We start from the raw sequence: 144,179 nt of genomic DNA on the forward strand, positions 1-144,179 counted from the left end.
AATTACTTTCCAACTTAGTGAACCAAAACTGCTTCTATTCATAGATAAGTATGCAGAGTTAGCCTTACAGAGCAGAGAAGTTGAGCAGACAGGATTTATTCTGTTAAGTTTGCAAGCTGAATGAATTTCAAACAAGATGTTAACTGTATAGAAGGAGAATGTAAAAAAACCTAAAACAAGCACCTTTTTAGGTTGTGGTTCCTGCATCTGGTTCTGCCTAGTACAAAGGCCAGCTTGTCATCAGTGTTAAATTGCCTACGCAGTGCAAAACTATGATTCTATGATGCAATTAATGTTTTCTCTCTCCTTTTAGGTAGTAATAGTCATATGCAATGGCTTGTTTGGAGGCATAATACTGAACCGTGAAATTAAATCCTTTTGAGTTAGTTGCTTCTTGACCAGGGTGAGTGAAGACTGAGAGGTAAAGATGTAAATAAGAGGCGCTACAGAAAGGATTTTCAGTGCTACAGTGGGAAGCTTTTCTAGTTCTTGCCATAAACAGTTGAAGCACTAGAATTTGTCTGATTACATCTTCCAAAAATGAATGACAACATTTTCTTTTTTTAAGCTTTACTAAAACTAAAATTATTGGTTTATTAAATTGGTTGTCAAATAGCTTGTTATCTGTGTAATAATACGTGTTTCTCATTGTGACATGAGAAAGCTTTATCTAAGCTGACGGCATGTGTAATGTGTCTAAGATAGGATCACACTATCTCACTTGCTACCAGAGAAATTTCCCTGCTGGTACTGGTTGGTATACAGGAATTTAGCTTTCTAACTCTTTTTTGATTATTTTAACAATAGAAACCATAATTCTGGTAACTTTATTGCATTAGTTTTACTGAAGTTGAGAGTGTTCACGACTTGGTAGTTGAGTGGTATATGAGCTGCATCGAAATAATAAGCAACACCAACAGTTTTGGGGGTGAAAAAGAGGTGGGGAGCTATTCAGTCTCACTGGCTTCTACTCCTTAAGTTGTTGGTGTTAACAGCATAAGATGACAGTACCCAAATGATTTCTTCAGTATTTGGGATGCTGCTGTCCAAGCAGATACTCATACTAGTTTCTTAGGGCAGTAGACAACTCTGTCAATAAGGCCAGATTGCAAAAATGATCAGAATTAATTGGGCATTGTATCTTAGATGGGAGGGGTGCCACTGCAGGACACTGGTTAGGTTAAGTTTTAGAGAAGCATTAAGTAATTTTAACAATGCATCATCATTCAGCTTGCAGCATGAAAGGTAGTCTAGAATTTAACTACATAAGTAATTACATCTTGATGTATTTAGGAGATGTAGTTGTGCTGCTCTTGGCTGGGCAGTAAGTAGTTAGATGGCCAAAAAATGCTCCTAGATCCTTCCTGTAAAATGCTTTAAAGTGTATGATTTTTAATATATTTTCTTTACAAAAGCTGCTTCTGTAGAACGTGACAGGCTGTTCATATAGCGTCAGCTGTTCTATTCAGTTCTTGTTAAGTTTGGCAATGCTGAATGATGCACTAAAAATGCAAACTGCTTCTGTGCTAAATGAAAAACTGCTTTTCGGAACTGATGGACTATGAATGTCCTTAATTGGCCAATATTGTATTAATGTAGAATTTTCCAACTTAAACTTTCTCTTGCCCTTGAGAGCAAATTATAAATAGAAGCATTTATTAAGCTTTCAAGTAATTTAAAAAAAAGGTAAGCCACTCTTAAACTGACAATTTGTTCAACTCTTAATAGCAGTAATATCGATACGGAAGGAAGTGTATTTGGAAGACACAGGATGTAAATGTTAAAATGGAGGAGAAATTCTTCCCAGTGCCTTAGCTTGGCAACCCTGATGTAGGCTCTGTCTTCACTAACAATTTTTGAGCCAGGCTCATTAAATCAGTCTACAAATTGCTATTTGCAGTGCTACAAGTTGGCTCTTCTGTCACACAGCATTCTCTAGTTGTTTGTTTATACTGATGCAAATTTCTGTAATGCAGATAAGCTTTTCTGGCTGCTTTTCATAGTAACGATTCATTCTTGACACTTGTATTTTTTATTTACTTAGCAAATTTGAGTGCCACGTATGAAAAGGACAAGAAGAATACTGGAATATTTTCGCATAGTTGAACGCAGCTGAGAGTGCATCTAGCATCTGTCTTTGTATGCTATTAGTTCAATATCCCTTTTCTGCAGTAGAGCATGGAAAGGGACGTTGACCACCATCGATAGACAACAGTTAACTAGAGATTTCATTAAGCTGCTCTGACTTACGGTGAAGAAATTTGTAATGACTTTCCCACAATTTTATTGTCCAAAAAAAAAAAAAGGGGCGCAGAAGTGCAACCTGATTCTCAGAGCATCTAGATAATCACCCTTAAGGAGCAATTGATAACCATTCAGGAGAAAGAACTTTTGGAGCCATGACAGACAGACTTGTACCAGCCCATTTCCTAAAGAGCAACTTTAACCTGTAGATAACCATTTAATGTTTGTAGTAGTTCTATGTGACATTTTAATTTTACTTCATGAAACCATTTCATTGTTGAACCACAGCGAGAGATGCATGCTTTCCTAGCCTATTGACTCTGAGAGCTGGCAAGCAGATTGATGGGCCATTTCAAGTTTCCAACTAAGACCTTGTGCTAACCATTTATTAGATCCCAGAAGATAAAATAGGCTTGTGTTCAGTTCATATATACCATTGATCTCTCCTTCAAGTCTTATCTCTACTGCCCCAAAATTTTCAATTTGGATTAGAAAACTGAATAAATACTGAATTAAGGAAAATAAATTTGTTTTTTCCTGTGTTCTGTTTCTATGCCTATAGGTAGAGATATTTTCTTTCTTCTCTTTGCGGCTATGAGGACAAGAAGCCTTCAATTTTGTGCATCTAAAATACTGAACATGCAAGAAAGCAGAAACTAGGATCAAAGTAATACAACAAATCTTACATAAGTCAGTCATCTGGTTTTTGCTTGCCTGAGATTATTTCTGGGCTAGTGTCTAAGCAGAATGATTACAGAGAACATACACCTACAGACAGAGGAATAGGAGGGGGAGGCAATTTAATGCTTTGATTTGGAGGCCTCGATTCTTTAAGGGAGGAATGGGATGAAGTAAATAAATATACTCCTAGATACAGCTTGATATATGTTTATATTAAGAGATGAAAACTGCTGTGTAGATACATGTCATTATCTTTGTCTTTCTCATCAGCATACTTCTTCACTCATGAGGAAAAGTGAGAAATTTTCAGTACAATTTCCTAAACAAAAGATAATCACGGAATTGCTCTGCCAGTCCTCTCCAGCAACATTTGAAGCTACTTGCAAGCATGAAGCAATTACATCAGCGATCTCAAAGCTACTGCAATTCTACAAGTAAGTGGCGGTAGATATGGAGAGACAGACCCACAGAAGTGCTTCTGCAGTAGCATTTAGCCTTTTTAGGTGTGGTACTCGCACAACTACCTGCTGGTGGGTCTGAGAGTTTGCTGCATTTTATGCATCTAACCAGTGATAACTGGAGGTAGCAGGAGTGTGCTGGGGAAAAAAGGGTGGCTTAGATACCTAACTAGAAGCTTAGGAAGCTACTAGGAGCTGTGGATGTTACAAAGGGGACAGAGAGAAGGCAGCATACAGGTGGACCTGGGAGAGAATTAAAGATGTCGTAGAGGAGGAGTGCCAGAGACAGAAGAGCACTGACAAGTCTATGGAGGGATGTAGGTGAATATGGTGGGAGGAACCTGGAGGTACTGTATATAGTGGCTGAGGACTGGGTAAGTCCTGTAGCAGTGGAGAGCTCTATGGTACACAGGGGGTGACAGGACTGCAGCATTATTGGGGATTTGGAGAGGAGGTTACAAGCTGGAGAATAGGAAGGATGCAGAATACAGACCTGTAACAGACCTGCCTTCATTAGTTCCATTGCTTATGGAACAACTCTATGCTTCTTGCAAACTTGTTCATTATTTTCAGTTAACAAGTGTTACCTCTATAATACTATTTTATTTGGAAAATACCATGAAGTGTAAATGTAATTGGTGTTCTCAACAAACCAATGTCCTCTTTCTTCTGAAATTATCCTTCTCATCATAGCTGAAGTGCATTGTATTGTCAGGTCAGGAGGTCAGTACTCATAGCCTGCCTTGTTTCTTGAATGGGTATAAAGAGGCGCATACAGTAATGTCTGATACTTTTCACCAGCAGAGAACAGGGGGGCATGTGTAGAGCAGTCTGGCCCTCACGCAGTGTTTCTATTTTTTATTAAATGCGCTAGTGCTATCTCATATCTTTGCTGGATGATGGTTTGCAGTATTGTAATCAGGACTTTCTTTTTGTCACGTCAAGATAAATTTTAGCTCTGTAGAGTCACAAGTTTGTTTTTATATTTCCAAGTGTCTGAAACAAGAAGCTATAAAACCTAAGACCTCCTTAAAAGTACTAAATGGGTGCACCGCTAACTGAGCTGGCCAACTAAATTATGTATTGATGCAAATGTAGTGGCTGCTCTTAAGCTAACTGATTGTGTTTGAATATACAGTGATTATGTCCTCTGATTGGAAGGAAATATGACTAAGGCCATGTGCAGTCTTCTAAGTATGAGCCAATACACTGCTTTGGCCAGAAGTGTTATTATCTGAAATATGTAAGAAAAGTGGAAAATGAAACTATATAAGAAATAAGATACATAAATGGTGTATTAATCATAAGCACTTGGACGTGCGTTGTCTGTCTAACCTAGCACGTTCACAAAGTGCCTGTTGTGACTGGAATTTTACAGGGTCTGTCCCAAGTTATATTTGTGCAGCACAGTGAATAGCTGCACTTGCAATGAATAAGAAGAATGTAAAAAATGTTAAATAGTGTTTTATTGCAGTTTTAGAACGAGAAATTGCCTGTAAGCCTGCAGAGTAGTGTTAGTCAAAAATATTTTAAATAGCTGTGCCTAGCAAAGGTAGCTATTCAAATAAAATGTTTTCTGTCTACCAGAAGATGGTGCCCTAAAACTCATTCAATAATTTCAATTTTTAAAAGCTGTGATCAACTGCAAATGAGTATTTTTTGAAAAACATGTCAGAGCAAGGTGATTTGCAAACAAATCACCCAAGTCCAAATACATATTAATATCCAAACTTCATATTCCAAAAAGCTTGCTTATATTTAAAGTTATCACAACACAAATTATCATACAGGACCCAAACAAGCAAAACAAAGCAATATAAAACACAATACAGCTACCACTTCAAAGAAAATAAAAACTTCAATCCCCCCTCCCAAAATAAAAACATTCCTCAGCATAATTTTTGTTGTTGTTCACAAGTTTTTTGGTGTTTTGTTTTGGTTTTTTATACAGACTTAGATCAGAGAAAAAGAATAATCATTACATTCCTCATAAAGAAATCAATCAATTTTAAAACTGGAAATCAGAACAGTAAATCCCTGAGTAACAATAAGTCTTACTCACCTTGTGGATTTCAAGATATAATTTCATTGTTTTCTTAATGTTGGAGACGAGGGAAATTGCAAAAAATCAGGTAGCATACAATTCAATAAGCAAATCTATGAAGCAGCTTCAAATTGTTAAATTTATGAAGCAAGACAAAGAACTCCCTCCTGCATTGTGTCAGTAAAACCACATCTGATAATAACACACACTGCAACACAAGTCTGAGATTTTTGCCATTGTCTTCAATAGTTTCACCAGTGAATTCTTACATTTACAGATCCTCTGCTTTGTTGGTAATAAATTGTTTGCAACTCGGGGAGACAAAATCCCCAGCAGACCATCAGGTCTCTGTACCTGTTGGCTTGGGCAGCATTTCCTTGAAGGCACTAGTAATTAGAAGAAACACGAGTGCACTGCCTGTGAGACCCTTGCCAGCTGATATTCGCAGATCAATAACTCCACCTGGCTTTTTTTCTCCCTTTAAGTCTTAGACAAAGGAGTTTATTTAACAGAACCAGCTGGCTTTCCTTAATATCTGATTTACTGATATAACTTAAAATCAGGTGTAAGGATTACCACACCAAATGAAGAGATGAAGTTCAGCTTTTATAATACTTTGTGATAGCTCTTGCGCTCTCAGTTGCGGAAGCATGAGTCTTTTTGCAGTATGTAGTTTTTACTGCTGGTTGTTAAAATTAAGCAGATATATTTAAAATAAAGTGCGGAGAAAACCACATCAGGATTGTCAAGCTGTAATTGCCCAGTACTTTGGATTTTCTTGTATATAACAGTAAGGAGAATGATGGGGGTACTTATTACAGCAACAGCAGCTTCAACTCTCTACTTCTTGTTTGCACAGCCCAGTACATATGGTCCTCTATGAGAAATGCAGCAGTGCTTGAGTGTGCTGTGTACCACTGCAAACATATTTATGTCACCCATGTGGGCTACATCTGTGGCTACAGTGTGGATAAATGTTATGTTCATTATGTGTATGACAGAAGTACAATTTACTGGTGAAGAGCAGGTCTGTAGTATTGCCCCTGCGGCAGGGCTGAGATGGGAACACAGTGCAGGAATACTCTGGCCCAGGGCTGCAGCAGACTCAGCTGGGCCTGGCTTTGAGGATTTACTTATTGAGCATAAGCTTTCAACAGTAAAAGTAAGTGATTTTTATCATTTGATCCACATTGCTTACTAAAAAGGAATGTTTCCTTAGATTTCCCAGATTCTCTTGGTCCCCAGTACGTTTTTCCAGGGAGTTCATACTCAACAAAGCATGTGCTTTAACAACTTACGTAGCAAGAGGCTTACCGTAGAAACTTGCTACCTGCTGGAAGCAGAGGCAATATAGAACTGTGCTGCCTCAAAAGGTGGAACAAGGGCAGATTTGTGGCTCAGAAGGACAGAGCTACAGAAGGACAACAAGCTCCTGCTGTAGCTTATACTTCGGACTTCACACAGCATCAGCTCTGCAGTTCCTACTGTAAAGACAGCTACTCAAAATGCTTCCTTGCATGAGCACACAGGCAGGGCCTCCCAATATGTCCTGTTAGATCAATAGTAAAGTTATCTAATGTTGTAAAGTTGGGGTTTTTTTAAGAAAAAATAGAGTAAATTAATTTTTCTTTTCATATGCTCTGATGGACCAATTTCCCAGGTTGTCCATGAGCCTCTCCTAGTTTCTCAGGAAGACAACCTTACAAAAATTGGCAGTAAATAGTTCAAAGTCAGTAACAGGATGGAACATCCTAGTACAGGCCCCAGGAACGATTGAAGAAGGAGCTCTGCACCAGTACACTTGAAGGCAGTGGCCCGTGAGATGCCCGCTGCCCCAAACCAACTTTGTGCAGGAGTCCCAGGTGGGGTAGATGAGGGCTCATGTTAATAGTGATTTCCAGGTGCTCTGTGGAAGGAACCTCTCTGTTCTTGGTGGGTACGTGTCCATGCTACATGGCTAACAGCACAGTTTGTGTCTTTGCTGACAGCTTTACCAGAAAGTCCAAGGCTTGAACAGGACGGGGCCTTGAACTGCTGCTTTGATCCTGCTCAGTGCCGTGGCACATTTGCTGGGAAGCTTTTGCTGCTGAGGACCCACACTATTTAGATGGAGCAGCAATGGAGTGCACCAGGACGCACAACTGCAAGAGGCGCTTTCGACCACACACCTGCAGACTAGAGGTGAAATGTAGTAAGCACAATAGTAAGCTGCAGAAGCACATGGTAACAGCTTGTCTAGATTGGCAAAAAGTGTAAAGATAGATGTGAATGCATATTAGAAAAGAGCACTTGACTCCCAAGATTGGTTGTATTTGCACACATATGTTCACATTGACAGTGGACCACCTCTCCCATGTCTAATAGATTGGCTTTTCAGGTCTTGCTCTGCACATTTACATGGCTTGTTGGATTTTTTTTTTTCACTTGCCACTCCTGCACACACAAAAAACAGATTGCCAATCAATTGCCCTCCACAGCTGGGGACATTTTTGAGAACACAGTTGCTTTTAATGTTTAATTAGGTATGATAACAGGATAAAATGTTCTTGGCAGGGCAGAGTGTGTACAGCTCAAACTTGCAACATATTTCTCTTCCCAGAGGGAGCTCAGCACCTAGCAGTGTAGGGACACCGCTCAGGTACCTATTGTTAGGGCTTCGTCAGCAGTTCTGCCATCAACACAAATGATTGTCAGCTAGTTGGAGCTTAGCTGCAAAAACAAATTAACTGTAGGCTACCATTTAGTATCGGAGGTCTCAGTTCAGTAGCTGTTTCGGGGGTGTTGTTTTCTGACAGCCTTTTTCGTGCGTACACAGACGTAAATAGCAAGCAGTGCTGGGTGTTGTTACCGCATCAACAGATGAAGCTCTTGCAAAGTTACACAGACAGTAGCATGCTTTTTTAAACTCGTGTGAATTCATAGATTGCTTTAGGCCACAATATGTTTATCATATGTCTTAGTACTGCCTTTTTCTTTAAAAAAAAAAAAAAGACTGAATAACTGCAAATAATTATCAGCTGCCATGCTAAAGCACGGGTCCTTTCAGTGGAGCCACCTGGCCAGTCCTGGGGATTTTGCACAGGTGTGAGCCATTTGCAGCAGCAGGGCCGATCCCGTAACCCCCGGCCCCCACCGACATATCGGTTATTTCACTTGGCGCTCCCCGGCCGCAGCCCCGGCGGGAGGGCGGGCGAGAGCTGCCCCCTTCCCGCGGCGGGATGAGGCCGCGGGTCCCGGCGGAAAGTTCCAGTCAGGGGCGAGGGCGCCGCAGCCCCCCGGAAGGCGGGAACGGCGGGCGGTTGTTCAACGCCTCCATCCATCCCTCCCTCCCTGACAGACCCCTCCGTGTACGGCTTCCCTCGGGGCGCGCCGCCGAGCCCCCGCGCAGGGACCCTCCTCAGCCGCCGGCTTCCCGCCCGGCGGCGGCCCGGGGCGCGGTGACAGCCTCGCCGCCTCCCGGTCCGCGGCGAGCAGCGGCACCGCCCGCCAGCCCCGGGCAGGGCTCGGTGAGCGCCGGCCGAGAAGGAGAGCGGGCGGAGGGGAGCTGCCGACCCCGCCGCCGAGCAGCGCCGCGGCCGCCCTCTCCCTGACTGACTCGGTGAAAATCATTGTTTGGCTCCGGCATTAACTACATTCCAGCGGGACGCAGCGCCCAGTCTCCTTCCTCGCATTCCTGCCCCACACAAAGGAGTCCCTGCCTCGCCGCGCCCCGCGCCCCGCTCGCCGCGCCGCAAAGCCCCTCCGGGCCGGCCCGCCGCCTTCGCCCCCCGCCCGGGGGTGCGGGCCGGGCCGCGGCCCCGCCGCGGGGCGGCCGGCCGGGGGCGGCGGGGGCAGGGAGCCGCCGAGCGCAAATTCCTCCGCGCAGCGCGCCATTGACTGGACCGAGCAACTTATTTAAGGCTGGAAAGTGACACAGGGGTTCCTCGTCTCCGCTCGCCGCGCTTCGCCGGGCAGCCCGGCCGTACCGAGCCGAGCGCCGCGGCGCGGGGATGCCGCCGAGGTGACTGCCGCTTCGCCTGGTCGCCGCCTGAGCCGCCCTCCGGAGAAGGAGCCGCGTCCCGCCGCTGCCCCGCCAGGACCGCGGGAAGGGGCTTTCTTTTGGGGTGTTTTTTGGTTTGGTTTTTTTGTTTGTTTGTTTTCGTGGGGTTTTTTGTTTTGGTGGTTTTTTTTTTTTTCCTCCCCCCTTTTCTTTCTCTGCTCTGGGCTGTGCTTTTGCAGAGAGTTCGCTGTCCCTCCCCCGCCCCGCGCCGCCGGGCTCCGGCCGAGCATGGAGAAGTACGGGGAGGACATGGCACTGAAGGCTACCAAGTTCATGGAGGACCTGTCCCTCTACGAGCCCTGCCCGGAGGGTCCGTACGGCCGGGGCGGCCGCCGGGACCTGGCGCTGCACCCCGACCTGGAGGAGACCAAGCGGGTCATCGCCGCCCACATGACGGCGGAGCAGCGGGGCCGGAAGATGAACGGCACCGCCGCGCCGCCGCCTGCCGAAGCCTTCCCCGCCGCCGCCCCCTGCGGCAAAGCCTATCCGCCCGCGGCGCCGACCGCCCCGCTCCGCGCCGCCAACGGCCGCGCCGCCGAGCCGCCGCCTCCGGCCGCGGGGCCGCCGTGCTGCGAGGAGGGGCTGTGCACCCGCTCCGAGGTGGCGCTGCCCTGCTACAGCGGCTTCGCCGACAAGGGCAAGCGCTACTCGGCCGAGGGCTACCGCTACGCCGCGGGCAGCGCCTACGAGGGCGGCTACGTGGCCAAGGGCGGCGGGCGGGCGCCCGGCGGCCCGGACGGCAAGTACGGCGCCGCCAGCCCGCGGGCCAGCCTGGCCGCCTCCTCGCCGGGCCCCGTCGCCGAGCACGGCAAGTTCTCCAGCCCGCGCTCCAGCCTGGGCGGCGCGGCCGCGCTGCCCTACGAGAAGTTCTCCAGCCCCCGCTCCAGCCTGGTGGTGCCCGGCCAGGAGAAGTACGGCAGCCCCCGCGCCAGCCTGGTGCAGTACGACGGCGCCGCCCTCAGCCCCCGCTCCAGCTACGCCAGCACGGCCAGCGACACCAGCAAGCACTCCAGCCCCCGCGCCAGCCTCACCAGCTACGACGGCGGCGGCAGCAAGCCCAGCAGCAACCGCACCAGCGGCATCAGCATGGGCTACGACCAGCGCCACGCCAGCCCCCGCTCCAGCACCGCCAGCCAGTACTCCTGCACCACCAGCCCCCGCTCCAGCTACTCGGACTCCAGGTACGGCCCGCCGGGCAGCGCCGAGCCGGAGGGGGCGGGCGGCGCCGGGCTCGCCCTGGCCAGCCCCCGCTCCAGCCTCTGCGGCCCCGAGGGCCGCGGCGCGGCGGGCGCCGCCGTGGTCAGCCCCCGCTCCAGCATCTCCAGCCAGAGCTCGCGGAGCTCCCGCGGCTCCATGAGCGCCTACCCCGAGCTGCAGCTGCCCTCGCCCCGCTCCTCCCTTCTGGGGCCCGGCCTGCAGGAGGACGGCGCCGTGCCCGAGCTGGGGGACGTCTACCACAAGATCCATGCCCAGTCCCCGCCGCGGCACGACCAGCAGCAGCAGCACCCGGCCGCCGCCCCCGAGGCGGCGCCCCCCTACGCCTACAGCCCGACCAAAGGCTCTGCTTCGGCCCCCAAATTCAAGCTCCCCTACCAGGTGACGCCGTGCCGGGAGAGCGGCCCCAGCCAGGCGGAGAGGCGGCTGGAGGCGCTGACGCTGGAGCTGGAGAAGGAGCTGGAGATGCACATGAAGAAGGAGTACTTCGGTGAGTGAGCCGCCGGGGTGGGCTGCGGCCGGCCGCGGGGCCTGCCCGCAGCCGGGTGGGTTTGGCTGTGGGGAAGGCGAGCATGTGATGCCCGGGGCTGCTCTGGAGCAGATACCTGCTGAAGGCCCGTATCGCCACAAATGCTCTCTGTCTAACTGGTGTCAGAAGCGCTGGGACCGTAGCTCGTTCCTGGTGTTTGATCTCTCTCCTGTCTACTCTTTACGCGGTTTGCCAGGGTGTGCGGTGCTTCCCCGTCCATGTGCAGATGGGAGACTTGTCCGAGGTGTTACTGAAGCTGTTCGTGCTGTCGGGGCTTACAGTGACTCTCGTTTGCCTCCCTTCCTCTTGGGCTGCTGAAGCTTCACCAATAACCTCCAGCATCCCTGAGGCTGTGGCATTTGCAGCCGTGCTCTCAGGCCTTCTGTGATAACTTTTATACATGACGAGTGTGGCTGGTGAAGCAATTTTTAGTGCCTTGTTCAAGAAAATCTTTGTGCTAGTTCAGAGTGCCTGTGGGAGCCCGGCATTGTTTCTGCCCTGCGAGGCCTCGCAGTGTCTGCTCAGCGCGCAAGGCTGGTGGGGGTCGGTGTCATCCCTGGGGCCGGAGGGGGGTTTGGGGGAGAAGAGAGCCCTCTGTCCTTGCTGAAGCTAAATCAGCCTATTGGTCATCTCCTGAATTTTTGTTGCTTCTTTATAGAGCAAAAGTAACTTCTTGAAATGAGTGAACGCATTCTGTAGTCACACTAGCTAGGATTAAGCTCCCCTGTCTGTCTTTGTGCTGGGTGGAAAAGGCAAAAATGCCTTTGAAAGATGATCCTGGAGCGTGCAAATACTGCCCTGTTTCTCCTGGCTTGGGACTGCAGATGAGCCGGGCGACTGCTGGACCTCTTCTCGGGCAGCCCTCGGAGCTGTTTGTCCCCTGCTTGAACAAGGGCTGAGGGTTCTCGCATAAGGGCATAAGAGCTCCTGGCAGAGGAGGGAGAAGGAGGCCTAGGAAGATGAGTAGCTGTGGATGAGCCAGCCCCCATCCGTGGTGTTTGAGGGGACAGTTGTCTCTGTGCCTTTGTGTGCTGCCTGGGCGTGGGGGAGAGGCTCCCTGGCGGTGCGCGATTTCTGACTGACACAGCGTTGCTGAGGACAGAGACATGCATTACCTTGGTTGCTGATTTAAACATGAGGATTCAAATTGGTTTTGGCATAGCATTAGTGCGCTGTGCGTGGAAGGGAGGAGTTGCAGGGCTCCTTGCAAGCATCTGCGAGATGCTTGTAGTGAGACAGACCTGGGCTGATAGCAGAGGTAGCTAAGTAAGCCGTACCCTCTCCTACTAGGAAAAACTTTCTGTGAACTGCATGCAGTGGCATGGTTTCTACAAGCTCTTGTGCCCAGACAAAGGAAGCTGAACGCAGTGTTTACTGCCTCCATCTGTCCCCTGTGGGGCTGATAAGAAAGCTGATGGTTATCCACTGCATCTTTTCTGGGGTCTGGCACCTGGTGTGGTGGTACTCGCCAGCTGAGTGACTCCAGCTGAGGACAATAAGGGTTCACTTCTGAGTATGTGCTGAAGCTGGATGGGAGGGCTTGTTAACACACTAACTGCAGGAAATGTTACCTTCAAAACTTCCGTGGTATATAGTGAGAGACTGAGAAATAAGAGGTATTCAGACTAAGAAACAAGTTATAGCTGTGCTGAGCCTCTGAGAGGGGTTTCCAGTGGCCAGGGAAGCTGTGTGTGCGATCTGGGACTCTAGGAGCAGACCTGGGGAATCTGTGTTGTGGGTGGGTTTTTCTTGTAAATAAAGAATTTGCCTGTTGCAAGTGTCACTACTTGCAGGTATATTCTGTAGCGATGTGTTGCAGCATGCCCTAAACCTTGGCAGATGCCTCCTATGTAGGATCAGCAGTAAGCTTGTGCCTTTATGCCTAGAGAGTGTATGTACCAGCTGCTCTGTAGGTATTTGTTGAAGCAGCACAAAGACGTGCTGCTGTGACTTGCGCCCTGGAAGCAAACGAAACCCAGAAAAATGAGGTGCTTGAAAAGAGAGAGTTGATTTCTGTTGAGTTGTTGAGATTCTGATAAATCCTGGTGGGCTTGATCCTGCATTTCTGGTTCAGGTCATCCATGGAGGCAAATGCTGAGCTTCAGTGGAGTGAGCGCATGAGGTGTTGGCAGGAATGACCACAGGCTGATGGGTCAGAGACAAGGAGAGCAAGAGCAGAATGGGGGGGGAGAATGCTATTTAGTTTGACTTACCTGAGAGGGTCTTGAGCAGTGTTGATAAAAGGGAGCAAGGAGGAATGCATTGATCTGCGTAGCAGCTTGTGTATATATGCTACAGCTGAAGTCTTTGCTTATACGTTTGGTCCCTTACTGCTGGTGTCTGGCACACTCCAAAGGCAGTCTTGGGGTGTTCTGTGATGCCCATGAAGAACAGAAGTGTTGAGCCAATAGTCTAACAAGGTAGAAGGAACAGAGGAGATGATTTAATGCTCTTTAATTAGATGAGATCAGTTGTCTAGTGAGTAAATGCTTATATGAGGACACTGGTAATTTTACTGTGTTCTGTTCTTGTCCCCCACTGCCTGCCCCCTCCCGCCCCCCCCCCCCCCCAAAAAAAAAAAGAAAAAAAAGAGCAGTATGTTACTTTGAAACTGAGGTCAAGTGACTAACCAGTCCTGTTCAGAGGAGGAACAACTCTACCCTGCCTTCATTCTGTTTGTGGGTCAGTTTGAGTCTTCCTCTAACCGCACTCGTGCTGGCAGTCCCTGGCTGCTCTCCCACACCTCACTGCTCTGCTTCAGGAGGAACCTGTAGTCTGGGGCAGATAAATACATAATGGAGGACGTGTGCAGGGTCTGAGTGTTGGAGGCTCTGGGGGAGCCAAGCAGTGGGCAAGCTGGCAGGTCTAGGGTTCTGACAGCCATCTCTGCCCATGCTGGTATGAATGGCGCTGAGCAGCACTGTGCTGGGGGCTTTGCTTTACTGCCTCACCTTCTCCCCTTCTCCATCCTCCCCTTTCTTCTGGCAGGCTTCAGTGCCTCTGTAGAGAGAATGAAAACGCCCTTCCGCAGTTGGTTTAATCTGACTGAAGATGACAGTGCCACAAAAGGAGCGCTTTGCATCTGCCCTACCCCCAGTTGCACAGCTGAGAGGTAGCACCCTGCCACTTCAAGTGCTCCCACCAGCACGTTGCAGCCACATGTGCTTGCTGATCTTACAGAAGACAAAGTCTGCAGAGAAGGAAGAGGAGAGGGAGGGTTGTTTAGGGCTGGATTGGTGACCTGCTCCAGTTCATCCCTGTCGATGAGGTGGCTGGAGCTGACCCAAGGGAGAGGGTGCAGACAGAGGGCTCTGGGAGGCTGAGACTGTTCCTTTGGCAGCAGCCTGCAGTTGGATTGGGTAAAGCTGTGAGACTTCATTCCCTTGTAGCTGCTTCGTATGCAACCCCTGCCCAAACTGCTTCATCCTCAACCCTCTGAGACCCCCGTCTGTCCCTTGTCAAGGTGCTGACAGTTTAGTGAATGTGCTTGGTTTAGTGGCAGATGCTGAGAAAAGAGGTAATAAAAAAGTACTTCCACTCACTTTCATAACTGTTCTCAGCTGAGGATTCATATGTGATGAGGTGAATTGTCAAAGTTGTTTCAGGGATGTTTTAAATTGAACATGCATCCTGAGGTGTCAGCAGGACATTTGTGGGTGTTGGAAATTCATCAGCTGAGGTGCTGTCTTAAATTCTATTTACTTTGCAGAATTCTTCAGTCTGATGTCTAGGTGTTGAAAAAGACAGTTTAAGGAAGAAACTGGGTTTTGGCATGCCCATCCAAGTCAAGCAGTCCTTGTGGGACTGACTATAAACCTATGGCTTGTCATCTACCAGGCAGGGAAATGTCATCCTGTTGAACAGTCATATTGATTTCACTGTTGTTTTTGAACAAGATCTCTCTGTATGTCCTGTGGCTCTGCTGGTGTGTTGTCAGAAATGGAAGGAGAGTCGGTGGAGGGGCACAGGCAGCAATTCCATGCTCTTGGCAGCCCCGCTGTGCTGCAGTCGTCACCCAACAAGGGCTGTCTGCCCATCTTGGTCAGGATGGTGGGATTCAGTGCAAGAAGTGACTTAATTGTCTCACCATCTTGAACAAAGAGGAGGTGGAAAAGGCACTATGAGACTACTGAGGTGGGGGGAGTGCGGATCATTTCCTGCCTGTGCAAGGTCTAGAGAGAGACAAGCAAGTCTGCAGTCTTTCTAGCGTCCTTCAACACCCCTGTACACTGCCCTTTGTGAAGGTGCTTTTCCCCATCTCTACACATTGACTGTCTTCCCTGCCCCTTGCTGCCACCTCACCCCATATCTCTCGCATCTGATATGCAGAATACAGCAAGTTCATACCACATGCGCTACTCCTCAGTGAGAAACAAGCGGTCCTGTCACAGAGACCTGTCACCTTTCTTGTCTTCCACAGACACCTTTGTTTGACCCTTCTCCACCCTGAGGGAAACAGCCCCTTTCCCGGTCCTCTGTAGGAGGTTTACCAAGTGAAGCAGGGGTTGCTTGATGTCTCAGAATGAGACACAAAGTCTGGATTCTGTTAATAACTGTAGTCATCTGTCTAGCAAAAGTCCATTCTTACCCTGGCAAGCAGGCTTAACTTTTGAGAGCTCCTGGATCTTTCCAGGAAGCCACGCAGTAGCACCAGCACATGTTTTTTGGAGCACCACCACGAAACGCTGCTGATAGCATCCTGTTGAAAAGCCTTTGGCCTAGTAGGTAGGTGAAGGGAAGAAATAGATCCCTACACCCATCCAGGCCCTTTCTGCCTTTTATGTACATAGTCATCCATACAAATCTGTTTCTTTGCATCAAGAAATCCTGCTGGCATGGTAGGATTGGCTTTTGGGCTACAGTGTGCTTGTGCATTCAGAGTTGTATGTTTGTGTTTCTTTTGTGTGTGCAGGTTGATGTGATAGAAGGGTGTCTATACAAGTGAGATCAAAATTAAGACAGATAACAGTGGTAAGTCCCTAGAAGCTGTTTTGCTTAAAGATGAAATTTGAAAATCTGAATGAAATTTAGGTGAGCTTGCAGTTGGTGACCAGAACACTTGAGATATTTGCTAAAGTGTTGTTTTCTGTCTTAGGATTTCCTGAAGCTTTCTTTGTGAAATACTAGATCTTTCCTATTTCTGTCAAAATAGAGGCAACGGTTGATACATCATACTGTTTTTGGAAATAAGAAAAGATTTATTGTCTGGGAATTACTTTGTATTTCACTTTATTTGGGCCTAGAAATCCATTCAGCTTTGATAAGCAGCTGAGATCCTTCAGCTTTTGCAGTTGAGGCTGTCCTGTGAAAAATTGTCTTTTCCACCAAATTTGAGCCTTTAATAGGCAAACATCTAAATAGAAATAAACTGCATGGTGTGGTCTCCTGAAGTGTTCAAACAGGTCATGTACTTTGAGTTTGGTTTTGCTAATCTCCCAATTACAGCTGGAAAATACATTGCTGAAACTAATTTGAGAGTGGTCACGCTTTTCTAGCTGAAATGCAAGAAAGCCCTCAAAAATGGGGTCAGACAAGGGAGGTGTGTGTTCACTGGGGAAGGTGGAAGAGCAGCGGCAGTGGGAGATGCTGGGGTATGTGTGAATTAGCAAGCATCCTGGTGGCTCACAGCTAGCAGGAGCCTGCCCTCCTGTCACTGATCCTACACTGAGACAACAGGCAGTGCAGACTGCATGAAGGGGAGAGTGAATGGTGCTGCTGGGTGTGTGAGAGTAAAGGAGAGGGGAAGAGAGTGAATGATGGGCTGAATGAGTCAAGAAAATAATGGTAAATAGCAATAGGGAAAAGCTGGAGGGTTGTCCAAAGGGAGGAAGGGAGTAGGAAGGTGGGGGGAGAGAATGTAGAAAGAATTCAAGACAATGAAGAGGATGCAAAAAATAAGTGTGATAACACAAGTCAACAAAGCTGGAAAAAAAAAAAAGTCTGGTTTTGTCTGTGGTATGAAATGCCCTATGAAGGATGTGGGAGTGGTCCTAGATGACTTCTTGCAGTCCCTGCTAGTCATGCACACGCTTGTGAGTCTCCCTGAAGTTGGGAAGTGATAAACCATGTCATATGTAATAACAGGAGGGGAGACATGTGGAATATAAGTGCGTTTATATTTTATTAAGTACTAGATGCATGTAACATTGTACAATTAACATGAAATGGAAATTTGGGGACTATAACTTGCACAGAAGCATGTGTTATGAATGGGGACAACTGCTTTCTTACCTTCAGTTGCAGGAGACGACTGTGAATAGGGGTATTATTTGATGGCAAATGTTCTTTGCTTGTTTTTGTTGTTTGTGCTTTTGCTCTTGGGTCCTCTCTGCATTGTTATAAAAGCACTGTGTGCAGAGGGGGATGGTGACTTCCAAAGAACTGCCACATGTTTTATTAGGGCTACTGCAGGTGAAGTTTTCGATACAGGGGTTTGGGTGTATAATATGAGAGTTGACATAGGCATATGCACTGCTGTGATGTAGTAACTCCTGGTTTAATTGTAACCCTTTCCTGCTGCCTTGTGGTTTGGGAAGTGTACCTGTGTGCGTACCCCTGTGAATGTCTTACCTGGTTGCTTTTGAGCCACAGGGTAATGCAGCAGTGTGCCAAGGGGGAGGGAAGGGACAAGCCGCCCAGCTCTACGGGTCTGAAGTAAAGGGGATTGTTTACATTTGAAATGAGTGCAGAGAAGGAAGTTTCTCTTTGCCTGTTTCAAAGAGTCCATATCCTTGTAGAAAGGATACTGGTTTGCAAGGGCTGAGTGGAGCCCGTGTTGCAGAATGGTTTGGAGCATGCTGTGCCCCTGATGATTGCTGAGCCATGGGGCCGCTGCGTGAAACACTGAACAATTCATTAGATCTTGTTTTTTAGGGCTCTGTCACAAGTTCCAAGCCAGGTCTGTATTGCATTCCTCAAGCAAAAGGTTCTCAAAATTCCCAGAAGTCGCATCAGGCTTTTAAACACACCCTTCCCCCTGTGCGCACCCCCCAAAAAACGCCAATCGGGTATGCTCTCTTAGGGGGTCAGGGAGAAATCCTAGCAAGATTCAAAGTAAAAAATTGTTCCTCTAGCGGAGTTTAACTTGCATTGGCAGCTGTTTACCTAGCCTCTGTGCTTGATCCTCCACAAAGATTTATGTGTGCGAATGTCCCAGTTTGATGTTAAATCATGCACTGGAAATTCATGCACAGTGGCATGTGAATTGGGAGTAAATCGTTTAATGGATTCTGTGGCCGCTGTTTTTTGCAGAGTAGAAACGTGACCCTGTTGTGAAGGAACAGGTAACTGTCAAAGTAGCTGTAGTTACATGATTCAAGTTGATGCTTCTTAGTGGAAAATTTCCCTGAAGTTGTATCATTTTTACATTCAAAATGTGTAAATGATGCAACTTAGTGTGTTGCTGCTGATGGCTTGGTGGCAGCAGCAAAGGTGCCAGTCTAGGCTGACATCCTTAATATCCATGGTTAACAAATTAGGTTGTAAATGTCTGTTACAGCCATGTGGATATTGGGTATTTAGAAAGCCTTCTCAAAGCAAGAGAATTTGCCAAATACTAAAATGATTATTAAAAAAAATAAAAATCTGGCAGAGTAGTTTTCAGATGTTTAAAAGAGTTGTTCATCAACAGAAAGAAAATAAAACAGCAGCAGTAAGCCAAACAGTTTTACTAAAACCAGAACATTTTTGCAGAAATTTAGTAAGATCTGGGCTTGGCCTCCTACCTACATCATATATCCCAAAAGCTATCACAGGACAGTGCTTTATAGCACGTTGGCAGAGGGTTTTCCTCAGCAGTGCCTGGAGCCGCAGGGCATTGGAGGGGTGTCTCCTTTGTGCGGGACCCAGCTCGGGCACTGGCAGAGGATGTGATCCTGTGGTGCTGTCTGGTGACAGCTGCCTGCCAGCCAGGTGCTTGGGCAGCTGTCCACGTTGGGATCCTGTGGGGACCCTGCTCCCCAGCCCCACTGGTGGGAGAGGAGGTGCAGCCACTCCTATGGTATCTCAAAAGTGCTTTGTGTCGCAGCCTGCCAAAGTGGAGTGGTTCTGCTGTCGGCACCAGTTGCATCCAAAATAATTTCTTACTCTGTGGCTGGAGAAACTAGGTGTCTCTTAGAGTATAATGTGGTATTTGATTTTTATGCCTATCCTGGATGTTGTGGTTTAACCCCAGCCAGCAACTAAGCATCACACAGCTGCTTGCTTACTCCCCTCTCCTCGCCCACCAGTGGGATGAGTGAGGGAATCAAAAGAGTAAAAGTGAGAAAATTCATGGGTCGAGATAAAGACAGTTTAATAGGTAAAGCAAAAGCTGCGCACGCAAGCAAAGCAAAACAAGGAATTCATTCTCTACTTCCCATCACCAGGCGGGTGTTCAGCCATCTCCAGGTTACTTGGGAAGACAAACGCCATCACTCCCAGCGTCCCCCCCTTCCTTCTTCTTCCCCCAGCTTTCTATGCTGAGCGTGACGTCCTATGGTCTGGGATATCCCCTGGGTCAGTCGGGGTCAGCTGTCCTGGCTGTGTCCCCTCCCAACTCCTTGTGCCCCCCCAGCCTCCTCGCTGGTGGGGTGGGCTGAGAAGCAGAAAAGGCCTTGACTCTGGGTGAGCACTGCTCAGCAGTAACGAAAACGTCCCTGAATTACCAACACTGTGTTCAGCACAAATCCAAAACATAGCCCCATACCAGCTACTATGAAGAAAACTAACTCTGTCCCTGCCAAAACCAGCACACTGGACAAAGTGCCTCCTCTCTGACAGGGCTGGAAATGTATGATATAAAGCAAAACTGAAGCAGTGAAAAGGAAGAAATGCAGGAATGTGCATGGTGTCTGTAAGTTTTATTACAAGCTTTAAAAAGGCTTGTTTTGGAGGCCTGCTTTCAACTGCCTGAAAGGTTCAAGTCCTGACAGGACGGAGGTACCTGGGGCTGTGATGTGGCATTGCTTGGAGATGCTCCAGGGGCGTGACAGCTCCTGAGGCTGGCAGCAGGATTCCTGTTGGCTTGTTTGGGACCAGGACCAACCTTCAGCTCTTAACAAAATTAGCAGATGTGCTAACGATCGACCAATAAATGACAATGTTTGGCTGGATTTTTATGCAATTTTTCACTGTGTCTGTGTGGATGCTGTCTCTGGAAGTGGATTTTGTCCCTTTTTTCTGTACTGGAGCAGATATTTCTCTTGTGTGGTATGCGTTATCTCTTTCTGTTAACCTCGCTGTGTTGTTTTTAACTCCCTATCGGCATAGCCTTGTAACTATGCTGTGAGACAGAGGAGCACAAGAGAATGTCCAAGCAAGTCATATATCTCTTCCAGCTGGAGTATTTCACATTATCTGAAACTTCATTCCTTGTTTTTTGGAGCAGTTCTACTAAATCTCTAATGTCACACTTATGTGTTCCAGCAAACTTTTAAGAAAAGGCCTATGACTCATTAAGGAAAAAAACCCAGCACCCCAGAGCACAAACACTCATTTAATGCTCAGCTGAGAACTCCTGTGCATATAAAACATGTAAGAGCTTACACAAGGGGACTCAGCTGGGGGTAAGGATTTATTGCTAGTGACACCTATTTCCAAATCTGAGATGCTGGAAAAGTTCCTTTTGGCAGGTTTTGCACGAAAACCTGTAGGCAGTTGGGTTTAAACCTCTGTGTTCCTGTGTTGCTGGGGTTGTGGTGGTGCACGTGTGCTGACAAGTGCAGCTCAGCCATTGTCTCACCCAGCACGGCTGCAAGCCCTGACCCTCCCTGCTGCTGAGAGAAGGGGGCAACAGCGGCAGCTACTGCGTGACGTGGAAGAAGGGGTATATTGGGCTGATTTGGTTGGTGCTGCCTGTCAGGGTTGGGCTGGCATGGGGTCTGCTGATGGGTGCCGCACGCTGCCTGCGCACGGCAAGCATGCTTAGAGTTTCCCCCATGACGAGTTTTTGGGAGCTAAGGTACCTAACAGAGAATTGAGTTCCTCCAAGTGCCAGGGATGAGAAGTCAGATGACTTTGAAGAGGGATGTGATCAGGTTGGAATAACACCACAAATATTTAAGGCTAGATTTGGGGGAGATGGTTAATTCTGAAGTCTGTAATTGCAGGCAGCAGCACTGAAATGCCTCTAGCTTGCTGTGAGAGTTAACGTGTGTATTTGTGAATATTGGGAGGAGTGCAGGGAAGGCAGCGTGCAAATGTTAAAGAATATTAATACCACATATTGTCATGAAATAGCCAGGGAGTGGATCAAATGGACAATGAAGAGGCATTTAATAGGTTACAAAAGGTCGTGTATGGCTATATACCATTGCTTTTTTAAGAATTTTGCTGAATAAGGCTCACTTCAGAATATGTTTATAGTTTTTGTGAAAAGTAGATAGCTATTGTGGAAGAACTGCTGGGGGACTCAGATGTTTTCCTGGCCATCCAAACATTTAATTGGTGAACTGTTTCACTTGTGACACCACAGAACTTCTGGAAAGTGAAAACAAGATATTTTTTTCCCTTTTAATGTGGCCACTTGAAAAAATTAGAAAATTTCAAAGTTAAAATAAACAGAAATGAAAAGCCATTCCCAAATGCAGTTTGACAGTTGTGCATATTTAGATGCTCCAGCTCACTTGGACCATCTTTGCTGTGGTCCGTGGAGACCCTGTGGCCTCTCCCAGGCGTGGGAAATACCCTTTTGTTCTGGCGGTCATTGCATAAACCTTTCTCCTGTGCTGCAAGCTTGTCCTCAAGCATATGCAGTGTAGGGAACTGGAATCCCATGAGTAAAGCTCCTGGGCTGGAAGTTGGGTGGTTCTGCTGCACTTTCTCCATCTCCTTCAATGTTATGTCTGTGCTGGCAGTCCCAGCCTGTGGTGTTTCGGGGAGCATTGGGTAAGGCCAGTCCTGAACATGGGTCCCTGGTTGGGTCAGTGTGGTGTGTTGTTGAACTTGAACCACAGGGCCAGGCAACTGTTTGTGGATGTCCCAAATTTAAAAGCGAGTAATTTGAGGTTCATTTTTGTGCATGGGCTTTGCATGTGCAAAATTGCAGCATGCATGCAGGGCGTAGTTGATTGGAAACCTTTGTTAGAAAGGGATTTCTAACAAGGTGGGGAGAAGTATGATTATGATTGTTTTTTACTGTCATAAATCAAGTGCTGACCTGACTGAATTGAGACAGCTGAGGTCTCTGCTGCTGTGGCTTGATTCTGTTTTCCTGGCCTTGCAAATATGACATTGCCTTCAGTAGTGTTAGAGTAGGATCTTGGGTTTGTGTTCTTTGTTCCTGGTGTGAAATTCCTACAAATTCCATTTGTTTGGGCCAGATGTCGAATGACTGGAAAGTAATCACTGGGGGAATGGTTCTGAGCAAGGGATAGTGAATAGACTTTGCTACTTATCTATGGTTTCCTCCACGCACAAGTGTGTGAACCTGGCCATGTGCTGCTGTCTCCTGCCCTGCCTGTTCTTGTCATTGACATGAAATGCAGCAGGATTAGACCCATGGTCTCTGTGGAGTGTCTCACCTATCACTCTTCCTTCCACCTCCCCATAACTAAGTTCGTTCAAAGACAATGTTGATTTTGGGGTTTCTTTAAAAAAAAAAAAAAAAAGAAAAGAAAAAAGGTAGACGCAGCAAAGGACATTGGAGTCCAACATCAGCTGAGACAAAACAACTGTTTATACCAGGCAGTGGAAAGAGCTGTAATTGGTAAAGTTTTGGAGATCTCAATGTTTTTTCTGTGTTGTGGCAGTTGCTGTTCTGTTAACGTTGAGCATCCCAATTCTCAGGTGTAGATGGGGAAACAGGTAATTCCTCGGGCGACAAGGCAGAAGTTTTGATGAATGGCTAATAACTGTTGCAGCTCTTTTTTTGCCAAGCAGTTATGTGAAAATTCTGTGCAATTGGTGGGTTGCCCATTTTTAATCAAAACCGTGTTTCCCAGATCTAAACACTCAATAGAAAACAGAGCTGCACAACAATCAAGTGTGTTAGAGTCCAGATTTTGAGCTGGTTTGAGAAATAAGCATGTAATTTTCTGAAGTGTAGGTCAGTAGCTGGTCGTCTTAGAAAGTGTGTTGTCTCGTTGTACCTGTTCCCGGCTAGAGCAGGGCTGAGCCTCTGCGGTGCAGCCCTGTAAAGTAGCAGTGGTTCACAGCAAGCAATGCACTTGCTCTGGTGGAAAACCCCTGTGGCTCAGGTGCAGACTTTAGTGACTTAACTTGGAAAAACACCTCAAGACATGTCAAAATAAAATTCATACAAGGTATTAACTAATTCAATTTTTAATTAGAAAATGGAACACTTACCTGATAAATCCAGACCTCCCTCATTCATGACAGTCCTGTTTAGGTCACGGGGGCATGTTTGACTTGTTTCTGACAGCTTGGAGCCATCTCTAGTTTTTTATTACACCACAGAGATCAGGGAATACGTAAATTCACATCTGTGTTTTACCCTTGCTGTGTTCCTCTGCCTGGCCTGCCCAGCCGACTCTGTACCTCCCAGGACGTATCCACCATGGAGCTGTCGGGTATATGGTTGCTTTGTGCTTTGGCTGTAAAAGCAATGTGTGATTTGCCTGGGAACTTAGTATCTTGACAGATAGACACCAATTTCCTGCAAATTATGATGTAAATAACAAAGAGCAGGTGGAGTTAATGGTGTGAAAGAGGGCTATAATGCTCTGTTAAGTCGTGCTGACCTCTTTCAGCTTGTACAAAGCTAGTACATTGGCACTGAGTTCCCAAGTCGCTCCACTTGTTTGCATGAGATTGGTTTAGGGAAGATGCATGTGAATCCTAGGGAAGCTCCCTGTTGGGGAAACTGGGATCCCACCATCTCGGGGTACTGAATTCTCAGTGTGAAGAGATTAGATCCAGAGACTGAACCTGACTTTTCCGTGCATGTGATTTTGGCATGGTGGGGTATAGGTTGTGTCCAGAAGTGGAGTTCTGCATCCCCTGCTCTTCCTTTCCTTGTCTTCTGCCCAGAACAGAAGTCACTTAAAGGTACCAAGACCTAAACCTGGAGAAGATGTACAGAGCAGAGGAACTGGTATGGACATAGGTGATGCATGTGACACCCGTTGCTTCTGATCTGCAGGTGGTTATAGAGAGCACCCTGACACTGTGTGTGCTCTGAATAAAGTGCTGGGGGCTCTAGGTACTGTTGCCACTTTTTTCCTTTGCTTGCCTTTTTTGCAGCAAAGTAATAGGTCCTGCTTATTGATACTTGTATGTTTTTTCCTGAAATTTTGGCAGCCATCAGGTGTTGTCTCAGATGCTGCTTTACAAACAATAGAAAAAAGCGTGCTGGTTTGCTTGGCCTGGAAGGAGAATCTCCCAGTCTTATTTCTGTATGTTAGTTTTGAGGGAGGCATTCCTGTGCAAAGTTGGTAAGAGCGGCTGTGCCGGGAGGTGTTGCCCAGTCTTGGAGAGTGGTGCAGGGCTTCCTGGCAGCTGCACAAGCAACACCTGCAAAGCAGGTCACTGCCCAATTCAGAGAGAGGAAAAAAAATCAAATCCACAGCAGGTTTGGGCTTGGAGCTTTGAACTCAGCACAGGGCAGGCACAAGGCAAGGTTTGCCCCTTGCTGTAGTTTCTGGCAGAGCGGAGGTGTGGCAATTCACTTGCCAAGTCCCATGTTGCCCTAGAGCTTCAGAGAGCCCTTGTGTTTTGAGGTGGAAGGACTCAGGAGTGCCAGACCACGCTCTTTTAAAAAGCAAACCCAAAAAACCTTCCTGACCTATTAGGAAAAGAGGAGAAGAGAACAGGTAGCTTGGGTTAGGCCGAAACAGTCTTGCATGCTGCGTAAGAGCAAACCGATGTTACTCTTTTGGGAAAAGGCTTTCTTAGCCCCTGTTCCACACCTGGGAGGAATTCAGGCTGTTTAAGAACCAGCCCAGAAAGAGGTGATCCCCAGAGGCTGATTTGCATTTATTCACAAAGAAAATACTTTGAAGATGCTCCAAGTGCAGACTTGCAAATTGGCTTCCTGGTGTGCCAAGTGTGTGAAGCTCTGCCTTTCCCTGCTGCCACCTCTGCTCCCCACCTTGCAGGGGCTTTGCCTGGCTTCCCTGGGGGGGGCGGGGAGTGACAGTGGGCAGGAGTGGGAGCACCTCAGACCCATCTGGCTGCAGCGGTGGCCTGGTTCTGGCTGGGCACCCCATCTCACTTGTGTCTATCTAATTTATTTCTGTAGCTCATGAAAGAAGGAAAAAAAAAAAAACACAAAACACCCTAGCTCTCGAGCTTAAGGCCAAATCTTGGACTCCTTTGTGGGGAGAACTTCCTTTGAAATTACTGGGTGTTTTGCTTGGTTAAAGACTGACAGAATTGGGAAATCTGGTGTTAGATTATTGCAAGGTCAGAGAAAAGGGTGCATTGCAAGGTCCGGGGGGAGTACTTTCTTTCATTTTTCTGACAACGTACCTCATTAATAATGAGTATTGGCTTAGAGCTTTTTCATTTACAGTTAGGTTGGTCTGCACAGCGTGCCAGCGTGGGGAATTTCTAACCCCGCTCCGCAGGTGGGATGACAAAGTGAGGGGCTGACGAAGACCACTGCGCCTGGGTCAGAACAGAGCAGGGGACTTGTGGACCTGACTGCCCCGTCCACCAGCAGTGCTGTATGTTGTGCCTGGGGACTTTCAGCATGGAGCTGAATCCCACCCATGGGATCCGGAGGTCAGCAGCAGCAGCACTAGTGGGGTGAGGGTAGGCTCTGGGCTGCTGCCAAGAGCACATGACCATGCACAAACACTAGCTGGACCTGAAGCCACAGATGTCAGGGTAACAAGTGATAGAAGAATTTTTCCCTTTTCCCTGTTTACATCTAAGCGTCTCTTCCTCCAGCTCTCCTGGCCTGTGTGGTTGGGTGAGGATGATGCGCACCAGCTCATCCCAATAGTTAGGGTTCCTCTCTTATCTCTTCTGATCTTTTGGGTGGGGGTTGTCCCTGCCTTAACTCCTGTCTCCTCTGAACCTGCAAATACAAGGCCTGTGCGGGCTTGTACAAAGACCATGGCTTCTGCAAGGAGGTTGCTGCTCTGGTCCCTGGTGTGATACTTAAAAGCAGAGAGGAAGAGGCATGCAGTGGTGGGGTGGGGGGGAATGGCTCTTCAGAGGGTGAGTCACTCTGGGAGTGCCCACTGTGACTGGGCGTTTCACCAGCATGTGTATTTGGGGAGCTTTTTAATTAATGTTCCTAACCGATGTGTAAAATGCAAGAGAGAACTTTAATGCAAAAAAGGAGAGGGAGGCTGCTGAGACCTCTGGCAAATATGTGGCAGTATTTGCTTAAATTTTTGAGAAATATGTTATTTCACCTTTTATGAAGTTTAGGCCTGTGCATTTGCCTCCTGCCCCGTTTTCCAGGCTTTTGCCATATCAAGGCATTGTTCATTGGTCCAGAACTGTCAGCACCATGGCTGAGCTGAAAGTGGCTGTAAAACCACTTTGTTTATATTTTGAGCTGTTTTCATTTTGAGCACAGAACCAAATTATAGGGGCACTGTGGGGGAATGTTAGGCTGTAAGTTTTATTTTGCTTATATACGTTTTAAATTTGATTAGGACTACGACCAAACTGCAGTGAGATTGATGGGAGCCTTCTGTTCTCAAAGGACAAGAACTACACACCCAGGTGGCAATCGTTTGTAAAACTGTCTCCCTAAACAGTCGATATTGCTGTTTGAAGAAAGATCAGTAGTTGGGAGCCCAGTATGCTACTGGTGCAGGCTCAGTTCTGCACACATCATTTCCTCCTATAACACTACTGTTTGGAAAAAAACTAGTTGCCAGCCAGAAAAAGTATTCAATAAGCCTGCAAACAAATTGCTGTTTGAATTTTTCGGGGGACTATGCAGCTTGCAGTTTCTCACCAATCAGTTCACTTCAGAGAGCAGTGTAAGCGTTGTCTTGGGGTCTAAATTAGAGTAAGACTGACTCCAAGGTCAAGTGTGACCATTTCATAACAAATGAAGTCGCATGTTTGTTTTTATCCTGTAGCTCAGGGCCAGGGCACTAACTTCTAAGCCTGATGGGGAAGAAGGTGAGATAATCTTCTGTTCTGTGCAGGCTAGAGTGTAACCTGAACAGAGAACAGTCCACATGCTTGATCCTAAAGAGGAATAAAATATTTCAAGTTTTCTTCTCAAAGAGCTCCAGGATCAGGTCATAAAGAAATAGTAGGAAGTAGTGCGCTGGGCAATATTGTACAGGGGAAGAAGAGGTTGGAGCCTGAGGGATACCTGGTATTTCAGGTCTGAGCAGAAGGTCCTTCTGCTGTCAACAGATGCTTAGATATTACCTACTTCAGCAGGTAGAGATACCTGCCAGGATTTAAACTTAGTACTGTAGAGGAGCACAGCTTTTTTTCTAGGCAAGATGTAAGTTGCTCGGCTAATTCTTACATGGTATCACACATCTCTACGGCATGTCATTTGGTTCAAGGAAAGATAGGGAAAAGGATATGTGTTCATCCTGTGTTCCCGCGCCAGAGACTTGCATGAGCCATTCTTGTCAGCCTAAGTCATTGGCACCACTGCAAGATAAAAGGTATGGCTCCCATCAGATGAAAACCAATGGGGAATAACCGTTTGTAGTGATCACTTCATTTTTCTTGCTTTGCTTGAAGAGACATCTCTCTTTCTGGCTATGGTGGAAGACAACCAGAGAAGACGTTTTGTGACTGGTACTAGATGGAAACAGAGTCTGTTTTGAGGATAAACAATGATTCCTTCTCTAAAATGGACAAATAGCTCCTCTCCAGAAATGATAAAATCCTTCATCTCTCAAAGACATCAGTGGGAGAAGCAAGGGATGTGTAGGCACCAGCCCAGTACCAACTCTGTACTTCACTCTTAACCTTACAGAGGCAGCACAGTAGAGAGATTCTTCATTGATTTTGTGAAAGCTACCCTTATTTCCATGGATTTAATTACAGAAGAGGCTAGATTCATCTAGAAACAAAGGCTCTAGTAATATAAAAAAAGGCAAAAATAAATAACGTGTGCACACACACTACCCCAACAAATACACTAATTCTTTTAGCTAGTTTTCAAAAGAGAGGTTTTGTGGGTTGTGGGTTTGGTTTTTTTGGTGTGGGTTTTCTTGGGTGGTTTTTTTTTGTTTTTGTTTTGGGGGGTTTTTTTAGGGAACATTTACAAACTTATTTCTTAGTGGGTACAGTGAAAGGAGAGATTCCAAAAGGGCTTTGCTGCAATTAAGGGAACAGTTGCATTAGGTTGTGCTGTAGTGATTTAGCATGTGAGAAGGAAAATCCCAACTGAGTGATTTACACACTGATCCTGAGTGTTTTGATTAAAGGTCAGACTCAGAAATGCTTTTATGCTTATTTGGAAGTCTAAAGAGAATCCACTGGGGAGTTAAATTTCTAAGTAGGAGTTGAATGTGTAAAGATTCACAAGTAGCTCTTTACTTACCCATGTCATTTTGTGAATTTAGTCAGGGAAAGCTTTACTTGAAAACTGAAGTCCAGTCTCTACTAGTACCTACTATAGGGGAGAGCATTCCTATAGGCTGTCCTGACTTTGGATATTGCATATAAAAATTCTGTACCTTACTGACTTAAAGGAGTTATAAAGTAGCTAGGAAGAAGAGAAAAGGGGTCCAGGAAAGCTGGTTGATGTTTTTGAAGGATTCTGTCTCTAAGCTCTGGAATGGTCCATCCTGACATGCTGGAAGTCGACCAAGAGCGGCAGGACGCCTGCATGGATGAGCAATTTGCTCCTAAGAAAGAAATGAAAAGGAAATGTATAAGAGGTGGAAGGAGGGACAGGTGACCTGGGAGGAGTATAAAAACACTATCTGAGCATGCGTGGTTGGGGTCGGGAGAGCCATTGCTTGCCTGGAGCTGAATCTGGTGGAAGATGTGAAGGTCAAGAGGTGCTTCTGCAGATGTATGAGCAAAAGGAAGACTAGGGAAGATGTGGAGCAGGGGTACTGGCTTAGCTGCCTGTGATGAAAAGCTTGGTGAATAAGGGGATGTTGCTGATCTCAGCTTCAGCAAAGCTTTGGATACTATAGCCCATAACATCCTTCTAGACAAACTTAGGGGTTAGAGACTAGATAAGTGGCCTGTGAGATGGACTGAAAAATGGTTGAGCTGCTGGATTCAGAGTTGTGACCAGCAAGACGACATCAAGTTGGAGGCCAGTCACTAGTGGTGCACCTCAGAAGTCAATACTGAGGTCAGTACTGTTTAACATCTTCATTAATGACCTGGATGATGGGACAGAGTACACATCTAGCAAGTTTGCAGATTGTACTACCCTGGGAGGAGTGGTTGATAGACTAGGTGGACGTGTTGTCATTTGGCAGGACCTTGACAGGCTGGAGAAATAGGATAAGAGGAACCTCATGGAGTTCAACAAAGGGAACTGCAAAGCCCTGCGCCTGGGGAGCAACATCCTTGTACAATGGTAGGAGCTGGGGGCCCACTGGCTGGAAAGCAGCTCTGCAGAGAGGCCCTTTGGGATCCTACTGGACATAAGCCAGCAGTGTGCCCTTGTGGCAAAGCAAGCCAACAGCATCTCGAGCTAGTGTTCAGACCCAACAGTCTTGGATCATGGGAATACCGAAGCTGAGTGCATGTCCTGGATGTCTACCTGGGAGCTGGGTGCCCCCACGCTCTGTCCATGCACTGCATATCCTCAGTGTCTGGGCAGTTTGCCCACAAGAGCTGTGTCTAAACAGGAGACTGCAGGGCCTGGAGGATTGGGAGTGGATCGTGTCAGCTTCTGGTGTGGGTAGGTCTTGGGTGGGAGAGGTGCCAGCTCCCACCCAGTGCTGAGACAGAAGGTCCCACTGCTGTGATGTGAGCCTGTGGGACAGCTCAGGTCTCATCTGGTCTTCCCAACAGGAGCTCCTCGGGTGCTCACTTCTCAGATGGACCCTCTAAAACTTAAAAGGCCACAAAACACCTACCACATAGATTGTAATCAGATACGAATTATCTTTTATTGCTTTTGTCATGATCCTAATCTGAACCACTGCTTTAGTAGTAGGGAAAATATTTACCACTGACGTTGCACGTGGTGTTTCCACTGGGCTCTGTAACAATGGATTAACAGACAGCAATTGAGGTGGAAAGGGTTACCTCTCTTTATCACTCCTCTGTGTTTTGCTGAGTATTTTAATTAAAACCAGATAGAGGAAAATTTTTCACACTGTTTTCAATTTTTAGTGATTTCACCTGCTGTTGAAAATTGCATCAAGACATAACACTGAAGGGATGATGTAAAGAGGAATGAATGCTCCTTTTAGCTGCTATGAATAGAGGCTTCTCATATCAGTTAAGCATTGACCTCATAATTATGAGAAGATTACACGTTTCTGTTATTTTTCAGCTGGTCCTCTAAGACATAAATTAACTAACATTTCACCACTTCGTGTAACCTTTCAAAATGGAGAAGGGAGGTTTGGCTGATAAATTGCATAAGATCACATTTATTTGGAAATGTTTACTGTAACGAAGTGGAAAATTACCTTCCTAACCCTTCAGTCTTTTCTGTCTGCTCACTCTTTCCTTGGTTTTGCAGTTCTTGAGTTTTCTTTTGCTGCCTCTAGAAAGATTTTTTTTTTTTTTTTTTTTAATGAATAATTGTCCCGGAGGAGTTTGCTCCACAACTGTGCTTCAGTTGTATTTTTGTAAGTGTTGCTAAAAATTTAGCCACAACTCCTTTGCTGTCTGATGACTGTGGGTGGTGGAGCTGACAAGTTACTTAATAAATGAGTGATGTCTGGGTGGTGGGGCATCAGGAGTGGGAAAGAAGAGCATCTCACCTCTTGTTCATCACTTGGACTTGAGTCCGACATCCAGCTCCACAAGAAACGGAGTCCGTCTTCCAAAATTCAGCTTAAAAAGAGGATGCTTTGCCTTCTTGGCATGAAGATGGTGAGCAGGGCAGGTGTGGAGAAGGCACCCGGTGCTAGTTCTGGGAACAGGCCTACTGTGATGTGCAGTTTGGTCCTGCCACGCTGAGGGCTGGTTGGCAGCTGCTGGCATCTATTTTATGAAGACAAGACTCGTTAGGCACTGGGGTGCCAGTGCCAGCGCTATGCACAGTGATCATTTTGAAAGATAAATCCTTTCTCTCCTCAAGCAAATAGCCTTTGACATTAGCCATTGAGGCCAAAGTATATTTCACTGTTTGCATCTCTGTGCAGGACATGTCTTCTTTAACAGGAGCAGCTTAGCACTTTGGCTAAGTGGTTGCAGGTTTCTCTGTAGAGGTTATGGGCCGAGGGTTCGTCTGTAGGTGCAGTGGGCAGGTTGCAAAAAGAGCAGATGAAGCCAAAACCCCATTATGGTTGGGGTTTGCCTTTTTTGCCAGGTCCTTTCTGAGCTAACTCACTGATCAGTGTCTTGCACATTTTATTTTTTTGTTTTCCTCTGTGCCCAGCTTTTGCAGAGGAGCCAGGTACTTCTACGATTGGTCTGTCCGTGACAATATGGAAGGTGGGTGGCAAAAAACCAGGTGCGTTTCTAGGCATGCAGTCTGCTAACTCTGGATGATGGTTTATCACTAGCTGGGAAACAGTGCATAAGCAGAGTCAACACATACTTCTTAATTGAGTGCTGTGACCATGCCCATTTCCCACTGTTTTCATCTGAGAAAACTAGCTCTTTTTTTCTAATTTTCTGACCTTTTATACCCATTTTGTGTGAAGATGAGACAGGGACAAAGCAGGGGAGAGCGATGGTCCTGAGTGTGATATTTGTGCATTTCTGGATCGTTCATCAATACTAATTGGATGTGGATCAAGTGCGTGTTCACATTTTTGTCGAATTAGCCAGACAGACCACGTACCCTGGAGTTCACGCCAGCTGCTGGAGAGCAAACCGTTACCTGATCCAGAACTGACAATACCTGATCCAGCAAAAAACCAAAGCAGTCCAGACAGATGATACCTGACCTAGCAGAAATCCTGCCAACATGAAGTTAACCATCAGTACTTTACACTGTGTGGCATCTCTTTATACGGTACTAAGAGCTGTAAAGCTGGATTTATTCAGTCATTGGAACATGGCCTCATCTACTGCAGTGCTGCTGCCCATCTCAGTGGAAGGGTCGCTATTGAGTGAAATGAGATCTGCCCGCTCCTACAGGTCTGAGCAGTGCTGGCTGGCCACAGCTGCCTTGGAGAGCAAGTCACTGAAGGTGAAAATGGAGCTCAGGTCCTTTCCGTGGTTATGCAAAGCTCGAGTTATCCCCTTGTAAGAATCATTGCAGATAGGAATCTGACTAAAGCCTGGAACAGCCACTACTTGTCTGACTTAGGTCTGCAGTGGAGAGCAGCCAAATGCATGGGACTGCCCAGGTCTGTAGAAGCCTCATTTTGCTGTGGAAGTTGGCAGTGTGTTGATTTTCTAATTTTTACTTTTTTTTTTTCCACCCAGTTGGATCCATAGGAAGGAAATGAGCCTACATATATAGCATTTAGTGTTACTGTTTCCCGGAGGTGGAGAAGGCAAAATTAGAATATCCTGTTTACATGTTGTTAGTGCTGTATTTGACCAGCTGTCCCAAGGGTTTTCAACTTGCTAGATCAGGACAGGCTTTTCTTATGGTCTGAGAGTCTTCCTGTCCTACTGGAGTAGAGGAGTGTGGCTGTTTGCACTAGCACTGGGCACCTCCTGGGACTGAGCCTTATAGCTGCAGAGGAGACAGGGCTTTTTACTGTAGCCAAGGCAGGGAAAGTGAGGCTTGCCAGGTTAGGTACTTTAGGACTAAAATCTTTCATGAGCTGGAGGTGGGAGAAACCCATGGCAAATGACTTTCTGAAATTGTTGTTCCTGCAGGATGTCCTTACAGGAAGGTATATCCCTCCTCCCCATGTTCTCAGAGCATCCTTGAATCGCTTCACTTGCAGTGATTAAAAAAAAAACTGGTTCAGAGGGTTGAGGTGACAGAAGTTTTTAAGTAATTTCCAGCCTCTCTTAAATGAATAGTTCAGTCTTTCTAAACAGCTTGGTTGATACCTGCCTATATGCATGCTTTTGTTTAAGCAAACCTATTTATACTTCTGGAAATTATAAAGAACCTCCATGCGGCAGATAAGAACTAGTGAGTCGGTGTCAGTGGCACCTTTGCGGGGTGGGCAGTGGAAATGTGGGGCTGCTGTGGATGTGTAGTGCTTGGGTACTGCTTGTGGAAGGAGCTGCTGAATTTATAACCAAATGTGGTTACGTAATGCCATGCCTTTTCCAGACTGTCATGCTTGTTCTGGAAATAGACCGTTATCTAAGAAAATAGAAAAGTGCACCTGGAAACTTTTAGACTAGTCTCCTTGTTTAATCATGAACCCATTTTAAATATGTCAAGGAAGGCAGCTGTAATATATGACCTTTTTCTGCCATATATTAGAGTGATGACTCATATGTGCAATGTCAGGAGAATGTAATGAAAAGTCTCTCCAACTTGACGTCTGTGCAGCTCATGTTTTCAGGTCTGACATGCTGTGGAGTTCAGGGTATTTGGGCTGCATTGTTGGTGCTTTCAGTATCGCTGTTGTTACCTGGTTGCATAGATTTTTCTAAGTTGAAGCATTTAAATTGATTCTGTCTTTTCCATGTCATCTCAGAAGGCTTTTTCTCTGAAGACCACACAGGTGTCAATGGCTCCCATTTAATATAGAAAAGAACTAAGACACAGAGAAACTAAATGGTTTGCTAAAGACAACTAAGAAAGTCAAAACTGGAAGAGGGAGCTGGTACAGTAGAGTTGCTGGCTGGTTCTGTACTGTGATCACTGTCACATAGGAAAATCTGCAATGTGTAGATAGATACACTTTTAATGTGTGGTTTCAGTAAGCACAAAGGAAAGATGATAAAAATACAAGCTTTAAATATTTTGTTTATTTTTTACTTACTGTAATAAAACTGTTTTGATGTTTGTAAACCTGCCACTGGAAACAGCTTAAATAAAACTTAGCAGGTCCACATTCTGACCTGCATTATGCCAAGAGTAAGTCTAAAGTAATGGCGTAGACAAGCATCTCATCACAGAGCTCAGATGATCTCCAGTTGGTGCAGCCAGCTAAATGAACTTGTAGAAATTAAAGCAGTGGTAGAATTTGCAGTATCTATGTTAATTAAAACCAAATGTTTACGTGTGAGTGCATCTGCAACCTGAATTTTGGGGTTTTTTGAGAGGTCTCCTCTCTTGCCGTCTGTGAACTGCTACTTCTTCTGTTGCCCGTTATATTGGGGTATGCGGTATGGAGGTCTGCCCTCTTCTTAAATCAGTGTGAATATACAGCTGGGCTGTATGCCCCTGGTGCTCTACACCAGCTTCCTGATAAGAAGTATGCCCAGGAGCTCTAGGGAGCTTTGGATGTTGGTATTGGATCTTTCTGGACTGAAACTAGGACCTGCAGGAGCATCACTCATTTCTGCTGTCTGTGTGACCTATGTGCGTGTCTCTGTTGGGCTTGCCTGGCAGCTCTGGATGTGCTGGTGTGTCCTCCTCTGCCAGCAGTTGTACAAGCTCAAGTTTTTGCTGGCCCTAGCCTGTCTTCACCTGATTGCTACTACCCATGTGCTAGAAATTTTACATTCCTCAAATAGGCTGAATTATATGTGTGATCACACTCACTATGTTCCAGGCAAAATAAGCACGGTTTGAGCTGAAAGGCCTTGTTGACCTTGTCCTTTTGGGCTGTCGGAGGATGTATGTCCGCAGCGAGACATTCAGATGTTCAGCAGTGGAGGGGCAGTAGGACAGGGAAGGGGCTTTACAGGCAGGCATACTTTTCCTTCCAAGTCATTCATTCCTAGTGGTGCTCTCCTTTATGCTCCCAGCTGTACATGTCTCCTTGCTTTGCTAATCCTAGTAATCACAAGGTACTTTTAGAAGCAGGATTTTCTTTTTTTTTTTTTTTTTTTGGGGGGGTCAGTAATTCAGTTGCTGAAGTTATTTGCATGTCCCCTTGTGCTGTGGTTGTCAACTTGAGCATGAACCTTGAGCAGTCAGCTGAGCTCTGAATCACGGACAAAGCAACCCAAAGCAGTACAGACGATAGAGCAGCCACAAGAACTACTTGGTCTTCCAGTTCATTGCCTCGGTAGCAAGAGATCTTTCTATAAATGCCAAGTGAGAGGTATAAATCATCCTGCAACTGCCATGCACTAAATCAAGAAGCAGAGAAATGAATGAATATTTGTAAACCAAGTGTCAGTGTAACTAAAACACTGTGCAGAACAATAGGCCTGTGATATGCCTTGTGCCGTCGGGAGGCTCCACGGCAGAGTTGGAGATCCGCACAAAGGGAAGTTATGCAGAGGCACGCTGGCTGTGGCCGAGGCAGGATGAACTCTGTGCAGATAGCGTCAGTAATTTCATGGTTCAGAGCAGTAATTTCACATACTGTATGAAGCAGTAAGCATTTGCTGTGCTAGCTTCAGGCTTTCCCTGTGTGACTGCATGGATCTACTTAACAGTAACAAAAGCCTTCCAGTTTCCAGCAGCTGCTAATCAGAGCTGATACCGGCTCCCATGACATCTACTCCGCAATGCTGACCTGGAGCTGCCGTGGTTTAATTCACCAGCACAGACATGCCCTAGGCTCATAGCTGCTAAAATATGGCATTGGGGAGGGTGGTGTTTGAGAGTTGCTTCTACAACCTCCTGTGTTCCTAAACTCTCAGCCATCACCTCACCCTACATTTGAAACTCTGGAAAGTTTCCGACAAAACAGAACGGCCCAAGTATTTACTGAAGCAAGTAGGAATAGGCTGAGGCCGAGCCCTGCTGACCTGCTAGCAGTGCTGATCCCTCAGGCAGGTAAAGCTCAGCTCCTGTGTCCTGATCAGCACTGTCGTTCTGGAACTGGTCCCAGTGCCTGCCTTTGTGGCCATGACCTCTCCCAGCAGCTTTGCCTTACACGAGCCACAGCCTCGTAAAGCAATAGGCACAGTGGAGGTAATGAAAGTTATTCCAGGAGCTGGAGTTAGAACCTAGGGCTTGCTTCTACAAAACTTCCAGTGAATGTGAACTTCACTGCATTTGTAACCAAACTAATTAATCTCAAATTTTGATTTTTCTGAGTAAGTTCTACATATGCATCCCTCCTGCCCCAAGCCTCTATATTAATTGAGTAAAGCCTCCTGTAGGAGGCAGGTGCTGAAGTGATGGAGATCTAAGTCAGCAGATATATATCTCAAGGGCTTAAGTAGTTTATTGGTGGTGGTTTTTTCCTTCTTTCCTTGAGGAGGAAAGCAAGTTCAGGACAATCTCAATAAGATTTAACAATGACAGCAAAAAGTTTCCTGGTCCACAGTCTGCTTCTTGTCTTGCTTTACTTAAGCTGTGATAGGCGTTAAGTGTTGTGGCCCATCTTCCTCCAGTTTAGCCTACTCCAACCTCCAGCACGGTCACTGCAGGGAGCATGTAGGTGCTTGGAAGCCACAGTTATGTTACTGGATGGGGTCAGGTCCCTCCCGGCCATGGGGTGTTGCAGAGCCAGGTGTAGTTGGGCTGTGGCTTGGGAGGGGAGCTTAAAATGTTTACCTGAGTATTTCCCACTTTTCTTAGTCTGTCATTTTCAACCTTAATTCAAGTTGTGGTGTCTTCTGATCTTCACCTGGGGCAGAGGGCAGTGCTGGTAACTTAGCCAGACAGTCCCCTCATTGTTCCTATCACAAGATGTTGCTGCTGAGCGTGTCCAGGATATATTTATTTACTTGTAACTTGTACATACCAGATTTTATGTTGGGTATTCAAGCCTTGGTATGTTTGCCAGGCATCTGCCAGGTGACAAATGAAAGCCCTCTGCCTGTGGTGGCAAGGACTGGCAGGGTTTCCTGGGCTGCCTCCCTCGCTCCTGCACGGCTGCTGGGAAGAGGCTCTGTTCCTGTGCCCTGTGTAGGTGCGTTGTTTCTTTTATCTGCCTCTGACTGGGACATGACGTGTGCATTGGAAGATCCCTCCTCCTGTGGTTGTTGGAAGGAAGGGAGCATTTTTCTCGCCTGAAGTCACCTCTTGGCATCTGAGCGGCCGCAGTCCAGGACGTCTGCACAGTAGCTGCTGTCAGCTTGGGCAGGTACTGCTGCGGCAGTGGCACGGCTGCCTGGGTTTGGGGCAGCTCTGATGCTTCACTATTTACCAGCTTCTTAGAGTATTTTTTTAAAGGTAGTACTAACACCCTGTGTAAAACCTGCCTGGGCATGAGATCACCAGCTGCAGGCACTGCTGCCTGTGTGGGAACACCTCCCACGGCCAGTGACACCTGCAGGCATCTGATGCAGCCCATCCACAGTCCTCCTATTCTTGCAGCCGGCCCCTGTTGCTGCAGTTTGATGTCTTAAGTCGAGTTAAGGCTTCTCTCCTTTGTTCTTCCTGCTTTATGGCTGTAGGTTTTCATTTCCCTGCCCCTGCACCTTGGCTAGGCCACAGGTGTAGAAAAGCTTGTTGAGGACTTAGGTAGAGACGGTCTTTTCCTGTCCGAGAGAAGAAAAGGGGATTTTGCAGTAGCCCACTGTGACGTTCACCTGCTCTTTTCCCGGCACTGCGGCATGAACAGAACTGTGGAGGCAGGGAGGGAGTCATCTGTGCCATGTGTTAGTTGTTAATTTTAGCTTTACCATAACTCTTGACGACAGGACTTGGTTGTTTCCTACTGTAGGCAGCATGTAGCAGTTATCCTGGAGATACGGTGTGGCTGTAAGACAGTAAAGCTGCAGCTCATCCCTGAGCCGTGGCACGCTGTCAAGGAGCGCGATAGCCAGATTCTCTCCTCTGACTCAGCTGCTGCGTACTGAAGTTGAGGGGCCATATGGTAACATTTTTCTTGCCTTTGTGCTAAACCTTTGACTTCAGGTTAAGTGGGGATGGCATGAGGCACAGGCTGAGTTCCATACAGCTGAGGACAAAGCTTGACCAAAAAGTGGTTATATATCTGCCATTATATGTACTCCATTTAACCTTTGCCTACTGCCTTTTTCCCAATTCTGGGTACCTGGTGAAGTCTGAAGTACCAGCCTGTACTGGCATGGTCAAAAGAGTGCCCCAGAATTTGATGTGCAGGTCCCAAACTGAACTTCTAATGCGTAGGCTACTACAGGGAAGTCACAGAAGTACATTATAGGAGGCTGAACAAAAAGTCATTGTAGCTTTAATACCTTCTCTAGGTTGTTGCTGATGCCTTTGCTTGTTATAATGCATTGCATTTGGTCTCTTGAGTGTGGAGCAAAACAATTGACTACATCAGAAAATACCCGTCTTGTTTTCTCCTGGTGCTGATATTAGCATTTTGCTAATGCGTGAGTTACCCAGACAGCATTGTGCTTCTGACGGCTGTGTTGCCCTACAGTGCTGGAGGCTTGCCTGGGTTGTGTCCAGAGGTGGTGTTCTGGCTGACACAGTCAAGCTCAGTGAAGTGGACTGCTTAAAGGTGTGGGGAGCGCTGGCAATGTGCTGCAGCTAACTCCAGCGGGGAGTCTCTGGGAGCTCCTTCTCTTTCTAGCATCACTCTTGTTCATGGGCTTTTACTGTGGTCCACGGAGTGTTTGTTCAGTCTCTACTCTTGTGTTTGGTTAAACACTGTGTGAGGATGCAAACATCTCTTCACCGCAGTGAAGGAACACTGTGACACTGTGCTCCTGCTCAGCTAACCTTTATGCAAACTTTGGGTATATGCAACTTCTTATAACATCTTTTTCTAGCTGAAGAGAGACACCAAATCTGCAGGAGAGCTGATGACCTGGGTGGAAGTGCAACAGTTGATGAGTTAAAGAATTGGAGGCACAGTTGGCTACTTAGAATAGAGGTGTCAGGAGGGACAAGGAATTGTACAAAGGCTGAAGCAGTTGATCTGAAGTCATGTCAAGTGAAGTGTCAGAAACAAGACATGCTTGCTCTGTAATGGAACATTCTTCATAGGTGGTTTAACAAGCTTTGGAATTAAATCTGGGTAAAAAAAAAAGTGATGTAGCTGTTATGTCAAGGCTTTCACAAGCTTGCAGTGTGCAGTCTGGGCTGTGACTGGTGGAAAACAGCCATGTAATAAGTGCTTTTCCTAGGCAGTTATGAGCTCACACTATACTCACACCACAGCTGCATATATATTTTCCAAAATACACTTTTGGAATTATACATGTGCTGTTTTAGTATGCTAATTGTCTCTGTGGTCATTCATTCCTGCAGTTAATGACTAGTCTCTTAGAGAAAATGAGTTAACAAACTGACAGCTGCTCATAACAGATCACTTGCTGGAGAGGCCAGTGTAAGTTTAACATCCACAATAAATCCTTCTTTTGCTTCTGATGGTTCAGTGGAGCAATGGCAAAGAAATGAGGCAATAACTTCATTTATCAAAGCAGTTCACGGCTGCAGTGGATTTGTGCATGAGAGCTCATAGACAGAAATGCCAGAGAATTACAGACTCTGGATTTCTGCTCCTCTTTGAGTAATACTAAGTGTAACTAGGAAAAGGTAGAGCTCTCAGTGTACAGACTGTCAATAGCCACCAGTCCCAGGTGCATGGTTGGCATGAAAAGATGGACAAGAAGGGTGCAGATAGCTGGGGAGTTCTGAAGGGCTCTCTTCTGGCTCCACTGCCAAGAGTGAACTGAAATGTCATACCAAAACCTGACGCAGAAGTAACACATTGCTCATTTCTGGTATGAGCCCCATGTTCTCTGCTCTGCATGCAACCCCTCCTGCCCCAGGGCCAGGAGGGACCAGGGTTATTGCAGAGCTCGTGGTATGTGATGAGACAGAGCAGGTTTGTGGATGCTGTGCTGCTGCTGAGAGCAATTCCTGCAGCTGCTGGCTGATGGGATGCCTTTTCTGATCATACTGTCTACAATAATCAATAACCATCTTTCATCAGCAGTTAACCATTAACTCCTGGCAAATAGCAGACCTTTTTCGTAACCTTTTGTTACAAATAAATAAATAGATGTAACGGCCTTGGATAAGGCAACAAATATTCTGAAATTCCCATTTCCTATATCGGAGCTGAGCTAGTCTAAGGACCAGCATTTTCTTAACACTTTGTTTGCAATGAACTGATGGATCTAGCTGGCAGCTAGTTTGTATTACAGGTTTAGCTTGGGACATTGGTATCTGATAATATTATAGTTCCTGCCTCACTGAAACACTGAAATCAGGTTTAAGATTTTTTTTTTAATAATCTATTATTAATAGACTTATTGTTTTTTAAAATGCTTGTTTCATTTGACAGATATGCTTATGATCCAAAATGGCAACATTGTGCCAGGATGTTGAGCTAGTTGAATGAAAGGGTAATCTCTCTTCATGATTTGAAATGAGAGAGTTAAAGGTATAAAGACCAAAAACCCCATGATTTAAGGAAAGGTCTTTCCATTTCAGTATTTGAATCAGTAGCATAGGAAGATTGTTTTCTTCAAATATTTTTTTTTTTAACTTGACAGTATCCCATTTAAACTGATCACACTACACAGCTGATACAGGTGGCTGTGTTAATGCTGCACTGAACTGAAACAGTTTGGTTTCAGAAACGGTGTTTAAAATGTGTCTTGAATAGCTTGGGGTGGGGGGCAGAGCTACTCATGGGCATCATGTTGTCTGCGACTGTTTCCTCATTGAGAGCCCGGATGAAGTCTCAGCTGTATCACTGGGTACTGCTCTTCTGCCAGCTTTGCTCATCTCCATACAGCTACCTGCCAGGGACAGATGGCATTTCTTTCTCTCTGGTGTGGCAGCTTAGGCCAATTCATATACTAGGAGTGAATAAAAGCAAAACCTATAGAAACTGAACTGAGACACCCAGCGCTTTGTTAGCTTAACTTTGTTCTTTCTGCTATTAAAGTTTCTACCAGTTCGTAATATGCTAATTCCCCCCTGAGCAGCTTGCATTTGTATTTTCTGTGTGTTTGTGTATAAAATGTTCACAACACAGCAGGGGAGTATTCGGGATGATTAAAGCCCAATTTTGTAGTTCTTGAGTTCCTAGACTCTGAAGTATATTAGCAGTTTTGTTGATGCTGATGATTAATGCTAAGCTGGTGTGTGCTTTTGTAGAAATAGGGTCTCGAAGAGCACATGGAGCACAGCAGCTTCATTATAGAGTTGTATGAGGCAGAAATCTCAATTTTTATTTTCTACTGTAGTGTTTTCAAAATCACACAGCCTTGTCTTGAGATGTACTGTCCTGCTACAATCAAATAGAGACCAGCAGACATCTCGGGAGAACTTAAAATCTGTGGTCCTGAGTATGTGACAGAAGGACATGGATTCTCCAGCATTTCATTTCCTCTTCATGGGGATACAGAATTCTTGAATTATCTCCCTGCCTTGGTTTGAATTTAGAGAGATTATGTGTAGATAGAAATAAATGCATAGGCAAAAGACTCTTAAAGCTATAACTATGAGGAAAAAGCTTTTTAAAAACAAAAAAAATACCCCCAAACCCCCTCTTTGTAGAGCTTATTAAAATAATGACATTTTCTGTGAGTCTGCTGTGTGTGGAGCTAACCACTGACTTTGCCAGTGCTACATTGGCTCTTCATACTTTGGTCTCATGTGGACTTCATGGGAGTCATCCCCGGCATCACCAAGGGCAGGCTCGGGCAGCAGAGGTGAATTTCTGAGCCTACTGAAGCAAAACTGCCAGCCAGAATTTTTGCCCTTAGACTATAAGGAAGGTAGAAGCCTTGCACTTCTGTTTTGTAAGGTGCCAGGTTATGTTTATGAGGTTACATACTACTATTCGTGGAAAGTTAAACAATTACTAAATGTGAGTGACAGACCCATTTTCCCAGTACTGCATGGCTTCCACACGGACCAACACTCTTGATGTTGCACTGCTGGAGAGGGGCAAAGAGAAGTCTTTTGGTTTTGGACCGAATTGTTGTTTTATTAGTGATTATTGAATGTAATGTGGTGGAGCATCTAGCTGTGAAGGTCTAAGTTATCTCTTGGGCAAATGGAGTTATTTCCAAGAAGTGTGCAGGTTTTCTGTCCTCTCTCATTGCACCTGCCTCCTTTGGATTTCTGTCTTTGGCCAGCCTCAGTCTCCATGCATTGAAACACCAGGAGAGGCTTCCCACACACACTCTTTTTAAATTTTGGGTTAATTCCCATGTGTTTGTTTCACTCAAGCCACCTGTTGCTGTCTTGAGTACTTGAATCTATTCAGGGTGAGGAGCTCATTGATCTAGGGCCTGATGGGTGTATCATGAGTGTTATGAATCAATGGCCTGGAGCTGTTTTTAGGAGCTGTGGAGGACTCTAACTTTCATTCTCTTTCTGCTTTGTAGGTATTTGTATAAAATGTGGAAAAGGTGTGTATGGAGCGAGCCAGGCTTGCCAAGCAATGGGTAACCTCTATCATACCAACTGCTTCACGTGCTGCTCTTGTGGTAAGTCAGATCTACTATAGCCTTATTAAGTGGCTTCCTTTTGTAATATATATTCCTTTAGCGACCAGTGCACAAAGTGAGACCTCATCTTGCCTGCTTCCCGAAGCAAAATTCCCATGCAAGACTCCAGCTTCAAAAGTTGTTTTTTATTTGCCATCTGTAAGTGTTCAATGGTGTTTTCTTAAGCAACAGCCCAGAAAAGTAGTATTTAGTTGTTTTAAGGGCTGCATTTACAAAATGGCTTCAACCTGGCCATTATAAGCACTACATACTTTAAATCACTTGTGTTTATGGAACTGTAATGTGCATTTATCATTTTTACAGAAAAATGAAAGAATTTGTGCAGCCAAAACTGTGTTTTCCCTCACTTTCTATTTGCAAATGCAACTCTAGTCAAGCAGGTATATTTGTCATTTCTGTATATACATAATGCTCAAAATGCTCTCTTATGTTTGAATGTGATAAAACCAAATAGAAACTGCGTGTTGAAACACCTTAAGCTATTACAGTATTTTATTTTTGTAGAGGAAAACTTGCACGTAAATAACTCTCCTCCTTGCCGTTCTCAGGACCTTTTAATCTTTTAATCTGAACGCATCTGAAAGTGATGCATTTTGTATGTGATTTGGAGAAGTCATGGCTTTGCCAGAGGAAACAGGACTTGGAAAATTCAGGGCAGCACTTTCAGAAGTGTTTGCCTTAAGTCAAGCATTGTGAACTTAAGTTGGAAACTTTCTCACTGTCTTGTCTAACTGCTGAGAGCTCACAAATTCCCACTGAGTTCAAGGGAAGTATGAGAACTCAATTTTCAGGAGTCTGGTAATTTTTCTTGATATACCCACACACTTATTTACATTCCTAATGTATGAAAACATTTGCCTGGATGTTGAAGATCTTGTTGCGATACGTATACGCAGCAAACGATATACTCTGAGCAGAATATGCCGAGTGTAAATTGTTTATAAAAAGGATTAATTAAAGATTAGAAAAAGAGTAAAAGATTATTGGCATAGAACCAAAGAAGTTGATAACTAAAAGACCATTGTAAAGTTCACTTGTAAAAGGAGATGTGTTGTCTTTTCTCCTGAGATTTGTACAGATAAATATTGGTTTAAAGAAACCTACAACCTGAACGTGGAATTTAGTGACCTTTATAAATTACTCTGGACCATTACCAGGTTCTAGAATAAACTCGTCTCAGACCTTCAGGGATTGCTCTCGACTTTGCTCAAGTCTGACAGTGAATGAGTGCTATTTTGTTGGCTCCCAAAGTGAACAGCATCCTGCTTAGCAGAGGATTACAAAATATGATATCGGATAATATCTATCCACTCATCGCCAACATTAACCTAACCTAATTGCATGGGTGAATTCCAGCTTCCTTTCTGGGGCAGATGTGTTTTTTTTTTTTAAGTAGTCAGGATGCATGTTTGCTACCACAGGGGTCTGTACACAGGTCACTCTGTTCCTCAGAAGAATGTATAAGGGCCGAGGAATGTATTTTAACAGCAAAATACAAACCTAAGTTAATTATTCAAAAGCAAAACAAGCTTTTCTGACTGGGCAAAGTGCGTGTGGCCAGCGTACATCTACCATAGGGCGACTTCAGACATGTCCGTTCGGAGCGTAGTTTTGCCCCACCCCACTGTGCTGGTGGAATTTTGTGATTCACACAGCTTTCCGTGAGTCACGCACACGCACAAGGAAGCAGTGCTCCAGGTTGTCTTCTGAGCTTGTTGCTGTACTGCTTGTGGGCTGGAGGGCCCAGCTGTCATCCACCAGGATGTTTTGCAAGCGAAAAGGGCTTGGATTTCCTTCTGTCTGCAGCCTCTGATACAATCCCATTGAAAGGGGGATGTGTGGGGACTTTCTTATGTTAGGCACTGAAAAGGTGGATGTGCTGCTAACATGGCAGTAGTGCCAGAGTGCAGGTAAAAAAACTTGATCAAAGCTTAGGGTCAGCTACATGCGATGGTGAGTCAAAAGCAGAGCTTTTCCTCTCCACTCAGCTCTGAAATGGTATCAAAATGAGCATAGCTGGAAAGGGGGAGTTGCATTAACTCTTAGGTTCCCCACTTTATCTGGGGCTGTGTGGTCCTTGGGAAAATCAGAGTGATTCAGGACAGTGCCGGTAGATCCAGATGTTGGGAACGAGGCATGCAGGTCTGTCCTGGGTTTGGCTAGGATAGAGTTAATTTTGACAAGAAGCTGGGAGGGGACACAACAAGGGTAGCTGGCCCGAACTAGAGATATTTGATACCATATGACTGTCATACTCAGTATATATACTGGGGGAGCTGGGGGAGGGGTGGGAGGAGGGATTGAGGCTCAGGAACAGGCTGAGCATCAGGTTCTGGGTGGTGAGCAATTGCATTATACATCACTTACTTTATACATTCTTTTATTAGTATTATTGTTATTATTACTTCCCTCCTTGTGTTGTACTATTAAACTGTCCTTATCTCAACCAATGAGGTTTTACCTATTTCTTCTGATTCTCCCCCCCCCCCCCATCCCAGTGCGGGGAGAGGAGTGAGCAAATGCCCACGTGGTGCTTACCTGCTGGCTGGTGTTTTAAACCATGACAAGGTCCCACCTATGGGAATTGCATCCTGCAGTGTGCTGCTGAAAAGGCTTTACAGGACATCTTGTACAAGCAACCAAACGCAAACTTCTCATAGTAGTGCAGTTTACGAACAGGTAGTCCATTTTGCCTTCAGTGTGACATTTCTGAGAATTCTGCGCTCTGGTTTTGGTGCCCACCTTTAAAGAGATGAGGAAAAAAGTGGAGAGGGTCTGAAAGGAGTTACATAGATGATTAAAAGCTGGAGGAGGAAAGCTAATTGTGAGAGCCCAGTGTATTTTGGGTATCAGAAATGATGAGAGGGACATGTGGTTGGAACTCATAAATACTTTTACCATAAAATGGCATTAGAAAGTGGTCTCATACGTACCAGAGACAAACACAAGAGAGATCTTTCTGGAGGCTGCAATTACACAATTCAAATAGGAAATCAAAGACACTTTTTATACAATGATGATGATTAACTGCTGGAATGAAATAGCAAGAGAAGTGGCAGGTTCTCGTTTCTTCTTTGTTTTCAAATTAAGACCAAATGTCCCTTTGGAAAGTGTTTTAAGTTGAGCCAAGCTTTTTAGATTCAGTACACAGGTAACTGGGTGATCATTAATGACCTTTGTGAGGCAAGAGGTCACAGAACACAGACTAATGCTCCTTCTGAGCCTTTGACAGGAGAGTACAGAAGTACTTGAGTACTCTGCCTAAAACAGTTCCTATGCACTAGTTCCTATGTATTCTTAGAAATATGAGTACAAGCTTGCCTTTCTTTTTTCCTCTTTTTTCCCAAATAACAAGAACGATCCAAACTCTCCTCCAGCAGTTATCAGTTTTGCTTTCAATATAACGGATCTAGAAAGTAAAAGGCAGTAACCAAAGAAGCTGAATTCTGTACCTGAAGATGTTTGATTTAGATAAGGGCCCAATATTTAACCAGCAACAATTAAAAAAAAAAAATATAAAAAAAAAATATATTTCAAACCCTCGGGAAAAGTTGTGATTTGGAGACCACTCAGGCTGAAATGTGATAATGAGTAATGAAGCCTCCAAGGGCCTTGTTTCAGCACTCAGCAGTGAGTATTTTCAGCTCAGCAAAGACAAGTGCAGTTATGCAGAGAAGCGTGAAGAGACCCTCAGTAGGACATTCTGCCTGAGTCAGAGTCCTTTCTTAGGCATTTGTTTGAGTTTAACTTTGGTTTCGGTGCCAAGTGCCATCTGTCAGGGTGCCCTGGTTGAAAAAGGCAGCGGGTGGCAGAGTGGGCCTTCCTGCGCCTTCCAGGGAGCATACAGTGCTTGTCCCAGTGCTGTCCTTTTCGACTCCCACCATCGTATGTCACACCATTGCTGGAGGGTTTGTGTTGCTTGTAATTAAGAGGAGAACCTAAAACACGCTCACAGATGCAGGCACCTCTGTGAGGACACCAGCCCTGCTAGTGTAGAAGTGTGAGGATGCAAGGGTGGATTCTCAGGGGTCTTCTGCAGTGATGGTGGTTAGCTCTTGAGAACATGAACACAGAAAGATGAGGAAATATTTAGAAATACAGTAAATAAACAGGAGACTTCTGTCCCCTTTAAATGTTTTGGTAAAATGCTCAGATGGTCAATCTCTTCATTGTCTTACTAGGTTCTGGCAACTGGCAACTTCAGGATAAAACTCAGTAATATATTGATTCAGAGCTGTACAGGATCTCCTTAAAAAAAAAAAGGAAATCTTGCCAATGAGCTGAGGTCAGAAGAAGAATGGAAATGAAAAGTAAATGACCTAGCAGGCACATTTTATATGTTGCATTTCTGCCTCTTTAATGTGTTCAGTGGGCTTTGGATAGTTGAGCCTTGCTCCCATAACTGAGCAAGTTCAGCATCTCAGAGCTTTGCTCTGTCAGTTAATTTTTGTTATGTCTCTGTGTAAACCTCTATTGCCTTCTGCAAAAAGCCATGCTCCTCAGATTAGCTTTTTTTTTTCCTCCTCCTTTCTCCCCCCCCCCCGAGGTCAGATAATTCTCTTCAGGTAATGTAAAAACCAAAGTGATCTGGTTTCGCTGGGATCAAGTAGTTCAATGTAGATCTTTATCCACAGTCTCTTAGAGAAAACAACTGAAGCTTGTTAGGATGGTTTTTAAATGTAGATTCAAATCCTCTCCCAGCCCTAACACCAGTGGAACCTCTTTTAGGCCTTGATTCAGCAAAACACTTAGACATGTGCTTAAATCTGTTATATTACTCATATGTAAGCATGCTTTGCTGAATCTTAAATAACAGAGATGAATTCAGGCAACAACATACACTGTCCCTTCTGTTAAGTGTAAAATTTTAGTTTTGGCAGGAGTTCAGTTGCAGATTTTGCTTATGGAAGACAAGAGCTGAAAAATGTCCGCCTGAAAAGCTCATCATCTAATTCCTCTTGGTAGTATTTCAGAGCATGACAGGATTTATTGAAGAATAATTGCAATAATGCCAGATTGCTTGCGTGCTCTAAGTGCAGGTGATCAGTTGCAGGAATTAATGGGCTCTATTTGATACTCATTACAGAAGATAACTTGCCAGGTGCCTCCAGTTTGCAGATCATAATGCTATTGATAGCATCTTTTCAGGCTGAAAATTTTAATCCAGTGGCAATGATTGTAGAAACTGCAGTAAGATAAATCTTTACAATGAGGAATATCGGTCTGTTATTTGTTACTCTGAGGGTGTAGGAGATGGGCAGGGAATGAGCTTTGCAGAGCTAAGGGTTTGAAGTCTCTGTACTTGGAAAGCTGAGGCATACTTTACCATAAAAACCAGGAACACATTCTGCTCTCTTACATGAAGGCAAATGTTTGAGCATGCCATTCGTCTTTAATTTGCACTTTTGCCACTGGTTTTAAGGCACAGGAAATCACCGCAAGAGCAATCAGAAGCCTAAAGCAAACTGTATAATCCCAAAGGTATGCAGCTCATTTCTTACCTGGTAGCTATTGATCAGACTGGAGCACTCACAGGGGTTTCATACAGCAGTTTAATTTTAAGGGACAGCTCATAAAGGTATCACAGTTCAGTTGATTACTGGTGCTGCTGCTGCCTCAGCACCAGCCTTTGTCCAGACTTCACAAGCTCATTGCTACAAGCCTCTAAGAGAAGGATCACAGTGAGGGCTGACAGCACTGCCATTTTAAAAGGCCAAGTGGGACAACTGTAGCAGTAGGTTTGTTACCCTGAAGGTGTAAAGAGCAGTTCTGAATTAGCCTGTGCCCTCCAACTGATGTGAAAGAGGAATTGGTTCATGGTTGTGGACGCAACCTGCCTTTTCACTTGTATTAAGTCTCGGAGACAACAGCTCCCTTCTGACTGAGGCCACTCAGTGCTGCTGTATGTAGATGTCTATTAATAGGTGGTTCCTCACGTCCTGGCTTTTAGGGAGAAGTTCCTTGCGACCCTGGAAATGGTCTTTTGCGTATTTGCTGCCCCGGGTTGAACCTTTGTTTGCTCTTAGTGGTCGTAAGGCACAGAGCATCTTAAGGGAGCTGTGTCCCTTCAGTGTATATTTATCAGCAGTTGGTGAGTTTTTAAAATACCTAAATTCCCAGTGGAAGGTTCATTTTCAATTTGTATTTGTTCTGTCCCCACAGCATAAGTTTGGCATGAGTCACTGTATCCAAATTGCATGCTGCCAGTACTTGCTTTGTAGCCTTAAATTAAATTCTCTGTGAATGTGATTTTCACATAGAATAAAACAAAATTCGGTGTCAAATCTATGAGCTCTACACTGTGTGTCCACCAGTGTTAGAGTTGGTAATCACAGTGGTACAAATATGTGTGTGTTTGTCAGTGGCTTTTAACTCTTCAGTGCCTTGTGGCTGACTTTTAGGTGACTCAGTTGCAGGTTCAGTATCTGTTCATCTGAATGCCACCGCTTTATGCAACTATTCTGAGCACCAAGGAAACACAGCAAGAACACTTAAGGGAGAGGAGCTAATGACTATTGCTGCAAGGGGTACATTGCTGTGCAGTGAAAGTCTGCTGGGTAGCTAATGTCCTTGCACACTTTGCCCTGCCATTTTCTAACCACATACTGTCAGACTGGAGCAGACTGGAATTTTGGGATTTTTGGTCTGTAATCCTGCCAGAGCCATTGGCTAATACCTGGTGCTCAGGGGAAGACAAGCCGGCGGGTGATTCAGTGCTGTGCATGTGGGAACATTCCTCCCTGACCCCCGTGGCCTGGAGCGTGAGAGCTGGATGCCCTCAACTTGCATAACTGCGATTGTTACTCATCCCCAACTCAGACCCTGCATTTGGATTGAATTCACAGCCACCTGAATGTTTGGTGGTTTCCAAGCCATAACTGGAGCTAGCAGTAGGTCCTGATGCACTGCGTGTGGGGCACTTACTTTGAGGTGTGATTCATGGGAAAAGCCAAGCACTTTGGAGAGGCGCGAGTTTGGTTAGGAAGAAGGACCAAAGGATTTGCTGTATGGGCTGCTAAGACAGCGGTTTGTGTAGACGTGTAATTGAGATAACTAGCAGCATTGCTGCAGGAGTGCAGAATTTTGCCTGAGTCATTCTTTGTCTCCGGCATAAGTTACAGCCTGTGCTTAGTTCCATGCTTTCCATTTTAACACCTATCAAGACAGATAGTTAAAAACTATTTCAGGTATGTCTGCAACTGCAGTCCCAGATGAACCCATTAATGCAAAACTCACAGAAAGGGAGGTGCTCACTTTAAAAAGAGGCAGTCGGATGGTAGAGATGACAGCTGGCTTCGGACAGTTCGGGTTCACCTTGCACAAGACTGAACCATGAATGAGTCTCAGCAAAGGAATGTAATCTTGTCTTCTGGTAATTAAAGTCAAACTTGGATACCAGCCCATGTGAAAGCCCAAGTACCTTCGGGTACCGATTGGTAGAGAAATGTTTCCTTTATCTTGATCTGTGGTTAGTCTGATAATATTCCAGGCTTTAGAAAAACAAAAAAGGATGGGATATGGGATGGGAAAAGGGTAATCAGAAGTGTTTGAGATGGGACTGACACAGGAAACTCTCCTTTCTTTACAATGTATTTAGTTGGGTTTTATATTTTAGGAGGTATTTAGTAGTTTCTCCGCATTGCTGTCATCCCAGCTAGCTCTGGTCCAGCAGGGCACCGATCGGTGTGCGTGACTTCAGATAAATAGACCAGTCCATTGACCGTGTCCCTTCTACAACTGATACTACTAGATGTTATGTCATGAAAGGTTTTAAATTCTGTGACTACTTTAAATTAAGTTAGTTCAACTCTAGGAGAGAACCTGGTTTTAAAGGGTGGCTCATCTGATTGGCCCAGTCCTGGGCGTTACTTCCATGGGGACATCTCAGATGCTTGAAGATGCATGTGCTTAAAGTATTTTTTTTGGTTGGGGGGGGGTCTTAATACAGAGTATCACTCTTCTCTGAGGGCTGCTTTAGCAGCTAGCATTGGTAGATCTGGAGGCTGACCCCCAGGGAAAGGTGGTGTTGATAGGTAGCTAGCCGACATAGAAAACATTTCCATTCCCTATTTCTGATTATCAGAGGGCATGGGATGAATTGGTTTGTCTCTGTCTCCTTGTTTCCTTGAAAGGTAGTAATTGTGTTCTGCTATTAATTATTCCAGCATGAAATGCATGGCTTTTGATGGTTATTTCAATTGGTGGGGGTTGCCTGGCAACTAATGATGGAAACTTTTCTCTGTGTTGATTGACTGACCATAGATGTATTCCTCACACAATATTTTTGTATTCATAATGTGGAAGCAATCACTGACAGCACCTGTGATCTTTTCAGGGGTTGGAAAACACATAAAGTATAAAAAAAAAATACTCTAATTAACAAGGTTTCTGCCTCTGATTTTTATTTCTCTGTAAAAACCAGAGAGAACCTAATCACTTCCTTGCATAGTTTTGTGTGTTTGGAATGCCACCTATTGTTTAGTGTAACAAGATTTGCTAAAATTTCCTTGTTTACTTATCAGCATCTATTATCTGCAGGTCTCGATTGTCTTAGTCTGAAACGCACATCTCTTGTGTAGTTTTTTCATCTTTCCCTTCTGCTCTCTTTTCTCCTCTTTCTTGCCTTCCCGTCCACCCATTTAAAATGTTTTCTTGGAACATATCTCAGTTTCTCCAAAAGAAAATATTCCCTCGGGCTGCTGTTGAGTTCATCTCTCAAAGGGGAAGAAATCCAGATAATCCAGAACAGAGCGCAGGCAAGTCACTGACATTATCAACAGATGTTTCTGTTTCCTATTTCCAGGTTCTGTAATTCTTAAGTATTACCTAAAAACATAGGGAAAAACAGGTGGAGGGAAAAAAGTGAGGAAGAAAATGAATGACAGGAGATACACATGGCTGGCTTCCTGTAATTTTAATGATCTACGTTTCTGCTATATGTTGTCCCTATGTATTTTGCTATATGCCTAGTCAATGCTTTAGTGATGTCCTTGATCCTTAACTCATCTGAAAACAAGACCCCGGAACGCCATAGCTCTCTGAAATAATTTCTAATTTAATATAGATCATCATTTCTTCAACAATAAATCAACTCTTATCTCTAAACGTGTCAGTTAATCAGTTTTGTCCTTCATCACTTCAGCACTCAGTAAATCAGTTCTTCCTCCCACAAACAACTGATCATTTCTTTTCCAGTGCCTGTCTCCGTACATTTGGTCCTCACAAATCTGTCCATGTACAGCAACATGTCCGTGCTCATGTGTTTAGCCTCCCCTCTAAACCTGTGTCACCTGGATACTCTCCTATCATTTGACTGAATCTCCATCTTTCCTTTGTCCTACCCTTTGGATGTGTGGATCTCACCATTACTGCTCTGGATTGACCCAAAGTGTGGTCTGTGGGCCACCATTACCTGATAGTTTTCCTGGTGCATTGGAAGGATTGAACTTCAGGTTTTGTCTCTGATACGTCTTCTGTGAAGAAGGGATGGCCAGCTTTCCATCTCCCTTGACTTTTTCTTCTTCTTTCTGCTTACGTTTGCTCTTGCATGTGCCTGTTCTACTACTGAAGAATTCAGACTTTATTGTTACTGCTGTGTGGGCATCTTTTGTTCTTCATTTCAAATGAGCGCATTGGATTTCTTTAGTAAAGATCTTAACTGCACGTTAGTACCTTTTTCTCCAGAAGATAGTGAGCTTGCCCCCTTGCCCTTGGCACTGTTTGAAATCTTACTGTACCCTGGTCATTTCCCGTTTTGACTTGTTATGCATATCTTAGGCTTTTCCTGGATCCCTGAGTTCCCAGGGTTTAAAGACTCTAAGGCCGCTGGCAGCTCATCATTCCCTTACCAAGGAGGCAAATTATACCACTTTGCAGCTGTGGAAGCTTCAGTCTGTCCTTCCTCACCAGCAAAGCTCCTTTTCCAAACTTCCCGTGTACTTCTACAACTGAATCGTTTTCTGTTCTTATTCCTGTTACCTGTTTTCCCGCTGTCTCCAGTCTTGGACTTCTTTCTGTCCCTTCCGCTGGTGACAGTCTGCAGCACAGTGGCAGGACCTCTCTCTTCTCCCCTCTTGCAAGGCTGCACACCCACCTCTCACTCTTGCCCTGCATGTCCTAACAGGGACAGGAGCTCTTAGCAAAGGACATGGTATGAAGTGGAAATCTGTTTTTGCTGCCTCTGTTACCTTCATCCTCATGTGCTGTCTAACAAAAGGACTCTTTTGCTTTGCACCTCATCCATGCCTCCTATCCAGGCTAGGTTACTAACTCATCCTTTATAATAATTCTTGTTTACTGCTTATTTCAAGGGAGAGATACCTGTATGGCCTGAAAACTCATTGATGTTCCACACCAGAAAGCAGCCTGGGTTTTATCTTACAAATTAATTTTACAGATCAAAGGTTTCCACTGCTACTCTTCACCTTAAGGGTGCTTTTAGTTCTTGCAGGTCTAGAAAAGCTGTTTCCCATAAGAAGCTTGGCATGCACAAAAGAAAAGATTTTTTTTGGTAAAGTTTGTCTTCACGCTTATAAAATAAACAGTGGCAGCAAACTTTAGCATTCTGTCTTTCAGGCTTTCTTCTGTCAGAAGGTATTGGCAAATGACAGAGAAAAAATTCTTAGCTGAGAGGATTGATAGGTTGGTGGTCACAAAGGGGTGAATTGGCCCTGTGAGGCGGAGGACAGGGTTTTACTCCGCTTGCTGTGGGCTTCCTTGTCATTGTGGGCAGATCACTTAGCCGGTCTGGCTTTACACATGTGGAGATAATTCTTCTCACCTACCTCACATGGGTGATATTGTGCCGATTCCATTAATATTTTGAAATTATTTGGAGATCCTGCGGTTGAAGTACTGGAGAAGTAAGAAGTTTTGTAAGTTACTAAATAATTATCATTATATCACAAATACATGTATTTGCTGGAGGAAACATTTGCAGCCAAATTTGTCTGGCAGCCAAGCCATACAGCTGCTGCAGTATGCTACTGAAAATAATTACTTGCTCAAATAATGCATATTTACAGTTTATGGGGGACTATTTTGAGGATTATGTATCATTAAATACATGGACTAATGTAAGATTTTAAAAAGACTACTTTCCCAGCACCGCTCCCCAGAGTCCTTAGTGCCTGGGCCACGTGAATAACGTTCCCATTCCTCTGTCCAAGCCCAATGTTGTGTTTTTAATTTATTTTAAGTATCCAAGGAATGCTGTCTCCAGTATTCAGAGGACTCTAAATCGGATGTGAGACACAAATGCACCAGAGAAGCTTATCAGAGAAACAGGGTTGGCGTGAAGCCTACATAAACAACCATAAATTTTTTTCTCATTTAAATGATGGGACTCAGGAGGATTGGCTGATTATAGCTGCAGTGGGCTGTCCTTGGGCACCAAGGAAAGTGCTTTGGTGACCCCTGGTATTTGACATGAACTGAATGTTTTGCTTGCTTATAAACTTACTGTTACAGAATGACCAGCTTGGTTCTGGTAAATTGACTTCACAGGTCACTTTCCAGAGTAGTTTACCAGCAGTAGATGTTGTCTCCTATCCTTGGACTTCTCAGGAAATTTTAGCTTGGTTTTAACCTAGGTAGGAAGAGCTCTTGTTTCCAACCTCTCTTCTCTGCCTCTCTCCCTCAAAACACAGGAAGAAACTCAGTAAATTTGATCTTAGCCAGAAAGTATTTTTTTTCCCCCTCCAGTAAGTATCTCATTTCCTGAAAATCTTGTCTTGGACCAGAACTTCTACTGGGACTTTTTAGATTTAACATCACTCATGGCCAAATCCAGTTTCAGTTAGCGTCAAAGTATTCTTGACTTTGTGGGGAGCAGCATGAGCTCTTAGCTGGGCAGCAGGAGCCTGGTCCCATCACACCAACATTAATGGTGTGGTTTGCCCTAGCTGAGCCTGTTCCCTGTACTTGTATAAAAAGCAGGTAATTTTGCAATATAGCTTTGATTATGAACACCATGCCAGAAATAGTAAGGAATTATTTTATGGTTTTACTGAGAAACTCCTAGTATTTTATTAGTGTAAAACCTATATGTAGGTGCCCTGCATTGAACTGACACAAATAAAAATAGGAAACCTTCATGCTTGCAAACTCGATCCCACAGTCTTGAATTAGGTACAGTAAATACTTTCTAAAAACAAACCTGAAGCAAAACCCTGCCATGGCCTGCCTGATACCCAATGTCTAGTCTGTATTCAGTACTCCTCCATTTATAGGATTATTGACTCCGTTTGGCAGTTCACAGGACTAGTATCCGATTGAGCGCAGGCAGTGCGCTTTGGCAGCCAGCAGAGATAATGCAATACGCTGTAGCGTCGGTGCATGTCTGGAAATCGGTGCTGGGCTGCAGAGGATGAAAGCAGTCTGGCTGGGGCTGGCACCTGATGTGTAGATGCTCTGTGCCATCCCTTAAACAGTCGCCTTCTCTTGATGCTCCACCCTCTCATGAAAGCTCAACAGCTTTCCTGGCTCAACATTCAAATAAATTAATGAGAATTATTTTCTTAAAAGTGGTGGAGAAAGCAGGAGTGTAATAACTTTAGGTGTAGTCCTTGCTTGTCCCAAATGTCCCAGCAGGCCCAGGGCATGCAAGGAGTGAGGAGGGATTCCTCGGGGAATGGCATTGAGCATTTGCTGGACACTTGGTCCTCTTGCTCCTTTTCTCATGAACATTGAGTACTTGAGGAACAGGTCTGTGTACTGTGGTCTGGGGCCAGAATAACCTCCTAGCGTTCTTTTGGGGTAGTGGGGCCTCAGGTCCTTCAGCATTTCACCCACAACATTGCTGTTTCTGGGTGATGGAACGACCACCCTGCCAGCTGAAATGGCAAAAAGCGTTGCTGTCTCTCTGCAGTGTCCCACAAAGCAGAGCGATGGGTGAAGGTGTAGCTCAGTATGTTTGTGATTAAGTTTTAGTTTGTGCATGATGTGATTAGAGAGATGTGGAAGCATACTGGAGGCAGTAGGTGTTGCTTACGCTCTCAAAGCATCTTCTGTCGAGTGGTTTTGCAAGCGCATCTGTCGCCTCGTACAATTTGGGAGGAGTGCTTTGGGACAGGAAAGTGTAGGGGAGGCTGTTGACAGTCATGGCCTCTGAGATGGGGTTCAAACCTCATGGTAAACTCAGTTGTTTGTAAGGTTACTGGGGCTTTGCAAAGTCATTCCCAAAGTCCCCCACGAGCGCTTGCTACCTTGTGGTGTCAGGGGCAGGCTTGCAAAAACAGGTTTCAAGTTGCATGGATACCCTCCCTTTCCTCTGCCTGTTCGTTCCGTGCAGGTGGCACAGGCGTCAAGTGCTTGGCAAGGGGTTCTGTCGCTGCTTTGTGCACCATCCCACTCCTTTCTGTCTTCACAAGCTTCCATTATAGGCGCAAAAAAACCCTGTATTCCTTTCCTTTCCTGTTCAGGGCCCCACATAACCTCGTCCTCACCTCCCTACCTGCTGTTAGTGTTTCTCACCCTGTGATTCAGCCGGTCAGTCCCTAGCATTGCCATCCCCTGCCTGCTCCCTCCGTCCTGCTTCTGCAGCTCAGCCTTGGTGCAGGCAGGCAGCCTGCCTGGGTTTGGGAAGAGGCTCCCACCTCCTGTCTGCGCAGCCGCCCTGCCTTCCACTGGCAGGGACTCTGCTTCTAGCAGTGCTCCCTGCTCTGGATGCTTCCTTAGGCTTGCTGCTTTCTCCTTCTGTCCCCCAGCCCCCAAGCTGATTTTTCTTGCTTAAAACCATCAAGCCTTGACTCTTTGTTTGCCATGCTCCTGTGAACTTGCACTGCGTTTGGAATAGTAGCAATAAAAGTGAATGATGAGCTAGGCAAGAAATAGGCAAAGAAGTGGAAGAGATAACCGTTCAAAGTATTGTATCTCCTGTAAGAAGAAATAAAATCAGCAGTGGCTGCTGGCTTCTGACAGCACAGCTGACTCGACTGGTGTAGGTGACTTATGGTGCCAGTGCACATGCAGAACATGGCCGCTAATACCTGCCAGCTCTTTTAATTGTACCTGTGCAGAGTGAAAGATGTCTGATTTAAAGCATATTTAAAAGCAGGAATGAATTTGGCAATCATTTTTGATTACTGACTGCTGTGTCTCAATGGTTGTTTATCAGTGTATTTTAAAACACAAGTGTGGTGTGTCCTAACATTAAATTGGATACAGTCATAGAACCTCAGTCACTTAACACAGCTGGCTGCCTGGGTACTCCACACTCTCACTCTTCCAGCTGCATTCCCTGCAAATTTTTTCCTGGAAATAATGCAAATACCTTACTTGAGTGAGTCAGTGGATTACCGACCTTAGGAACCACAGCAGTGTAAATTCAGACCTATGGAAACAATTTGCTGAATCAGTATTAACAATCCAGTGGTCTCTGGAGCAGCGGTCTCCAAAGTGGGGTGCATGCACCCCAGAGAGTGCTTCAGACGATCCATTGGGGTGTGGGAAGAAAATACTTCAGTAGTAGATGTATATAATTTATAAATAAATAAGTATACATGTATTGGGGGTGCATGCTCAAACGCTTTTTACTGATAGGGGAGCATGATCAAAAAAGTTTGGAGACCGCTGTTTTAGAGGAAGACAGAGTGAATACACAGCCACCAGGACTCGTTTTGCTGTTTCTACAAGTTATTTAACAAAGGAGAATGTATATGCTCGGGGAAATGAGGGTGGAAATCACCTACTTAAACTCTTAAGAAGGCATGCAGGTGAGGGCCAGACATCATGTTTTCTAAGCCTTGTTTTTGAACAGATGTTATTTTTTATTAGCCTGGTTACATTCTAGTAGCAAATCATCCCTGTTGTTACAACTGTTCTTTTTCAGGCAGTGCTACATGAGGTTGGTTCAAGTAAAGTGGCCAGTGGCTAATATCTCAGAAGTACTGGTGTTTAGATGATGATGGTGAAGATAATTTGGTGTTACATACAGAGATGGCACAGCATGGATGCTGGCAGATGCAGACATACAGTACCTTCATATTGAAACCACAGGGAGGTTCCAGTTAAATATGTGCAAAGGGGAAAGTCGTCCTTTATCAGTGAAGTTCTGCAGCTGATTCTGTATGGTTTTGAATTATTAACTTTGGGGTTTACAGCAGCCAATGCGTTTGGGGTTTGTGGTTTGCTGTATAGCTGCTTTTTCTATTTGCCATAGAGCTGCTTTTCCACCTAGCCCAAATGTTGGGCTAGTGATCTGGGTATGCAAAAACAGAAAACCAGGGAAAATCAAAAGAAGGAATAACCAAATTTGATATGGGTATGGCTGAAGGCAGAGGTTTTCGTTGTCTTAGTCACCACGGGCTGTAGTGGCGAGCCGATGTCTCATGCTGGGTAGGGAAGAGAGGAAGGAAGTGGATTTAGTGGAAAATTGATTGCATCTACTTGGGCTCTTTCCAGCTGAATCCTGAGTTAAGTACATTCATCCTGAACTAATCGTTGGGGAGAATTGGCTGAAATCTCACATACTTCTTAAAAGGAAAGCTAAGCATTAAAGGAACAATATCCTTATTGTACCTGAGTGCCAAAAGAAGTGAGTGTACTATCAGGAGTCCTACCTATTCGGCGCTCTGTCTTGGAAGCTGCTTGAGATTCTAGTTCTAATGCGACCTGGTGCAGGAAGCTGTGGTCGGTCCACCACAAAACATCAAGGACAGGCCATTTTGCAGGGCTGATTTCTGATTATATTTCAAACTGGCTGAGCAAGGCCCAGTTCATTTCAGTAATTCAGTACAACTGTAATTTTCAGTTTTATTTTATTTACAGCAAAGTATACCGGAATATTGTCTAAACCACATATCTAAGGTCCTAACAAAGTTTTGTTCAAAGTTACGCAGAATAAATCTGAGGTAACGTTATCAGCATCAGTATAATTGTTCACCAGTGTGAGCAAGAGGAGAGTTGTCTCTCTGTGCAGTTCTTTCAAACTTACTGCTAAATAATCTAAATAAAGCCAAACAATGTGCTTCAGAACTGACAGAATATTTTAATACTTTGCCATCCTGAGAATATTTAGATTTTTTCCTACTGTGTACTAACCTTTCTAAGCTTTCTTAGCACTTCTGGTCCTGAGTACTATTCCCCGATGCATTCTTCCATTATCACATGAAGAAAAAGGTTACAGCTGTTGCTCAAGATGCTATCTCTAGGCACTGTGGATCTCAACAATCTCACTTTATTTCAAAGATTTATCTCAAGGGAATGAGAATTGAGCACTGTGAGCTTGATTTCACAAACACATGGGTGCCATTGGTGTTGGCTGCTGAACACTTTCTGGATGTGACTCAAGCATTGCTGGTGTGTTTAGGTTCATCAACAGCACCCTTTGATGCTGCTCACACTGAGGTGCTGACGCATATGATGCTACTGGGAGGAAGAAAGTAAACTGTTCCTGTGCAAATCCATTCTTGTTTTTCTGAGACAACGCAGAAGATAGTTTAGGGAAATTGCTCATCTCCCTTGAGGCTCTCTTGCATGTTGCCACAGGATTGGGCTGTGTCCACTCCTTTTGTTCAACATACTTTTATGTATAAAGTATTAGGAGAGAAGGTGATGCTGCAGCTCACTCCATGCAGAGATGACATTCAGCAATCTGACTTGCCATTCCAGCTCTTGATCAGATTTCTAATCATCTGCTTCAAAGCCGGGCTAAGCTATGATTTTTAGTTGAGGCTGAACTTGAATGAAGAAGAGAATAATGCAAGAAGAACCTGGTAGCAATGGTGAGAGGTCTGCTGTGCCCTCAGTTCAGCAAGTTTACCTAACTTTTGCTAGCTTAGTTGTCAGGTGGAGTCTCTGGTGGGTTCTTGCCCTGATTTGAATGTCCAGTTGGCAGTAGGAATGAAACTTTTTTTTTTTTCTTTGGTTTTGGTTTGGTTTGTTCTTTTTTTTCTTCCTTTAGTCTTACTGGAATACATTGGCTTCTTGTTTTGGATGTATTCCCATAGAAATTATCTCCCTTGTGTATTATAGCAGTTCACTTCTCATGAAGGCTGCTCATTAACTTCAAGCAGGGCAGAACTTGGTGGCTTGGTCATGTCTCCTGCAGGGAGCTCACACGCAGAGTGCAAACCTTTTGAGTCAGGGACTATCAGCTCTACTTGTATGAGTCCACTTCTGTGTTGTGCAAAGAGAACAGAGTCTCAAAAAGCTGCTAGATAAAACTACCAGTTGTGCCTGTGGTCTGCATGCTGTTTGCTTCCAGGTGCAGTTGAAGACTGAAGTTTCAGGCTTTGACTTGCAAAGCTCTTCTCTAGTCTGGTGGTGATGACTGTAGAGGCTGCTTTGTTCTTTAGGATGTAACAGAAGCTTGAGATCAGCAGAGGTTTAAAACAAACAAAAGGGAACACTTCATACGGTGCGTAATGAAATTGTGGAACTCGCTGCTATAGGAACAGCATGGAGGCCAAAAGTATAAATGATCTCATAGAGGAATTAGATAAATTAAAGAAGGATTTGTCCAGCGAGGCTATTAAACATAATAGTTATGATGCAACCTGTGGTGCAGGAAGGCCTTAAGTGCTGGCTGCTGGAAGCTGAGAGGTTATTCTTGGGAACACATCAACCTGTGTAAGCCCTGTTTCTAATGCTCTTTCCCATTGAGCTTCCATTCTTGGCCAGAGCTGGAGACAGGGTGCCATGCTAGATGGATCCTTGTTGCTGCCATTTTGGTGGTTCTTACTGGAGCTTGAATGAAAACCACCCACCACGTTGCATGGGTGGTGGCCAGCAAGGCTGCTCAGGAAGGTTGCATCCTGCACACTCAGGAAGGCTTGGGCTGGAATAGGCTGCAGTTTGGTGATGGATTTATTTTGCCAGAGAATGGGCTGGCACTGGGACCCTGGGATAGCATGGTAAGACAAGAACTCTTTTAAGTCCTGGCTTACAGGCAGCAGGTGGAGAAGTGGAATTCTTTGCTAGTAACAAGCAGGGTCTGTGATGGAACTATGAAAGCTTCACACAGTGGAAGCGACCTAGGGGAAAGAGCTATACCCCCTTCCCTCCCAACTTGCTGAGTGGTGGGGAGGCCTCTCATGGCTTTTACCCAGTGGCCTGTGTTGCTTTGCCTTTGTTCTTCACTTTCTTCTTGAATTTGTAAGCCCAGCCCTGAAAAAAAAACAATTGAAGTACATTTGGAGATTTATTTTACGTTTTCCTGTTAGTGTGTCCGCTTGATAGTTTATAAAGAAATATATTTTAAGATACATGTTAATATTACAGGCCCAAAATAGCTATTAGATCAATGCAGGCTGTTGTATTTCTGTTTTTAAATATATGCTTGGCTTATGTTTTTACAAACTTCTTTGCAACATAAGTTCTTCTGTTGGAGCTCCATGGAAATAATTTATGCCTTAACCCTGAAATTGATGAGTGGTATGGGATAGAATAAATATGTAAGTGGGAGAGAAAGGAAACGTCTGCCAATTTTAACTTTCGCAAATTACATGGAAGCTTGAAAGTATCTGCTAAGTTTATAATATGGTCTGCACAGGAACGCTTTGCCCACATACTAGAGGTCAGAGATTTGTCTTGTCCCTGCAGCATTAAGTAACCTTTTGGTTAAATAACCTGACCGAAGAGTAGGAGGAGAGAGAAAGGAAGAGAGAATTCCACACTAGAGTAAACATGGCACTGAGATTATGGGTACCCTGCCAAGAAAGGTGGGGTTTTCCAGCAAGGTAACAAAAGATACTAGCTATCTATCTACATAATCCTGCTGGAGACTGACAAGTGTAAGTCATGCAGCTAGGTTGGGGCAGAAACCAGGTACCCTCCAGGTCCTCTCCACCCAGTCTTGGGCTTGCTGGCTTTGGCGGTGGCAAATGCTGCAGAGTGGTCAGAGCAAGACGCGTTACCTGCCTCAGTGCAGAAATGCGAGGTTTTTTGGCAGCAAAGGCGTGCTTTCTAGATAGAATGGTGTTCCTTTCAGTGCAATAGCTGACACGAGGCAAAATCCTAGGGAAGATAATGAAGTTTTTCATTTTGACATCATGGCAGGTTAAGGTAAACTGCAGAGGAGAGTCTAGAGTTTACCCTGGGCTACAAACATGTCAAAATGATAAACTGCCTTGTTTTCATCTGGATTTTAGCACACGTTAGTGAGTGCATAGCAAAGATAGTCTTTTTTCTGGCAAAGATAGTACCTTGGGGCAGGTCTACAGCTTGTATAAATTGTGATGAATTCAGTGATGCTGTCACGATTTACACCAGCTGCAAATTCAGCTTAGTGTAGTCATCTGTGGCAGGAGGTGTGTGGTACTAGCACGTCCGTGTGGCAGGAGCTGGCACGCTGCTCCCATGCTGGAGAGGTAGCAGAGAGCAGTGCAGAGCCTGGATAACAGCCCAGAAATGGAAATGATAATCGTATTATACAAGAGTGTACTTTTGTGAGAGTCCAAGTAAGAGCTGGGCAACGGTAACCGGGAGGAAAAATAGTTAACTGCCATCTGCCTCTCCAGGACAGATCAACTTGAGATAGAGAATGAGAATGAATACTGACTTTGTAGCCACAGTTACTTTGCACTGAAAAGCTCTTTTTAGTGTACAAATATGAATTAGTATAAGAACTTAAACTATGAAGGAATTTTCAACTAAGATTTTTAAAATAATTTATTTTAAATGACAATCTAAATTATAATTTTAAACCATTTTTATGCTTTCCCTGCATCGATATTTTTAAAAAGTAAATCTCCCAATCTCTTAAAAGTGTTCATTCATATCTTGCTATGTCTGCCTACCTGATGATAATATTTGATTAGAATTTGTTCACAGACTCTGAATACTCTTTCCTGAAAGAATCTATGTAAAGGGAGAAAACAATACACATCCTGTACTCCACCTTCATAGGCCTCTAGCATACGATGCCACCTTTTGTTTGCAAGAGTTTAAATTTCAAATAAAATCCCAGCATTCTTTTGAAAAAAAGGAAAGGGCCTCTCCCCTGCTTAGATTGTCAAATCCCAGACTAGCCCGGAATTGAATAGGCCAAGTCAGTGACCTCAGGCAGAAAGAATGTTGGTTATTTACGTAGGGCTTCTGCTATTTTAGCAGCAAACCTTTTCTTCTGAAAGGACAATGTATACTGTTTTGTGTTTATGGCCAAGTAAAAAGCTTGTACATTTGAGATTTGCATCGTAATAGCCTCGTAACTCAATATACAGCATCCTCAAAAATAGCAGTGCAAGTCTCTGTTTTGTCTTAGTTGGTGCAGGTCTTTTAGAGGCTTTTACAAAAGTTCTCTAAAAAAACCATCCTAAAGATTCAGCTGCTTATGTTTGCTTTGGTGCCCCCCCCCGAGTTTTTTTGTGGGTTTTTTGTTGGGGGTTTTTTTTTGCCCAAAACTAAAATTACACGTGGTTTCTTTATGAGCTATCAGGCCAGTGCTCAAAATATTTTGATGCATCTCAAGCTAAGCTGTGCCTGCAGCTTGAAACCAGGAAAATGTGTGAGAGTGTGTGTGTGTGGAATTCACACACCGAGCATTTTTGCTGAAATAATGGAAGATCTTTACAGGCATTCTGGCCTGGTGGATGAGCCTGCAATTCCAAATGGTTTTTAAAGTGTGCCTTTCTCAATAGATCGTAACCATGAGGAGCTATTGTGTGAGTAAAGCACACATTTAGGATCCAATCCTGCATTCCTTAAAGTCAATGGGAGTCTGAGCGTGAAAGGAATGCAGGATTGGGTCCTGAAACAGGGGAGCAAAATTGTGTGCCAGATTGCTTTGAAAAGAAGAATACAACACATCCACAGTAGCCACTTTTTAGTGTTTCAGATTTCAAACGGCTGGAGTCTGTGAAAAGTGGCTTCTGCCAACATGCAGTATCTTCTATTCAGAGGAATTTGGCATTGATTTCCCCCCCCCCCCCCATCTTAAAAACCCTGAAAGCCCTAGAAATTCACCCCTCCTTTCACAAAGCCTGAGCAATTGAGCATTGTGAGGAGGGGACGGGGCAGTGGCGGTGGGGGATGGAAGTTTCTCCAAGCCCAGGGGCTGGGGCTGGAGCACAGTCCTCCTCGCTGCCCCTTCCCGCAACGAAGACCCTGCGCTGCCCTGGCACCCGCCATGGAGGCTGCGGCTCAAACGCAGGACCCCGTCATGAAGAGGTGGTGCTCACGTTGCTTGGTGGCTTTGTGCGAGTCCCCTGTAGGAGACGGAGGAGAAAAATTGAATTAACAGTTATTCAGGGGCTAAAGCAGCCTCCGTGCTCCCCGTTCTCAAGTGGGTGGAGTGACAGAAGCCCTGTGTAAAGAAAATCGCTGTGCAGATAGGCAGTCATAAGCCAGAGAGAGGGATGGAGAACTGCGGGCCCGAACTCACATGCTAGTGAAGGAGAAATGGTAACAAACAAAAAGTATTGGAAGCTTGTGTTTTCTTTTGGCACGTCTTTAATTCCTGGGCAGGTGAACCTCCTCTACCAAGTGAAAGAAAACGGATCGCCTGGGTGAAATTCTGCATCAGTTTTATCTTGAGATGACTGGGTAGAGGAGGTAGCTGAGGTGGGTTGTTAATATTTTCAATTATTTATTCCATGTTTGTGAAACTCGGTACTTCTCTTGAAGTTTCAGCTCCTGGAATAATCTGGTGACTTAAAGTTTAGCTTCCACTCTTCAGAAATAGTAGTTGTCCAACCTGGGGCTTTGTGGAGAACAGATTGGATTGTGGATGTTCTGTTTGCCCCTCAGCTTTTGAGTTATTTTGGTCCCGGTTTCTCAATAATTAAAACAGGTACTTAGAGAGCACACAGGCACTCTTCAGAGGGTGGGTCGCACCTTGCATGGCAAGAAAAGCTGCAGCGTCTGTGCCAGAGTTTAGTTTAAGGCTGTGGACGGTGGTCCCCATCATGGCACCCTGTACTGTCATGATGGTATCCACAGGCCGTACGGAAGATTGCTTGGGCACTAACTGCCCCTGCATGGGCTCGGCGATGGGCCCCGCCACAGCCCGTGGGTGGCACGTGGGGTGTAAAAGTGCGTTTGGGTGCTGTCTGCGTTTGGGAGCGTGAGCAGCCCGTGGACGGCCACCGCGGACTGGCTCTGAATCAGAGCAGCCCCTGACCTATGCCAGGGGCTTTCACAACCAGGTTGGCCTGGTAAAGTTCATGTTTCTGTTGAGCAGTGATGGAGACTGTGGCCACAGGTGGGCGGCAGGCATGCAGATAGGTTTCCTCAGCCCAAGCCACCTTGTGTCTGGTTTCACTTGTACAGGGCTTTGGAGCAATACGTGGGAATTTTCCTTCCCTGTTATGGTAACTGGGAAATATTTGAGCAAATGTTGTTGTGTAGTAATCCTGCCTGTATGTTTACATGTCGCTTTAGTCTGAACGCCTTGAGAGATTGTCACTTAAGGTGCTAACGTGAGACCAGTAACGATGCTGGTGTCACATCAGTCACTGCAGAGATGGCGTCCGAAGCAGTTAATAAGCAATTAGGTCCATGTTTAACATGGCTAGCTAAAACAGATATGCACAGTTCTTTGGTCAGTCAGGCATGAAGAGCCAGGGGCTGCCACGCTCAGAAAGCTGTGTGAGTTGTGGACTAAAGCTTCCAGAGTGCAGAGGTTCTCACCGAGTGCCCCGTTCAACCTTAGTACTGACAATTTGTAAAGTAAGGAAGGGGAAGAAATCCTAATGAGAGAAGCAATGTGATGTGCTTTTTTCCTCCAGAAAGAGCTGTTAAAGAAGGATGCTGTGTATTTGTGTTGCTGCTGTGAGACAAGGCAGGAGCTCGCGGGTGCCACTTTCCCAGCAGGAGCAGTGGTGGCCATGCCAGGGCTCGAGCGAGCCCCTGATGCCGCGGCAGGGCAGCCACAACCATCCCGCCTGGTCCTGCCCCAGCCTGCACCTTGCTCGCTGCTTGCGCGGGGACTCCGGTGGGGCCGTGCCCCCGTGGGAGAAGCAGCAGCAGAGCTGAGGTCTGTGCTTGTGTGTGGTCAGACCTACCCAGGCATGTCCTCAGCCAACAGGAGTGGCAGGTACTTGTATAATATTCCATGGCGATAGCTTAGGCTGTTGGGGCTTCTAATTAGCTCTGCTTTAACAAATTTCTTATCTTCAGCAGTGATACCTACAGCTGAACTCTTCAATTGCACTCCATATGGGGAGGTTTTAATTACATTTTCTGACTAAAATACAGTCGTCTTATTCCACACAGCTGTAACATTAGAAATAACAAGGACATTATTAGTCATCTCGCACTTTGTTCCCTCTAATGCTGAAACTTTCCCAGGTGGAAGTTACAAGAAGAGGCACATATATCACAAGAGAGATCATGATGGTGAGGAGGTATGCTGGTGTATTTTTTTTCAGTGTGCTGGTAGTCTCAGGGACGCACCAGGCGTTATCTGGGAGGCGAGGCTGGGGCTGCAGCATTCCCATTATGTCAGAGGGGAGTTGTTTGTTTTTAAGTAGCGCCAGGCACTGAGACAATGCAGGCTTCTCACATGAACTTGCTTACACTACAATACTAGTAAATCATGATTATTACCCAACAGTTGCGTGTTTTTAATCATCAAAGTACTTAAAATATTATAATAATGCTTGGCACTTTTTGACTTCAAAGCACGCTGCAAACAGTAATTAGGTCTAATAACCATGCTGTGACAGTGAGACATTGCTATCTCTTGTCTTACCAAGGCGAGGGGGGGGTTAGTCCCCGACACGGTTGCATCATCCCATGTGAGAGTGGGGATCTACCACTGAAGGCTGCAACTTGATAAACTCACCTCCCTATAGGCAAATACCCCCCTGCCAGTAGCGGTAGGGAGGGCTTTGAAGATGCTTTCTGGGCTAGTGGGGCGGGGGCAGGACATTTTCACTGCTGTTTCGGAGCACCTCCTCAAGACTTTAAAACCTGATCTGATTCACATTTTGTTCCATGAGGGCCTGGAGCAGCTTTTGAAACAGCGTTGGAAAAAGTTTTACCCCATCTTGGCTTCCTGGCTGGTGTGTTTTCACCACCCAGTGGAGTGTTGCGGAGGCTGGAGAGAATAGTTGTGGACAGCCTGTGTCAACTGTAGGTCATTTTTCCTTTTACAAGCCAAATCTTTGAGTTGAGTCCTTTGCTAAAGCAACAGCTCTCCCATTCCTGCCTTTTAGTTTGCATCACATAGGAGATAAAAATTGTGCAGGAAGTTATTGCTAGACACGTTTAAATACCAGAGACTCATAAACTGGTTAAATTTGAACACTGATGTTAAAATCAGTGCTGATTAGAGCTGATTCTGATTTTATATATTTTTTTGAAGTTCCAAAAGCCTGCATTCTTTTGGATGTTTGTCGTGTTGGTTGCAAACACCAGTTGTGATAGTTCCTTGGGACAGAGTAATTTCTAGCTTGCGTTTTATTAACTACTAGATTATATACATGAATCTTTGCAGTAGATTATATACATGAATCTATGCTGGAGCATTTGCGAGGTCTCTGCCTCCCACCTGAGGTGGTGGAACCCCCTTATCCTGGCAGTCACTAGCTCTCTAATGTGTGGGTGTCAGTTAAGAAATGTAAAAGTTACTTGCAACAAGCGCTTTGTTACCATGAGCGCATAAGCTTTGTTTTCTACAGTAAAACAAGACTAAAGAGCAGTCAGGGAAAAAAGGGCTTCCCTATAAAAGCTAGCGTTACGTGCCTGCATGCGGGCTGCAGGCTAGGCGGCTTCTGCCCTGTCCCGTGGTCCCCCCTCGTGTTCTTGGCCAACCTGCTGGTCTTCTGGTCGGGTGTGAAATGGAGCCGCTTCCTCGCTACTGTTGAAAACTGGTCTGACAGGGCAGACATGCCAAGGTGGGTATCCAACAGAAGGAGGAAGGAAGCACAAGGAAAGGTTTGTGAAACCCCGTACTTGTGAACTCTGCGCTAGGCTGCTCATTATAGCTGCTTGTTATTATTATAACGAGCTATCAGCAAGTTGCATCAAGTTTTGTCAGAAACTTTTGACTTTTTTGTTTCAATATTATGAAAGCAAATAGTAACCCAGGCTTGGCTATACTCAGTCATTCAAAGGAAAGCCAAGCAGCAGGTTTTGTGTACCAGTGGGCAGAATGATATTACCTTGTCTAGCTGGCCAGGCGCTTGACTCAGCTGGCTAAAGCAACATTAGTTTTTTTAAAACTTTTAATCGCTGCCTGATTGACAATAATAGGTTATGGCTACACAGAACAGGCTGGTGCTGCGCAGGCCCGCGAGTTACTCCAGGACCTGGAGAGGTGAAACCGCCTTGTCCAGTGCATCGAGTTGGAGGCAGGTACCCTAACCTCGAGGCGTTGCACCCACCCTGCTGTGCACGGCTGCCCTGCGGCTGGGAGGTACCAACGCTGCATCTCCTTGGGCTTTGTGTCTCCCTGGCTGCAACTGCCAGCGCTTTCCTCTTGATTGCAGTTCTCACATGATGCCCAGGCACTCGCAGAGTTTGGTGTTTGACTGTGTTCAATGCTGTCATTTAGGAAACTCTTCTGGAGGGCAAACAGAACGTGTGTTTTTGCCTTTATTTCTAAAACGCAGTATGTAGAAGCCAATATAGTGTAGCCATGGCTATTTGTGTGATAACTTGCTGTTTCTTGTTTATGAGATAATTACTGTATGATCCCCGAATGAAATTCTTCTAAGGGAAAAGTCCTGTCAGTCTTATTAATTATTGATAATAATAGTAATTATCATGTGAGCAAGCTGCTTGCCTGCTTTATGAGTTTAGGCAAGTCGGTTCCCTAATAGGTGGCTTGGTTTTTTTCAGCTGTAAAATGGGGAAAATGGTATTTTTCCTCAGTTTTGAAAGGTGTTGCTCTGTGAGTGCTGTGTAAAACAGAGATGTTTTTACCACATCAGCTGTACGGAAGGGGAGGCCAGCTGTCTCTCTTTGGCAGGCAGGGGTCTTGCAGAGCAGGGTGTGAGCAGTGTGCAAGTTGTGCAGCGGCTGAGGTGGAAGCTTGCAGCTTTGCTGTGCTGGGGTGGGGTGAGGTTGTTTCATGTTGCAGGGTAATCAGCTGCCAAATACATCTGATAACATAAGTGTTTTTGAGAGCCAGTCCAAAACATCAGTTTTGCCTTGCTTGCTTTGGGTCATAGGCTTCCCACTCCTTCCCAATCTGGGAAGGCTCTGACCCCATTGGCTTCTGCCAGTGATGCTGTGCTAAGGAAACAACAGGAGCAGAATTTGGAGCGTTTCTGTCGACCTGAGCGCTGCCAGGCTCTGTGCACTGGCATACAAAGCCAGATGTACGGGTCCTCGTGTACCTTCCGCAGTGCCTTTGGAGATGCTGACGCCTCCCCGAATTAGGGCGTTCCTTTCCTGCAGAGATCCTCCGGCAACGGAGTTCAGGATTTGTCCCTAATGATCTCTGCTGCTTCTAAGCATAATGGGTGTGGGGTGAGGGTGATGGCCAGTGCTTCTCCACCCGAAACAGATGCCCCGGCTCTGCACCGGTGCTGCGTGAGAGCGAGGTGGAAGTGCTGCATCAGCACATCCAAGGCGAGTCCCTGTTCTGAGTGCAGCCACTTCATTTCCATCATCTAAAGACAAGTTGTGTATCAAGGCTGGGTCTGGCAGAGCCAACATCCTTTAAAGAGCCATTCTGGCCTCTTTCCTTTTCTTCCCTCCCTTCCGTTTACCTTTTCTTTACCTTTCACTGGAGAGGTTTAAAAACAGCTCGGATAAGCAGGAGGGAAGATCTAGAGGTGGTTGCTCCTGCATCAGTCAAGAGAGGCCCTGTGACCCCCTGATTGCTGTCCCAGGCCTGTGCCTTGTTTGTGTGACATGTAGGATGGACCAGTTTTATCTAGGTCTCAGAAGAGATGGGACAGTCTCAGTGGTTTGCCCATGCCACCAGGCTCCTGGTCCCCACCAGAGCTACCAGGCAGTTGGAAAGACAAACAAGAGCTGACTCCACCTACCAGCAGTATGGAGACAGCAGCCCGTGAGATCGACAGCCCAAGAATGTGCACACAAAAGAAGCATTTCCCTCGGCCACGACAGTAAAACCGCCAGACAACCACATGCAGCATGTGATTTCCCAAAAGCATCAGTCCAGATCCCAACTTCTTTGTGCCACACACTGTTTCCCAGGATCAGATCACAGTGGCAACGTGTAAAAGGCACTTTCAAGCTCTGAAAATTAATCATATTTTCCTCAACATTGTTTATGGAAACCGTGGAGAGCACTCCTGCCCCTCTGTGCTCGGCCAGCTGGCTCAGCTCACCGGCCCTCAGAGTCAAAGCCTCCGCAAAGATCGGTGGTGTTTATGGTGGAGCTACTCTGCCTTGGTAGAAGATGTCCAGGCTTATTTTGTGGAGTAAAAGCTTCAGTGGTGACCTGGGAGGGGTATTCTGTTGATCTGTAAATACAGAGCATCTTGCCCTCTTCTTTGCTCTGTGTCACTGCTTAATGGCAGCTGGTATGCAGCCTGTACGTAGTAGGCACCATGCCGTCTGCTTGCCAAGGCTGAAAATGGCTTGTGAGAGCACCCAAATGCTTGGGAGCTTTGGCCAGCAGGACCCTGGCACAGAGTGGAAATAAGGTGAGTCAGGGTGAGTGTGGTTTCCCTTCTGCCTCTCTGGTTTTGCACTGATAAAATGGCATTGCTTTCAATGGAGCAGCTCTGGTGTAAGACAGATCTGATCTGCTGTGTGTAAAAACTGGTTGGGCTCAGTGGTTTTTGAATTCCTGGGTTTAATCCTTTTTGTTGGGACTCTCTGGAGTCTGTTGTGCATTTCTTAGCTGTAAAGGCAACCATCAGTTAACGATGATCACAGGCTTTGTCAATAGACTTCTGCAAGTGCTAATGAAATGGCAAATGTTCAAACTTGAAAATGAAATCTCTTGTTTTCAGTGGGATTTTTCTGCCCTTCCCTCCATCTTGTGTGCCTTGTACTGCTTTAGTATCACAGGGAGCTGTGGGTGTAGTTGCTGTGGCATTGATTAATGTATTAATATTTTTAAAGCTGACAGGAACCATCCATATGCAGTATCCCTTGTTTGGTCCTTCGGAGACAAACACATTGCTGATGTTGATTGCAGTGGATGTATGCTTGCTGTGATTTCACCTGCTAAGAAAATTGTCTCAATTTACAACTAAGCCTTTCCCCCCAGAATAATCATTTTTGGGTTTAGATGTCAGATTTTCCAGGAACTGGTATCAGCTGGGTTCCGTAACCTGCACTTAGAAGTAGTATTTAGTTGATAAGGAGTTTGTTAAGGGACAATGGAGCCAAGAGCCTAACCCTCACCCATGTCTCTGGATGCACCCTTCGGGGAGGAGAGGGGCCAAGAACTGGCCATGCATACAGGCACAGCAGGGTGTGCTTTTCACTTTGCATCCTGAACGACTGGGTTTGGGGATGGAGCACAAAATTCTGACGGTACCATGTTTTAACAGGGAGAAGACTACGAGGAAAAGCATTCTACAATGTCAATGGCAAGGTGTACTGTGAAGAAGACTTCCTAGTAAGTAAGATTTCAGGCATTTTTTTTATTGTTTTGAAACTGAATTGTTCTTTTATATTGGCTTGTTTGCTTTGAGAGACGGTTTAGTCATCTGGGGCCTCCTGCCAGTGCTGGAATTGGAAAGCATTTACCACTAGCTCTATAAAGGCAGGATCAGGCCCTTGGTTTGAAGTGGTGGCTATGAAACCAAGTACATAACTGTCTATAAGCCATCACAAAGTGTAAATTATGAGAGTAAACACTGGAGCTGCTCAAGCCTGGGACTTGAATTGCAGCCACAAAGCCTTGCCTGCCAAGCTAGAGCTTAAAGTCAAACATCTGGGGAATACCAATCATAACAAGAGGGGAGACGTTTTTGACTGGAGCACGTCATTGCTGTGTACAATGTTGCTTTGTTGCAGGCGCAGTTTTAATCACTGCTCTGCTCGGAGTGATGTGGAACTGCATTGTGATTAGCTAAAAACTGTTAGCCACGGAGGAGCAACTAATTTTCTCTCCATGCGCCCGTAGCTTTTATAAACGCTTTACTTTAATAGAGACTGAGTCATGAATAGAAAAATGAAGCTTGTTGCTGAGCTGTGTTGTTCCAAAAATAAAATATTTGTGCAGTTAAGGGTGAGGATTGTGCAGTAAACAGAGAATGACTTGATAAGTGGCAGACCATTTATAATTAAGATAAAGAGGACGGCTTGGCTGGGAATTGAAAGTAGAGAGGAATGATGTATTTTAGCTTAGAGGATGATGAATTGGAGAATCAGTATGCTGAATTTATGCCACCTTTATTTATTGAAATACCATTCATTTAGAAGCTTGAGTCTTCCAGAATGACTTTCCATTTCTAATGAATATATGGCCATGGTTTGTGCAAAGGAATTATTCAAAGTACATCCCACAACAAAAATGTTACTGGCAGTTCAGAGTGTGCAAATGCATTTCTCATCAAGGCAATCCATAAAAATAATGGAAATTCCTAAAATATAAGCCATGTTTGCCTTCATGTGTTACACCTTTGCTTTCAGCCTACCACAGCTGGAGCCTGTTGAAAAGAGCAAATTGTATTTTGTGCAGAAAATAAGTTTCTTGTTAGAATTGCAATGTGTTACTGTTTTGCTTGCATTTTGGAGAGAAAATTATTTTTTCTCCCTTGCTTTTTTCTTTCCTGTGTTTCTGCAGAAGCACAGGGAGAGGTAGAAGAGGTGGAGTGTGAGATGGAGGGGCTCAAACCTTTGAGATTTTTGAACTATGTTGGAATGTACTTTCCCCATGATCAAAATCTTTCATCCAGACTTAATGACATGATTGTTGTTATTAGCTTGTAATTTCAGCCTAAACTAATGGGAATTTTAAATCTAAAAATCTCAATCTTTTGGAGAACACTCAGTTTTCAAGGGTTTGGGGGGAAACCTCCTTAGTTCTTAGACATGTTCTGTAGTAGGCTTTTGAAGGGAGATACTTGCAGTGATTTTCCCAAGAAAACTGAGGTTAAGGACCTGATAGGAATAAACTTTCTGCAAGTTAGGGAACTGTTGGGACATTTAAGGCACAGATTTAAAAATCCAAACCTCCCACAGGTGTGTCTTAGCAGATTCTCAGTAGCACTGAGGGGTTGGGAGAGAAGCAGACCAAGGGACTCGCTGCTGCAGAAGTCAGCAAAAGAAATCAAATTCTGATGTTGTCCCTGCCCACGTTAAGCCAGCTGCTTCTCAGAAAGCAATTTCATCTTCTCTCAGCTTCCCCTGAGCAAAAGGCTAGGAATTGTCTTGTTTCCCTAATAAAACAACTTTGCCTATTTTAGAGTTCTGTGCACAGAGAAAGCTCAAAGCTTTTCTGAAATTCAGAGGAAAAGGCTGCAAAGTAGCAATTAAAAAGGAAATTATTTTAACTACTTCATATTCCCAGGTCTTGCTCCTAACCACTTGGAAACCCCCAATCCTCTCTAAAAAGAGGTGTTTTCAGTCCAAAGCAGATAGCCAAATGCTTTTCCTGTATAACTGAGAATTTCGGTCTCTACTGTAACTCCAAATCTTAGTGCAGCTTGGATTCCCTGCTGACAGTATGGTAGTGGGATGTTAGGGAAGTTAAAGATGGTGGGGAAGGGGTGGTTCGGGGGAGGGGGAATTGCTTGAGGGTGAATTAGGCTGATCTTGCACGTTGTCCTCTGACCACTACCATGCAAGCTTTGCAGGCCAAGAAGAGAGTGCCAGCAGAGCTGGCTATGCGTCATAACAGTCTGTGGAGTTTTCCCATAGCCCTGAACCCACAGGTCTTCCACAGAGACATGCCTCCTCCCTCTCTGCAAGCCTCTGCTCTGCCCTATAGCAGCTGTGTGAGTACAAGCTCCTACCTTTGACCATTCTTGCACTGGGAGACTTCTCTCTTAGCTCGTTGCAGCCTCTCTCTGCCCAGTAAATGCAGTCAGAAGCAGAGTGGATCACATTCTGGTCTCATTCTTAGGTAAAAGCATAAGAAAAAGGTGATTTTAATTTGGGGAGGTGAACAGAGGCAGTCTATGTTATAATTGTATTCCTTCTAAGAAAATAGTCTCCTGTTCGTGTTCTTGCTCTTCCTTGGCTTTTGTTTGCCTGGGAACTGATCAGGAGAATTAGCTGCTCCTATAGGTATGGGGAGCCTGGTCACAGCTCTGTGGAATTGCAACCCCGCAGCTTGTGACCAGGTTATTTCAAGTATGACACAAACATAACAGGAATTAGAAAGCAGAGCAGCTTCAGAAAATTTGGGCAGGAGGTACTGTGCTGTCACACTGGGGTCTTTGGTGAAATCCATGTAATAACAACTGAATTGGAAGGGCCTGTGTGTACATGGTTAGGCTTGCAACAGCAGGATTCCCAGGGACAGATGTGAGGAGTTGATGTTTCATTGCTGACAGTCCCGCCAAAGCAGGAGTGGTCTGAATGAGCCCCTCATTTGCCCTCCCAGCGAGAGGCATGCTGATGGGAAGCAGCTAACTTGCAAATGTAATGCAAATGGAGAGCAGGGGTGGCAGTGGGCTGAAGCCTCCCTGCTACCTGGGGGAGAGCCCGTCCCCTTCCCACCCTCAACAGGCAGCGCAGGGCAGAGCTGAGGGCTGTAATTCTTGCAGAGGTCTGTCTATCCCTACTGCTGCCTCTGTGTATCCCATTAATTTGCTGCAGGTGCTTCTTCCCCATCATCCCTGGCATCATACTGGGGGTGTCCTTCTGGCCAGTCCAGGCAAGACACAGAGACTGCAGTAATTCCCGCTTTGGACTGCAGTTAATAGCACATGAACAACAACAGGCAGAAAAGCTGAACTGGTTCTTGCTGTGAACCAGTCAGTGTATGAAATTTTAGGGAAGAATGGGTGTTATTTATGGGTTTCTTCTTATTGTAACTGTTAGAAATGTTTAACATCCTATAGATGTCAGTATTTTAAGTCTCCTGCAATACTGGTGTTTTCTGTCAGAATGGCTTCTGCTGGAGCAGAGTCTCCAGAGCTGTAGTTGATGGCTCGTATGTGATACCTGGTTCTTTAACTACCACTCACTCAAGCCAGATCAGCTCTTTCTCTCTATCAAAGACAATACGTAGAATTCACTGCAATATTATGTATGGTCCTTGAAGCTAAGACCCTGAGAAAAGCCATTACCTGATCGTTATAGATGTTTGGCACCTGTTGTACGAGCAGGGCTTGCCCTCCTTGGCTAAACTGTCCCTTTCAAGGTTCAGCACAGCACTGGTTGCATCTCTTCCACCCTAGAGGCGGTTGCACTTCAGTGGTGAAATGCTGTGCGGGTCCCATCTTTTAAGAGAACTCAGCTGTCTCTTAAAGCATAGCGAGTGCCAGAGAGCTTTGGCTACCAAGTTGTTTCAAAAAAATCGGTCATAAAAACGTGACATGAGTAGCTACTAGCATCAAGCATTCAAGATCTGGCCCTTTCTTTGAAAAGTGCTTTTGATTTCTGGACGAAAGGTGTTAGAGAAATGTAGATGTTATTCATTATAAGCAATTTCCACTGTGCAGCCATAAAGCCATCCAAAGCGCAGATACGCCCATCAAAACCTTTGGCAATAGCCACAAGGTACATTCTTCTAGCAAATAGTTTTCCCACATGTTTGCTCTTACTGAGGGCACAGATTATCTTTCTCTGAATCAGGCGGCTTATTTTGCTCATTCTTTCCATGGAAGAAGTGCTAGAAGTTTTTAGACCCACTTCTGGAGTTGTAGATGGGGAAGGGATGCCACATGCCGCAGTTGTCCTCACAAGAACGGTGCCTGCCTTTTGTGGGGGGGGTTGCGAATTGATGGGTGAGGGCTGGTAAACCCTTACCACCTGGAGGACATGGCATACCTCTTCCTTCTTTGTTCATCTTTGTCAGCCTCCTGCTTCCAGCCCTGATTAGCTGCATATTCTCTCAGTGCTTAAACCCAAGTCATATTGGCTAAAAGTAGTGAATGAATCAGATTTTTAAAAAATCCACAGATAATTCCACTTCTGCCTAAGCAGGGTGTAGAGATTGCCTAATCTATGCAATTTCCAGTAGGAGCACTTCAGTAGCAATATTGCATGTTACTGAGTGTAAGGAGTAAAAAGGACAAAACCAAAACCCCAGACTTTTCATTGCTTTGCTTTAGCTCCAGGGAAGATCTAGTTACTCTTTTTTTCATGCCACCTTAAGGTAGCAAGTCCAGCAATATCCAAGTCTTGCCTCACCCCTTTTAGGATAGTTATTTCATGAAAGGAAATAAAACAAATGACAGTTTAATCCTTCCCTGAAAGCTCTTAGGACACAGATGGCTAACTAGCCATAACAGGGACACTGTTCCTGGTGAAGTGAACAAAAAATAAATGCCTTACTGTATAATAAATAATCCGAGTCAGATGTTCTTGTTCCATTTTGTTGATAAATTGCTGCATAATCACGGGTGAAGGAAAAATAGCTCAATAATTTTAATTTGTCTTTCCTTTTCAATGCTCAAATATCACGTAAAGAAATTTAAAAGAAATTACTGTTTTTCTTGGCAAAAAAGACTTTAAAAATGTCACCAAAGCAGCCTGAATCTTAGATCTATTATCTCTCTTTTTTTTTTTTTTTTTTTTTTTCTTTTCCCCCCTCCTTGATAGACTTTTCTTTTTTCTCTTGAGGTAATGAACATTATTGAGTGGGGGTCCAGTAGAGGTTAAGAAATGAGAGGATTTCCCTCCAGGGAGGAGATGAGAGGGAAAATGAACCTCGTGACAGATGTTAGTTACATTGCCTAATGCACTACTGGAAGACACTCAGATGCTCTGGAAATAACCTATTACAGACACCACAAGCTGCAGTGCATAGCGTTAAGGTCATCCAAAACTTCCCCTTTTAAGATTATCTCTTTCACTGTCTTATAACTTTGCCAAATTTAATCATTTAGGCTGAACTTCTTCACGCCAGGTTTTTGCCTCCGGCTAACTTTGCTGTCATTAGTTGTTGAAAGTTTCATCTAAAGCTGTTCATCCATTTCAGTGAGTAAGACTGGAGGACGATCTGTTGCTTTGCCCATAAATCCTCAAAGTGAAAGGCTCTAAAACCTTCATTTTGCACATGCCAACCATAAAGAGAGACCTAGCGCATTGCAAGCCTCCAGGAGGCCTGTGGGTGTCCCCTTTCTGCCCTTCCCAGCCTGGAGGGTGGGCAGCCCCTGCGATGGTTGCGTGCCGGTGCCTCTGGGGCTCCCTGCCCTGGCCTCGTTCCATCCTGCCAGGGAGAGGCTGGGGCTGAGGCTGTGGCAGAAGGAGGGCAAGCAGCCCACAGCCCCAACAGAGCTGTGCCTTGCAAGCCTGCAGGCTGCCTCTCAGGTCTTCCTTCTCCTCTCCATCCAGTCTACTGTGGTTTCTAATCCTTCTCTCCCCTACACCAGTGACTGGTACCTGCTCAGGACGCTCTCCTTGCCACAGTTGTAGCCAACTTTGCTCCATAGCTGACCACTGCAACGCAAAAGTTGGCTACAGAGAACATAGAGGGGCTCGTCTTATATCCACAACTGTAACGCTCTCAACGAATGTAAAAATGTGAAAGGATCAGGGTGTGCAAGACCGGTAGGGAGGTGATGAATGGAAATGATCAGCCTTTCATGGGGGAAAGCGATAGGATATCAACGAGCTGGGTGATCGGCGGTTCATGAGAGGGAGGGCTTGCACCTTCATCTCCTGTAGCACCAAACACAGGACCCTTACCCTAATTTGGGCCCCTGGGCATGGCTGCAATGTAAATATTAATACTAACGAGGCTATTCTTCTCAGTTTGTGCACATGCTGTTTTCCAAGGCTGGTAGTGTGGGAAATGGCCCATCCCACTTGCTGGGGCCCTAGGAAGATAGTTGTTATCAAGTGTAATGGAAGCTGGTGTCAGCTGGAGTCAGAGGCCTGCATTTCCATCTCAGCGAGTATAAATGTTTGGAGACCCCCCTTGGGAGGTGAGCACGGGGACTAGTGCATTAGTCAGAGAACCCGCTGCTGCTGAGCAAGACTCTCAGAAAAAATAGACTCAGTTGAAAAGGTAAATGATTGAAGTTGCAGCTTGTGTTCATTTCATATCTAATGGGAATCACAGAGCAAATGGAGTTACAGATAACTGTCAGGATGTTGTATTTAGGAGAGTTGCTATTAAAATGCATACTGCAGTCAGAGAACAGACAGACATGGATGTTTATTGGTATGTTTAATAGAATAATGGAATCAAAGCTCGGAAAGGGATTTGCTGCAATATTGCTAATGTACAGAACTATAAGGAAGTCTGTGAGCATTTTCAAGGTGCTGACAGCTCTAGGTTGGGACAGGAGGTGCTTTCAAGTTCCGCAGGCATCATGAATGCCGAGTGTTGCTGTGTTCCCAAATACTGTCACTGAAAACAAAGCCAAACAGATTATAGCCCGTTACTGTAATCAGTGCATGAGGGAGTAAAGTTCATGTTGTTACTTGTGTGTGTCTCACTCCAGCCCCTCCCTGCCAAAAAAATTTGAATATTTTCCCTCCATAGTTTTTCCTGAGTTTGTAGTATGCCAGTGGTCCTGGTTTTATTTTATAAACAAATTTGACAGTAATGATGATTAACCGGGGTATTCTGAATTGAAGTGTTGCATCAAGCCTACAGGTGGGCTTAAAATTCAAATTTCAAAATATTTAGGGGTAGGCAAATATTGATTGGCCTCTGCACTTTGGACTTGAATGCGAGTCAGCATGAAGAGTGTGTAGAGCTGGCCATTTGGGTTCACCTCTTATTGCAACACAATACTGTAGTGCTGTATCCCGTATCAAGAAGTTACAAGTCCATTGAAGCTAGTGGCAGAAGTCCCATTGACTTCAGGGAGGTCTGGATTTTCTCCCAGGAATTCATCCCAGAGGACAAATTTTTAAAGCTAGGGCCCATATAAAAATGTTGGCACCAAGGCTGAGAAACTAAGGGTGAATGCTGCAAACACTGCATGGCATGGCAAACTGCAGCTCTGCTAATTGAAGAAAATTGGTGTTTTGAAATAGGAGACCAACTGGAGTCCAGAAAAATTTCTCAAGTTTATAGAAGAGCAATACACAGGCAGTACCTAGACCCAGGTGATAATGTAGATAAACATAATGTGATGAAATGTCAATGTGTGAGTAAGGTGTGTATTCTCTGAAAGGATGCTCAGCATTTCCTGGACTGGGTTACGGATTGTTAAATGGGCCCCAGGAATCACTCTCTGGGCCATGACAGAAAGACCAAGGAAAGACAAAGATGGGGTTTTTTTCTGAGATGTATCACTGGACTAGCTTTTGCAACTATCCCATACTTTACATTTGCTAGTGGAATGTTTTGAAGAGTGTGTTACAAAGTCCAGTTGGTTTCATGCCAGATGGTCACTCCCCTATTTCCTTTTGAGATGGTAATCCAAAAAGTCAGATTATCCCATTTTTCTTAATATTAGATTGAAAAGTAAATTACAATAACTGAAGCATACGTGAAAGAACTAGAGCTCTTTCTAATTATGTGTAACTCCTGCCAAACACTTGTAAGCAGACAGCACTATTTTTTTTTCTATGGGAGAATTAGAAAAAAAACGTGAGAAAGTGGTGTGTTTCCACTTCTGTAGTAAACATTGGTATTAGCTGTTGTTATGTTTCAAATTGAAATCTTTCAACAAGTGTTTTGAATAAAATGCAGATTTTTTTTTCTTTCCTGGGAGGATATGTTCTAATGTAGACAATTTTTCTCTCGCAGTGTACATAATAGATAGTAGCAATGACAATAAATAACTCACAGCAAGAGTATAGCGCTGTGCAATATGAAGTGCTGTACAATGTGGATCAAGTTAATAGATTTTGGGCTGTATGATATGATGCAGAGTTAAAGTTGTCGCTTCGGGCTTTTTTCTTGATCATTGTCACCGCAAAGCTTCCACAGGAGTTTGTCTAAGGAAGATCTAGGTAAGAAAATCATTATTGGCTCTTAATTAATCAGACAAAGTAAAAGTAGCCTTGGTGAGTGCTCACACATGGGTCTCTGTAGGCCCTCTAGGAAGTAAATGGCTGTTCCCTTCTCAGAGGCTGTAAAATGCCTGACTGCTAAGGCAAAGTTAGCTACCAGCTGAATTCCTGATTTTTGGCAACAGTTTTGTGCATGGCCAGACCAACTACCTCTGTGCAGAACATAAAGTCCCTCCTTGCCCTGCCCATGTCCTTCAAACATAACAAAGTGGAAACACAAGAAGATAAGCTGCTGCAGTAGTGTTTCCTCACTGGCAGCAAGACTGGGTGAAGCAACAGGATATATGAAAGGGTTTGAGTGAGATGAAGAGTAAAGTTCTAGACGATTTTCCTTTAGTTTAATCTCTGCCACCTGCCATGAGGCTTCTGTATCTTTGAGCCTGAGAAGGCCCCATTTTGTTCAGTTCCGTTTAATCGCAGCATTTAAATATGTGTGTAAAAAACCAACATCAACAAAACCTCATCTGCATGAAACCAAATTTGATATTCTGTCCCTCTCTTAACGTGATCCCATGAATTTCTTGCATTGTTGTGTCCCATGTACTAAGGGTCCCATGCAGAGAGCAAACAATAAAGCAGTGAGAAGACAGATGCTCTGCTAATGGGAAACCAAGGAGAAGAGAGTCTGTGAGGGATTACAGGCAGCCTGGGGTTGGAATACATTATTAGCATAGCACCCAATTCAGAAATTAGTTTTCAGAATTAAACGCCTGAAGCATTTTGGCAAAAACTCCTGATCATCCCTCTCAAAAGCCCTTAAAGCATAAAAGAGTAGGAATCGCAAGCCTAGGCTGAGCAATCACATTCGGTGACCTTGCAGTGCTGTAACAGTGAATTGTAGTTTTTACGGCTTCATACCATTACCGGGGCAGCAACTGCCACACCTACTGAAATGTAACCCACTCAATCTGCTTGCACAAACCTTTAGCAGGTTTTGAACATCCTCATCAAAGAAGAAAATGGGCTGGAATGAGATTCCAGGGTCTGTTTCCAGGAGGAGGGTTTTTGCTTTGTTGAGTGCGTAACAGCAGGGAAGGGCATCAGCCTCTCCTTGGGCACGGTTAGGCATGCGAAGGAGAAGAAGCGACATGTCTTTTCAAAGATCTGACATTGCCTAAGGTAGAAACTTTGGGTCCTGAAGCCTTTTTCAGGCGTGCTATTTTCTGAATGTTTTTGCTTTTGAAAATCATGATGAGAACATCAAGCTTTAAAAGACCCTGGGTAGACAACCAAGATTGGTTACAGGATTGAGGGCAGACAGGAGAAATTGTTTCTCATAGTACTTGGTGGGATTATCCTCCATGCATAATTGTTCATTATATGCTCAAAATTCATTGTTAATTTCTTTTGGATATATTGCACATTAGACAGAAGAGTTATAAACCCCAAGATTATCACAGGAGGACACTAACAGGCCTAAATATTCAGGACAGAAGGGGACTTGTTTTCCTCTTACATTGAAACAAAGACTGTTGGACAGAATCATTAGAGATTTTTTTGCCTATTTGATAATCAAAGTATAGTGGACAGCAAACAAAAGAAAAGTTCAGCCAGCCAAGTCTTCTACTTTATTTTTACTCTTCTATTCTAACATAATTAACATATTTCTCAAGGTTTATTTAGTTTCCCAGAGTCTTATTTTATATAAGTGTATCATTGGGGAGCTTGATTACAAAGTCTTGATTCATGCACATAAAGGGAGATTTTATTATCCTGAGAGAGAAGTCAAGGACGAGGTGAATATGGGAGAAAACAGTTGGGACCAAACTAAGAAATCAGGAAAAATAATATACCGGCTCTTCAACATGCATTTGTGTTCTTTGCATCCTGGTAACTAACTAACGTCTTATTTCTAAGTCACAGAAGTGAGAGGAAAGGATAACACTTCATTTTCAACTTTGAATTTCTGAGCTGTTCTTGTTATAACAACTTCTTTCAATGTTTTTATATATGCTTAATGAGCATCTGTAATGAATATTTGGGAAAGTTCAAAATTACACTTCCTGTTTGTCCTGGGTACGGACTGTCTGTAGACTTCTGAAAGTTTCTGTCCAGTTTGAGATTGGTCTGTATTTACATCATCTTACTGGTCTGCCAACAAAATTTTTTACTTTTTTTTTTTTTTTTTTAAAACTGGCACGTACGAAACCCGTATAGAGTAAGGCTAGAATTGAGGTCAGTACTGCTTACATCCTAAATGAAATTGTATGTATAAAATACTATGTGTACAAGAAGCATAGCTGTGATTTGGCTTCTCCACTAGGGTCTTGCCTGTCAGCCTGTATTACTTCGCTGTTTCACCTCAATCTGTTTTTCACGTCTCCAGATTGCAAGGGAGGGCTGGTGTGCGCAAAAGCTCTTTTCCCCCATCCAACTATGTCAGTAATAAAAGAGGCTACAGGCCTGTAGAGCATACCCTCCTCTTCTCTTGCAGTGACCTAGTCCACAGGCGCTGGGGGACCAGTGCTTCTTCCACCCAGCCACGCTAGGAACCCCGCATTGGGGAGGCTCTTGGGTGTGTTGAGAGATAATAAACGAGGCCATTCTGCCTTGTGTGCCGTCTGGAGCAAGTCACAACTTCTCTTTCATTGCACACGCAAGATTTGTGTGGGTTAATAATAATCAAGCACTTCAAAAATACACGTTGCCGATTTTCATTAGTGTTTTAAGACTTTGTTTGTAAGTTCTGCTTCTAAAATTGAAAACTTAGCACAACAGCCCTGTTTGAACTCTCCAAGTTAAGAACAAACACTGCAAAGCAGAAGTTGACAGGTGAGCTACAAAAATGTAGAGAAAATAATTTCTTGTTTACCTTTAAACAGCAGTGTCCGCAGTACTACCAACATGTAGAAAACAGTGCTGCTAGGATCTGAGGCTGCTGTTCTTTTCCAGTCCAAATAGATTTAAAGCTCAAGCAGAGCTGAATCCAAAACAGTGATCTCACTGAATCAGGTCTCCAGTTTGTCTGGGATCGATACTGTGATCAGAAGAGTGTAGCGGTAAAGGACAGCTCCCCGAGCCCATGAAATATTTTATCACTGCTATTAGACTCACTGCCATTTTGCAAAGTGTTCTTAATTGGGTAATCCAGTTCTGGATGTGTTTGACAAATAACAATTCTCTTGTTAAAAACAAATCATGGTTTTAATTTAATAGGGTTAGTCATATAAAGAGTGATTTTGTGTCAGCAAAACCTTTCTTTCTGACAAACAGTGTAATTTATGACAATCTAGTTAGCAATAAATAAATGACATTAATCTGACCACTATGCCATTCTGTTCCTGGGGAATAATGTTCCCTCTTAATCAATAGCTGGGTAAATGCTCCTTTGCATTCCTTATCAAATGACAGCCAGATGGTACTAGTAAATTCATTCCAGCAGGATTTTAGAATTAGCTGGGTTTGTACTATTGTTAATCCTCTGCTGTCTGCGCCACTAGGACCTACCCACCTGTTTTCCAGTAACCCTCGAGTTTGCAACCTTAGGAAATAGGCTAGCCAGATGGTTACTCAGATACAGTGCAGCCAAGAAGCATCCCAAGCAGTAAGGCCTTTTTTTCTGCATCAGTAAGAAGAAGAAAAAAGAAAAAAAACAGTATCTTGCAGAAATAGTCAGCTAGGACTGTCTGCCTCTGTATTTGTTGCTCAACACCCTGGTCTCTTTTGATGACGTTTCAAAGTTTAAGATTGCATGAGCTGTGTTCCTCAGTGCATAGTAAATTTGGAGCTGTGACAGCTGCTATACCATCATTTACTGACTTTCTGCGCCCATCAAAGTGTCTGCGAGACCTTTTCCTTCATAATCACTTCGTTGCATAGCAACAATAATTTTGTCTCCAACCTATTGATCTGAAATAACATGTAATCCCCTCATGCCCATAAAAAGGAAAACATATGGCAGCTCTAGGCTGGGAACACTGGCTTTTGAAGTGAGGGGACAGTTAATCCCCACTAAATCAAGGGGGGAATGGAGCAAGCCGTAAACTCTGTTGGGCTGAGGCTCTGAGGATGCATTAGATGCCTGAGCCAGTTAACCTGTGCTCTGGGAGAAGAGTCCAGTTTACACTCATCCTCCCCATTCACTGTCTTTTATCTTGTGCAACTGAAGCACATTTCAGGTGAGCTTTGCTACAACCTTAATTGCTGAAATAAGCATCACTGTACAATACTGTACAAATAACTGGGCACCCTGTCCCTGGCAGGAAAGAATGCACATGCAGCACTTCACTTGCAGGGGACCGCAGTGGGTGAGGATAAAGTTCAGCCACTGCAAATACCAGTTTCAAAATTACATGGCTGGAGTTCTTAAGGCCTCTTGCCTGTGGGGTAGTTGTTTGGTAGGTCAGTCGTCTGGCCTGATAACCTTGATTTTTTTTTTTTTTTGTATACTTCTAAACACAGGGCTAAAGACAGACTTTGGCATCTGAAACAGGATCTGCTTTGGGGACGCAAGTACAAAGTTAAGGTCAAAAACACTCAGGCAGGGAACACAGAGCTTTGGTCCCAAGCGGGTGAAGCATCTCCCTGCTGCCATGCCCCAGGCACCGAACGTGAGAGGTCTCTGCTGCCAGGCCTGCCCAGCCTTCCCGTTTCCCACTGCAGGATGGAGCATGGGCTGACGGTTGGGGTTTGTATCATCTTTCTGAGGTACCCTACTGTTGCCCACATTGCGCAGGGGGCCCAAGTTCCTACGACTGGACTTTTAGATTTTTCCCTGGATAAAAAGCTTGGTATCCCCGAGGCAGCTAAATCCTCCTTGGCCTGCATATAGCACTGAGTGAAATATAGGTCCAAAATCTGAGGTCAGTAAGGATCTGGTCACTAATTTGAGCAGGAGTTGGGAGGTAAGTCCTATGTTACTTACTTCCTCAACAACAACCAAATGAGTGAAATCAAGTTAATCCCAGCATGCCAAATGCAAACTCACCAAATAGGCTTCAAAAATAAAAATCAAACTTAAAATAATATTGTTACATTGGAAATCTCAGTGGAAATCCTGCAGTGGATCAGAAGGCCAAGCTGTTATCTGAGCATGCTGCCAGAGCAGAGCGAAGGCTTCTGAGTTCCTGTCTCCCAAACCTATTGTATAGTTTGCTATCATATATGGCACAGGCTGGAAAATAGCGCAGCGTTGACTTAAAAGGTATTTCTGCAGCTAGAGGAGTGGCTACTAATAATCCTTTCTTTTCTGTCGTTTGAATAGTATTCAGGTTTTCAGCAAACAGCGGACAAGTGCTTTGTTTGTGGACACCTCATAATGGAAATGGTAAGAGACCTAAATTCCTAACTGCGGGGTAGCTTGCTTTTCATGTACTTTGGGTAGTGCGCTGTGAGACGTTGTGCTTTTTCCCTAGTAAGACTATCATTGTGTCTTCACTGCTGTCAAGGTAATTTTTTTAACTGAGGCAGTAAATAAAATTATCTTCATGCTCTATTACTATTAAGTACAGTAAATTTGGCTTCTTTTCTACCTGAGATCATGGGAGGCTGTTGTTCTGCCAAATGCCAGTTTAAAAAAAAAAAAAAGATAAATAGAATTTTAATACTAAAGGGTGACAATACAGCATAGCTTTGTAGGAGAATATGGTAAAAGAAAACAGAGGCTGTGCTCTGTAAGACAATAGAATAGCAAGAGCTCTGTCAAGTGGATGGAATCTGGGCTAGAGAGGAGAGGGACGTTATCAGTAGTCCTGAGGTTTGTTACCTGCTCTGTGACTTGTTTTATTTACCTTCTGCCACTTGCTCCATGTCAGTTAAAATGCATTATTGCCACTGGGATTTGTAGGGAGCCAGTAGTCAGAGTTACTTTTATAATTAAAAAAAAAAAATCAAAGGGCTATGGGTTGGACCAGATATTGCTGGCATCATTTCAGTGGGTGAAAGTAGGAAGAATTTAGTCTGTTCTTCCTAAGCAGAAATTCCCAAACAAACAAAATTAAGTGGCTTGCACGTTGAAGATGTGCAGATCATGTAGTATATCTATTTTCCTCTTGCTTTAATATGTATATGAACCTCAGTATGCCTAATAGAAGTAGCTATTGCATTGCAAACACGGAGGTTCAGTAGGAGCTGGAACGGAGACTTCACTAATGAGGATTCTGGCTCATATCCTGGCACCACTGGTTGGACAAGGATATTGTTCGTTTTAGCCCAAGAGCAAATTTCTAGAGTTGTGTCATGCTGGGAGGGGGAGGGGTATCCTGACTTGCATGCTTTGAGCTGGCCATTAATTGCAGAATCCAGGCAAGAGTCCATAATATCTCGTTGGTGGAGCTGAGTAGCTGGAAGCTTTGGCAGGTGCTTGTCTGCCTTTCTCCCATCAGCAAGTGTGCTCTGACAAAAGGAAACAGCTCTGGGATCTCGAGGAATTAAGCAGGCTTATTTGGCTAATTCCTTCGTGTTCCTCCCTGGGAGCACACGTAACAACAAACATGCCTGCACAGTAGCGGTGCCTGTGCACAGCTAAGGAGCAGAGAGCTGCAGCCCCACAGGCCTGGGCACAGCAGAAGCTGTTCAAAGCTGAAAGTGCAGTTGAATTACGAGTTGCTCCTGCAAAGGGGTGGCTGCACAGCCATGCCAGGCTAAGTGTGTCTTATGTAGCTGCCTAGATAGCAACACACACACAGAGACGAGTTGTTTCTGGCTAGGAACAGGCTTGCAAACCAAATGGAGTCTGATGCCACTCATTGAATGGACACCTATAGGGCTTCATTAGAGGGGCAAAAAAGGTTAAATTGACTCTGCATTTTTCCTATGCACCACTTCTTATTTCCTGTTAATTTGATCTTTATTCATAGAATCATCTACAGGGCTGTGAGAGCTTGGCCTGTGGAGATTTTTCATCTCCAGCTTATTAGCACCTCTAAGCTGAGCACTGCTGCTAGCAGATAACTTTTTGAAATTACCTTCCAAAGGTATTTCTTACACTGGAAGTGTATGCAATTGGTGCTATAATGTGTTCAGAGCTGCCTGAAGATGATAGCATGTTTCACTCTACCCAGAGGCTTGTTCATGGGCTTGGCGCATCCTCCTTGATATATGCCCCAGTGCCACGCTGAGCATTACATAGGAGGACACCAGGAGGGAGGGGATCTGTTCTGTAGTAGTGTAGCTGAGACTGCATCAGGCCTTTCGTTGAAACCTTTAAAATGCAACAGGGAAGGTCAGCATGGGAAAAGCCTGGGCAGATGGATGGATCTGTATCCAAACACATGGATACAGATGGAATTTTAACAGAAACTGATGGGCCCCTATAACTGAGCGATAACCAGTCAGTAACTGTGGTGGATTAGGATCCTTAACTAATAAAGGGACGCCTATTTATTTGCTTGTTTTGTTATTTTAAGTTTGAGTAATGACTGCTTTGGATTCCGTCTGTCACAGCCTGTTAAGTTTTGTGAATCAACTCTGTATCCCAGTAACTTGTATTTGGCTGCAACGGATTTGCCAAGAAGTGGCCTCTGAAGCCGTTTTTAATTTCTGTTGGCAGTATTGGCCCTGCAGAGCTAAGACTGATGGGCGTTTGCCTGATTTTCACAGTTCTCTCTCTTTATTGGGAGCCTACTGAAACCCACTGAAATAAGCAAGTTGATTGTTTTAAAAAGCCCCTTGCTGACAGATCCAGAGAGTGGTAATTTCATCCTGAAGTGCTTTTCTCACTGTCATTATTGAGTCAGACACAGCAGTATATGGGGGGCATCTCATGTAATCATGCATCCACATATTTTGCTGTTTGCCTCTTAAGATCTTACAGGCCCTTGGAAAGTCATACCATCCCGGCTGCTTCCGCTGCGTGGTGTGTAACGAATGTTTGGATGGAGTCCCCTTTACTGTTGATGTGGAGAACAATATTTACTGTGTCAAAGACTACCATACGTAAGTCCACAAATCCACTGCGTGCTTGGAAAGATTACAGTAGTTAAATTATTGGTTAAGTTATAAGCCTTGTAGTAGATAAAAAGGGTAATTCGTATTTGCTCAGATGCTCCTAGAGTGCTGCTCTCACATGTTGCATTTGTGAAGTATTTTAAAGTTATATTAAAGGTCACTTCATGGGCCCAGTGTGGCATACAGTGGCCAGGTGAGGTTGAAAATCACGTTGTGTCAGAGGATGTACTTCTCTGGTGGCTCTTTCTCTACTTCTTTCAGAACTTCAAATACTAATTAGATCAGGCTAATTCTGCAAGTGGTGGTAGGTTCTGCTGGCTGTTTCTAAGAGTTGAGGTTCTGGTAGTGTGTGACACCGGTAAGCGTAAGTTAGGTTAACCTAGACTGGGCAGTAGACATGTAATTAGCAGCTAGTGTTAGAATGATTTTAGCCTCACCTGACACAAAGTTTTGTGGTTTAAGTGATTGCTTTTGGACTCCTTTCTTCTCCCCCTCAAAGGCAATGTGAATTAGCTCCAGTCAACCAATAACTCAGCTTATGCAGCAAGAGTAAATCACTCTGAACTCAACCCTATTGGTACCAAGCTGACTGTGTTACAAGGATAGAGTGAATGTTGGCCCAGTGATTGTCATAAAATGCAGCTGTGGACAATAAGACCAGTTGATGTATTTGGTTTAAGTAGATCCTAGCCATGATCAGCCCCTCTCCTATTTAGCACGGTTATGTCTTCCTGATGTCAGATGGTGACAGTCCCCAAATTAGGAGCTGCTTTGCAGTCAAAACAGCGAGTCTCTGAAAGAATTTGAATGGCTTTATGAGTAAAGGAAGGTAAGAGAAAGGGCATATGTGGGAAGAGGCCTGGATTCATGATGCCTAGAGGTCAGGAAGACCTAAGCAATAAAGCTGGGGTAGATCAGCCTCTTCCAAATCTCCTTTTCCCTGGATATCATCAAACATTTAGAGGCATTTGAAATCCTGTGCATCTACATTTTGCTAAAAACAAGGCGTGGTTAGAATAGCTCTCTTGGTTCTACTTTTTGAAGAAACTTTAAATGTGATTTGAACACTTTCTTCTTGCACCCTAGGGTTTTTGCACCAAAATGCGCTTCCTGTAACCAGCCGATCCTACCAGCACAGGTACATGTTAACATGCACTGACTCTTTAGAAAAAACAACTATTGGTGTATGAATGCTTTCTAAAAACGTATTAGATGCTTTTCCCCCCTCTTCCAGAGTCAATACTATGTCAGATACTAAATTAAATACGGTTCAGCAGTAATGTCACTCCCAAACATTCTCAGAAGTTGTAATCGTCACACTCTACTTATGCAGCATAGTACTTTGTATCTTTAGGGTGCTTTCCAGGTCTTAGTTATGCTGTTATAAATCTCATTTAATTGAAAGCCCTGACTGGGGCTCCAAGAATGACCCAAGAATTAAAGCCCTGTTTATTTTTAGAATCTTCCATTAGCTCAAATAGCAAATTTCCTTGTCTGATACATTTGCATTTCTGATGTGGACCTGTTAAGATGCCCAAACTTGAAAAGACATCTGAGAGTTACTCTGACCCTGTGAGAAGGCCACACAATCTGTCATCCTGGGATGGCAATGTAATGAAAGTGCTTAAAGGGGTGGAAAAGTTGGCTAAAAGGGAACCCAGGTGAATTACCTGCTTGCAACCTCAGCCTATCCTGACAGTATAGTTAGCATGATAAGACTTGTGCATTAGGACATCCCATTTCTGCCTGCCCACAGTAGTGCTCCCTTATACTCTGGTGGGTGCAGCACCATCTGAGTTCCCATTGCTGAGGTCACTGACCAGTTCATTTGTAAGCAAGGGCCTCAGCTCCTCCCTCCTTTTCCTCTTGTCATGTTTATAGAGCCAGAGCTTGCATACTATAAGCCCCAGTTAAGCCTGTGGCTAGAGCCTCTCAGCATGCCCACCTCCATCACTGCATGTTACTCTCTATTTGTCATTATTATTTCTGTTAAATGCCCAGGTCTCACACAATTAAAACCCTTACAAAGATGAGCCAGAACTTCTTGTCCTGGTGATGGCATGTGAGGAGAAAACCCCTATGTAAATTTCACTGGATTTGTGTCTTACAAAATTACTTTCTTTAAAAAAAAAAAAAAAAAAAGAAAGAAAGAAAAGGAAAAAAAGCAGTCCTGCTGCTGACTCATGTGATGATGGCTAGCAAGATAGACTCCATGTTCTTTCCCATGGAGGTTTCTTAGGTTAGTTCAAGTCTAGCAGCGCAGGTACTTACTTGCCCACAGCTTCTCTCAGACATAGTCTACGTCATATCTGATGCTCTAACCAGACCTGGAACTGGAAACAATGCAAGGCAACAAATTTAATGAGCTCTGTCTTCAGAGGCTTCAGAGCGGATCAGGGAAAGAGTCTGTGAGGTTACAAGAAGGGTATGAGCTGCTCTGCAGGGCCTGGGGCTCAGCCAGGAATTACACAACTCCACTGCATCCACCCTCATGCTGAGGTTTTGGCCTGTGCGCATCATTACCTGCTGGACTGGTATGTAAATCCCTATGAGGTACATACAGTGACATATGCATGTGCAAAATAGCTGTGCAGCAGATGGTTTGAGGGGAATACAAGCCCTGGAAAACTCAGCCCAGGATGTCTAAAAGGAGAGGTTACCCAACCAGCAGGTCATAGTTTTTGCCTGGTAATTCATTCGGATCCTGGGTGCCCTTGGAAAATTATTTGATTTCAAGACTAATTTGTCCCTTAAGGATGAAGTTTTGGCTACACTTCCCAAATGACCTCTACAGGTTAGATATGTCAGACACCCACGCTGCTGCTGAACAGCAAAACTAGCAGTGCAGTGCTGTGCTCCAGGGGACAAGACCCTCAGTGGTCACAGAGCTCTGCTCTACAGAGGAAGAGGGGATCCCCGGGGGAAACAGCTCTCCAAAGCGATAGGCTGGGCACTGAAAGAAGATTGAGAAAACACTGCTTTACAAGCCCACTCTTGCCTTCTCTCTGCTTCCCCAACAGGGCTCCGAGGAGACCATTCGGGTTGTGTCAATGGACAAAGACTACCATGTGGAGTGCTATCACTGCGAGGTAAGCATCAGGCACCTCTGCTGGCCTGCCCCACAGCAAGGCTTTGCTAATAACTAGCAGCCTCGTGGTAGGTGCCTGACTCGCACCTCAGGGTGCACTTGCTGGCTCTTGCATGCCTGGGCAGGTAGGGCTCTGCCCCACAGCTCCTGAAGGGAGGCAAAGGAATGAGTGCTAGCTGGGCTGCAAGTGGTACCGCCATTTCCAGTACCAAATTAGTTTCTTTTTTTTTTTCCCCAGTATATTGACTTGAAAAGCTGGGTTTGGTTCTTTGGGTTGAATTTTTTCAATACTTCCAGGTGGGGAGAGGACAAAGAATAGGTGCCAGTTCTCTTTTTTCTGATCTCTGGATACAGCTTGTGTCGCTCTGATCTGAGGAAACTTGAATTCACATTGCCTGTGCAGGGAAGGACATACACTGGAAGGCTTTTCTAGGTGATCTGTGTTTTTTCCATGCTGAATGAATATTGATTCTTTGTTAGAAAAGAGACAGGGATACCACTGACTTTCTGTCACTTTTTTCATAGTAGTTTCTTTTGTGCAGCATATTTAAAAGTTTATTGGGGCAGATCAAGTTTGTGGGATTAGTGCTCTTGCTTCAGAGAGGAGAGCTGAGTTCAGTCCTAGCTCTGCATCCGGGAGCATGAGGAGGGAAACAAACTCTTTAATTTGAGATCAACCCAAAACTTCCCTTTTGCTGTATGTTTGGCACTCTGATATAACATGCAAATATCCACACAGATCCTAACTGTGCTTCCTAACTGTCTTAGCACCAGAGGCAAAAAATGCAGCAATGCTATCTTCCATGCACTTTTGTACAAAAAGGTTTTACAAAGAGGCTTCCCATAAAGGGAGAAAATAACAAAATGCAGGGCATCTTGAAATGTACATGAACCTAAATGTAAGGAAGACCCCATCCACTCAGTTATCTCCTTCCCCTAGAGATATCTGATACTCCATCCTTTTCTGTTAATTTTTCAAGAGAAACTGGCACAGGAAATTGCAGCATTTTGGAGAGCTGTACTTCCCTCCTCCTTCTTCCCCCATCTATTGCTTTGTGCAGGCTTCACCTAAGATGACAGCTCCCTCCCCTTCTCTCTCAGGCTATTGACTTTATATTAGAATGTCCCAATGGGGGTTTATTTTCAGTTCTGTTTCATTATTCATTTCCCCATTCTCCTTCCAGTTTGAGGCAAATGAAGCTGCCTCCACATCTGCCCAGAATGGCAGAGTGTGTTTACGTACAGAAGTCAGGGCGTTAGCCATGTGTATACAGGGATACGTTACTGCCTAAGGTTCTCCAGTCAGGCTCTCAAACTGTACGCACTGGGTCACTGCTGTCTCCAAATACTGCTAGAAAAGTTAGTGCCAGTATTTTGAGGTATTCACATGGAGACTTTTGCAAAGGCTGTGATGACTTAGGCAGCCACTTCTGAAATGCCATTAATGTCATCATCACCTGGTGGCCATGCAAAGTCAGTAGTCAGTTTGGAAACTTTGCTGCCTTTCTATATCATCTCTTTCTTGCAACCACATAACTTCTGCTGAGAAGTTCAAGCTGTTTTACAGATCAATAGACCCCCATTCTAAAACTGAAATCCACTGAGAAGGCAGGCTTTCTCACTGCAGAAAAGGAATACAATTTTGGAGAGAGAAAAAGGTGTGAACACTTGGCACAACTGTAGGTTATCCAAAATTGTTAAATTCTAATGAGGAATTGAATTTTAAATCTTACATAAAGGACTATAAAGTTATTGTATAACGTACAGTAACACACAGAAGACTACCTTGGCAGAAACTTTGATTCAACCCTCCCTAAACTAACACGCCAGTTTTAAAGCTTACTTTAAAGCCCATTTTTCATTCTTATTTCAGCATTGTAAAATCTGAGGATTTTAATTTGAGCTATGAAAGCTGAAAAATTGTACTTTGTGTCCAATTAAAAACTTTGCATCAGTTTTCAGTACTAAAATGACCTATATGGCCAACTTGTTGAATTTTTTTTTTTTTTTTTGCTTTTCTATTAAGTCTGCAGATACATACTCAGAATCTCTTGTTTGTCAGGACTGGTCACAGTAACAATTTTTAAGTATTTAACATACTTGAGACATCAAATCCAAGCACAAAACTGCCATGACTTTCAAATGTCCTCAAAATTATAATGATGACAACTGAAAACCAGGATTGTCTCTATTGCAGTGTACGTAATAGTCAGCAGGCAGGATCATTGTTTGTTGTTGTTATTTTTATCTCTGTTCCTCCACTGTTGTTCACCCATGTCATCCCTGTAGTTACATGCCAGTCCCAGAGGTACTACCATATTTCCACTAAAGATAGGCCATTGGCCTTGAAGTCTTTTTTTTTTTTTTTTTTATTCCAAATTAGAGAAAGTTTAGCCCTGCTTCAGAAGTAAAACATGTCTCGTGTCCCCCTCTTCCCCACTCCTCTCATTCTCTACTTATGCTCCCCCATTTGTTGCTCACTGCCTTGTTGCAGAATTAGCTCCTTCTCTGTTCTAACCTCTTCCAGGTTGTATGTGTCAGAGTCAGTCCTTGACCTGTTTTTGTCTGATTTGCATCAACATTTATTAGATGAAGAAGAGACCAGAATGGGAAACAATGGGGGGAAAAATGCTGGGTACTACTATAGACTGTCCTGTTTGGTTTCAGTGATGTCATTTTGCTTAATATGAGATAGTCAGGGTCCACCTACCAAAAACTCCTGAGGTTGCTGGCTTTGGAGGTGTGGGAGGGAGCTCTCAGGGCTATGCAGGATAGATCAGCATTGTTGTGAGATGACCTACCTGAACCATTCACTAATCTGGGATGTATATGTTTCTTCTAGGATTGTGGCTTGCAGCTCAATGATGAGGAAGGCCATCGTTGTTACCCATTAGAGGGCCACTTGCTCTGCCATGGCTGTCACATCAGGCGCCTTAATATTAAACTGCCATCACATCCACCTCCAAGCTATCCAATGCATGTCACAGAACTCTGAAAGACATTTCTAATACCAATAAGCCGTTTGAAAGAGAAGACAAAAATCTAAAAATGACTTTCCTGTTCCTTTAAAGATAACCATCTAAACCAGCTATTTATTTTTTAAATCAGAGGTGAGGGGTCCTTTTCTGATCTTGTACATCTGCGTTCTTTTATCTAGACATTTTCACTGAGACACTGTCTACTTGAACAAATAATTCACCACTAAACTGTAACTGTAAATGGCAGCATTTCTAAAAACAATGGTACAAAGGGCTGTTCTGCACTCCCTACTCACTTTCCTTCAGTGGAGATTTTGCCCAAGTAAGGAGTGTAGAATTACTTCCCAAAAGTTAGCACCTTATCATATTGCAGCAAGCATGATAAGATAAATGCTAGCATTTTAGCTAGTTTTGTTGAATTCTGGTCTTAGAGAATACAGTCTCACATTTTTTAAAACTTAGATTCCCAGAAGTAGTGAATAGGAAGCAAACAAGTGGTTTTGGCAATGGCAGTTTTCAGCATGGGTTAAATAATGGCATTCTGTGAAGAAGCATCAGCCTGGCTTTCCATCCTCCAAGGTTCCACAGTCATCCAAAGACTATTTAGCTTGTTAAAGAAATATGGTAAGCATCTCGCACAACAACCACATTACAGAGAAATATATCGAAAAGATTGGCACATGCAGGGTCATAACTTGAAGAAAGTTACAGGCCTCTGTAATCACTTGCTGTGTACAAATGTAGCCACAGTTTCAAAATGCATTCATATCAACTTGATGATTTGGCACTTACTAAAGAATTCATCTTTTAAACCTGTTTTTTGTTTAATAGGGTTAGCAGCCCCTTTCTATGCAAAGGTACACTTGTCTTTATACTACTTGTTTTATACAAGACTTCATTTGTTACCAACTGCTTTATGATTGTATGTTGATACATTATTAAAAAAAAGAGGGGGACAGTGGTTTTTGTATTATCTTTTCAGCTTCGTGTTCTTTTCTAGATGTACTTTTGAACTGATTACAGTGATTGTCTTCATTGGAAAACAAAGTACAGTTTGGCAGAAATAATAATTTAGAGATTCAGCAGACCATTTTAACATTGGTATTTTATAACAAGTATTAGATGTACATAGAATGTACACACTTTCATATTTTGCATAAGCTTTTACAGTAACCTCAGAGCTCTGGGGAAATATATGTCTTCCATATAGGAAGTTAGATGAATCTTTTATATGGTTTGTTTTCTACCATGTGTTGATGATTTACATGCAAATCACACATCTGTATGTTTAAAAAATTCCTTGCATTCTCCTGAGAATTGATCCAGCCTTCCTGAATTTGTATTTTAAATAAATCCATCATTGCTGTCTTTAACTGTATCCAAATTCACAACAAAATAAAACTTTCTTGCTCCAGAGGAAGTGCAAATACCAGACCAGATTCTCTGCATGTGTAAACTGGGACGTTTCCGTGCCAGTTCTCAACACATCTAGAATCTGACCGATCCATTCAGAAATGATCCCATGTTAAATTCAGCACGCAGACTGACAAAATGACTTATTTGGCAACACCATTGCAGTTTAGTTTCTTATGCTCCATTGATTTTTTGAAAGCTGTTTGTGGTGCTCTTGAAAAGTACAAAGAGCATCCAATGGACACTAATTCCTAAGTGGAATAATTAACTCCCTTAACAGAACTTTTTGATAGTCTGGAATTTCCTTATGGGGGGAGGAGGGGGGCCAGGAAAAATTCTTGTGAACTGTTTTTTTTTCTGTTAATAAGGAACAAAAGGTATGTTTCCTGAACTTTTGCCAAACTTCCATTGGCCTAGATTAACCTGTCCTACTGAATGCTCCTTGGCAAGTCAGATGCTGCTTTAAAAAGTCATTTTCTAATTAATATGTGTCAGTTTGTATTTAATGTGATAGCCATGTTTTGAAGGAATTGGAGTGCAACCAACTAGTGCCCTGTTTCTACAGTGTGACCTCAGAGGCCTGGCATGCAAAAGAGAGGACATTGGGTGCACGCACAGTTTTTCTGCATTTGCAAACATCACCTCTGTGTCCATAGTCACCAGCCCAGCCTCAGAAGGAAGTGGAAGTACATGTGCCTCTCGCCCAAACAGCAAATGCTGGAAAAGGGAAAAAGAATTGTCTTAAATTGGATTGTATGACTAGGCCGATTCCTTAAGGTTCTTACAAACATGGAAGATAGATAGCAGAGCTTCAGGATAAACTTTTAGCATCAGCTGCAATGTAATACTTTTTCCATTTAAGGAAGCTGCTTTAGATCACATTTAGCTTTGAGGCATTTTTACTTGCTTGTCTTTATATATTAAGGAACCCAAATCAGGAAAACAATCATTAAAATACACAGAGAAGGTTTGGGTCTGTTCCTGTGAGCAGGTCATCCCATAACAGTACTCGCTGTACTGGAAAATGCTTTGCTCTACCACTATAGAAGCAAAACCTTCAAAATCACAGTGGGCAGAGATGGAGATGACTTTGGCATTCGGCCCAGTCTTCTGCCAGTACCTTCCTTAGCACTTTGCCTCCTTCAGTGGCAAGTTGTAAGTTTCCACTCCCAACATACTTTTCAAGGGACAGCATACTAACATGTACATACCATATCTTTTCTTCTTTTTTCAAAAACAATCATACTGTAGAAAAAAAATATTTAATGTCATTTCACATTTCACATGTTAACTTGTCAGTCTCCTGTAGTTCTACTCAGTGCCAACGTGTTAAGTATCATCATGGTAAAAGTATCAAAAGGTAATATTTCAATATAGAATAAGCAATTTGTTTAAAACCAGAAAGCAGCAGTTGTTGTTCCAGTATTTTCTATAGACAGGTGCATTCCATTACTGTATAATGAAGTACAGCTTTGTTTTTCCAGCATTTAGTATAAAAACTGGAGCTTGAGTGAAATTTGCCAGGTTTGGGGTTTTTTTTTTTTCCAAAGAGAAAAATAAAATCAAATCTAAAATAATGATGTGCTGTACTCTTTAGTGCTAGTGACAGTTTCTGCACATTTTTACTTCCTGTCTGGGGAATTACGTAAATGAGAAAGCTTCTTTTAATGATTTTTCTTAAGGAGTATTCTTATGTTAAATCAGTTCCAACACAGATGTAAACTTTCTAGAATTCATTTTATGATGTGATTGTTCTTCAGAAGCTTTTGCTGTACTTTCAGAATATTTCCATAAAGTCAAAACAATAACAACTTGTTCTTATTTGCATCAGGACTACACCTTTCCATTTTGGTAAGGAATCTTACAAAGTCCCTACAGCACAAAGCTGTTGCAGGTGATTCAGAGTCCCTCATGCACTGAAGGACATGTTCCAAAGAAACGACCAAAATAATAATCTGAAAACAAAACAAAAATAAAAGAATGCACTCAGTAATTGAGCTTTCAAAGAGGATTTGTTTGGGTTTCTTTCCTTTTCCTTTCACTTGTGTGCACGTGTGTGTGTGTGTATATTTTGTAAGGTGGAGCTTCAAAAGGAAAACATGGTTAGAGGAGCTCTTTAAGACCAGAAATTCCAGAGTAGTTAAGTAAACCAAAGCTCTAAAGGAGACAAAAGCTGCTTTCTTGTGTTTCAAGAAAAGTTTAAAAGTTTGTGATTCATCCTGTAACTAATGCCGTAACTAGAGTATATAATTTGACTTAAATTAAGTTTTCATTTGAGAAATATTTTCATTTTCTTTAAAAGAATATAGTTTTCTTCCAAGAACTTGGACCAACGTTGATTTTTATTTTGTAGGAAATATATAAATTCCCAGTTTGTATATCATGTAACTAGTTTACATGCTGAAAATATACATTAGTTTAACTATTTTTGTGTATATATCCTTGTAAAACCTTTCAATGTGCTTCTGTCTTTTAGTCCTCAGAATTACTTGTGGTTTTGTGTTTCAGTGTTTGATTCCCTTGATTGTTGAAGAAAAAAAATTGGGAAATGTAGATTTATTTATCTAAAGAAGAAGCTACTTGCTATCATCCTAAGTTATTTAATATTAAAGTCAGAAGTTGCATTTAACCTTAGATGCTATAATCTGCTTTTTTCAATAAAGACATTTTGTAGTTATCTTTGGTTTTGTAGTTTGTTGCATGTAAGTATTTTATTTTTTTTAATCTAGGTGGGCACTAAAGCAATTTTCAGGAGACCCTTGTATTGCCTACAGAAATGTCTTAACTGATATTAATTGATTGCAGCTGCATTCATGAAGGATTTTGGTCCTCCAGTGCAAGTGTTACTAATTAAGGTCTAAAATATGCCCACAGCTAACATTTTGCAGCTGCACTTAGAAAAGAATTTAGCCACTCTGGCAATTTTTAATTAAGCTTTAACCAGTCTGGCTAGTTCACATGTAGGACAGTCAGTATTGAGGAACACTTCCTTTTCAAGACTCCCATTACGTTTTGGAGTGTTCCAGAAGAGAAGTATGTGCCTGGGCTATGAACTTGCATAGCTTTAAGCTTGGTTTGGGGAATTTTCTCAATTTTCTTGCTAAGTCACAGTAATGCAGAAACTACAGCCAGAGCTCTGATAGGATCAAAAAGGTGCTTTTTTTATATGTTTTACCTTTCTGAGGCTCTTTGCCACTTTCTTATCTCCAACTTCACGGCACAGATGGGAGCTTGGTCACATTTACCTTCTGCACACAGTGGTCCTGCAAGAGCAGCTATGTCTGTCAGGCAAAAGGTTCATCAGCGCTGGTATCTTGTCTGCAACTATGGCCAAAAGCGGATGCCTGGGGAAAGAGTACAAGAATCTGTTTGCTCCTGGTTTCCTCATGTTCACTGGGTTTCCTTTCCATTAAGCTGGTCAGTCTACCATCCTTGCGGATGCTCTTTCCTCCAGTGACTTGCAGAAGCCAAATACTCACAAGCTGCTACTCTAGTGTGATGCCACCCTCTCCTCCAGAGAGGCCTGCTCTGCAGCTCTAGCACCCTGGCTTTGCAAAGTACAAATGACTTCAACATTTGGAAATGAACCTTACTGGTGGTTTTCACACAATGGCTATTTTGGCAAATTTTTCTTTTACACAGTCAGAATGGAAAGAGTTACAAATGCCACAATTGTTTTAGGGACGCAGTCTGCACTTCTGTGCTTTGAAACAGATGTACCACACTTCTATACGGCCTTCATATACATGCTATTTTCTCACTCTCATAGTTTTTTAAAATTCATTCAAAATGAGCAATTCATGCCCTCCTTGAAGAAAAAAAAAAAAAAAAGGCACAAAACCTGGCCAACTCAAAGCATTTTAACAGTGCCTCACCACATGGGTGACACAACTATAAGTCAATAAAATCTAGGACATACTCTTAATGCAGCAAGAATTTATACCAGCCCATAACCAGCCTGGCTGAAAAGAACAGAGTACTTAAAAATATTAACTGCCCCTCGTGGGCCTCCTTGCAGGAAACACATACTGGAAAACGAACATACATTCGCTGCAGGAAGGGTGTGAGTCAGGACCCAGCTCCCAGAGGGGAGCACCACAGAAGTCTACAGTATCATACGTAGGACTCCCAGGCATGGCATCTGAGCCACAGGGCAGTGTGTAACTGGGAGCTGTTGCATGACGCACGGTTCCTGAGTCTGGCCTGCAGATGATTCAGGAGGGCTTTGCTAGCCCTGCTCTTCACCTTACCAGTCATCCCCACATCTGCGCCCTTCACCTGGCAGCTATTGAGTAAAACAAGGATTTTTCCAAGTCATCCCAGGGCCGAACCAGAGACACTTGGCTAGTTCTCGGAACCATTAGGAATATGTGAACTAGGCTGGTGAGGCTGCCTTCAGCTCACATCCCTGTTCCTCAGCTTTTAGTCCCCCTAATTCATAGACTCTCAGAATTAAGTGAGGTAGGACAAGACTTCAAGAGGTCATCTGGTGCAACACCTCACCACCAACACAGACTCAAAGCAAAATATATACATGTGTGCACATATATATATATATATGTAATATCTTAAATATTCCCTTCAATGTGTTGTTGGGGAAGCTGAAATTGCAGTCTCATTCCTACCACTACAGCATTTCTTAATCAGCCCAGTCTGACAGGTAGTAACAAAGCTGCTCAGTGTTCACATTTGGCATTGCAGGTTTCTTTCCAAGACACCAGCTGGCAGAATCACTGGTGCCCATGCCTTTAACTTCACACCAACTAAGAGAGAAAAAGGTGGCAGAGGTTAGCAAATGTAGAAAGGCAAAGAACCAGGGCCCTGCTGAAAACAATGCAAACAACATCAGATCAAGTATGAACACTGCAGTTTGCAAACATTTTGCGTTGGCAAGGCTTTTTGCAAAGCCAACACCTGTGATTTTTTCTTTCTTTGCTAAAACATCCTTATTTCAATCACCGATTTGTTTACATTAAACATTGGAACATGGCAACAGACACCTTTACTTGTGAAATCTATTTAAAAGCAAAGGACAGTAGTCCACAGTTAGAGCCACTCTCCTGTCCAAGAACTCGGACCTCATCACTCTGAACACAGTTAGGGCAGCAGCAACCTACAGGCTTCTTCCTGCTTGCTGTCCCACTTGCAGGTCTGTGATTTCACGCAGCCTTAAAAAGCACTGAATTTAGTTGAATTAGCTAAGACTATGATCCCAGTTGGTGCTACAACCTCATGCTTGGGGTGGACTTACAGATAAGAAACTTTGAAGGAGGAACTACTAAGCAAGGTCTGGAAATAGTGAGTGAGAGCTGCTGGATGTTGAGCAGGACACACCAGTCTTCTCTGGATGCCTAAGCTGGACATGGAAGTGTCACCCATTAAGCAGAGGACACTGGTTTCTGGAATAAATTGCAGGTCAACCCTCAGTCACCACCGCTGGTCTCATCAGCAACTGAATTACGTATTTTATAAGCTATGGAGTTAACTACAATATTTTCTTCCTGTTCAAAATTCATTTAAGATTCTATCCTAATGCTCAATACAGTTCTCGCCATCTCTTGACTTAAAGCTGAGACAGCAAAAGTAAGTTGCCATATTGTTTAAGAGCACATAATAAGAACTATACATTTCTGCTGTACCTGCATTTTCCCTGTGCTGTCAGCTTCTGTCCCATCAGAAGAAAATAAACTACATTAGATAGCATAAATCACTGTGCTCACACACACAGCATAGAAATACAAACTGAAAACTGCACAAAAAGTAAGAAACAATGTGGAGAACTGGTTTGCCAGAAGTGATAAAATAAGTATCTATCCAGCAACATGTTTAAGAACAAATTCTTAAAAGTTTGTGTCACAGCTGGAAAAAAAATTTCACAAAACCCCACATGTGTATGTACATCTGGGAAGTCATCACCTCGAAGAACAAGTACTGCATTGGCTAGTTACAGTAATTCAAGTAGTTAAATGGACTATCCAAAAAAACCCTGTTCATTAAAAATTTGGCACATTTAAACTATTGCAGGAATGTTAAAGCCAACTGATCAGTTAATTACTGGCTGCTCTGGCGAGGCAAATGAAAGCCAGAGGCACCCCTCAGTGCTTCCACGCACAGTAAGAAAACAGCAACATGCGCAGTTCCCAACGGGTACAAATGGGTCTTGCGCCACTAAAATCAAGTAGGCTGTGGTGGTTCATGTTAAGTGAGAGTGTCTCATCCCCTCTGTAAGACAGGACATTAGGAAAGAACATTATTGTATCAATCTGTGTCTTTTACCACCTAAATCCTGCAGCTGAAAGCTTCATGAGTCAAATGCAACAAGCTCAGCAGAGGGGAAGTGAAGCAGCAATACATTCTGTTCTGTGAAGGTCAGTTATTGTGTGGCTCTGGTCTCACCTAAGTGCCTTTACCTGAAGCTTGCAAAAGTCACACACTGTGTGTAAGGATGGATACAGCAATGGAGTAGGGAAGAAAATGAAAACAGCACGCGTGGCAGGGTGCAACACCGGGGAGAGTAAGACTTACCTGCAATACCTGCAAGCCATGCATTTAACTGCATTTACCTCTACCAGTGGACATGGCTCCCAGAAAATTTTTTCCACAGAGCTTCTTTAAAGTGGTGAGGAAAAAAAGGGCACCAGTGTCCTGCAGCAGGAACCACTGTCTTCCAAAACGATGGTGGTGGCATTACTCCACACCTGGCTGTGCCTGGGCTCACCTAGAGGCTGGTCCTTTTTCTCACTACTCCTTCCTGTATCAGAAAAAGAATAGAAAAGAACAAAAGCATCACAGCTTTCTGCACCATTCACTTCTCCATTCCTTATCAGGGCATTTCCCAGCAAGGGAGAAGAGGAAGATGGCACCCTGCCGGCCACAGGGCTGTGGCACCTCGGGACAGGCTGCTTGCCAGTGGTCACACTGTCACTGAATCCCTTTTATCAAAATAAATGGCAAGTCTTGGTCCAACAAACATTATGGTCACTTTAGACACATCCTATTACTTCTAGCAATGTCTTATCATTTGGAATAGATCATTTGCTACCTATATTCCCAATCCATAAAAGCTATACATACAGTTTATTTGGCTCACTGTTCTTTTATCACCCCAGTATACCACACTTAATGGTAAAAGTGACAGACATTCAGCTGCAGTAAGATCTGCCTTTAGTTGGCTATAAACATTATTTCATTCTCTATTTTAAAAAAAATGTTTATAACCTTATTTTAAAATAACTTACTTTCCTTGCAATCAGCTGCTAGCTGCTCTCTTACCCACAGCACATTTTCCAAGCTCTAGATCAAAAACATTTTTTTTTAAAAGCCAGAAAAAACTATTTTAAAAATGAATACATTTCCTGCCAGTTAATACGTAATTGGCCATTTATTTTCCACATAATAAAATGTCTTCTATATAGAAGAGTCCATGAATGCCTCTGAAACGGAGCAGAAGTCCTTAAAGGATGTGCCGTTGCATCTTCCAAACTGAATCAAAAAAGAAGGAGGGTGGAGCAAAACAAAGTTTTCTTTAAATGTTTCTTATTTTATTCTGCAACATACAGCAGAAAATCTGCTAAATCAATGGCTCTGGCAGCCACCAGACAACACTTTGATGAAGATGCTGGATTTCATGATATAATTTAACTTTGATTTGATTTTTTTTTTTTTTGCATTAATCATAGTATCTTCAAAGTTGAGACATTTTCCTTTGCTGATGAGGCAAGAGATAATATGAAGATAGGCACCTACTGCACTGCAGTCAGTAATTTCCATATCACTTTTTTACCAAAAATTTTATGGCTTTATTTGCACCCCAGGTCTAAGGATCTTCTGCAGCAGGAATTCACTTGCAGGCTTAGCAGACACAGTCAGGGAGTGCAAAGCAGGAGGTACCAAAGACTGCTGTTTTCTTTGAGCTAGATCTTCAGTTGCAGCCTTTTATAGAAATATGGAGCCTGAAAGAAAGCAGCGCTGTAGAGAGGATGCTGCAGAGGCTCAGCAATGCTTCCACATTAAACAGGAGTGAAGAGGTGAGCAGGACTGTATCTAATGTGCCAGCTGCCATCCCTGTTTGCAAAGAAACAGCAAAGCAACCTGTTAGCTCTTGCTGTGGTGCAAGAGCAGCCTCTTGATGCTTCATCCAAAATCTCTGCAGTTTTACTATCACTGCACATGGTCCTTTGTATCTGCTCATGGAAGTGGCAGAGGTTTTGTTTGTCCTAGCAGCACCTCCCACCTCAAAAAAACCCAAACCCACATATATGAACTTACTGTCTATGCTATACACAATATATATAACTAATAAATCCACATGTAGAGGCGTAACTGGGCTGAAGGGCTGTTTTCTGCAAAGATCTCATTTTAGAGGGAACCAGGCCACATGAGATTCACTGGCAAAGGGTTACGGAGTATTTTAAATGTATCCCAATAATATTCTTTGGAGACAGGCAGTAACAACACTTGCATGTACATAAGCATGTTTCCTCGCGCTATCTGGCAGTGTACATTATTCCTTACTCCCTCTCCAGCTGAAGTTTACTAAATTTCCTATTTTACCAGCAAGGAAATTCTCCCGGAGTTGCAGATAATGCGCTCAAGGACAGGCAGCGGAGGCAGCAGGAAGAGGATCCATGATCTCTGCCCACTGCAGCTGTAGCGGGGCACAGGCTGGGGCCAGGCTACAACAAAAGATGGGGACCAAACTCCTGTGCTGCTTTGGGTGACTGTTTCTAGACACTGCCCTGCAGCCTGCTGCAACAAAGCACAGGCTTGTAAGCACTGCAAGAGGCACCCTCCTGGGTTTTGTTGTGTTTGGGTCTCGGATGAAAAAAAGTTGCAGCATGCTGGGCTAAAACAAAGGCAGTCAAAAGGTGGGACAGCCAGAGGCGACCCAGCTAGTGGCTCAGTTTGAGGAGCCGACAGCCACAGCTCGGCCTCCCGCACAGTGCCAAGTGCACCAACTTTGAAGGACATGGGAATGTCACCAGAGGACCTTTTCCAGTGGAAATATCAATGTTATCTCAAAACAGATACCCCTGAGGAGCATACTCTGTCCTCCCCAGTGCCCCCCAGAGTGCATAGCAGAGCCAGTTACCACGCAAGCATTAGAAAGGCAAGAGCAGCACCACTGGTCCCTCTCCTCCTCTTCCAAAGTGGCTGTTTGGAGCCAGGGGCTAGCACAAAGCCTCATCAAACCCCCCACGTTGTGTAACCCCAAGAGGCCTGACAACGCTTCTGCCACGTTTCTTGCCTGGAGGAGATCAGTAATTATTCTCTGGCAGGCTGTGGAGGAGACCCTCCTCTCATGCCTGCTGCTGTGAATTGCAGTGAACTCCACTAAGTTCCACCACAGCAAGTCCAGGTTTAGCTGTGCAACTGTCTCTTTTTTTTTTTTTTTTTTCTGTAGAAGAAGCTTCTGGAAGTCACTAAAAATAAGTTTGTTTGGGTTTTTAAACCTAATCCAAACACATTTGTGTTGTCTTTCAAGATGGCACTTCCCCCTTGTCCTTACTTGACAACAGATTTTTTCAGTCATTAAGAATGCTCTGCATGCACAGAAATATCTCGGGTTATTTTTCCCATAATCAAAAGAAAACAAATCCCAGAGCAGCCCTGGCAGTCCGCTTCCGGCCAGCGCTGCTGCCCCCCCAGAGACCCATCATGCTCAGCTGCTGCCTTCAGAGGGCAAACAAGAAAATTTGCTTTCAGTATAAAATTAGACACTGAAATACACTGGCTCCCACCCCCCCCCAAACCCTAAGCTCTTGCCCAACTACTTTGCCATTAAACATATTCCAAGACAGTAATTTAGATGTATATGAGGGCTTGGATTGTATAAGCCAGCATTTATGTTCACGCCCCTCCTGCTGTCAGTACCATTTAATATATTCCTGGCCAGTGCTGGAAGCTCCCATCCTACTGCAGTCACTTGTAAGCATTTGTGATACAGCTCGAACCACGCTCTCAGCTACCAGGGTGCCCTCTGCTATTGCCTGCTTGTTCTCACGTGCTTTCTCCTACAAGGCCCTTCCTGATTATAGAGGATTGGCATTTAGAAGGAACTGCAAAGTTATTTGCCTCATTATCCTCCTTCAAATTCCTCCCTAATACCTTCATCTGCTGCGATATCTAAATGAATTTTGCCAATTAGAGCTGGTAACGTGCTATGGCTACCACATGTAATCATCTATCCCATCTTAAATTTGGACAGTAAGTTTCCGAGGGCAAAAAGCTATTTTTTAATTACGAGAAAGACATTCTTGCAACTACAAGTTTACAAGTAAACACCAACAAATCTTTCAGTATCGCCAAAATCTTCTTGGCCTAATGTAATGGCAGTTCTGCTATAGGAAGTATTTCTATTTCTAGCACTGAAAGCTGTCCTTAAAAAAAAAAAAAAAAAAAAAAAAAATCTATTACAGCCATCCTTAGCAGTACCATTCCTGCAGTAGGTTTACATTGCTAAGTATAAATTAAAGAGATTTCATAGCAGTTCACAATAATTTACCCAATTAGTCTTTTGCTTTCCCTGTCTATTATAGACAGCATTGGTGAGAAAATTGCTAGCCACTATCTAGAATTGTTGATGAAAGCTTCTGAAATGCTTTGCATTCTTCTGATGGGGACCTTAGTGAGAGACCACTGTAGGCACTCTTAGCCTTGGGTCTACAAGGACAGATGAGTCACTGCAGCATCTCCTTTTCACATCTGATCACATGTACAAAAACCTGGGGACAAACGCTCATGCACATTACTCTTATGTCCTGGGGATCTTCATTCAAGAGCACTCAGAGAAAGCAAGCATGAAAAAAGGCTGCAAAGCGACATCATTTAAAAATTTAAGCAGAGTTACAAAAAACACCTGGGGACCTAAACCAACCTTTTGTTAACCACATAGAGCACCCAGCACAATAGAGACCGAATGTGTTATTGAGCCCCTAGACTTTATGGTTTAATAAACATTTTCATTTTAGCAGATCTGCTAATTCATTAGATGTCTCACCTTTTGCATTTACAGCAGCTTTGAGCACCCCAAGATCTTTAATCCTAAGCTAGGCCTCTTCCCTTAAAAATACATATCATCATACTGGATGTGCCGCCACGAGAATGCAAAAATAAATGTTTCGTGTCGTTGCGTTTTTCAGTGCAGAGTTGCACGAGCTACACTCCAGAGAGCTCTGGAAAAGAGGAATATTACAGTAGCTCTGATCACTATAAAATATTCAGAAGGTGAAGCTCATACACATAAAGGATCCCAGTTCAGGAAGGTTCTTTCACTGCTATTAACTGCAAAGAAATAACCAGAGACACCACTGAGTATCGCCAAACCCCCGCTGCATCAGGCTTTAAACATGTAGGATTGCACAAGTGACTGCACTAGGATTTTATATTCCCTTTTAAGCTGAAACCTAGTTCTTGGTCTTGTTCTTTGCTAATGAGAGGGGTGTCCTGGCCAGGGAAATGCACAGAGACTAGATCATGGCTGAGAGAAGAGCAAGGAGAGAAGATAGTACTGCAAGGAGGAAGGAAAACAACTGCTTTTCTTTCATTTGGAGACAAATTGCTTCTAAGGACTGGGCTTCATGAAAAAAAACCAACAGCTGAGCATGGCTCCTGAGGCGGTTCATTGGCCTTGGCAAAGCCACTTGGCCCAGGGGGAGGCACCGCCAGGTCTTAGGACAACTTAATCCTCCCCAAGTTTGGTCCATCAGCAAGTCCTTCATCAAAGCTTAGCACAGCCCTGCACCCATCGGGGAACCTGAGGATCACCAAAAGTCAGGGACCTACCAACCGCCCCAAGTCCCCTGGTGGTGTGGACACCCTCTGCTTAACCATCCTCATGTCCCCTGTGGAGCACCAAGTGGCCTTCAAGTAGTATGAGCATTTGGAAAGTTCAGGACCGGACACTACACACATAGACTCTCCCTTTAATGCTCAAATCGAAGCCTCTAAGCAAAAAGCAGCAGCAGCAACACCAGCCAACTGCAGTAATCACAGTCCAGTCACCAGAGTCACTTCTGTGGTGGGCTCCATACCCACCTGGGCTCCACAGGATTGAAGGTGTCTGCAGCCAGTGACAACTTATAAAAATAAAATGCCTTTATTCTTTGATTGTCTAACCTTTTTTTTTTTTTTTCCAAATCATACTGAAGAAGAGGTATGAAAAGCCAGAAACTTTTCCATTTGAGAATGGCGCATTCCCCAACTTTTAAAATATTTGTGTACAGGATGCTGCAGAACTCCATACAGCCACCTAGTGCTGGAAAAAAAAAAAGTCACTTCCTCACTTCTGTGACTGTCCTCTGCAGTCCCCTAAGTGTATTTGAGACTAAGTGTCCAGCAAGGAGGAACAAAAGCCAAGTCTCTGCAAAAGTCAAGACTGTGCACTTCCAGTTATGGGCAGCAGCAAGTCTGAGAACAAAATGGCCAATGAACTGTGCACACAGGAAATGAGTTTTATCCTGATAAAGAGACAGATATCCCACAAAAGACATGGCTACTGACTGTGGATTCTCCAGTGGTTGTTATCTGTGGCATCTCTCCTCTGTGCTGCTGGGCTAAGCTGAGTAGCAAGTAGATCTGCTTATTTTTAAGGGTACCCGAGCTACCCACCACACTGCTGGGCTCCAAACATGTTGCTCTCTTGTCTTCCTAACAGGGAACAACCAAGATTTGCTTTAGTCAAATCCTTCTCATTTCTCAGCAATTCCTTGCCATCACTGGACCAAGACTGCCTGTCCTCATATCTAATCACAGCTATAAAATGGAAGGAGCATGCTCCTTCCAAGTCACTTGCTCCTACATTCACAACACCTCCTCCCATGTGGTGGCACAGGTAGTCGTGCAGCTGTGCAGTGGAGAAAAGCAGGGAACCAAACTGGGTTAAGACTAATCCAGCAAAGAAGGAAAAAAAAAAAAAAAAAGAAAAAAAGGTTTGCGTTCAGCCATATCAATTACTTGGTTCCTGTTCACCGCATAGGTGAACAGATGCTGGTGCCAGCAGAAGACCTGGGGGGGGGGGGGGGGGCAGCACCACTGCAAGGTGGTGGCCTGATGTATTCAGCAAACTACAGCCCAAGTCATCAACTCTGCCCCCACGACAGCCAGAAACAGCCAACAGGAGTCTGGAATATGCCCTGTGGTGCATCCATTAGGGCATATCCCTGATTAAAACCAGGTTAGTTACTTAATACCTTTCTTTAAAGTAATTATTTTTCCATAGCTTTTAGACTGGTTGCCTGGAAGACAGCAGACCTAACCCCACTCAGGAAGCATGCTGTTTGGATGTCAGTTTGGAATATCCAACTTTATTGTTTTTTTCCCCTCAGAATTCAAAAACATTTTGCCATGCAGCTAGCTAACCAGGTCTTAGAGGGATATGGTTTCTTGTTCTCTTGCTTATAAGGGAAACTTGAAACAAATTAAAATTATTCTGGCCTTGTACTAAAGGTCAGCATTGTGGGGAAAGATGACTTGTTCGGAATTCAGTCAGGAAGTTTAACACAAATAATCCAGCTTGAAGTTCTGTGAGAACAAGTCCTAGCCAAAAAAAAAAAAAAAAAAAAAGTGCCGATAGAACTAATTTAAGTACTAAATCTCTCCTTTCCAAGCATTTTTTCCACCGATAAACCCAGAGGTCTTTAAAGCAGCCATGTGAACAACTATTTAGCTGAGGTGTAAAAGAGATGCTGTTAGTACCCTTCCAGACAAAACCAGGCTTTTATCAGAAGACTTAAGCAGGAACAAGCAGGGGAAGGAACAAAAGGTATTGTTGTAAATTGCTGTGAAGATAGACTGCACTGTACAGAGTGTCACCATTACTTGTTGTAAAGCATTAGGCTCCCTCAAACTTTTTTAGCAAAATGTTCATGCCATAAAAAAATGGAGAACAGCTGATAAAATCCAACAGCTTATTTGCAAATAACTAACTAATTCTTTGTTAGTAAAGAAATGCCTTGCAGGTATGCAGATGCCTTCTGTATCTGTAAAGCAACATTTGCCTCTCTGAGCTACATCATGAATTACATTTGGAAGCATTCATGACTTAGAGAAAGCCCAGAAAGACTTTAAGATATTCTATTCCCACTAGAAACGGGTATTAAAAAACAGATACTAGAATTAGTAAAAAAAACAGTAGGTGCTCTACCCTCCTGTCACTGCCAGCCTTGAAAGGATGACTTCAAAAAGAATTAAAAAGAAAGCATTTATGTTTTAGAGACTATGTATGTGCTTGTGTGTATGTAAATACCTATGTACATGTATTTTTCAATGAAGTCCATAGGGACACAATGGGTCAGGAAATCCCTCCCAAAACTCTGGCAATGAGAAGAACGTGAGTTGTCGATTCCTCACAGGTTTATACCTCTGTGGTTGGTCTGACTGAAGCCAGCAGGGCTATAAAAGCATCTGCGTCCAAAGATTTAAATCCAGACTCAGCCAGTCTGGTTTTGTTTTTCTGGCTGACCAAAAGCTGTTACCAAGAAATGAGCCTTTCAATCCCCTCTCATCGTTACAGACCATTCAGTTCCACCAGTAAGTGGCTGCTCCTATCAAACAAGCTGCACCTGGGACTACAGAAACATCAAACCCAAACAACCTGCAATTTTCCTGTAACAGTCAAATAATACAGCAAGTGCAGAGTGCCATGGTCAGTGATGAAACTGTCCTGCAGATAGAAAAAGCCATGAATCAACTAGGAAGCCTATGTAGTTCTTAAAAGAATTTCAGTGCATTTCCAGAGCTGCTAAGCTGCAATAACAATCAATTCACTTTGAAAAATCCACTAGTAAGCTTTAAATTCAGTTTCTATACATGAATCTAACAGGACAACCTGCCAAATACTATTAATAAAAAAGTCTTCATGTTTTATAGACAAACATTTTTATAATTGTGCAGTAAGAGTTTCTGTGGCCTACATTTCACCAGCAAACATGCGCTTCATGAAGATTGGTGCAGTGTTTTTAGCACAATTCAACACTTAAGTCTTTCTAAAGAGATTTCTGCTGTGTTACCTGCACACCCAGTTTCATCCCGTCCGATCCTGCACGATCGTGACTCGCTGCTGCCCTCTTTACTCCAGTACCGGCTCCAGTGCATGATAAATACAGCAGCGCCAGGAATCTCTCCCACTCGGTGACTCAGTCTCCATTACTCGAGTATTTGTCCTCTCTTCTCAGCAAAAATAACCAGGAGAAAGTTACACTTCATTCAGAAAAAAAAAAAAAAAATCCCTGTAGTCCGGGGGGGGGGGGGGGACGACACAACAAAAAGCACAACTGACTCACTGAGTGCTCCCTTCCAACAAGCAACATGATGTTTTGCCACCCAAGGTGTTGTAATCAGACCATTAAAATGTGGCTTTTTCCTTTCACCTCTAATGAAGCATCAGCAAATGGGTAACATATCTATAGCCTCTCTCCTTCTGTCTGTCTCTGGGAGGCAGGTGCAGACTCAAGTAAGGTTCACAAAATGGATTCAGATGTGACCGATTTGTAAATTCCCAGGCAGCTATCCGGAGAAAGCTTACCGCAGCCAAAAATGTGCACTTTGGAACATCACTGAACATCTTCTGTGTTTACACTAATGGTTTCACTTCATTCAGTTCCTCAAGAGAAAGGATCAGAAGGACATCAGAGAAATATTAAATGTTATGGTGTTCAAATGAAAGTGCTGGGACCAGTGCTCTTGCTCCAGCTGGTTAGCAGGGAGAGACACCTGCAAGTGCTCTCCCAGGGCAACTGTGGCATTTTCCTAATGTATTTTCAACAGTTATTTCAGTGGGAAACCCCCCAAATCTCAATTTCCTAGATAAGATTACATAATAAAGTATAACCACGAGCAATCCAGCCCTGCCTTGAATAGGAGAGACATTTTAAAAATGGCTTTTGGAAGGTTAGTTCTCCTGTACCATGTAAAGCATCAGCTTTGTATTAGTGATATCAAAATATGAATTTAATTCATGGTCAACTTACTTTTTGCCAGTTGACTTGCTTGGGATGTTTTTTTCAGTTTGTCTTGTTTCTCAAACCAGCAAAAATGAAAGGATTCACTGAAGTGTCATTTTAATGCTGAACATTAAGGACAAATGTTCCTTTTGGCCAAACCAAAAAAAGTTCCTACAACTCTTCTGTTCACTTGTAATAAAGTCAGTCTATTATTTATTCTGTTTCATGATTTCATCTACACAATGTACTGAAAAATAAGAAAAAGCAATGCTAACCCAAAGAGTAAAATTCAACCTAAATCTTTGTTTATATATGTAATGCCAGCAAAGCCATATGGCGTGATCATAGCACAGCAGCAACCCCATTTTTATGCTCCGAAGGAAGAAAAACCAACAAACCTGTTACAACTTCAGCCAAATTTGCTAATAAGAATACCTGTATGTTTTCTTGTTCTTTGCTTGTGTATAATATCCATGAAACAGAGATATGTGTTATCAGGTATGTCTTAAACGGCACCTTATCCCTGAAAGACAATGACAGTGAAGCAGATGCAGCAGAGTATTTTGGGTTTCCCCAAGAAACCTCTTTCTCCAAAAAAGGGTATCATGTAGAATCCTAAAGTATCAACCTAACTTTAAGCCTATGAATCATGCCATAAGCAACCAGAACAACCACCATTTCTGAGTACCAAAGCCTGACAGTCATCCTCCAAGCAGCTGAGACGTTGGAAAGGCAACGGTGTTCAGAAACAGCAGACAGTCAGGAGGCTTGGAGTTTGCCATTTATAACTCGTTATATCTAAAAGACAGTCACACAACAGAGTACAGTAATGCGAAACAAGCAGAATCCTGGACTAATGCATGAATACTTTGGTCATGATTCCCTTTGTATCTGTCAAACTCACCTTATTCACTGAACACTGGTGAAGCTCCCTGTATGACCGGCAGTGAGCAGCTCTGTACAGCACCATCTCCCTCCCATTACTGCTGCCTCCAGTTAAACAACAATGTGACAGCAGTGACACAGAACAGCTGCCCCCAGAAAGTTTACTTTCATGGGCCTGTGAGAGCCTACCATCCACGACTCCCTGCACAATGTCACATCTACCTTTCATGCTGCTCAGGGCTTTTAAAAGTCTCCAGAGCAGCAGTGGTGGCATGCAAAAGGGAAATAGTAAACCTCCTACCTCCAAATTATTTTTGCAGTTTTGAGGGTATTTTTTGCCATCTTGGAGGACTAAAATAGATCATGTTTTCCTATGGTCCCCCTCAAATTATTGTCAAAGTTTCTTCACAGTTGTGAATGCTTCATAGGGCTCATGAGGAGTAGTAAGTAAATAAATAAACAAAGCCTAAGAAACACTCCCCCCTCCACGTTCATTTTTTGCTGTAGCCTCAAGCTCTGAAATGATACAAGGGAGGGAAAAGGAATTCAAATGTATACATAGAGGTCTATACAGCTACAGCGTAAATACTTGAAAATGTAACCCACGAGAATACTGACTGCAGGCTTGAGAAATCAGTTGCATGTAAAAAGATTTAATTTGCTCAGTTAGACTCCAGATGAGGTTTTAAGATCTTCAAGAATTTGTGCTCAGGTGGCTGCCTACTTTATTTTCTAGGTATTTTGTTCATTACCACTCTGCCATGCACACTTGAGCCAAATAAAACAGCCTTGCACTAGCCATAGATACATTTCTGCAAGACAGATGGACCAAGATAACCTGACAGATGTCTGATGCGAAGGAAGCTTGCTTGCACTTCCCCTAGCACAGTTGACCATCCTCAGGAGGAGCTCAGCCCAGTAACCATGCCTGTGGCAGTAACATGCCACACTGGTGCCAAATACTGACAGCCAGATCAGCTGGCACCACTGCTGCTTGCACACCTGATCTGAAGTTCCCTCCCGACAGTTGTCACCATCTGCTTATTTACCGGGATCCCCCCCAATCCCAGTCCTTCTTTTCCCTTTGGATATTTGCATGTTGTCCCTACTGTAGGTAACCAGTGAGTACCACAGCTGGCCTCACCAGCAAAGTCAGTAGTGATGAACCTTGTTTCCACCCAGGAGAGCTGCTCTACCCATGCACAAACCTTTGCTGACCTGAACTATACATTTACTGTTTTCTTGCTTTGCTTGTAGGACAGCAATATGATAATATTGCCAAAACAGCAAAAGCTTATATTCTCTACTATGGCTTTTTGGAAATGGGACATTTGTGGTAATCCAGAAGAACACTCTGGTTACATCCTGGAAAAAAGCCTACCACATCTCCTACCTGGAGGTCTCTAAGGGTGCAGGAACAGAGTATGTATGTGCCCATCATGGTTTACTGTGCAGTAATCGTTGGTGTGCCCCTATGACAAGACAATTCAATACCCCATGACTGAGTGGAAAAGCCTGGAAACAAAATTGAAAGGTACAATCACTAATTTCCAAATATCCACCTCCCATATTGTTTTTTATTTGTTTCTGCATGCTTGACCTTCTGAAGTCTCACTCTAGAAACTGAAACTAGTGCTGATGTTTGTATGAAGTAAAAAAAAAAAAAAAAGACTGTAAAAGAGAAGAGTCTAGAAGAAGTCTCAAAGATATCCTGTTCATGGATCAAAGCATCACTTGGCAAGTATTTGAAAGTGGGTAAATAATTTTTGAGCAGAACCACAGCTGCTAATTTCAACTACATGAATAGCTGCTTGCAGAAGCTAAGCCTTTATATTTCCCACTGTAAGAAACAAAGACTTGCTGGAATCCAGGCAGCAATAAAGCTGTTGTGTCTATAGAGTTATCCAGGTAACATTAAATGCATACCTCTCACAAACAAAGCAAAATACAGGTAACTTAGTGCTATCATTATCAGCAGAGAACTGACTCTCTCAGATATAGCATCATTTGTAATTACACTAGCATTCATCGTAAGAAGCTGAACAGGCAAACAGCCTATGACCATGAAAACATAGCTACAATGGGAAAGAAAACATATGGACAATATATATACACAGAACCCAAAAAGCACTGCAGTTCCACAAGTAAGCATATAGAATTGATATTCTGAAAGAAATTAAATAGATGAAATAATAGCAATTCTTAGGAATGAAGCTAAGTATTATATGAAGAGCAATAACAGCTCTTTCTCTTGGGGGAAAAAACTCACATAATGTTGCAGGACATTTTGCCAAGGCCTGCACACATACTGAAAAGACTTCCCTGCAATCTTATTATGGCTACATACAAGGCCACACCAAACCTCAGAGCTGAAGAGTCAACAAAATGCCAAAAAAAAAAAACCCAACCCCAAACAAACAAAAAAACCCCCCCAAGAGATGAGAACCGCATTTTGAAACTTGACCCTCTTTCTAATTCTGTGCAGAACAAGTTTCCAAAGTTGAGATTCCCAAAATGAGTAAGGCGCAAAGAGACATTTGTTTCCAAGTCTTTGTGGATACCATGGATGTCTGGCCTGATGACACAGTTTAAAGTTTTGGAGGGAGACAATGTCATACACAAGAGTGAGTACTTGTCCACTGAAGGATAGCTCGTTTCTGCAGTGCTGCCTGAGAAGTGGGTGCAAGGACAATACTTAACACTTCTGCTCCTGCCTTCCCTCACTTTCTTTAAGCAATTTGCTTAATCCTCAGTAACCCATCCACAGAGGTGAAGTAGCAGTATGTATCTCCCAGTAGTATCACAAGCAATAATTTGTTGACGTCTGTAAGCTGTTTTGACTCTGTGGTGATGGACACCAGAGAAAGGATTTAGAAACAGATGTCTGTGGAGAGGGAGGGAAAAAAAACAAACTGTGAATGTGTAAACTTATAATATTTAGTACTTATATAAATCCAACTCTGCCTAACAGAGAACTTCTACTTAGTAAACATAACTAAAGGACGGTTTCTGAATGAATTGAACTACAACACAAGGTCTACGTCATTTTCCCTTACAGAATTCAAACGCAAGGACTATACGTTCCATGATAGTATTCCCAGCAGTGCTTGTGAGATAACCGAGAGGATGTTTTGCATTGGACATTTCTTCCCTCCTTAAGAACACAGATGAGGTTAAAAGAAGAGAGCCAGTCAAGTTGACACAAAGACTGTACTTCAGCAAGCAAACTTTGTGTGAAGATTAACCAAGGTCAAGATCTTCCCCATTAGCAAAGACCATCACATACCATGTGTGAGAATCACACAGCTGATACTTAAGGAGGAAGGATTTCTGGTATAAATCAATAAAGTTAGAATATTATCAGCAAGTGTTAGAAATGAGACTCACAAGAAGTTTCTGTATGCAACAAAGCCTTGATCTGGGTTTCCACAGGACTGCTGGCCTTACGCACCAGCATGTTCCTGCTGCTTCATTCCTAAATGTTAGGATTCAGAGAGTGGTGCCTCACTGAAGTCAAATGACACCACAATAACCTGCAAGCTGGCTCTTCAACACCACCAAAAAATAATGTTACTCCACTTAAAATCTTAACCAAGACTTGAAAACTGGCTGGGTAATGTGCATTTACTCTAACTTCCAAGGGAGGTACAGTTTAAGAGCCTTACAAGTCATTCATCTCAGTGAACCAAAAAAATAAGCAAATAATAAAAGACTGCCTGGGGCAAGCACTTTTGAGCTGCTTATCTGGAATGGGTTTTAGTTATGGTTAGTCATTGGTACATTCTTGTTATCACCACTTTTTACCTCAATTAAGGACAGCTGAAAAAGACTGGCAAGGCATATTTGAGACAAATGACAAAGTTTTCTGCAGTACAAAATTTGTTGCTGTTATTTCATATCTATTTTCCTTATTGTTTTTCTTGCATTAATTCTTGCCCCTTTCATAGCTTCAGGTTCAGTCTTTTCTGGAAACGAGTCTGCTCGGTAATCCCAGTCTCACTCATTTCCCAAAAATGACAGCAAAGCAGAACAGGATCTCTTCCTTGACATTTCCAGTGGTGGAGACTGGAAGGAACATAAGGCTTGCAGGAGAGAAATGCACTTACATACAGGGAGGGATGACCAAGACAACTCCAACCAGAAGCTCCAAAAGAGCAGCTGAGCACTGCTCACTCCCACAGAAATCACACTCAAAGAACATAGCCAGCTCCAGATCTAATGAGTAGTTTGACTCAATCCTAACCAGAACAGATCAAGGACAACAAGCATCTTCTGTGGCAACTATAAAGATCTGTATCTTGTATTCCTTTTTAATTTTTACCTAATGCCACACAGCACCAGGAACAGAAGTCCTAAAAAGCTTGGATATTTTGGCACAATTCCTCTCAACAAACAGGAATGTCCATCAAAACACACAAAAGAGTAGTTGTTGGGGACTTCGCTGGGATGTGGGATCCCCACATTCAAGACTCGTCTTGCCAGACTCCTGGAGTGAAAAACTCTGTCTCAGACATAGCAGGTACTTTATTTCTCATGTCCCAAGTGCAAGCAATCTTTCTTCTCCCAGTGTTTCCTCCCGTCTCACTTGTTCCAGAGATGTTCCAGTAAAGTGATACATTTCGATTACATTTTGTTCAGCCCCAAATAGACTGACAATCTCTAATCTTAGCATTTATCTTCTCTCCTTACTCCCTGTGGTCACATCACTTCCAATTGTCCTGTGTGAAAAGTTATTGTCTTGGATACAAAAGCACAGTGCAGAATATTTATAGTACTTAAGAGACTAGCAAATTTCTGTGTTGGTGATCATGGAGAATCACTACACAAAATCCACACGCACAAGCAAAACTGGGGCAAAAAATCTTAGTTTTAAGGTTACAGCGAGCCTTTTATGGTGGATTTTGAAATGAACTAGCAGTAACCTTTCAATCAGTGCATTGGGTGTATGCCTTGCACAAGGGACACTGCCTAACACAGACCCACCATGTGTTTAGTACAATTAATACTTTTATTCATGAAAAAAAAGTATATTGTGTTTAAAAAACCCTGGTGAATACATCCCCTCCATATTTTCCTAAAATATACTTCTTAAGACTATATTATTACCTTCCATCAAAACTAGGTGACACTTTAAAACTCTTTTATGCAAATTTCACATTTACATGGCCATTTCTCAGGTATTGATATGACTGAGGCAAAACACTGAAGTCACCAAAATACAAATATTAGTAACAAAATAATATTACGTGGCAAACAGAGAAACATAACAAGTGGTTACATTTACTGCAGGAGTGTCTGAATAGTTTTCCAAACAGCAAAACATGAAATCACCTTGCATTCAAAATACAGCTGTTCTGCTATTAAGTAGGAAATAGATTTTTTAAACTAAAATCCTGTTAAACACATAAGGAAAGTTTTGGCAAGACAGATTGTTTTCCACCATTAGATGAAATTTTGAAAGCTGTTTCCTAGCAGAACATTTAATTGCAAATGTTTTGGACACTTTCATCTGACTTTAAAGTCAACTGAGATCCATGCTTGCATCTCTTATGGTTACAAGACAAATAGCAGATTTCTGAAGATAAAAATAGCTCTCCTTTCCAAGGCAAAACCTGTTTTTCAGAAGGAAGTGTGCTAAAATAGTTCACAGGAGTAGATGCATCTTTTTCTTTTCTTTTAAAGAAATAAGTCCTTCATATAGTTACAGTTGCACAGTGGTTCAATTTAATGTCCAAGATCTCATTTAAATCAAAGCTTAACTTCTAGAACATTAAAAAAGCCCACTCTCTGTGTTTAACTGTCTGGTGGATGTGCAATATCCACTGCCCAAGTTAATTTCTATGAACCTACAATTAGGACTTTATTATCCTTAAATACCTGAAGCAGTGCAGCACAGTCCCTTCCTTGGGGACATACCGATGCTTCACAAAAATAAGAGGATGCAACATGTTTATACTGCAATATCGTGCACTCTCATACATCAGTGTGTTTCTTGCTCAGCATTGTATTATTTGTGATGATTGCCTGGAGAAACGCACTCTGCCCCTTAGAAGCTCATCGACTCCTCCTGCCATAGACCTCCCAGAGATGAGACTCATCTCCAAGCTAAGAGCAGGCTACTGGACACAGACTGCTTCGATAAATGAGAAATCATCAGCAGGAGCAGATAATTGTAATGAAGGACTCATCCCCATTAGAAAACAAACCAACCAACCAACCCACTTAAACACATTATGTTTGTATGACCTCAAGGTGTGAGACAAATAAGCTGTTTTTCCAGGAGTGGGAACCTTCACGTGCAAGGCAGAAAGAAGCAGCTGCTTCCTTGCTGATGTTCAGGGCACAACACAGGATTCTCCTTCTGGTCGTGGGCTTTAACCACAAAAATCCACCCGAATAACTTCTAAGTAAAAACCAGAGCTTTTAGCAAAGCATTAGAGAGTCCTCAAAAACATAAAATATTCCTCAGTCAGTGCAATGAGAATATAGTCATCTTCCAAAAAAATTGATGGAATTTATCAAAGACTTTCTTAGGATGACAGATATACATCTTTCTACAAGTTCAAAACTGAGATTACCTTTGGAACGACTGCCTTTTCTACTAGTTATGCCTCATTCTAAAATTCAGGAAAATAAGATGATAAAAACTAGGCTGATCCAGAGAAAACAAAAAGGGACAAAAATTTCCCAGTAATTATTTAATTCCTCTCACATGTTAGAGTATTTTTACTAACCTTTCTAGTACAGGGTTTTCTTTCAGATCTCAGGACATGCAATATTACCATTGCACTCTCTAAGCAAGAACTGCACTCAAATTACTAGGAGACCTCAGACAGTGACATTTTCTTGGTGCTTTGGGGTACAGGCAGCTCAGTCTCTTCCCCTTGGAAGACAATACCCACATCCAGAACAATACCACTGGTAGCTGGAAAACATACACATTTTTAAGGCTTTCCAAGTAACACATCAAAACAGCTAATACAACACACAGAGGAATAATTCACAGATTGCTTGCTGGATTCAACTGTAGTGGATATTCCCAAATTGCACAGGGAGATTCAGCTGGATTGTGAAGGGCAGCAAGGTTAGGTCTCAGACTTCATAGGAAATAGGTGATGTTTCAGGTGCCTCCAGCCAGTGGCTGTGCCGAGGTGAGCAGAGCAGGACACTTCGCCCAGAACTTGGATGAGATGAGGAAGGTGAAAAAGAAAAGAAACTGGAGCTGATGCTCTGATACTGGGGGATCACATCACTGTGGGTGTAGATGGCATAGTATCACAGCCTGCCCTATCTCAAAGGAAAGCACTTGGGCCAGTTTTCAAACAAGACCAAGTAACCGTGACTTTCTTCAAACAAAAGACCCTCTTCATCCAGAAAATGAAACAGGGAAGGACTTTACAGCTCGCTCTGAAGATCAGACCAAGAAGTACATCACAGCCCAAACCATCCATCTTTGGAGAAGCACCACATATAGACATTATGAGGGCCACATGCTGCCAAATCAATGGAGCAGAGGAGCCCTGTTCCTGGGCTACATGACTCAGGCTGCTGAGAATGGCACACCACACCCCACGCTCTTCTGGCTGTGAAATGCATCTGCTTGGATGGGAAGAGATGTTTCTGTGACACCTCATTCTCCTGGCATGCTGTACATGGAATTAACAACAATAAAAGGAGTGGGACATTTCTCTGTGGTTTACAAAACAAACAGAAAAAAACCCCAAAGAAATCTATGACTAACATGATATAGTGAAAAAGGAAAATCACACAAACCTCTCTGTTTCCATGACAAGATTTATATATAACAAGATGGTAAACAAGAAGAGCAGCAGCGTCCAAAGTAGATCACACTGTGGAAAGACAGCTTTAGTTTACAGTATCCTGATATAAATGAAACCTGTTTCTAGCCACATAGAAGCATTATTGACAATCTGCAGCTAACATTTATCTCTATCTCCAAGAGGCTAGCTCAAACCAAAAGGTGTATGATATCTGATACTCACCTTTATAACCACGGAAGGTGATGAAGGGTTTTGAATTCTGAGAGTTCTTGGGATCAAGGTCACTTGAAGGAGCTGGGAGGGAAGTATCAGAGCTGTCCCTGCCTTCTCTTCCTCCACATGTGCTTTTCCAGACACCAGAGCTAATAATCACTGGAAAGCAGATTTTAAAGCAAGTGCTCATACACTAGGGATCACGACACCAGGTGTGGCCATGGAGGACCTATTGGACCCTAACAGGAATTCAGTTTAATGTGATATTTTTGCTAGTATTTGTGCTTATGCTAAATTACAGCTCAAAGAGTAGAATTGCAGTCACAAATTTGGGAGCTTCTTGGGAAGACAATGATGGCACCATTCCCATTTGGTACTAGATGTGATTTCAGTGTTCAGAATTGAAGATGTGTCCAATGAAACAAACAAAGCACTCACTCAAAACCCACCACAAACATACAGACATTAGTCACTACATCCTAATGCACTGAAAAAAACCCTAAACATCAACCATAACCCTCTAAAAAAAACCCAACACAACAACACACAAAAGGAGAAAGCACATTGATTAAAGTATTTGCTATTAATTATCCACAGTGGAACATGATATGAAAAGATTAATCTCAACCTACCAGGTAACATTACTCATGTCTGCATGACTGGAACAAAAAGATAGATAACCTTATCTGTAAGCTATTTGTAGATATCAAAGATTTACCAGGAAAGAAACATGATAGTTTCCAGAATTCATAGTTATCTTGTTGGATTTGGGGGGTGGGGGAGCTTGGAGGGTGAGAAGAAAAAGACAAAAGAGATCATATTACTTAACAGCTGGGCCCAAATATGCTTCTTTATGCAAATGGTACTTGAGTATGTAAATCAGCACTTAAACAAACAGATCTCCATGTGTACAAACATTTCCCTATGAAAGCCACTCATTTCTTAAGCCAGATCTGCTCCCATTCAAACCTATAGCACAATTTCTCTTGACTTGAGAAGAAGCAAGAATAGAAACCAACCTCTGCAAAAACATTCTCAAGGTTGTTTGGGGTTTATGGTTGTTTGTTTTGGATTTTTTTTTTTTTTTGGTATCAGACCTACATATGGGACTGTCCATCAGCTTGAAAATCATTCAGCAATTGAACTGGATTTATGGGAATTTATTTCTACAATCTTTTCTCAACACAAGGTCAGTAAAGCTTTCGCAAGTGGTTATTTCCTGTAGACCATGCTCAGGCTTACATTGCTGATGCACCCAAAGGCCCCCAGAAGTTTTGTCTACAGATTCAGAAAACTGAGAGCTCTTTGCATTTGGGATGCATTCACATTTTCATTCCAGAGGACACACTGTTATCTTTTTACCATAAGAAACATCAGATATTCTACTTCCATAAGGAGTTTGACAGAATTCTGGTGTGTCGAACATACTGAACCCCAAGAAGATAAACTTATTTATTAATCACAGCTAGCTTTGGTTAAGCTTTGCATGCTGATACCAACTTGCTTCTTCATTTCTTTTCTTCCATATTTTCTTTACTTTTTCAGTCAACCAGCATGGTTTTATTGGTGACTTGAAAAGCATCCAGGAAAAGTGATCCATAAAACACAACAATGCAGTATGTTTGCCATGGCTACTCAAGCTATTAAAAGGTTAGTTCAAGTCTGTAGGCAGTGAAATCATAACAAGATTATCATTGCCTTGTGGGAGCAATAATTCTGGGTGGTCTGTAACACTACAGCTCCTGGCCTCCTAGATAGTATGACGATGTTGTCAAGAAGAGCCTATCTAAGAGTGTAACTAGGCTGAGGTTTTTTGACCTCATAGATAAATAGATTTTGTTGAAAGCCATTCTATTATTTTTCAGATTAGCTTGGACTTGCATTTGGTTCATTCTCTGCCAAGGGGGCAGGGAGAGAGAGAGGCCTTGAGATATCCAATAAATGTTTATCCAGCTGTGGTAGCTTGATTCTTAAAGTATAACTGTCAACATCTCCACTCCCTCATGCAAATCTAAATTTGTAAACAATCCTAATAATTCCTCCACTCTGTTGTTTGTTTTAGTTTTACATTCCTGACTGAACAGGTACAGTACTTGAAGCAAGGAGAGCAACTGTAGTCAATCCAGTGCTGGCTGCGGTAGAAAAAAAAATGTACTAAAACCATGGGCTCCCAGAACAGACTGTTCAATGCTAATTTTAAATCTTAAAAAACAGCGCCGGTCTGACATCAGTTGGGTATTTTTTCATATTTTTTAAATAATCAAGAGCAACTGTGTTGCTTTTTTTTTTTTAACATTTGATTCTGCTCCCGCTCCCTTGTGGAAATAGCCTTAGAACATTTATCTTTTTTTTTTTTTTTTAAACTATGTAAACAGAATCGCACTTTGCAGACATTTTCCTACCACTATAATTCATAAATAAAATTTCTTTATCTAATTTGTCCAGAGTTTGTTTTTCTCAGCTATACTATGCTGGAGCAGAGGGCCAGTAAGTCTACTTACAAAGGATATCCACTCAGTTCTCTGTATCATGAGCAAGACGAACGTTACAATTTTTCCTTCTCTATTAAAAAAAAAATTAAAAAAAAAATCCTGGAGGACATGATACACCATCACTGAAGACATTTCATTCCAGCCACAGTAAAGAGCTCTTTCCAGCATTTATTTAGTTTCAGCAAAGGCCTCATATTGCAAGTATTTATGCACAGGCTTAATGGGGAATAGCTTTGAAGAAATTAATGAGCCTAATGATCTGCCAAGACTAGTCTTGCACATAAACACTTGTAGCACAAGGGACTAATAGCCTCAAAATTACAGAAGCAATTCTCTTTAAAAGTAACTTTTTAAAGATCTTGTTAAGATGTTAAGACAAATAGTTCTTTGAGCAGCAAAATGAAGTATTATTTCTCATAGATTTTATGTCTCAAGATTGAAGTCCTCGGAGGATTCGCTAATGCATACAGTTTTTCCCACAGAAAAAGTTAAAGTTAAGAAGTTAAAAGAAGTTAGCCTCAAATTAAAAAGTTATAAGGGGACTGATAAGGCAATGGCATAAACCCTGTTTTCAGCATGATTTCTCTAGGAAAAGGCTTAATAATGCCATGGAAGTATAAGGAAAAATAAAAACCAAACACCTGTGCTAGACCTTATCAAACCCACAGTTGTAAGAGGTGTCTACTTTGTTATATTGAATTGGCAGAGTACACGCTAAAAAGAATGTGTAAGCACAGGGAGTCAGTCCAAACTTAATTCTGTACTTCCTATCTACAGTTTTAGCTCTCAGATTTGACGACACAGCCTTTATATTACTTCCTAAATGCAAAGGTTGAACTACATATTTCCTCACCCTCATTCAGCTTGGCAGCAACTGAAATGAATGCTGTACACAACCTCACAGCTTTCATATTACTCCATATTTCACATTGAGCCTGCATTCAAACAGGCTTTTCAATGAAGAGCTCTGCTGCACATCAGGCAACCTTCAGTTCCTTGTGGCAGGTGGAAACCTGAAAAATAGATTCCTATCCTCATTTTCATTACCATTTCTTTCTCTCTTCTGAGATGTGCTGATGAGGCAGTTTTATTAATTTAACACCACCTCCCCCCCCCCCCCCCCCCCCATAGCCTAGAGTCTTCCACATTTTCTCTGGAGAAAACACACATTTTGTTCAGTCTGGCTGCCAAGCAGTCCCCATTGCTACCTCTAGAGTCCTGGAGGACCTACACCCTCAGGTGACTTCTCATACCTCATGCCATCACAGACACAATGACATCCTAAGGTCACAAGTTGTTCCACATGCTGGTGTTCCCCAAATTTGCCATCTGACTAAAACTGCACAATCTTAACAGTAAATACCATATTCACAAAGATGCCAGAATTAACATACATCACTACTGAGGGTCACATTTCCTCTTTCCCTTGTAAACAGCTAAGGACCTACTATGCACCAGGCACTGAAACTTGGTCCAGATTCTCTAGACGCATAGAGCTGAGGAATTAGAAATAACTCTTCTGGGAAGCAGAGGAGGGCTATTACACCCACCTCCTGGACTCAACAGGCTGTCCTTCAGCATTCAGTGATATTAAGGATTGAACATGACACGAAAAAGAATCACCTCAACCTACCAGGTAACATTAATCATGTCTGCATGACTCTAACAAGGACAGCATACATGGCTGAAGGTCAGTTTTGGCACACAGATGTTACCCTTATGATCTGACTCCCTTTCCATTTGCAGAACGTGAAGCTCCACGGAGCAGCTGCTGAAGGACTCCACAGTAGAGGAAGGGATGGTATTACAGTGGTTACAGTTTCTCCAGTTCCATGTCTTTCAGAAAAGAACCTGAAGCTGATCTGTTTACTCAGACATGCAAATCTGGACCATCCATTCTACCAAGTAGTATTTTAATCTCTCGTTCTTGTCCCTGAATTTCTTTATTGTTGATACAAATACAAAAAGGAATTTAAATGAGTTCTACTGTGTGAAGTTTTCAAATTATTATGTGCTGTTGCCTCTTCATACTCTGTTGATCAGGCCTAATTTCCTGGCAGTATTTGTCACTATTAATCTGGCAAAACTCACTCATGGCACACCATTTAAGTCATTTTTATAAGACCTCATCAATGATGCTTACAGCACTGACTTTGTCTGTACTTTGTAAATGCAGAGTAGCACATACAGCTTTATAAAAAGGCAGAGTCTTGAAACACAGGTTAAGCACATCACCATTTTCAGATCCACTTTGGCAAGCATTAGGTGCTGTCTTTATAGCTCGTCCCTCATATCTCCTGAGCAGCAGTATCTTCAAAGAATTCCATCAAGGCGGTGAGCTGTGACCTCCACTTCCTGACGCCGTTCAGCATGCCATAATCTAGCTGGGCTTTTCTGAGTAGTCTTCCATTTGATCTCTGAAAAAATGATTTCTAGGACTTTCCTGCCAATAGCTGTCAATCTCAGCGGGCTGGCGCACACGGGTACTTCCCTGGACAGTTAGGGCAAACATGGTGTGTCGGCGCATGTGAGGCTGCAGGCAGCTGCTCCAAACTGAACCACCTTGGCAAAACACTTCCTGAAGATTCCTCGTTTCCCTCCTCGTGCACCTTCCTGCTCTTGGGCAGGGATGGATATTGCCCAAATACTGAGAGGAAGGGTGGGCTCAGTGTCTGTCTCGTGCGACTTAGAGCACGTGCCCGGCTCGGGTTAATGAAATGAGCAGGGAACAGCAGCAACCTAATAAATCTTCATGAGCTTGAATGCGTGTCCTGCTCTGCATCCCATTAGTGATGGCTTATTGAAAAAAAAAAAAAACCAAAACACCAAAAAACACCCCCCCCAAACAAACAAACAAACAAAAACCCACCAAAAACCAACGCCGCCCCCCCTCCCCCAATATCTCAGTGACACTTGGACACCAGGCAGTCCTCATTTTCTATCCCAAAAGGTTGATTCCTTAGTCAACCAAATATTCATATATGAAAGACAAATAAGGGTTGTATTTCTTTTTGAAAACTCATCCCAGTTTCCAAAAATAATTCTTAGAAACATAGAGTGGTTTGGGTCAGAAGGGACCTTTAAAGGTCATCTAGTCCAACCCCCCTGCAAGAAGCAGGGACATCTTCAACTAGATCAGGTTGCTCAGAGCCCTGTCCAACCTGACCTTGAATGTTTCCAGGGATGGGGCATCTACCACCTCCCTAGGCAACCTGTTCCAGTGTTTCCCCACTGTCATTGTAAAAAATCTCTTCCTTACATCTAACCTGAATCTTTCCTTTTTTAGTTTAAAACCATTACCCCTTGTCCTATTGCTACAAGCCCTACTAAAAAGTCTGTCCCCATCTTTCTTATAAGCCCCCTTTAAGTATTGAAAGATCACAATAAGGTCTCCCTGGAGCCTTCTCTAAGCCTTCTTACAAGGCTAGTGTTTCTTTTAAAAATATCTTTATTGTGCCTTTTGGGCACTATTTTTCAAGTTCTGATTATTTTTGAAAGCTTTTTAAGCCACCAAGTTGGCCTTCCCCACTCTGCATCATTAGGAGACAACGTTAGGGCCATATATTACTCTCATCCTTTGTAACAGCCATTTAACACAGAACAGATCATGCTGTTCTACTTCAGAGACAAAGGTCCAGCCTTAGCCTACGTGGCTGTGTGCAATGATGCAATTAAACCCACACCATTTTCTGTAGTAAATTAAGAACCAGTGGGGCTAGTATCAGCTCCAGTTGCTTCTGACTCCTTAGGCAACCAGGCACCCTTCCATCAAACAAGTCAAGGGGGGTGGATACAAGTTACTCCAGAGCAAGTCTCAAACTACTCTGATCCACAGCGAGGGCACTGATCTAGTCCTGCCTCCCACTTCTGTCCCAAGAGGGTGTAATGCACAAGCTCTGGCTAACTTGAAAATGTGCCAGGCAGGCAGTAGTTGTTCAGCCTGATCAAGGAATGCAGTACATCACAGGGCAACAGGCAAACTGGAACATCTATTTATTGAATTAAGCCACAAAACAGAAGAGATTTTGTTCACTTGCTTAATGTGAAGTTTCAAACTCTGAACTATTTAGAAAACAGTTCTCTGGATTTCAAATAATAATTCAAACAAGGAGATTCAGAGTGATGAAAACCATTTAAGTGCCATTAGCTCTTTTGCCTCCATCACTCTGCCTGCAGAGAATTAAACAAGAGGAAGAGAGCGATGAAGAGGACAGGAAGAGTCAGGGTACAGTACCACTATAGTATGTTTTTTTTAAGCCAAGTTCTTACCAAACAACTCCACTGCAAAGCTCCTGTTATACTAAAAGTACATACTTGCCAAGAAACAAAGAAAAGCTGCATGGCTGTGTTTGTCCCTGGAAAAAAAAAGCAATGCTTCTCTTGCCCTACAAAGTTTTGCCCTTATACCTTCCCTTGCCTTTATTTTCATTATAATCTTTGTCTTCCTGCAATGTCTGAGATTTCTTTTTAATCTTTCAATTACTCCCCAATATCCATTGTCCCAACTCTCTACACTTCTCCTGCTTTACATGCAACCCATGTCCTGAAAGCATGTGAGGAGGCCAAATACCAAGCATCTTGGCACAAGCTAGTACTTTACACCTATTCACAAAGAGAAAACATTCCTCTTTTCTTAAGGAAAAAGAAAAAATAAAAAGGGGGAGCAGAGCTCCACTGAGTACTCATAGCAGAGAGATGAAGTAATGTTTACACTCACCCTTTCTAAAACATGTCTGGTCCTTTAATAATGACCTGTCAAAGCTGAAAATTAAGAGCAGCCTCCAATATAGTGATCTATTATTATTAATTATTACGCATACTGTAGTTACTTCCTTAGGTCCTGTAACTGTCTCCATTCTGCTAGCTGCTTTACATCTGCAGAATAAGAGGGTTTTCGCAGGCAAGGTACAGCCCAGTGCAGGACGAGGGCAGCACCTGGGCTGGCCCGATGGCCACAGCCAGTAGTGTGGCACAGCAGCACCTGTGAGGCTCTCAAAGTCCTCCAGAAGTTTAGTCCCAGACCCAAACACCCAGAGCTCCCAGGGAAAGAGCAGCAGAGGATTCAGCAGCCAAAGCAGCCTTGGAGAAAGGATCTCCAACAGAGAAGGTCAGATGGGCAAGAGCAGCTCTGGGCCAGCAAGGAGGGGGTGACACCAAGCACAGAGCAGGAGCAGCATTTGTTTCAAGTAAGGCTCAACTAACAAATGAGGTTGGGACCCTCCACCCTGGACTGTGGCTGTTGGGTCCAGACATCCTCCTTCAGACACTGACCCAAACACTGTGCCCTGTGGATAGGCAGAACAACACAGGTGTCGTCCCCCCCCCCCCCCCCCCAGCAAGCAACCATCCAGAGAGGAGAGTGGAAAGCTCAGCCCAAGAAGCAGCACTGTGCGGAGGAGCACAGAGCAGGTCTGCCAGGCTTCAGCTTGGTATGCAATGGGGAATTTTTTCTTCCTCTATCCTAGTCCACCAAAGAAGCTACCACAAACAGCAAGGTAGAGTCATGGCAGAGAAAGATCTTTAGCCCAAAGCATGAGGTTTTTTACCATCTAAGTACCCTTTTATTTCAGAATTGCTTCTTATGAAAGAATTAGTTACCTGCTACCAAATCATGATTATTTTTGAATTTACACCAAATTCTCATTACCATCTCAATATTTTATCATGCTCTTTAAAATCAGATTCTTTCCATACATGAACCTGGTTAAGGCTTCCCATGGACACAGGCAGCATTAGCTCATTGACTTGCACAGCTGAGGGTGATGTGCTCTAAACATGATGGAAAGCAACCTATTAAGCACAAAATTCCTCAGCTCCAAAACCTGCAGTAGAAATATTTACCAGTGCCTATTTGTCCTTTTTCAGCCCTGAATTTTCAAGCCACTAAGTCAACAAAAATTATAATATATCATATAGTCTCCTTCTCTTAGATCATAAGACAGATCCAGCCTCTTGTCCAAAGAATTTACATTGTAATCATCAATTACACACCTTGTTTTTAACATCATGAAACACACAACAGTTACCAGTTTGACATAAATCACCATCCATGAACACAGATCAGTACAATTTATTTTTTTATGATCAAATCAATACCCCTTCAGAATAATTCCTCTTCACATATTTCCTCAAGTCCATCCTCCCAAGCAAACTTGTCCATTCTCATGGACACTCAGACAACAAGACAGCAATTTATTCTCAACAGAGAAAAAAACCCCAAACCAGCCAAACAAACATACCTGGGAGCAGCAAGACCTCTGCCCAGGGAGGCGAGCCAGGAGCCAGGGACCTCACAAGCAAGCAACATGGTCCCACAGTCTCTGAGCAAGCAGAGCAGGTCCAGAGGCATTAACCAGGGTCAGCCACAGTCCTGCACTCACCAGACAAGTTTGCAGTGATGAGGCAGGTCCAAGGTCAAGCTAGGAAGCCAAGGCAAGGGTCAGCAATGCACACAGCCAGGTACAGGCACACACACAGTGTAGCTCAGGCAGGGAACTGAGCTTAAATGCAACCCAGGGGAGAAAGCCCCCAGCAAGCCTTCTCACAGCTTTTTTTTCCCCAGCAGCCTGATCCAAGGTTACACAGCTGCCCCATATCAGAGCTGGCCTTGATCATAGCCAGGGGATGGGGAAGAGGTTGCAGACCCTGCTGCCACACTCAACACCCTGATATCCACCTCTTGGAGCAGAGCAGCAAGCCCACAGTTGCAAAGCCCTCTCATCCTTCTCTCCTCCTCCCATCATCACTACAAATGTGCTTCTCAAACAACCTTTTTCTGTATTGCTTAGACTTTAAGTATGAAAATTTATTAAGCAGGATAGCTTTTGCATTTGTATTGCATGCCTACTTGGCTGATCTTTTGAAAGCAGTGTGACTGGTACAACAAATATGAATGTGAGTTTATCAATTACACTGAAGGGATTGCACTGAAGGATTCTTATCTGTATACTTTAAGTTAGGTATATGCTCATGTTAATGACAAATTTGTGAAAGCAAGAATTAGGCCAACTGACATTCATGGGTATCGTGGGCAAATATAAACCGGATTAGCTACTCGCATTTAAAAAATAAAGACAGCATTAGTATTTAAATACGAAAGGCATATTCTTAATATCAGCCCGATTTAAAAAAAAACAAAACCAAAACCTAACACCCTAGTTCATGCATGTATGCAAAATTCAATTGTATTCTCCTGTATAATAGCTATTTGCAAGGGCCTGTGCTCCACAAATACATTGCAGTATCTGAGAAAGCCTGTGGTTACACGTTTAACTTTTACGAAAAGCACAACCATATTCTCAAATACCTTCTAGAAGAGGAGCAACATGGAGAACAAGCCAGGTTTTATTCTTGGGTCAGGCTAACTCAGCAGAGGAAAGTGTTTCCTTTAGCATAGCCCCCAGGCTGGCACTGGCTGAGCACAGCTGCAAGAGAGCAAGGCAATGCTCAGGTGATGCAAACCAGCCGAAATGAGGGCACAGGCACCGGCACCGGCCTGGTGTCTCCATTTGCCCTTGGCAGCAAATTGAAATTTGAAACATGCTACTTGGAAAAGATTTCTGCCTACTCTTATTTTCTAGTATTGAAGGCGTTTTTTTGTTCAAAGAACATGGACTTTGTTCAAACCTGACATTTCTGCAAAGCTGTACATTGTTGTGGTCTTGAAAAGAAATAGTTTAAAGGGTTAGGAGAGAAGAGATTCCTTGCCAGCTGGGATTTATTATTATGTGTTTTTAAAAATATTGTCTGAAAGACTGCTGATAGGCTTGTGGCTATGAGAACTGAATAGTTACTATAAACGATACAAATGACTACATAGAGAGTATACTGCTCCAGGACAGATAGTGTTGCATAGTCAGACAGACATCTGTAGACATATTTCAAATTATCCTCTCATTAAAGTTTTTGTCCTACTGCTCCCTCCTTAACAGCTCTGTGTTATTAAACTGAAAGTCAGTTGAGCACAATAAAGTAGTGAATTTAAAGTATGTAGTATATGTCATGTGTCACAGTCACAGCAGCTTATTAGCTGACAGTCAAAAACCTCTCCTGGCTAAACCTTTCCTCAGGATAAGCTGGGGAGTCTTAAATTCCCCCATCTCTACATCTTGCTTCCCTGCAAGTGGTTCAGAGGACGAGATCAGCACGAGAGGCCGTGCTGGCCCTTCTTCCCTGAACCCACCGCTCAGATTCACATGTCCTCCTGCTGCTGCCTGGACAAGTGTACCTGGCCCAGGGCTTGCTCTTTTCCAAATTGTTCACGTTTGCCTCAGTCATTGCCCCACTTGCAATGCATATTTTATGTTGCTGAACTACAGTCTCTGTTTCGGGAAAAGTTTTGGAGTTTTTGATTGTGCATATGAACTAAAGAGCCCACCAAAATTAAAGACAAAATGTATCGAATTACCTAAGACAATTTCAACAGACTTCAAGCAGTGGTGATACAAGTTTTCTCTCAAACTAAGCTTTTATAATTACAGCTAGCCAGATAAGGATCACAGAGAAAGCCTTCCTGCTGTTTCCACCCCCTGAAGTGTCAGGTTCAACACAGCTCTGGCGTTGCTGCTGTGCAAGTACAGCACACTCCTGAAACTTCGAAGCAGGCACTCGTGAAATACCTCTTCCCAAAACAAGGCCCATTCCTGCAGTTTGCACATGCAGATACAATGGACAAAATGTTTAACAATACATACAGTTTATCTTGAGTAAAAAAACATTTTTTTTTTAAATCAACCTACCTTGTATTGGTTTACAAGCAAAGCAATCTCTACTAGCAAGTGTTTTTATTCATATGGTTATGTCTGCAGTCTGACCTTTGCTTGCATAGAGCCTGACTTGAAGAGAACAATAAAAGCCTTCTACAATCACCATTGTGGGGGGGAGAACTCAAATTCAGTTGAATAGTATAGAAGTTTTCATTCTTTAATCATATGATTCAATATACAAAGCAGACCATATTTTAAAATGCTACAGAATTGTACAGGCCAGAAATGGAAAGTTAAATTGGTCACATCTGAAATTCTTTATGGTGATATGTGGTCACCTTCCAGCTGACAAACATCTACCATCAATGTCTGCTGTGTCAAGAGCTGGCAGACTAAAAAAACCCAGAAAATAAGCATCACACTACCCCAAAGGTGAAGACTTACAAGAACAAAAGTTTAGTATATAGTCTGTTTGCCATTTTACTCCTGAGAAAGATTTCTAGTATGAACAAGTCAGCAGGATGTACAGACTGCTGCACCATGTTATACTTTAAAGAGTACTAGTCACCTGAGGAAGGAACAGGGGTTAATTTTTTTTTATTTTTTTTTTTTTAGAAAAAGAGTAATTACATTTTAGTACAACAGTCTCTGAAAGACAATGAATATGTGATTGCTAATAAAAAGCCTTGGTTAAAGGAATACAACCACCATGATAACAAAGGTATACCGAGTCCATAAACAAAACCCTCCTTCTTCTAAAAGTTAATGCTGTAGCAAGGCTGGATGGCATTTGTCATTTTTCTCAGATCTACTTCCCCGTGTGTTTGGGTAAAGAAACCCATTGGAAAAAGCATTAATAACATAGGCAAATGCATATTTGCATTGTAACAACAAAACAACTATTTTAAGAAATGTTATGCTTTTTTCCTCCCAAAAGTGTAAATCTAACTTATTTGGGGAATAACTTGGTCTTGTGCTTCCAGGTACTGCATATACCAATACAGTTTAAAAAAAAAAAAAAAAAATCTATAGGTCCCTGCCGGATATTAAGTATATATTGTCAACAGATGGTTTTGATAAAACCAGACCCAGTCTCTACACACAGCACTTACACACTCAGTACCAGCCTGGCTTCTAATACATTTTTATCTTTAAAGTATGAAAGCCCTTTGATATGCATTTTGTTCACAGAGGAGAGGATGGCTAAATAAGACATTCAAAGCCACAGCAGTCGTGATCCCATGTGCTAGCTGGCACTGTAATCACCCCATGGGTCTGCTTTTCCATGTAGGAACACCTCAGCATCATTGTCACCACAGTTTATTATAACTAGCCCACTTGTCACTACCAACCTCACAGGGCGTGATTTCTAACCAGTCAGTGTGAATTAACCTTTCCATTAAAGTTGCAGGTCCAGCACTCACTTGTATGAAAACACTGATCCTGATAAATATGCTGTCCTGTAAACCTCCTTCAGTGAAGGCCATGTAGCTCCCTGGTACAGCAATACCAGGAGCAGAGCCCCCAGGCATCCTCAGAGAAGTACTGTAAAATGAGTTTTCCTGAGTGACTCCCACCAAGCAAGACAAAGCTGCTGATTAGCCTCTACACAGCAATCAGTGAAAACTCACTTGTGGTAGAGAACTCAAGGCTGGCCTGACTTCACTCTGAAACACAAATGTGTGCATGTATACCCATCATAAGGGGCATGCACATTGATGTTGCTATTTTCTCAAGCACTTTTGAAAATGTAGTCTGTTTACTCTTTCTGTGGAAAGATAAGTTTCTTTAGAGCTCCCTCTATTGTGAAACAGAAGAAAAAAAATTAAATTTTAATTCTCAGAGCAATTTTCCCAAGGACTGATCATTTTTATATAGGAGATCAAAACAAGTTATAAGCAATGTAAAAGTATGAGTTAAATTAAATTATCTCAGGAGTTAGTAACCACAAGGGAATATGCAATTTTTGTGTTTAAAAAAAAAGAGAGAGAGAGATTTGAAGTGGAGGGCAATGGTTTGTTTGTTTGTTAAGTTTAGAAAATTGCAGTAGGGAAGTCAGAGGCACTTCAGCAGCTGTTTGAACTACCCTCTTTCCACAATTTTCCAATAAAGCCTTTTCTCAGTGGCAGACTGACTATACTGGGATAAGCTCAGCTGTGGTATTCCATTCATTTTTTGTGGGTCACAGTAGGGATGAATACAACCCCATGTTTGACCTAGATGGCTAATTCAGACTAACAATTTGAGTGAAATGTTAGCGAAGTCCTGAGAACACTTTAAGTATAAGCAATGAGCGTGCTGAAGTGGACTGAGGAAGCCAAACCAGAACAATGTGACGAAGCCTCAGTTGTGATAGTAACCGATGTGACATTTTAAAAGGACCACAAAATACCTAATTCTGTACTAAAGGCAACAGAACAGAGATACCACATTGAATGTAAAAGTAGCTAAAGCACACCTAGCAGTAAAGCATAAAAAGTCAAGTGGATTGTAACAGATTTACTATGTAATATACATTGATACATAACATTTTTAACCTTGGAAGTTAAAAAAAAAAAGTAATTTTATATGGATTTATGCCATACACAGATATTGACCATTTTACTCACTCAAACCTACCTTCTGTGTTGGTATGTTTAAGTTTCGCAAGCACGTAAGGAAATACAGTTCAACTGTGCTCTAAGTGTTTCTCCATCTGCTCATCAGGTAGGCTTCTCTACCAAGCAGAGAGTTGAACCTACCCCATCCCAAACACTGCCACCTTCCACCCATTTTCTCTCCAGAAAAAAGGAAGACCAAGAGTATCACCACCTTTCCTATGAGTGGGACAACGGACAGGCACACTTCCAATTTACAGCTGTTAAATTAGAAGTTTCTACCTCATATCTCTTCCCAGGAGAAAAAAATAAATGCTTTTTCTTCATCCAAAAGCATTCTAGGACAGCCAAGGTCTGGCAACAGCTCCTACCTGCATTCCCCAACCAGGCACATACACAGACTGAACACCACCATGTACCCATACAAAACTTCAAGTTAGCTATTCCAGCTGAATTTAATGTCTGGTGAACTGTTACAACAGTTGTCACCCAGATTTATGAAGGTAAAAGGGGGAACTGAGAAATACTATCACTCACTACTACCTCGTGGCCACGGTAAAAAGAATGCGAAGGCATGACAGAAAACCTGTGTGACACCACAGCACTGCCACCTCAGTGCTGTACCACCCATTTCCATAACACACATGGACATTGCACTTAAGATTTGAGTCCTTCAAACATGGTCCTAAAGGGCCGTCTGGTATGGGCATTCTCAAGCACACTTCATTACATAGCAGATTCACTGTTCACAGACCACTCTCTTTCACCTTCCACAAGTTCAGGGTTCAAATTCTCCTTAGTCATTCACTCCAACACCATGCTTTTAATTCACTGATTAGAGACCATTAGCCCAGACCCACTGTCGCCCTAGGAAACACCGGGACAGAACTCCAAGAATTGGGGAAATGGGCTGCCGGGACCACATATGAACTGTCTAAAAAAAGCAAAGGCCAAAATAGAAGTAGCCTCTATTTCTCCAAAAAGGATGACTGGAGATTACAGTGACTCCTCCGGCTCCCTGAGCTTCCTATGACGGCCTGAGAGGCTGTGAGTGCCCCTCTCAGCAGTGGTGCCTTGCCATTGCCACACTACGAGCCAGGGAGAGCAAAGAGAAACCCTCATTGTCCCCATGGGGCCACATTTGACTGGAAAAGCAGCATTAACATTTCTGGTATCCCCAGGGTAATGCAAGCATGTTTTTAACAGGGAAATAATTAGCACATCAGAGGACACAGTGCAAATTAGCATTCAGGTGCAGCTTGGTTTTAAACAGGAATCCAATAAGATTATATAGCAAGAGTCACATCTCCAAAACACACCCCGCTTGATTAAGTTATAGGAATATTTGCAGAGGTGTAAACAAGCCAGCCAAATCTTTACTCTGAAAGCAGCTCTTGCATCAGGTTCTACCACTGCTGTGAAATTTTGATGCTGCTCCATCACTGCGGCTGCTTTTTTCAGCACACCTCCATAAACTTAGGTGAAAGACACAGGAAATGAGGTGAATGCAAACATTGTGGAGAGGGTTGAGATTTTTTCTCTTTGCCTTGGAAGGGACACAAATAGCTGAAGGCTGGAGGTCATTGGAGCCCCCCAGCAAGTCTTTGTAATAATAGACAGCAATCTCCAGGTCTGCAGGTGACAAGCTATCATTTTTCAAAAATATTTTGTATACCTCCTGCAGAGCCTTTCTGGCATTCAAGGGACAGATCAATATTTGGTATTTTCACTGAGCTTTAAGTGCTATTGTTCTTTGTATCTGAAAACAGAGTAACTGTTCAGCTGTTTATAAAGGTAGCCAGGGCAGTGCGAGAGGGAACGGGTACCTGAAAGAAACTAAAATATATTAAAACAAGTAAAAATATCTTCAAACTCAGGTTAGTCCAAAGGATTCTACCAAATCAAAGAAACAATATAATATCTCTTGGGCAACACACAGAGCAACTGTCAAGTGGCCACAACTAGAAGCTACTGTTTCCCTTAATGAAATTATATGTAAAAATCAGAATACTCAAGTGAAGCCAAAACAAAGACCATAAATCAGTTTTTTTATGTTTTCAGACAGCATTATTAGAATGGTGTTTTTATAAATTAAAGAACAAGTGTGTTAGAAAGGCTTATATACTTCCCCTGTTATAGCTAATGGACTTTGGGAACTTCTTTCACTTTTGCGTGAATGAAGGCTAAGCCAGGTTACATATCTGTGTGCATGAGCTGTGTTTAGGTGGAGTAGAGAGAAGAAGGACCAACCATGCTTATTTGTGAGATTGGAAAATCAAAATAATTGCCAGTTCTACAGGATGTTTTTCTCTCAAAAAAAACCCCCACAACCCAAAACAGCCAATTGCTTGATTGTTCACTTTCTAAAATGCCTGTGTTGCCTGAAAAAATTTCAATCTACAAAAATTAATTTTGCCTATATCTGTTTCGGTCTGTCTTTAACCACTCAGCACCAGGCTGCACCATTCCAGAGTAGGAAGATGAAAATGGAGATCAGGTATTTCTATGATGCAACTCTCCTTATTTAAAGGGAACATACCCAAACCCTGCTCCTCTGATATACATACCCAGCGCTAATAACAACAAACAGCCACTTACCTTACAAATCCCAAGCCCACCTTTGTAGTCAGGCCTGTATCTCAGGAAATCCTGTCTCTGCTTCTGCCCAGAACCTCTTCCCTTACCTCCTACTTTCTCTTCCTTCCCCTGCTGTGCACACCCACCCACACAGCTGCAGCTCAGCAGTCCGTGACCCCTGTACGCTTTCCACCACTCCCAGAAAAATTCTCCAGCAACCCCCCCAGCTTGACTTCAGCTCATCCCATTGCCTCCAGCTCCCTATTGCTTTCTGCTATGACTCTAGAAAAGGCTTTTCATCTATTTTTCTGCTTGCTATGAAAGAAAGCATTTACCCTACTCACCAGCATTAACAAGGCCTATGATTGCCCACATATCAAACAGCTGTGGCTACTATAGTCCTAAGAATACAAGGACAGCATTAAACTAAATGGAAAAAAATGGGATTCAGAAAGTCTTTATGGGCTGACTGCCCCATGACCATTCCCTGTGTGCTCTCTACAAGCACTCAAAATCAGACTGTGGCCATAGAAACACGTTTTTGTTTGCTGCTGTACTAGGGAAGGAAAACACCTACCTGCCAGCCTGCTCCAGGCTTTTTGTTATCATACTACATTTTGTTTGCTTGCTGTTGGCAAAAGCACATGCATTTTCATTAATGTAAAGTCAAAAGCTGCATGGTTGGGGGGAGGGAAAAAACCCCCACCAAAAAACAAGACAAGCAAGGGGTTCTGCACATCCCAGACCAGTCATCAAACTACACTGTACTGTCTGGGCTTTGCAGACAAAAATGACACCAAAAATGTTTTTGTTTCTTTACTAATGTGTAGTCGCTACAGCAACAATGCTATCACCTTGTCAGTCAGCAGCCACCACTCAACCTCACAGTTTCACATGGCATTGATAACAATCTGGACTTGGCTCTAGTCAGCAGTAGCTTAAGTTGTTTTAGAGATGTGGCAGGACTACATATAAAATATAACCGTATAAAAAAAATGGTTACAGGCCTCAGATCTGAGGACTATAATGAGTATGTAACTGTACAGGTCAGCCTTCAGTCTCCTGTCTCCTAGCCATCCTGTTCATTGTGGTACAGCAGCAATGAGGCTAAAACCTCAGTTCTGAAGAGTACAGACTTCAACAGACGGTTAACAGAGAAGGTAATATGTCCCTTTTTAGAAATTACCCCCATCGAGCGGTATTGCATCACCTCATTCTTTTTTCTATCTACTTTCAGCTCTTAAAACATACAGCAGTATTGCATCATCCCATCCTTTTTTCTGTCTACTTTCAGTTTTATAGCATATGGAAACACAAGAGTAAAATGAGCTATGAAGGGATTAAATGGCTTATTAGAGGCTGCAGCAGAGCAGCAAACCAGTCTGGTCACACCCCTAAAGGCTGAGGTCTCTAGGGCTTCCTGGCCTTGACTCTGCACCAAATGTAAGAGGTGCTCTTCTCTACAGCGAGTCAGTGAATAGTCCAGAATAAGTCCCCTCAGTTACACAACCTAGATCTGCATTATGTGGCATGGGCCTCTGGAGGAAACCAGTATTTATGCTCTTGATGTCTCTTGCATGTTGAAGGTGATCAGCAAACAGATGTACAGCACGGTATCACTCTGCATTCATCAGTCCACAGCTCTTCCCTGGGCATTGAGGGGATTCATGTCTTCAGCAATGTGCCAATTACACACTGACAGCACAGGTTGAGTGACCTGGCTGGGGAAAAACACTTCACCTGCCCATTAAGGACCCTGCAAACAGCCTGAGCCAAAGCAACACAGTAGTCCGTTACCAGTGCTCAGGAATCAGCAGTGAAACAGGCAATTCAAGCTATCCCAAGCAGAAGTGGTTGTGTCTCACCAGGCCAAGGCAGGCACAGCACTTGCACCAGACTGGTTCTCTTGGCCTTATCCCATTTGAGAGGCCACAGAGATGGATAAGCCTCACAGAGAGTATGACTTCACTCTCATCCTACTGTTTGGATGGGGGACAGAGCCTAAGCCCTTACTGCAAGAAGCGACAGCTTTGGTAGTGTAGCTGGTAACAAGCAGGAAGATCTTCACAAGGGTGAGAAGCAAACAGCTAAACTGACTTCCAGCAACGGTGCAGCTGCAGGATTAACAGCCATGGCCACTAACCTGACTGGAGTTCAGTCCTTTTAGCCACTTCACTGATGGGTCCACAAATACAGTTGTAAACAGAGACTCATCATTAATTGACTGTATTTTTAATGGTGTTGCACAGGGTTGGTTCTTGACACTGAGCTGTTTAGTATCTTTACCTCTAAACTGGAAAAAAATACAAACTGTTCAGGTATTAAATCCACAGATGACACATGTGTTTGAGAATGGTAAATAGTAATAAGAGCAGGGCTCTGAGACAAAGCAATTAGCTGTGTGCACTGCAAGTAGTCAGATGTAAGTCTATGCATTTGGCCTGAAAACTGCAGGCCATAACTCCCTCCATGATGGGGTGGTCTGCAGGGGAAGCAGGAATCAACCTTAGCTCCACATGAAACACTATGGCCAAAATGACTTATCCAATCCCCAGGTCACTAAGTGGGAACACTGGATAAAAGCAGAGATGATACATTCCTGCTGCATATTTTGTTGGTATAAACCCTGAAAAAAATACCATGGTTCTGATATCCATAATTCAAGAAGGAAATAAAAAAAAAAAAAAAAGAAGATTCAGAAAAGAGTTATGAGACAATGTCAAGTACCAATATAAGAGACCAAGGGAGAGGCTGAGGGAGGCTCGTCTGCTTAGTTTGTTCTTATCTGATTTGACTGTGCTGTTTTAAATCTTAAGGAGATTGTGCTTGTTGCACCATATTTGTGCTGTACTGTTGTTGTCCAAAATAGGCTAGGAAACTGTACATATTTCTCCTTTTAACATACAACAGCTTTTTAGGACTTGTGGTGGAAGAGGGAAAATTGATGCCTTTTCCCTGAAGTGGCAAACATTAGGTATAGCCAGGGTATTCATGCTTGTCGTGGCATTAAACATCTGTTGATGCACAGGATTAGGCAAAATCAGGAAAGCTTTTAATTCAGATCAGATTGTTAAGGAACATGACAATAATTGTTTTGTCTTCTTGTGTACTGTAGTGCATAGTTTGCTTTCCAGATAATCTGGGAATGTCACTTAACAAGATCCATGTTAATGCGAGGATCTAACAGCAGAATGAAGCTCTTACTCGCTCCAGATCTCTTCCAGTAGGACATAGCAGTTGGCGGCTTTTGATCTTTTACATAAGTAATAGCTTTAGGTTTGTTCCAGGGTGTGTTTTGCAACCTGCAGTTTGTAGAAGCATGTGGAATGGATGTTGTGAAGACCATTCTGGACTTTCCAGACGTAACTATGACACAGCGGCAGCAGGCAAGGCTTGATGAAAAGGTGATTTCTTCTAATCTTATGGTCCTACCTACATGAGCAGAACAGAATTGTGATGTTAAGTGTGATAGCAAGTCCTCCAGAGGTTTTGAGCAAGCTGTCTAATTTCAACCCTATTGTTTCTGTATCCAGTCTGGTTAGGAGATAACAGAGCTCCTTTACTCCACAGCAGAGAGTGGGATCAACTAACACTACTAAAGCTCCTGAAGATGGTTTATGTTGGGTAATAAAGATACAGGCAAAGAATTTGATTCTCATAAAGGGAGTTCCCTTTGCAGCGCTGTGAGAAACACAAAGAAATCCTGTTTTGACTAGTTAATTGAGCAAACATTCCATCCTGCCCTAAAATATGCTTGCTATGCTTTTTCAGATTTTTTTTTTTCTTGGAAGTGTATCACCCCTTAGCATGTTCATGTCTCTACCAGTCTGAAGAGCAACCGTCTGTTCCAGGCCCTGGGGCTCACCTGCTGCTCCCCCACTCCTGTCAGGCTGGATTTTTTTAAAGAACATATCAGTTGCAGCAAATAATTTCATGCAATGGGAAAGGGAAGACTTTTATATTTACCACCAGATTGGTTGTGTTATCTACTCCCCCAGCAAGCCTCTACCTCCCTTGACTGTTCTCCGTAGTGCCATTTATTGTACACCCTGCCTTTTCTTGCCCGCCTCTCCCAGAAATGCTGGCTGAGCACTTTTCCATCGGGTGCTGCTTCAGCTGTGCCAGACTGCCCTTCTGCCCCCCTCCATACAAAGTCCAAGTCTCTCCCATCACTGGCAAAACTCCTCAGAAATCTTCCCTCATCTCTCTGATGCTCTGATTTCTTCCCCTCTCCTCGCTGTGCTTTTCCATCATACACAAACCCCCTTCACCACCTCCCTCGCCTGGCCCGTCAGCCTGATGTCCCTATGCCGTGCCACCCCACGCCTGCATTCCCAGCACCCTCCCCGCAGCACTGTATCCCAATAGACATGCCAGGCCTGGACCACGTTGCTGGGCTCCCTCTGTTTTCTGTACTGTACTCTTGATGTGTTTTCAGCCTGATGCAAAGCTCATTCAACCAACAGAAAGAGCTGCTTTGACTTTAATGGATTTCAAATGAAGACTGTAGACTATGTCTCCACAGCAGCACAGAAATAATGAGTGTTGTGTAGAGATACCCAAGCCAGCTTTAAACTAATTAGGTTGGATCCCAATAACCATCTAATCACAGAAACAGGGAGCTCAGTACTGGGTAATTTACCCTAATGAGACTGTAAGCTTGTCAAAGGAGAAAGCCTGTGTTTGCTTCAGTCCAGTTCCAATTTAACATCACATGCCCATTGCCTTTTAAGAAACACCTACAACTATTTAAAAATCAAACCAGCACATGCCAAGATAATCTCTCCTTTTGTAGTAACGCAGATATACAGAGCAACTGTCTAAAATATTCAATGTCTCATGGTCAGTTTTCTCCTCTCTCATCTGCCTTCTGCACACTAAACAAACATTACAGGTACCTACAAAAGCTATGTTTTACAAAAAGACAGGAAATGCAGAGTACAAGAGAATGTGATTTACCAACTTATTAGGGAGGGAAAAAAAAGGCAACAAATCCTTTGTTCCACAGTACACAGACACAGCTATACTTTTCCTTGTAAAAAATGTAAATGTTGGTGACTATTATTTTATCCTTTCAAAATGCGCAAACAAGATACAGGACTCTCCAGCCAGAAGCATAGGTTTTCCCTTGGAAACCAGAGGCAATCACACCTGCAGTCTTCAGACACAGGAAAACCCACTAAATTCCATGTAAGAAAAGCATGCTGAGTGGATAAATACAGGATGTTTCCTATATTTCAGCATATACTCCAAATTCCAGTTATGCAAAACCTACAGCTTAGAAAATAACATTTTGAAGTGAAGCCTATCTTAAATTTGCATATAATTTTCTGGGTTTTTTCCCCATTCTGATATGAGGAAAACTGATTCTGCTTTAAGTCCATACACAAGCATCATTGTCATGTTCATTCTGCTTAAATTGTCTGAAACAAGCACTCACATTTCTGAAAGATGTCTGACTTCTTATAGTGCTTTCCATTCAGCAGTCACCACTGAAGCCAAAGGTATCTCCATATTCTTGAAAACCAGCCAACATAAGCAGCAGCCTAAACATGGATTTGGGAGTCTAACTTTGGGTTTCCAGCTTTGAAAGGTGTGATTTGATTTTACTAAGTACTCCTTAAACCAAATACCATGTGTTCACCACAAGTGTCTTAATTCCTGAAAGCAAAGCAGAAGAGGAAGGTATACGAGCATCTTCCATACAATACTGTTAGGCGTGAGAAGATTAGCAGCTATCCCTGCAAAAATCAGATCTCCTCTGAAATAGCAGGCTGTGGGCAAAGGCAGACACAAGTATCAGTGTGCTGGCAGAAGCTGGAGAGCTCTGGGCTTGTGTTGCCTTGATTGATTTTGTTACCCAAAACCCCTTGGTGCCTTCCCAAAATTACTTCCTTTCCTTCAGTGGGAAGTCAAGGGAAAGCTCTAAACTGAGAATATTTGTGAGTTTTCCATGAGCTTTAGGAAAAGAAGGTTAAGCCTCTAGCTGGGCTGTAAACAAGTTCCCTCTTGTCCCCCCAAAAACCAAAGTGGAGCTTGTAAGCAACTACTAGGTAAGACACTGTCCTGTGGAATTGCTGCCTTTCCTCAAGGTGACACCTATCAGAGGTTGCTGCTGGTTTTGGAGTTCCTGCTCCTCGTCGACTACAGCCTCTCTGATCAGTGAGAGCCAAAACTTAGGAAAAGCAAAAAATGGGGTGTGCTGAAGAAATGCCTACTAAAACCCAAACATTTCTCCAAATGTGTGCCTCTCCATTCTCATCGTCCCACGGAAAATGACTCCCACGTAAGACCATGGTCAGCCTGGGACAGCAGCTGTATGACATGAAGTCATCAGGACCTTACAAACACTGCCACATCCTCAGCATGCCCTGCTGGGTCTTCACACACTGACACAGGTCAGGGAGGGGAGGGTTTCCCAAATGGCAGAGGCCAAATTCAGAGCTGCTCAGCTTTGCCCCCCGTGCATCTCCTCTGAGGGGTTTGTGGCAGTCTTGTCAATCCAAATGCATTTAATGCTAATACCAGGTGTACAATGAAGAGAAATTGTCCTACTCATTTATAGTATATGCACTATTTACTCCAGTATTTCTAGTCTCCCTGAGCAAATACCTCCCCTATAACTTTAAAAACCCAAAGTTTCGAATGTTCTTCTATGTCTTTTCTGGAACAAGTGACAGATAATAGATCCAAAGTCTTAAAAATATAGGTGAGATAAGAATTGTCCCACTGTTTGGGTTTGGTTTTTTTTTTTAAACTATAAAAAAAATCCATTTTTTTTCCTGGTTTTTTTTTCCAAATCGAAAATAGTAAGATATTAAATAAAATTTTTGGGACAAAACTGTTCAAATATTTCAGCAAGCTTATCCTGAAGAGTGAAATCCTGTATTTTGTCAGAGCTGTACACATCTTTACAAAATTGAGACTGTTGCATCTATTTTTCAAATCCCATCCACAAGGCACTTATGTATTTTAAAAATACAGAAATATATTCAAAAAAGATAAAAAAATTTGTTTTGTATAATCCTGAATCATTCTCAAGAACTTTAAGAAAGTTAATGATTATCTGTCTCCATAATTAACATATTAGGTGATGTGCTTCATTTCACCTAATGTTAATGTTTTACTTTTGAGGGAGAAGTCTAAGAATGCTGAAATATAACTGTGATTTGATAAGGGAGTAGTTTGGGTTTTTTTCCCCAGTCACACAAACGTAAGGTATTAGAGATCAGTTTAAATTAGCAAATGACAATTACATCAAATACAGCTAGTAAGAGACCTAAGTAAATACAGATAGGGGGAAAAAAAAAAAAAGTACATTACAGCGATTTTTTTTTTTTAAAGAAAAAAAAAATCTCCCATGAAGTGATGAACTGTATTTTTCTTAGAGTCAAAATGCAGTCAGTTGGCTAGCAGGCAAGGCAAAGTATGTTAGAGATCTGACAGATTCTAACAGACATATTTTATTTCCTACTCCAAGTGAATCCTAGCAAATACAGTCCTTGACCATGGCATTGATTTGCCCAAACCATTATGCACACAAAGAAATGCATTTAAACTAGTGGGCTCTACGCCAACCCCAAATCCCATCTTTACACGTGAGACTGCAGGATGAAGAACATGAAAACCAAGTTTTAGTGTTGTTAATGTTGGTGTTCTTGCTACAATGACAGGCTTAGTAAAATTAGATTAAGTTACATAGCACAGCTTGACAAGAAATAGAATTGGGAAGGACAGAAATTGCATGCATATAGTAGTTTGTTTCTGTAGAAATACAAAATCTGCTTCAAAATAGGGAATGAGTCATCTCTGTTGCCAGCATTAAAACAGTAATATCTATTGTCCTTGTAAAGCCTTCATTTGTACCAGTGACATTACTGCACTGTTTTGAGTCTAGAGTTAATACTGGGGCTTAAATGTACTTTGAACTGTACTGACACTTGAAGGGAGATAAACACCTGATTGAGAGAGAAAAGGCAAGATGATGAAAGCAGCAATCACACAGCATGCCTCCAGACTGAGTTCAAACTGTCGGGGAAAAAATAAAATACAGCCAATCCCCCTAAAATGTATTGACATAGTGGGTCTCCCCCACCTCTGGCTTGCAATTTTGCTCATTACCTGGAATTGTG

General features: G+C 43.4%; 1 protein-coding gene and 1 long non-coding RNA gene across 2 annotated transcripts; one reads left to right on the forward strand and one right to left on the reverse strand.

The window, feature by feature from the left end:
- Positions 1-4,831: 4,831 nt before the first annotated feature.
- On the reverse strand, positions 4,832-10,564 carry LOC128145522 (uncharacterized). The gene is made up of 2 exons (XR_008236503.1): positions 10,498-10,564; positions 4,832-7,602 (listed from the first exon to the last, which is right to left on the reverse strand). It is a non-coding gene; the product is annotated as an uncharacterized LOC128145522 (long non-coding RNA).
- Positions 9,599-97,533, forward strand: WTIP (WT1 interacting protein). The gene is made up of 8 exons (XM_052795748.1): positions 9,599-11,171; positions 42,459-42,560; positions 70,946-71,013; positions 84,694-84,756; positions 87,235-87,365; positions 88,464-88,515; positions 90,398-90,466; positions 93,308-97,533. Exons 1-8 carry the CDS (start codon positions 9,695-9,697, stop codon positions 93,458-93,460), a joined length of 2,115 nt encoding a protein of 704 aa, XP_052651708.1. The 5' UTR covers positions 9,599-9,694; the 3' UTR covers positions 93,461-97,533.
- Positions 97,534-144,179: the final 46,646 nt, after the last annotated feature.

This window comes from Harpia harpyja, chromosome 9 (genome assembly GCF_026419915.1).
Source record: "Harpia harpyja isolate bHarHar1 chromosome 9, bHarHar1 primary haplotype, whole genome shotgun sequence".
Lineage (NCBI taxonomy): Eukaryota > Metazoa > Chordata > Aves > Accipitriformes > Accipitridae > Harpia > Harpia harpyja.

Bases quoted from the DNA above. Each gene is read 5' to 3' on its own strand.
- WTIP (XM_052795748.1), top strand. From the start codon at position 9,695: ATGGAGAAGTACGGGGAGGACATGGCACTGAAGGCTACCAAGTTCATG. The intron at 84,757-87,234 runs GTAAGAGACCTA...TTGCCTCTTAAG, and splicing joins GACACCTCATAATGGAAATG to ATCTTACAGGCCCTTGGAAA. The intron at 87,366-88,463 runs GTAAGTCCACAA...CTTGCACCCTAG, and splicing joins TGTGTCAAAGACTACCATAC to GGTTTTTGCACCAAAATGCG.